This window comes from Triturus cristatus, chromosome 9 (genome assembly GCF_964204655.1).
Source record: "Triturus cristatus chromosome 9, aTriCri1.1, whole genome shotgun sequence".
Taxonomy (NCBI): domain Eukaryota; kingdom Metazoa; phylum Chordata; class Amphibia; order Caudata; family Salamandridae; genus Triturus; species Triturus cristatus.
In genome coordinates, this window is record NC_140592.1 from 1,242,541,671 (window position 1) to 1,242,685,849 (window position 144,179).

At 45.6% G+C, this 144,179-nt stretch overlaps 1 protein-coding gene across 1 annotated transcript; it reads right to left on the reverse strand.

Annotated features, from left to right (window-relative positions):
- Positions 1–5,670: 5,670 nt before the first annotated feature.
- LOC146799701 (keratin, type I cytoskeletal 12-like) lies at positions 5,671–92,832 on the reverse strand. The gene is made up of 8 exons (XM_085627349.1): positions 92,282–92,832; positions 60,041–60,123; positions 31,086–31,242; positions 29,165–29,326; positions 28,914–29,039; positions 28,055–28,272; positions 17,224–17,339; positions 5,671–6,738 (listed from the first exon to the last, which is right to left on the reverse strand). Exons 1-8 carry the CDS (start codon positions 92,786–92,788, stop codon positions 6,629–6,631), a joined length of 1,479 nt encoding a protein of 492 aa, XP_085483475.1. The 5' UTR covers positions 92,789–92,832; the 3' UTR covers positions 5,671–6,628.
- Positions 92,833–144,179: the final 51,347 nt, after the last annotated feature.

A 144,179-nucleotide genomic window follows, 5' to 3' on the forward strand; every position in this document is an offset into this window, starting at 1 on the left:
GCACCAACTGGTAATGAATACGACCAATTGCTGGGTGTGTGGGTTAATGCCCCATACCATTAACAAGGGTATTCCCTACCTGGTGCTGCCGTATAGTTACAATGGATCGTCATGGGCATTCCAGACCATGTTTCTCTATGCTCTAGATACATACTCCCCTCGCCAACCGCGTTCCATCAGACCTATCACCAATAATAAGGCTTTGATAAAAGGAGTTGCCGATATGAGTAGGGATATCGATGCATACTCATCCATTCCCAAAGAAGAGTTGAGACCTTATGTAGGATGGAACGCGACGGGGTATAGTATTAGTCTGGGTGAAAGGCAGCGAAAAATCTCATCTCCAATCTGGGTTGTACCCCACATGGGTCGGTTCTGCTTACAGGGTAATGGTCAGAATCCTAGAGCTCAACTGGGAAGGAGCGACTGTACTGAAACGTACACCTTCCCGTCGCAGTTTTCCCCTGCGTTTTTGGCTGCCAAGGGCACATATTTCATCTGTAATGACCGAGCATATACATGGCTGCCCCCTGATTTCTCGGGCACATGTTATATTGCGAACTTGTTACCGCCGACATTTACTGCTGCCTCTGACTATCACAAGACCAGAGTTGTGAGAGGTGTGATTAGTAAGGAGGATACTGCCGGTCAGGAAGCAGGAGACTTCTTCTTGGGTTTCCTGCCGTTTTGGGGACCTATGGTCAATAGTAGGAACCTGAGACAGCTGACTCGTGTGGTTGAATCCACTGTCAATGTAACGGCTGGTGCCCTTAGTAATCTGACAGCTGAGCTCCAAGCGGATCGCCTTATGACTTTGCAGAACTGCATGGTTCTAGACGTTATTCTTGCAGACCGCGGTGGGGTATGCAAGGTCATCCAATCCAGTTGCTGCATTTTCATACCAGATAATGCTCCAACAGTGTATCAAGCCATCTCCAAACTCCATAAAATATCTGAATCCATACACGTGGATAAGGGAGATTGGTCACTGGTGGGGTGGTTCTGGGAATTGATATCTGCCTGGGGTTGGAAAGTTCTAATGGTCATTGGAATGATCTTAGCCATTCTTTTCCTGTTCTGACTGTGCATACAGTGTGCTCCTGCGATATGTGGCCTCTGTGCTACCTTATGTGTAAGGAAACCTGTATCGAGGGACGAGCTAAGTAATAGGATGATGCTACAGCAACATCTCCATGACTTTGTGAACATTGACCTAGACTCGGATTAAGATGAGTATAGTGATTGCCTATGTAAGGGCAAAAGGAGGGTCTGTCGTACTTTAATATTCGGGACCGCGTAGGGGACAGGGCCCTACCCCTGCCTATCTTGGTATTAGCGAACCGCAAATGGTAAATGCGGCATGTACGAGTGCTTTATATACCGTTCTAGCTATGAATGCACTGTGTACACGTTATTCTGCTTCAACTACGCGGGTTCCATTTTGGAAGCAGTGGCCATCACACGGAACCAAGCCTATGATTAAGATATTATTTCGAAACGCATCAGGCTGCATCCCGTGTTTGGCAGAGTCTATTGGGTATTTGCTGCTGCCAGAGTGCATCTTCGCCAGTGGGCAACTTTGGAGCTTTAATTTACATGCGGCAGGCCCTGCCATAGAAGATGCACCACCGCGAAGATTGAAAGCGGGTCGGAGAGCTGGAAATCATGTCCGGTTCCTAACGAGGAGAGCAGCGCTGTGATTAAAGACTGTGCTCTTCACGGGGCCCATTGGAGGGTTATGAATCAGGGACCCAAGGTGACACAGCACCCATTTGGGTGAAATCCGCCACACTACGAATCCCACAATCCTGTGGGGGACTGCTACAAAAGTGCTCATTAGAGTAAGCCTATCAGGAGGCAGCATATTTAAATAAAAGTTGTGGTGGAAAACGCTGTGCATCACACGGAACCAAGCCTATGATTAAGATATTATTTCGAAACGCTTCAGGCTGCATCCCGTGTTTGGCAGAGTCTATTGGGATTTGCTGCTGCCAGAGTGCATCTTCGCCAGTGGGCAACTTTGGAGCTTTAATTTAAATGCGGCAGGCCCTGCCGTAGAAGATGCACCACCGCGAAGATTGAAAGCGGGTCGGAGAGCTGGAAATCATGTCCGGTTCCTAACGAGGGGAGCAGCGCTGTGATTAAAGACTGTGCTCTTCACGGGGCCCATTGGAGGGTTATGAATCAGGGACCCAAGGTGACACAGCACCCATTTGGGTGAAATCCGCCACACTACAAATCCCACAATCCTGTGGGGGACTGCTACAAAAGTGCTCATTAGAGTAAGCCTATCAGGAGGCAGCATATTTAAATAAAAGCTGTGGTGTAAAACGCTGTGCATCACACGGAACCAAGCCTATGATTAAGATATTATTTCGAAACGCGTCAGGCTGCATCCCGTGTTTGGCAGAGTCTATTGGGGATTTGCTGCTGCCAGAGTGCATCTTCGCCAGTGGGCAACTTTGGAGCTTTAATTTACATGCGGCAGGCCCTGCCGTAGAAGATGCACCACTGCGAAGATTGAAAGCGGGTCGGAGAGCTAGAAATCGTGTCCGGTTCCTAACGAGGGGAGCAGCGCTGTGATTAAAGACTGTGCTCTTCACGGGGCCCATTGGAGGGTTATGAATCAGGGACCCAAGGTGACACAGCACCCATTTGGGTGAAATCTGCCACACTACGAATCCCACAATCCTGTGGGGGACTGCTACAAAAGTGCTCATTAGAGTAAGCCTATCAGGAGGCAGCATATTTAAATAAAAGCTGTGGTGTAAAACGCTGTGCATCACACGGAACCAAGCCTATGATTAAGATAATATTTCGAAACGCGTCAGGCTGCATCCCGTGTTTGGCAGAGTCTATTGGGGATTTGCTGCTGCCAGAGTGCATCTTCGCCAGTGGGCAACTTTGGAGCTTTAATTTACATGCGGCAGGCCCTGCCGTAGAAGATGCACCACCGCGAAGATTGAAAGCGGGTCGGAGAGCTGGAAATCATGTCCGGTTCCTAACGAGGGGAGCAGCGCTGTGATTAAAGACTGTGCTCTTCACGGGGCCCATTGGAGGGTTATGAATCAGGGACCCAAGGTGACACAGCACCCATTTGGGTGAAATCCGCCACACTACGAATCCCACAATCCCGTGGGGGACTGCTACAAAAGTGCTCATTAGAGTAAGCCTATCAGGAGGCAGCATATTTAAATAAAAGCTGTGGTGTAAAACGCTGTGCATCACACGGAACCAAGCCTATAATTAAGAAATTATTTCGAAACACGTCAGGCTGCATCCCGTGTTTGGCAGAGTCTATTGGGGATTTGCTGCTGCCAGAGTGCATCTTTGCCAGTGGGCAACTTTGGAGCCCACTGGCTTATCTAAAGGTAAAAATATTTCTGTTTCCGATATTTTTTTTGTTTTTGATGTTTGAAAAAAATCAATATTTATAACAATGATATTTGTCATCTTGATATTTGTGGTTTTTATAGTTAAGTATACCGAGTCAACATTTTTATTATCGATAATTAATTTCAGATATTTTTGTGTTTCAATATTAGCTGGATCTATATTATGTCAGTGATCCAATATCTGCATGTAATTCCTGTATAAGAGAGATATAGCATCGATGGACACACTGTGATACCTGTGTGTCGTCCGTCTGTAAAAGAGGGAAAGTAGCAGAGGACAGGCTGAGATATCCAGATGTTGTCCCTCTGTAAAACAGGGATAGCAGCAGAGCACACATGATATCTGGAGGCCTTCCATATATGTGAGAAATATAGCAGCAGATGACACACTGTGATAACTTAATGTCATTTCTTTTGACAGAGGTGTTTCCTCAATGAGAGACGTAAAGCAGCAGAGGACACATCAGGATTTATGTGTGAGAGAAGTATACCTGTAAAGAACCCACTCTGAAACTAGGTGTGAATCCTGTGCATGAGAGGTACAGCTGCAGAGATGTGATCATTGTATAAGACTGGAGTCACAGCAGAGACCACTCTGAAATACTTGAAATACTTGTATGGGAGAGGTATAGCAGCAGAGAACATTCTGTGATGGATGTCTAACAGCTGAGGACACACTATAATTCTGCTATGAGAAAGGTATAGAAGCAGAGGTGATCCCTGTATGGGAGATATAGCAACAGACGTTTTTCCTGTATGGGAGAGATTTAGCAGCACAGAACACACTGGAATCTGTGTGTGATAGAGGTATAGCCGCACAGAACACACCAGAACTTTTGTATGATGGAGGTATAGCAGCAGAAGGCAACCTATGATAACTGTATGAGAGATGTATAGTAGCAGAGGTGATTCCTATAGGAGAAAGGTATAGCAGTACAAGTGAAATCCTGTATGAGAGAGGCATAGCAGCAGAAGTTATCCCTGTATAAAAGAGGCATAGAAGCAGAAATGATTCTTGTATGAGGGAGGTATCGCATAAGAGGTGACTCCTGTGTTAGAGACGTATAGCAGCACAAATGATTCCTGTATGACATAGGTATAGCAGCAGTGGGTATTCGTGTATGCGGTAAGCATAGCAGCAGACGTGATTCCTGTAGGAGAGAGGCATAGCAGCAGAAGTTATTCTTGTATAAGAAAGGTATAGCATAAGAGATAAATCCAGCGTAAGAGATGTGTAGCAGCAGAAGTGCATCCTGTATGAGATATGCCACCATAAGTGATTCCTATACGACAGAGGTATAACATTAGAGGTGAATCCTGTATGAGAGATGTACAGCAGCAGAAATTATTCCTCTATGAGAGGTATAGCAGAAGAGGTGGTTCCTGTATGTGAGAGGGATGGCATAAACGGTGATTCCTGTATGACAAATGTATAGCAGCAGGAGGAATCCTTTCTGAGAGGTACAGCAGCAGAAGTGATTCCTGTACAAGAGATGCATAACAGCAGAGGGGATTCCCTTATGACAGAGGTATAGCATACAAATGTATTCCTTTATGACAGAGGTATAACAGCAGAGGGGATTCCTTAATGAAAGGGGTATAGCAGTAGAGGGGATTCCTATATGAGAGAGGTATAGCATCACAAGGGATTCCTGTAGGAGAGGGGAATTCCTGTACTGTATGACCGGTATAGCAGCAGAATTGATTCCTTTTTGACAGAGGCTTAGCAGCAGAGGGGATTCCCATATGAGAGATGTACAGCAGCAGAAGTGATTTCTGTATATGAGATGTATAGCAGCATAGGTGATTCATATATGACAGAGGTATAGCATCAGAGGGGATCCCTGTATGAGAAAGGTTTAGCAGCATAAGTGATTCCCGGATGACAGAGGTATGGCATCAGAGGAGGTTCCTGTATGAGAGGGGTATAGCATCAGACGTGATTCCTGTATGATGGAGGTATAGCATCAGAGGGGATCCCTGTATGAGAAAGGTTTAGCAGCATAAGTGATTCCCGGATGACAGAGGTATGGCATCAGAGGAGGTTCCTGTATGAGAGGGGTATAGCATCAGACGTGATTCCTGTATGATGGAGGTTTAGCAGAAGAGGGAATTCGTGTACGAGAAAGGTTTAGCAGCATAAGTGATTCCCGTATGACTGAGGTAACAGAGCAGGGGACACTCTGTGACAACTGGATGTCATTCCTAATAAGAGTGCAGGCAGATGGTTGTGCTAACTCCCAGACACACAAAAGAGGCACAAGGACTGCATGTGTTACTTGAAAGAGAGCATTTATTCCTCACAAAGAGAAACAGGGATTTTACATTGAACCAGAAGGGCTCTGAGGGCCCCTTCTATGCCGAAATGTTAAAACACATTACATATTTTGGTATTTAAAGGTGGGATTTACTTCTGAGACATGGGATCTTGATCAGTTTAGACACAATGCACTCTGTCTTAAGGGGGAAAGAAATTCCGGGCACAATATTACACAGAGATAAGAACAGATGTGTAGTTCCTGTAGCTGATAATATATCTATCTAAGAGCTCTTAAAAATTGGACAAAGTAAGGACTTCAAAGTAGAACTTTTTTCATCTAATAAAATGTCCAAAGTTCACATTTTCTCTTATTTCTTTTTTCTTTTTCTTTTATTTGCATTTGAGTCGCTTATTTAAAGAAAGACGTTTGTCAGTGGAATTGGTTTCATAAAAACAAAAAAGAATTTCAACAAAAAAAAGAAAGAAGTTTATTCGTGTATCAAGGGACTCAAATCATTCCAATCCTCTGTTTCCCTGCCATGTGACTCCACATACAGGTATAACTCCTTTTCCGCGTTGTAATAAATGCATTCAAGTAGAGTGCTTTCCCTTGGCTTCACTGTCACTTCAACTATTTACAACAAGTATTAAATCTACAACTACAAAACTATTCAGTGTTACCTTGCTTCCCATTGGTTTTATTCAAGGGAAAGTGGAATTGCTCCTAGAGTTTGACCCTTTCTCCATATTTTCAACATATTCTTGTAAAACCTGTGGTACAAGCATTACTGCTGTGGACATGTTATTAACCTGTGCAGGGAGACAACGGATGTGTGCACATTGCTACTCCTTTAGTCTGCTGCTTGTCCAATATCTTTCATAGCGACACGTCAAGCAAAATCTCCATTGGTTCTTTTCTCTCTGCAATCCTGTTCGGTTTCCTTTGGAAAGGCTGCTCTTCTGTACTTTGTGCTTATTTTTTATTTGTCGCGTCCTCCTCGATTTCCTCAGTGCCGGAAGACGAACCTACGCCATTGGCAAATTGCTCAACGATGGTCTTCACAATCCTGGTTTTGTTGGGGTCTGAAGTATTGGCAAGAAACAATACATTCACATTAGAACTGCACTGTACAATGTAGGAATGTGACAAACTGTACTGATAACTAACATTTTTGAGGCAACCAAAAGCACATTACAGGTATCCCCTTGACAGGCTGTGGACCAACAGTGCCATGTGGGTCTCTTCTCAAGCCATCTCTGCTTCTCTGGCGTTAGATATGTGTATTTCAAATACCAGAGGATTAAAGAGGGCTGAACCTTTACTCACTTTTCCCATATATATACATATATGTCTGGGATACATCTATCCCAGACCTAAATCCCTCTCCATCAGACATTTTGACTTTCTTCAAATTATTGATTCTCCACAAGCATCTCACATTGATTTCTAATCTTTAGAGAAGGATATCACTTTAACTGACATCATTAATGCAGTAACTCTCATAAAAAAGTAAAGCCCCAGGCCCAGGTGGTTTCACTATTGAATTCTATGCCCATTTTGCAAAGACTCTTCTCACTTATCTTCTCCTTTTATTTAACTTTCTCATCACACAAAATTCATCTCAAGGTAGCTTTCACAAAGCAATGATTTGTTTAATTCTCAAAGAAAACAGAGATCACAAATATTACTAAAACTAGCGACCCATTTCCTCAATTAACATGGATTATAAGATTCTTGTGAAAATATTAACCGTGCATATCGACCCCATTCTCCCAGAGCTTATTGGCCCGGAACAATCTGGCTTTATCAAAGACAGAGTACTTTCTGGTAATGCCTGTGTCTTCTTTAATGTCCTTGGTCATGCATCTACATTAGATTTTCCTTTGGCTGCTATAACCTTGGACGCTGAGAAAGTGTACGACAGGATTGGATGGGACTTCATGTTTGCAGCATTAAAATGAATCGGTTAACCACCAAAATTATGTCGCTTTATTTCCTTACTCTACACCAGTCCTAAAGCTGCCATTTGTGCTACTGGTATCATCTCTTATTATTGCCCCTTATTTAGAGGAGTACTTCAAGGTTGCCTCTTATCCCCTGCTTTATTCATCATAGCACACAAACTATTTCTCACCAAAATTTGACTGCACCCCAACTTTTCAGCTCGGTAAACACAACATTAAATTATCCGTTTATACGGACAACATTCTTTTGCATTGCTCCAACCCATCTTCCTCTATTCCCTCCTTCATGGAACAGGTTTCAGCTTTCTCTTATGTGTCAGGTGACAAGTTAAATACTGACAAATCGGAAATACTTCCTTTAAATATCCATTCTACCAAACAACAATTTGATTCTGTTACTTTCACATGGAGGTATATAAAAATAAAGTATTTGGGATTGTGGTTCACAAGTAGCATAGAAGACACTATTAAATTACATTTTGAACGCATACTAAAACTTTAAACAATCCCATTACCAGATGGAATCCTGTGGCTGGGATTCTGCTCAGGAATAGAACTATGCTTGGGACCATACAACATCGGCATGTAGAGACTGAGTCAACATCCTACTTCAGTATCTATGACCCAGAGTCTTACTAGCTATAGGGCCTCACTTGCCCTCCTAACCTCTCCAGAGAAACAGATGAATTGGCACCCCAGAACACAACATTCGATCGCGGTAACAGGACACACCCTTTCGCACTCTCAATCGTACTTGTCCACAATAAGATAAACAAGAGACACAAGGGAAGTTTAGAATATTTATTTAAACTATCGTGCTCTAAGATGCAGTATTTGCGCCTAATTAGAAAACTAATGCATACCAAAAATAACATTAGCATGGTTATCAAACCGTGTACCATAAAAAGCCCTGTCATGTTATATGACAGAATAGCCTAAATCCCCCATCACCCTTCCTACTGAAGCTAAATGATTATGTATTGAAGATTTCTGGGATGAGTGGCAGACCCTGTGCCTTAGCATACTTAGGGCTTGATTTGAATGCCGGTGGACTGCCACCGACAGGTCATCGGTGGTGGCCTGCCCGACAGCCAGGAGAGCAGTCCAACTGATGCATTATGAGGCGGTCGGTCAGAGCGCAGCGGTCAGAGGGACTGGCCAATATGTCCGACAGGCTAAAGGAGCCTGCGGGGCGTCGGTCGGACCATAATATTCTACAATAGGGGTGCAGAGGCACCACAGTAGGGATTATGATGTCCCTTTTCCTCTTCCGTTACTTGGTGGTCCGGCTGCCATGTAAAGACAAACAGAGGGACTATGGGGGCCCCCCTAACTGGGTAACTGGGCCCCCATCCCTCGTAGTCTTCCGCTATGGGGCACATGTGGAGTCCCCTCAAACATTCATGCACTGTGTGCTAGGCTTCACATGGTGCCGGGCACACAGTGCATGGATGGTTGCAAAATGACTTCTTCCATTGCAGCTTGTGCTGTTGTCCTTTTCCAGGCCGCAGCACATGCTGCATTGGAAAAACCTTATTTTCCGACTACCTGCTTGGTGGTTTCATAGTAATTTGACAGGTGGAACTTTTGACTTCATGTAGGGCAATTCCATTCTTGTGGTAATGTCAGTCGGACGCTCGTCAAACCGCCATCGTAATCAGACCCATAGATGGACGTTCTACATCTCGGCTGATGCAGTAATCTTGCCTCAGGACCTTCACTCCGTGTGTGTTTTTAGAATCCTTTCCTCAGTTATATGACAAGACATGTTTATTCACAAACAGCAGCTGCATTCTCTTGTTGTGTCTAGGTGCTAGTGCCTGACTAGAGAAAATAACAAGGGGCCTTGTTTGACCTCATCTACGGTGTTCAGACTATATCCCAGGAAAAGAGCAGAACACGAAAACATATGCAGGTTCTGTGTGAAAATACAATGTGGCACACAAGCGAGCGTGTTTATACAGTAACATGTGCAAAAAGAAATGCAGCCTACAACATGCACACTTAGGCTAACATGGGGAAAACGACAATTGGCCATGCTGGAAACACACGACAATCCCTTATTTCTCTCTTGGTGAGGTAGATTTGATTCTGTTTAGCTTATGTTATCTCCTATTATTTTATATACCATCTCAATGATTCCAACTCAAATCATAATTTCATGTTTTAAAAAAATAGATTCTATACTCTGATAGCTTTATCAACTTTAAAGTTAATCAAATGTGAAGGAGACCTGAATTCTCCTAATTTCAAACACTATCATTATGCCTTCTCCTTAAAATAATCTGCTCATTGGCTTAATCCTTCTCACTCCTCCTATACTTCATTATGGCTTCTGTTGGAAAAATCTCTTAGAGAACCTTTTAATTTTTCCAAGAAATATTGTTGTTTACAACTCACAATTCTCAATTGCTCACACCTGTTATCACTCACTCACATTGTATTTTGTCATCCTCACATTCTGTTTCTCTTCCCCATCTTCTTCAGCAATCTATCTGGCACAATCATGACTAGGCCTGGGCGGTAAATTCCGTTCCGCTCGCGGAATTTGCGGAATTTGGGTAATTTCGCGTTCCGCGGAGAACGCGAAATTGCCCAAAATTCTGCTTTCCGCAACTTCGCGAAATTTTTTGCTTGTTCGCGTTCTCAAAATGCGTGTTCGCGAGATATTTCTCCCCGAGCACGCAAACAGCGATTGTGAACAGGAAAAAAGCATCGCGAACAAGCAATTCCGCGCGTTCGCGGAATTTCTGCGTGTTCGCGGAGATTTTTTACCGTTTCGCGGAGATTTGCGTAACGCGATTACGCAAATTCCGCCCACCCCTAATCATGACATCCAAATTAATAATCGTTCCGTCTATTGGAAATCTTGCAGAAACAAGGGCTGGGTGAATCAACTTTTTTGCTAATATTAAAACTTTATCCTTCTCAGACCTTAGAAATATTTTCTCCCTACCTTCCTTGTTTAAGAAACACTATGAGCTCCTTCACAAATCCTTAATACATCTCATCTCTAATGTCTCAACAACCTTCTCCCCTCACAGAATCAGGTTCACTACTTACCTTACTAATTAGTAACCCCAAAACCTCAACAATCTACAAAGCACTTATCTCGTCTACTGACAGATTTGAGTTAAAAGTTGAACACACATGGGAAGCCGATTTAATGGAATGTAGGCCCATTGGTTTATGGTACAAAATTTGACCTAAGTTTAATCAATCTACCAGAGCGGCCAATACTTTAAAATTACTTTTTTCCATTTATCATTGTTTAACTCCTTCCCAGATTCAGGTCTATCTTGTTGGTCTTGCAATTCCTCGTATGCTGATTTCAAACCCATGCTCTTTGACTGTCCTAATAATAATTTGTTTTGGAAGAGGGTTTGGAATCAAATTAATAAGATTTTTAAAATCAACATACCATTTTTGTTTTCAAATATCTTTCTAGTCAGCGTTGCTCCAGATTGTTCTTGTGCTCAAGGTCATAAACTGATAGACTTACTACAAGCTGTTGCCTTCCATTTGATTTCCTCTAACTGTAAAAAAGCACAAGCTGTCACTTTTCAATCTTGGTGGTGGCCTTTATGTTTCAACCATTGACTTGATACTAAGGGCCCTATTACGATGTGATCCGGAACGCCTCCGACTTCAGGTCGGAGGCTCTCCGAATCACATCTCGGTTTCACTTCTGACTGCCAAATTACAATCTATGCGGTCAAAAGTGAAACCAGCCGGTCATTCCGGCTGGATTCCGATGGGCTCCAGGAGCCTGTACAGCAGTCGGAGACAGAAACGTAATCCCATACAACGGCGTTTCCGCCGTCGGGGTTACGATGCTGGTTTCCGACAGGTTTTCCATGCCTCGGCTTTCCGACATGGAAAACCAGTCAGTAAGCAACTTTGGGGGCCCCTGGCAGGGCCCCCTTCTTCCTGTGGCCTCCGGTTGGGGTCAAGGGGACACCTATTGTGCCCCTCTGAAAATTCCTGCCATTTATAAATGGGAGCTTGTGCTACGGTAGATTTACGGCTGCAGCACAAGCCCCAATTGAGAAATGGGGGTATGCACCCGCACCATGTGCAGTTGCATTGTAATTGCGGTGTTGGCACCACCCACCCGAGGTTGGTCGGTCCCACGACCGCGAAGGTGTCGGTCGGAGCCATGGACAGGCCAGCACCGCACCGCCATGCATCATAATATGGATGGCGGTGCCTTCCAGGCACTGCCACCATATTATGCCCGAGTTCCGCCCGGTCAGCAATCGTGATGATTGCCCTCCGGTGGAAGAGCGGCGGATGGACTTTCCGTCCGCCGTGGTACCCCCCACCATGGTAATGTGGCGGGGGTAAATGATGTTGTGATGGCGGGCAGATTGCCACTGCCGGCTGGGCCGTGGCGATCCACCCTCCATCATAATGGCCCCCTATGTTTTTATCTAAATCTAGTTTACTTGTCAGAAGGACTATCTCAACTCCTGATGAGATCCAGAAACCTGCTTAGACTAATTACCTATTATCTTTTTGTTTTTAGTTACACATACCTTTTTGTTTTTAGTTACACATGTATTATTCTAAAGTTATAACTATGATATGTCTCCAAGTTTTTTATAATGAATCATTATATGAATGTCCAGTTTACTATGCATGCATTACTTTTTCCTTCCTTCTCTTCTCTCACTTATATTTCATATAACAAAACTGCAATACTTAATATACCTTCATATTATCATATATGTAAACAGTGTCCACATTATATTATTTCTCAATCATTGTTTTGCTGTTTAACAATGTTAAATGTATTCAAACTTTAAAAGACTCAGTGGGATCACTCTGAGGGATGCTGGCCTTGCCCTTCTAGAGGGGCTCACCTCCGTTGCCTTGGATGGGATGACTTTACCGAATATCTGGCTTCATCCTATTTGGAAAGACACCTGGTGTAGAGGTTCATTATTCTTCTACTCATACAAAGGAAAGTGCAAAAATGCATGTGAGGACTTAAAGTGTGCCTAATTCTACCTATAGATGTGCTTGAGTCTATCATTAGAGGGAGATTATACCCTTTGAGACTCCTCTTCCCATCATGACCTTACTTACCAGTTCTAAACATTGTGTTAATAACAGATGCCGGGGATTCTTCCTGGTACCTGAGGAAGGCCCATGGAATTTGGACCAAAGTGACACTACCTGCTATGAACAAGATAGCACTGCATTAATTGCTTTCAGGTATGAAGTACAAGACAGTCTGGGGAGCCCTTGTCTGAATTGATATTTTTAAAGTCAGCACTGTGGAAGAACAATCTGCCTGTGAAATGGCTCTGCTTACACTAAAGCATATCCTAAAATATTACTGGATAGAGGAGCAGTCTACATTGACTTTGACCACGTAGATGACGCAGATAATTAATCTCCCCTAGGGTGATCATGCAAAGCTGAAAAGGGCCACATTGAGCGGCAGAGGAGAGACCAGAAGGAGCTGCCTGAAGATCAGTGAAATGTCAAATGGCGATGACGCTAACGTTTGGCATCTCTTTTTCACTCATAGGTAGTGCAGGCTCAAGTTCTGTGTCATCTTGAGTAATAACACACTTGAAGATGCCTGTTCTGATGAACCTCTTTCCGGGAACCATTCTCCACAAAAAGGAATTGCATTCATTGAGTTGATGAATTCAAGCTTGCTAAATGGCTTTTTAAAATATGAGTGAATGAATGAATGAATGAATGAATGAGTGAATGAATAATGAAACATCACTTCTATAGCGCATGGCTACCCGGAGGCATCCCAGCGCTGAAGCGGGTAACTGGGGCAGAACAAACACCTAGGGGAAGAGCCACGTCTTTAACTGTTTCCGGAAGGCCAGATGATTAGGTTCCTTTCGTAAGTACAGTGGAAGGGAGTTCCAAAGTCTGGCGGCATTATACGAGAAAAGCCGGCCGCCACTTCTGGCCTTCTTATTCCTGGGTACAACTGCCAGGTGGAGCTCATCTGAGCGCAGCTGCCCAGTCGCCCAGTAGGGCTGAATCATAGCATTGTTGATAGTTGGGCCATTCCCTTCCAGCGACTTATGGGTGATACACAGAGACTTGAAATACTCTCTCCTGAATAGGGAGCCAGTGGAGGGAATGCAAAGCGGTACTTGCACAGTGTCGATTCGGGATCCCCACAAGCATCCTTGCAGCGCAATTTTGCACAATCTGAAGTTTCGCAGATGCCAAGGTCGGCGCACCTAGGTATAAGGCATTGCCATAATCTATTAGATAGGATAAGTGCCTAGATCATCAGCTTTTTGGCCTAGAAGGGAATAAGGGGAAGCACTTTGCGAAGCATCCTAAGGATGCCATAACAAGAGGCAACAACCTTCCTGGCTTGAACTTTAAAGCTGAGGTCCTAATCCAGCCAAATACCCAGGCTTTTTAACTCAGTCTTAGGGGCGGGGGCATGGCCCATGCAAGCTGGCCACATTGAATCTGCTTTAAAACAAAGAGGATTGCCAAGAACTATAAGTGCAGTCTTGTCGCCATTCAATTTTAAATGCAACCTATTCATCCACTTGGCGACTTCCTCAAGACAGGGACGAAGACCGCTGTACGCCTGGTCAGAGTGATTCAATGCTACGACCAATTGAGTATCATCCGCGTAAGTCACTATGTGAACCCCAAAGGGAGACACAATATCTGCCAGCGGAGCCATATAAACATTAAAAAGAGTGGGGCTCAAGGACGGATTGCAGCCATGATAAGGCTGTACCAGTCACCCCCAAACCTCTAAGACGGTGGACCAGAATTCGGTGGTTGCCCGTATCAAAGGCCGCGCTAAGGTCCAAGAGGAGTATAGCTTACGACCCTCCTGCATCAAGAATCTTTCTAGATTCTTCGACAACCGCTAACAAAGCAGTTTCAGTACCTTGACGCGGGCGAAAACCAGTTTGAGAGGGGTGGAGAAGATCATGAGATTCCAGGAACGTAGAGAGTGTAAAATTAACATGTTTCTCCGCGATCTTACTGATCCCGGAGAGGAGCGAGATAGGGCGGTAATTGCCAGGATGGCCGGGTCGAGGTTAGAGTTTTTCAGCAGGGATTTCAACATTGCTCTTTTCCACATGGGAGGAACCATACCCATGGAAAGTGAGGCATTGATCAAGTCAATGATGGTAGGGGCAACTATCTCCGCTGCCAGCTTCAGAATATTGGGTGGGGCTGGGTCTTTTGACGATCCACTTCTAACAAGTGTCAAGATGGCTTGAAACGATTCCTGGGTCATCGAGGGAGAAGGCCTCCAGGGAATAATCTCTTTTTAACGGGCCAATATCCTCAGGAAGGAATTGATTATCGCTGTCATCTGGGGGGGAGGGAAAAAATGAATAAATGTTTTGTATTTTATTGAAGAAATAATCAACATGTTCATTGCAGCGTCGGCCTAATACATCAGGTACATCTGGGGGGAGGGGGGCTTTGAGTAAGATTTTCGTGATGCGAAAAGTTTCTCTTGGGGAGTTGGCAGCTAGGGAGATCCTTTCCTCATATTAGGAGGCCTGTGCCCTTTTGATTTCTGCCTTATATGTTCTAGTGGCCTCCCTATAGTCCAGTTTCTTGCTGGGGGAGAAATCTTTCCTCCAGGCCCTTTCCATTTTTTTGCACATCTGTTTTAATTCCCGGAGTTTAGGGGAAAACCAGGCATTCTTATTGGGCCCTCCTTTCTTCTGGATCAATTTTTCGGAAGGAACTGGTGAAGTGAACCCTATATCCAGTTGTTAAATCTTTCATTAGCGGCAACTGGATTGGTGTCAAGGGTTGGCTTGGTCTTTTCAAGTTCCAAGACCCACTTATCTAAGGGGATTGGACCAGAGACGAGATAAAACTCGTGTCGGCCGAGTTTGTGGAGAAACATTTAAAGGGGTCCAAAAAAAGGGGATCAGAAAATGATCCGTCCAGGGGGGAGGAGTAGATTCTTTCCCCGTTAGTTCCTCCAAATTAGTAAAATATGGGGTCGAGGAGGTGGCCTTTAACATGGGTCGCAAGCATGACCTTCAGTGACAACTGATAGGCCGCGAAGTCACGAGACAATTCTGTTGTGGTCAAGGCAGAAGGATCATCGATATGCAAATTAAAATCTCCTAAAAGAGTAAGATTAGCGGCAGTACTAGCAAAATTAACAGCTGTTCCTAATAAAGATCTGCAAAACTGGCCAATAGGCCCAGGCGGACAATAAATAAGGGTACCTGACAGCGAGAGAGTGGGGGAGAATCCTATTGAGAGTTCTCACAGTTTGCTAGCGGGCTACCGAGCAAGCGGCAGTTCAGGTGGTCTTTATAAATAATAGCGATGCCACCACCTTTACCTGTCATTCTATCCAACCTCTGAATTAAAGAATGCAAGGGGAGCGTTTGGACAATATCAGGCTCTGAGCAAGAATTGAGCCAAGTTTTTGTAAGAAGCAGAACTTCTGGATCTAGGTCTTTTTTAAAAATGGAGACCTCTGCTGTATGTTTAGGCAGCGATCTGCAGTTTAGCAGGAACAATTTATATAATTTCCGAGAAGGCGGAGGAGTGGGAGGGGATGGAAGAAGTTTGAACGAACAATGTGAACAGCCAGCGGTAGACTCGCTGAGCAAAATGGAGTGGGCACATTTTGGTCCTGGGATTCTATTTAGCTGTTTAAGGTGCGTACCGGTATAACAATAGTGATCTGGGGAGAAGGGGCAGGGTTTCTGGCCCCTGGCCCCGGTGGGCACAGATGGGCGCAGACAGGCTTGCCTTTAGCACACCTGCGGTGCGGTCAAGTCATCTGGCGCATGTTTAGCCGTGAGCAGAGCAGGGGTCCAGCCACTAGAGCGCTGATCCGGTAATGGCTGCTCAGAAAGTGCGCGTGCAGAAGAAAATAACACCACTTCCCCCCTGAGCTTTGAGCACAGCTCCCCCCAGTAGCAGCAATTCAACAGATATAAAAAACTGTAAAACTTCAATTAAAGTAAGATTAGGCTCCTAGCGAGTGTTAGAATGCTTTCAGTTACTGCAATATATTTCCACAAGTTGTTTTTATTTTATGGAGCACCTGGAGTAATTTCTTGTTTGTGGTTTTCTTTCTGATTTGCTTGCTGGGATGTTCGAACCCTGTACTCTGCACCCTTATTTGTATCATACCGACACCTCTGTTTCCCCTCATCCTTTTATTTAGGAAGGGGTACACTTTCCTTTGACATCAGATCTTCTGTAATGCTTCTGTACTCTGTCCTCCCCAACCTGTCCTGTTTCTTCTTACCATCTGTTTCCCCCTTTCGTAGATGTACGCTACATGTTTGTTGTGTGTATTAAAATAGAAAACATACTACTTCAAAGCTGTTCTTATATATTTTCAGGTTTACTCTGTATTGGTCCCCATTTGATAGGGAGGCACACTTTCTTTAAACACATGCCTGCACCCGAGCATCAAATAGGATTTACAATCAACACTTTAGATTGAAGAAAGTGCTTGTTATGACATTCCCATAGTTCTGCCTTCATATGAAGGCATGAAGTGCCTTCCACAGCTCGTGTCAACTAAGCTATGACTACTTTCAAAGCGGAAATGGAGACACAAAGCAGCCTAGTGATGTGGAAATGCTTGCATACCTTTCTTGGAATCCACCGACGATGTCTGTGATTTCACTTCTGCGGTGGAGCTTTGGGACGAGGACACTGAAGAACTTTTACTAGACGCCCCCTGAAAAGATGATTGGCTGGCGCTTCTGTCGAAAAACATAGATTTTGTTTTAGTAACTTCGGACCTTCTCTACAAATTGGCAAGTTAGAAGATATCATGGTTTCCTGCTGCTAGCATGCTGTGCATTACCATTTCAAGACATAATCAGAGTTGGTGAACCAATTTTAGGGAAAACATTATTTCCCCCAAATGGCTGAATGACTCGTGAGATGACAGAAATCATGAAAGAGCTCATGCAAAGAGCACAGTCCTCCTATTTTCTAAAACATCCCTCTGTAAGAGCTAGGCTACTGCTGAGACTTCAGTATAAGTATGGGATACACGAGCACGAGTAAGACCCTATAGCATCACTGGCTGAGACTTCAGTATAAGTATGGGATACACAACCATGAGTAAGACTCCATTGCATCACTGGCTGAGACTTCAGTATAAGTGTGGGATACACGAGCACGAGTAAGACTCCATTGCATCACTGGCTGAGACTTCGGTATAAGTATGGGATACACGAGCACGAGTAAGACTCCATTGCATCATGCTCCCATTCAGGAACATGATTTTGCTGAGGGAAGTTTCCTTCATGCTGAGTATGAGCAGAATGAATGAAGCGTACTTATGGACAAGACTTCACTAAAAGCTAAGAGACATTGGAGCTGCTATGTCAGGGGTTTTCTGCTGCTATGTTTAATCCATCACACGAGGTATGGGATATTGATGCTGAGCGTACATTCCACTTCAGTAAAGTCTATGGGCCTTTGATGGTACTTTTGATAAATACTCAAATTAAAGAACATTCCCTATGGATACATATCTATCAAAATATAGCGGTCCATAGGTGCTGGCTAAGAGGAAGACTCAAGTAACATCTATGGAGTTACTAAGAATGTGTCTGGGGTGCATTCCTTCAAAGTCTAGAGGTACATTTGAATTAGGTATGTGTTTCATTAGAGATGATGGAATCATTGGAAGTCAGCATGAGAGGCACTCAAAGGGTTTACCTACAGAATTGTCAGGTTTAAAATAACGACTACCAGAATGTTGTGAAGGTATGTGTATATAGGTTTAATATTTTTAAACCTATATTTTTATTCCTCCCAGGGGACCCACACAATACAACTGGCGACGAGGGTCTGGATTAAAAAAAAAAAAAAAAGAAAGAAATTACAGCCGGGAGCAACACGTGGTCCAAGGGAACCAGGGACAGTTCACCAGCAGCCAAGGGGGCAGCAGCCGACCCCACACAAGTACGGAACTAAAGGGAGAGCACGGCAGAGGGGACGTCCGATATCATAAGCAGCCACCCACGCACACAACCGATCCCGAACACAGCAGCTGCGACCTAGCTGACTGTAGCCAGGTGATCTGACCACGAGCCAAGGAAGGGAAGGCAACAGAGACCACAAGCCACCCCAAGGCGCACGCTCGGACGCAAAAAAGGGGGTAAACACGGCAGGAAAGATACTGCCCACAGGGCAGAATAGAAGCAGAACAGGAAAACGGTCGTCGAAGCACAAAGTTGGCTGCTCCACATTCAAAGAAGATAGAAGAAAAGCATGGGGCCCTGGCGGAGCAAGCAGAGCACAGCAAAGGGGGTGGATCTGTATTGCAACAGACCCCCCACGCCGGCACAGACAAAGCGCGCCAGGCAGTCCGAGGGGAGAGGAAAAGCCACCGGGAAGAAGAGCGGAAATGTGTGCTCAAACGTCCATGCTCACATTACCGATTCCCTTTTTACCCAAGTCGGGGGATCCCTCGATGAAGTGGGAAGATTGGAGGGAATACTTTTATGAACTATCTGGAGGCCATAGAAGACGAGAATGGAGAAGCATTTCCCAGCAAAAGAAGGAAGAGGATATTGCTTCACAACCTAGGTCCTGAAGGCATCAGAGTGTTCCAGAATATAGTTCCGACCCCACGGCAAGCTGCGGATGACGACGTGTTCCAGCATGCTATTGATGATTTGAATAAACATTATAGGCCAGTGGTGTGCACGTCCATAGACAGAAACAACTTCCAACAAAGGAAACAAGCAGTGGGGGAGTCCATAGACGAACACGTAGCAGCATTGAAGAAATTGGCAGTCACGTGTAAATTCGGTACATTACACAATGAATTCATTAAAGATCAAATAGTCATGCACATCACGAACTCGACGATCCAGGACAAGCTGTGGGTAAATGGAGAAGCGACCCTGAAAGAAGTCATAGCCATGGTGAAGAAAGCGGAGCTATCGAAAAGATGTGCGGAAGCAGCGAAAAAAGAGACAGCTGCCAGGCCCATGGTGAACAAAGTCACGGAGGCAGAACCACCAGAAAGAGGCAAGGGAGCAACAGGGGACACGAGGGCGCAGGCCAAATGGACGTCCAGACCAGCGCCGGCAAAGAAACCTGGTAATGAAGGCAAGAACACGTGCTACAGGTGCGGTAGTCTGTCTCATCCAGCCTACGATAAGCGGTGTCCAGCCTTTAGGGCCAAATGCATGTTTTGTGGGATCGTAGGGCACTATGAGAAAGTATGTCGCCGAAAGCAAAAAAGAGCGGCAGTCAAGTACGTCGCACAAGAGTCAGATGTGAAAGGAGAAGGCGAAGAAAAAGACAGCGTGCTGTGCATAGAAGAACACATACTGGGAATCAACTGCAATCGCTCTAAAAAAAACAATGCGACCTAGTGATAGGAGGGATACCAATAAAGATGGTAGCATATTCTGGATCCCCGTACACCATAATACAATGGACGGTGTGGGACGAACACTTCAAAGACTACCTGGGGCACCACCTGGAATCCCCGGACATTCGTCCAGTCATATTCACAGGAGTCCCCATTCCCATGGTAGGATACCGAAGTCTGAAGTTCGAATTCAAGGAACGGAGTGCAAGTTGCAAACTATACGTGGCAGAGAAAGGCCCTTCAGTCCTAGGGTGGATTGACCAAGGAGATTTGGGAATACAGTTGAACCTCTACCGGACGTTGGAACACTGAAGGAAGAGTTTCCCACCATGTTCGGAGGCAAGGTTGGCAAATTGACTATATTCACGCACAAGATCGATCTCAAGGCAGATGCGAAACCAGTGTGCCACAAAGTGAGAAATGTCCCACTGGCGATCAGAGAAAAAGTACAGCAGGAATTACGCAGACTAGAAGATAACGGCATCATAGAACCGATAAATAGTGCAGAGTGGTTGGCACCATTGGTGGTAGCAATGAAACCAAACGGCAAGGTGCGTCTGTGTGTGGACCTGAGGGAATTGAACAAAAACATAATTGTGGAAAATATCCCACTACCGAGGATAGACGAGATGCTGGCAAAAACCAAAGGTGTGAAATGGTTCTCAACCATCGATCTCACCTCAGCCTACCATCAAATAGCCCTACACCACACATGCCGGATATTGACATCGTTCATAACCCCCTTCGGGTGCTATCAGTTTCGCAGGATGCCATTTGGACTGGCCTCGGCAGCAGCCGTATTTCAGAAACTTATGCACAAGCTGTTCAAGGAAGTGGAAGGAGTTCAGTACTTCTAAGACGACATCTTGGTAATGGGCATGAACAAAGCAGATCATGATGCCAAATTGTCCAAAGTCCTACATGTCTTGGAATGCAATGGACTCACTGCGGAGTGGCACAAGTGTCGGTTTGGAATGACTTCGGTCACATACTTAGGTCATGAGATCAGCGACCAAGGCATCACACCTAAACAATCCAATGTCCAAGCAATATGTGATGCACCACCCCCGAGAACCAAGGAAGAAGTCAGGTCATTCCTTGGCATGGCCGAGTTTTACAGCAAATTCATACAGCATTTCGCCACCAAGACACACCACTTGCGACAACTCCTCCGGGATAAGACAACCTTCGAGTGGACGAAGGAGACACAAGAAGAATTCCAAAAGATCAAAGCGGACATCAGCACAGCAGTTCCTCTGTGTGGATATGATCATCAAGCTAGATCAGTATTAACGACGGATGCGAGTGAAAAGGGCCTAGGAGCGGTCCTAAAGCAAGAGACAAAAGGTGGAGAACTGGCCACCCTCAGCTTTGCATCCAGATCGTTGTCGCCTACAGAACAGAAGTACAGTGTAATAGAAAAAGAGATGTTGGCGGCAGTCTGGGCCATGGAAAAGTTCCACCAGTTCTTATGGGGCACGAGATTCTGGCTAAGAACAGACCATAAGCCTCTGGTCAAAGTCCTCACGTCATTTGGACATGCAAATGCGACCCCCGCATCGCGAAGATGACCTTGAAATTATTGGGCTACAGGTATGATGTAGAACACATCCCGGGAACCAAAAATAAAGAAGCAGACTACCTCAGTCGAGCCTCAGCCATGGAGGAAGCTCCACGCGGTTCAGAGGAGGAAGATGCCAGAGTGGCATTCACGGAGGATCACGAATGAGTGATAAGCAAACAGGAGTGGAAGGAAGCATACGAGACTGACTCAGACATCGAGGCGGTCAAGCAGTTCGTACTAAGAGGATGGCCAGAGAAGAGGCAGGTGGAGGCAGTGCTCAGGAAATTCTTTGAAGTGAGAGAGGAATTATCAGTTTGTGACCGAGGGATCTTCCTGAGGAGAGGAGAAAAGGTAGTTCCTCCCAACACGTTGGTGCCACATTTACTTGCTCTCATACATGAAGGACACCTAGGCATAGTGAAGACAAAGCTCAGGGGGAAACAGATGTACTGGTGGACGGCTATGGATAGCCAGATAGAAAGGCACATTCTGGAGTGCGAACAATGCCAAAGAGCAGACAAGTCCCAAAGCCTGATGCGACCACCCTTAGGCAAATTTGACAACCCCGCTAACCCGTGGGAGGATCTGGCGATAGACATCTTGGGTCCAATATTGGATGCTAAGGGAGTCCAGAAATATGTGCTGGTACTCGTAGACCGATACTCCAAGTGGCCAGAGGTGGACATACAGGAAGACATGGACACTGACAAAATATTGAAGTTTCTAACAACCATTTTCCTTAGAGAAGGTATTCCACGCTCCCTCCTAAGTGACATTGGGCCTCAGTTCACATCGGACAAATGGAACGCGTACATGGGAAGGAATGGTATAAAGGTCAAACACACATCCATATATCATCCAGCGGGAAACGGCCTAGCAGAGAGTTTCAATAGAGTCATCATGGGCTCGGTACAGTCAGCGATCGGAGCCGGGAAGGACTGGGAAAAGGAATTAAAGTGCATTTTGTGGGCATACAGGATCACCCCGACCAGCACAGGATACAGACCCTTTCAGATCCTAAGAGGTCGAGATCCATTCACGAAGGACAATGTTGCATGGAAGGGGCGCACTATCACGAGCAAGTGGTCTCCAGCAGTAGTGCACCACAATCTGGAAAGGGCGCAAAGAATATACACAGAACACTTCAATAGAAGACAAACTGGCACATGCATCAACAAAGACTTTTGCGATTCCTTAATTGCGATTTTTAAGGAATCGCAATTAAGGAATTGCAAAAGCCTATGCATGTAGGAATCGCTATAAAAATAGCGATTCCTACAAATTTCTTAATTGCGACTTGCAAATTGCGAGTCGCAATTAAGGAATGCCGTCCCATTCATTCCTATGGGCCTCCAGGCCCATAGGAATGAATTGGAGATTGCATGAGCAAATTGCGAGTACCAGTAGGTACTCACAAATTGCTCATGCAATTTCAAGGGTGCAAGGGTGTCAAAATGACACCCTATTGCACCCCTGAAATTAATCTGTGCACATATGTTGCACACACACATGCTCTAAGGGCATGTGTGTGCGCAACATGAAACTTTGAAAAATGCACAAAAGTGCATTTTTCAAAGTTTTTGCAGATTACCATGAAGTTTAACTTCATGGTAATTTGCTCCCCCTATTAGCGAAATCGCAAATTTTTTAACTTTAATGCATTGCATTTAAGCAATCTCAATTTGGGATTCCTTAAATGCAAGCGCAATTTAAGGAATCGCTATTTAGAGATTCCTTAAATTGCGATTTTTGCATTTGGGATGATGCATCCCAAATTCAAAAATACCGGTCGCAAAGGGGCAGATTCTGCTAATCTGCCCATTTGCGACCAGTTTTCTCGTTGATGCATGTGGCCCCATCTGTCAAGGAGACAGAGTTAGAGAGAGGAGAGTGGGTTCGAGTCAAACTAGCCCAGTTAAAAAGGAAAGGTGACAGCAAGTTCAGTGCACCAATGCAAGTGGAAGAAGTTTACAACCGAGCAGCCCTGCTGAGCGATGGGAGAGTTTGGTCTCAGGACAGGATGTCAAAATGCAACAAGATATTGCGATGGAATGGAAGAGAAAGTGGACAGACAGTAACTCCCCGGACGCGAGACACTGAAGCCAATCCGGTGGGAGAAGGAACAGGAAATACTAGTGAAAGAGAGAGAGAGGAGGAAGTAGAGATGGGGAGTGATCCTGGTGCCTTGGAACTCTTGGAAAGAACTAGTGTATCGCCTTGTAGAGGAGCTCCCCTGAGTGTAGAAAGAAGTGGAGCAAGAAATTCCCAAGAAGCTGCCGTGTACTCTTCCAGTACCCCTGTGAGGCGTACCCGCACCGGCAGAGCTGTGGTAAGACCGTTGAAGTACAGAGACTTTGAGATGGGAGACGGTAACGAGCCCACCAGCAGGTAGACTGTGAGACAATATTTTATGTGTTAAATGTATATCCATAAAGAAGGGAGATATGTAGCGTCGTGCTCTAGTCTTCACAGCCCGACGTGATGATGTGGAGCGCGGCGGCCATTTTAGGTGCGCGAGACACAGAGCGCGGAGCCCGCGAGTAAAGCGGAGGTCTCCCGGCGCTCTCCCGATGGTGTATCACCTATGCATAAAAGCATACTTACCTGCAACCTAAAGTGTGACAGCGTTATTCCTCCCAGTTGACCCACACACTACAATATGTTCTAATCATAAACAGATTTCAGAGTACTGAAAACGTGCCCTGATCTCCTCACTTGCGAGCATCGATAACGCATCTTGATTACATAGAGTAGTATAATACATAAATTCATCTGTATGTTCTAACCATGAACAGATGTCACCGTCCCGGACAAGTGCCCCATCTCCTCACTTACAAGCAGCATTGATGCATCTGTATATCATGATTAAAATATGATTGCATGCAATAGTGAGGAAGGCACACTCAAACATTGTTTCCCTTTCAAATACATCATATAGTTCTTATTCCATTTATTGGTGCCAACGGTTGGCATTATCAGCAGATCTTCATTAAAAACAGGTAAATTAACCCATAATATCATAACCAGCAGCAAATGTAAATGCAGAATTAGAGGACAATTCCATTTTTCGGCAATGTCAAAGGAATATAGATAAGAAAAGAAGCAGAGAACATCAGAGGCAAATAATGGATATAGGATAGAGTAAACAAGGACATAAAAGGAGATGACAAAATCAAGATACATATTAATTACCCCACATGCACTTCCAATTCCTCATCCTTGTTTACCCCATACAAGATTTTTTTAGTGTACGTCCAATATATACCTCGACTCAAGCTGTCTCAATCGTTTCACTCTATGTCCTTCTCCATGCGATGAATGGCAAAGAACCCCAATTTGGAATCGTCACTGTTATGTGACTGCAAGAAATCCCTCTCCACTGGATGCGCAAAATCCAAATTCCTGATTGTACTTTGGTGTTCTAGTATACGTTTCCGTAGGGGAAAGATAGTACTACCCACATACATGCGTAAACATGGACACTGGAGAATGTAAATACAAAAGTCCGATGCACACTTTAAGCATTACCTGATTTCCCCTTTGTGCACCCCAGATTTTAAGAATCCTTTAGTATGTGACAGGTATCTGCAGGCTTTACAATGGCCACGCCTGTAAAATCTATTACGTTTGGTCAGCCAGGTTGTGACAGTATGAGTCCCTGTATGATATCTGTGTGTAAGGCAATCCTAGAGGGTTTTACCTCTTCTGTATGTGATGGAAGGCTTGAGTGGTAGTTCTGGTCCTATCACTGTATCTTTTTTCAAAATGTTCCAATGTTTTCTCATTAAATGTCTGATCCTAGGAATTGTATGTAGTAATAAAACGTATATTTTCATCTTTGGGGTTTCTGTCCTCATTGGTATATAATAGTTGGTTCCTCGTAGGAGGAGCTGCCTTCTTTTCAGCCAAACATAGTACTTTGATCGTATATCCCTGACCTGAAATCTTTGTTTCATGTGTAACGATTGTTTGCTCCGTGTCACTGCTACATACCCTTTTGAGTCGGAACATTGCCCCATAGGAGATACTGTTGATTAAATTCTGCAGATGATGAGTGTTATAGTGTGACACGCTGTTGCCAGCAGTTGCTTTAGGATGTATGGTGGTGTGTACTCTCCCATTTTCCTCCCACAGTCTGATATCTAAAAAAATATATTTCCTTTGTGCTTAGAGTGGTGGTAAATCTCAAATTATAAGGATTCTCATTCAGTTTGTTCAGAAACATGCACGCTTTCTCTGGGGGTCATTCCAAAGAAGAAAGAAATCATCAGCATAGCGAGTCCATATGAACACATGCTGCATATACTCATGATCATCCTCCACCCGGACCGCCTGCTCCTCCCACCAGCCCATCACCAGATTCGCGAAACCGGGGGCGAAGCAGGTGCTCATTGCGGTCACCATCTTCTGATGATAAAAGACCCGATCATGCAGGAAAATGTTTTCTCTCAAACACTATTGAATGATACTGAGCTGATTTGTAGTGTTCAATAAAACATAAAGATCTGGTGTTGAGATAGAGCTTGCACCCCAAATGAAGGATCAATACAAGTGCACAAAGACGTAATGTCCATTGTGATCATAAGGAAGGATTCATCCCACTCCATATTATGTACTTTAAGCCCTTATTAATATTCTGGCGGTGTGAGAACGTGACCGCACTGCTCCCGCACTGCCAAACCCATGTAGGAAGTGCCCGCCAGAAGAGGGGTTTTCTCATGCCTGGCAGGCGGTTCTTTGGCATTCCCAGGGCAGTGCCTATGAAATAGGCACCACAGTGGGCACGTCAGAGGCGTAAGTACCTGCACAGCATGAACTGCTGCAGTCCATGCTGTGCAGGTACTGGTGTGCATGCACACATGGGGGCACATGTTGTGCCCCCCCTGTGTGCATCCACATGGCATAAGGCACAAGGGGGCCCTGTAGGGCTCTCTTTGTTTCCTCACTGCCACACTTTTCTTCGCAGTCGCCAAAACTCTTAATAATGCCCTTAGTCAGGAAATCCTCACTATCCCTACAATATGCTGGTAAAGCCATGTCAAAGGGGCAAAGGAAGAAGTCTATATGGATTTCTGTATTACCAAGAAAACCATAATCCCACGAGACTATTGGTCCTCCTGGGGCATTGGTAACACTTTTGTGCACTTTGGCTAACACATAGAATGTAGGTACCCTCTGATGATCTTTTCTTACAAAACTATAACTCTTGCCCTAAGGTTACTATAACTTGCGCCCTCGCCATGCACAGTTTTCTCATCAATAATTTTACAGAAAACGTTGCACTGATATTATCAATGATGTCAGGACTGATGTAATTTGTGGAGTAATTAGCAATGCATGGCAAGGGCGCAAGTTATAGTTACCTTAGGGTACGAGTTATCGTTTCTTCAAATAAATATAACTATAACTGCTGAATTTCTGTGCTTGTAAAATCTGAACTGAACTACAGTGTCCTTGTAATCTATGGTTTTTGTGTGAATTTCTAGGGTTTTTTAATATTCCATTTTCTAACTACAACGTCCCAGTAACCTTTGGTTTTTTCATTGAATTTCTTGGGCTTTTTTAATGTTAAGTAATATTTAATTACCTTATGTTAATCCAACCCATGCCACATACGGCTGGGGGTTGTCTGCAAGGCCTGCCTGTGACCAGGCCTGCGGCCACCCTTCCACAATCAGGCAACCTGGGAGAGGGGCACACAGCTCCCCTCCCTGGGCCAATTAAGGCCCTGGGGCCCTTCCCCCGGGTCCCATCCATATGGTAAATGGGGAGGGGACACTCTGCCCCTCTCCCTGAGCCGGTAACGGCCCCAGGACCCCATCTCCCTTGATTGATTGATTGATTGACTGATTGATTGATTGATTGATTGATTGATCTCCCTGGGCCCGGCTATCAAAAAGCAGGGGAAGGGGAACATGTGGCCATCTCCCCAGGCCAATTTGACAGCGGGCGGGGAAACAGATGAAAAATCTGCTCCTTTCATTTAAAATGCTCTAGCCAAGTGAGAACAAACATGCTATGTCCCAAGGGTGGGCACCCCAGGACAGAGCAGGAGCTGGGTCCAGGGGATGGGGTCCTCGGGCTGATCACGGCCTGGGCAAGAGGGGGGCTGCGTGACCCACTTCCCCATTTTTTTAATGGCCTGGCCCTGGGAATGGGATCCCTGGGGACAGAATCGGCCCCGGAGGGGGGCTGTGGAGCCTCCCTCCCCCATATTGTATTTGTGCTAGGCCTCAAAACATTCTGTTATTCTATATTTCGGCCACAGTATTTTGACAGGTCTATATTTTTATCCGCGCTAGTCTGACATACAGCTCATTAAAGTCTGTGGAGTCGTTGGAAAGGATTATGAGCAGCACTCTGTTAATGTCTGTGGGGTCCCCACAAGAATGTGTATCAGCGTCGCTCTGTTAAGGTCTAAGGGGATGTTGTTATCTATGAATGATATCCTTTCAGTAGACATCTCTTGCCCCTTATAAGAGAGTTGAGATATCGATGAAAGCTTTCCTTACCCGAACCCTCCCTCCAGCAGGTGCCGGAACGTCTCGATCTCCATCTCCAGCTGCGTCTTGATGTCCAGGAGCTGCTGGTACTCAAAGCTCTGCCGTTCCGTGTCGCCGCGGAGCTGCATGAGCTGCGCCTCCATGCCGCTGATCCTCTGCTGCATCTGCGAGAGCTGTGCCACATACCTTGCTTCTGTCTTTGATAAGGTTGCTTCCAGGGAGCTTTTCTGTCAAGAGATGAACCGGCATGTTACAGAACCACCAGGGCACTACCAGCATTTCAAGTAGGCTGGCAGAGAGCCACGTTTGTGAGCACCTCCATTTGAGAGCATCCTTTTTGGTTTGGTTTATATGCAGCGTACTGCACACCCTGCACCTCTCACTGTGAAGCACTATGCCCACAAAGCTGTGAGGCACTATGCCCACAAAGCTGTGAGGCACTATGCCCACAAAGCTGTGAGGCACTATGCCCACAAAGCTGTGAGGCACTATGCCCACAAAGCTGTGAGGCACTATGCCCACAAAGCTGCCCCATTTCCTGTGCCACTTAGTGGGGTAGGCTGTAATGTCAGTAAATAAACGAAAACTCAAGATGTTGCAATTCTTGAAGGTGTACGTCCATATGCTGTCTATTAACATATCACTATATCATGTATTGTCTATTTTAAGAATTTGAAATATGCAGATTTACATTTTGGGGGGGCTGCCATGAGGTGTCTTCGTTGTAGGTAATTATTGCAAATATATCCAGATTACTTAAAAAGCCTAAATCTAGGTGTAAACAGAGAATTTTAAAAGTATCCACTCATGTGAGCACAAGTGTATTCCTCCACCTCTGAGAGTCACACGGTCTCTGAGACATCCTTACCATGGCCACCTGGGACTGCTGCTCGATCTCCAAGCTCTGGAGAGTGCGGCGAGCGTCTGTCGCCTCGCTCTGCGATGACTGCACCGCCTGCACCTTCTCAGTGAGCTTCATCTTCAATTCTTCAGACTGAGACAACAGATGGAAAGAGAGAGGAGAGCATTGTTAGGATGCAACAAGTGTGAAACACGTCTGCATAGCAAGCTTCTCACCATATTACACTGCACAATGTGCCTTGATCACAAGCTTCTCACCGCCTTCAAGAACTGGGCCTGGGCTTCCCTGCGGTTCTTCTCCGCCAGCGCCTCATAGTCGCCTCTCATGCCATTCAGGGCTTCGGTGAGGTCTTGTCCAGGAGCAGCGTCCATCTTAACACTCACTTCCCCATAAGCATTGCCACTCTCTGCCATCATTTCCTGTGCACAGCAAGAAGACAATTGGCTTGCAGAGCATAGGAACTAAATACACATGTAAAAGATTTGGGGGACACTAGATAGTAAAATCGATGCCGTGGGAATTGACTAGAGGGAATTGGGATCATAAATCTATAGAAAACCTAAATCCCCCCTAAAGAAATTGATAATTAAACCCCTGGAAAAACTGTGCCAGATCTTTGAAGACACTGCATTTCGTTAGGGCATGTCCACTCTCACAAGTCGACATCCATAACGTGACATCACAGCTCGTCCTAATAATGAAATAATAATTCCACATTTGTAAAGCGCAAGCTTACCACACCTAAGGGCATTCAGGCACTGGGGGTCGCCGGGGAGATTAAATGAGCTATTGCCCAGCGTCACATGATGATGAGCTGAGCTGCCGCAGGCTCTTGGTATTGAACCGTGAGCCCCGCGCGCCAGAGAAAGTTGTGCTGGCCGCTGCACCACACCCCTCCTATTAGACAACACCATCGTCCACAAGTGTGCACCCCTGCGAAAAGACTACATCCTGTCGCAGTACAACATGCCCTTCATTGGCTCACACCTTCTCTCACTATAACACTGCATCCTATATATGACCCCCTTTATTGAGACTCACCTCCACCTAGATCCAACCCACATTATAACCCCTTACACTTCACTTTACTATTTAACAAAGACCGCTCCCCTCAAATAAAACCACATACTTTATCTCTATAACAAGCCTCTTCCCACCACACCACCCACCTCCTGCGGAATCTAGATCCTGCTACTAAAGGAAACTCTGCAGCTTAGCAGACCATACAGGTTCACCTATGCAACGCTCACGCCATCCCAGCAGCCTCCTGTTTAGTCCACATCCTTGTATTCATCCTTACTTCTCAAGTTAAAACACCAAAGACCACAAATGTGCCCTGTTGATCATAATGGAGTCTGACAGAGCATATTATAAACTTATGGGCTAGACACTATTCCAGTGTAATTCAATACCCGGAACTTGTTTCTGGTCCAACTAGTTACCAAGACTCCATGCTCTTAGCTGATGTTGTACAACACCCAAAAGATCACATCATTTGCCAGTAGAACCCATAAATGTATAGATCACACCCTCAGGCAGGAGAATACAGACCTCAATATGCAATTCACTAGGGAAGTGTAACTCACAACTTAAGTAGACACATGGTTGCCTGTGAGATCCCACAGCAGATTGGATCAAGCTTTTGGAACCTCAACATATTACACATTAAAATCACACTGTAATACTATTAGAACACACTATCATATAGACAACTACTGCGACCCAGCCGTGACAAGAGGCAACTACATAGACAGCGCCTTTGCTTCTAGGAGCCATGTTCCAATAGAGAACATCTTCATATCTGATCACATTCTCACCCACTGAAGAGCACTTCCCAAAACACGGTGCCCCAGCCAGGAGAGCATACCGCTCAAGAGACAACATATTATCTCTTAAACCACACACACGGGACACTTCTCCTCCCTGTAGAACCTAGTGCCGGACAGACCCCACACCCTCTAACAACCAGATCAGTCTTCTCTCAGTACTCACTCCCTGCTAAAAGGTCATCTACTTCCCCAGTAAATCACCCCTGCGCACACACTCTACCTTCATTACTAGTCTTTTGGAGAAAAGTTGCAAGTGTAAAACAGATTCAGGAATCCTAAAAACAGAAATGAGAAGCCGGCCCAATCCAGGTGAGAGGTATTATTAATGGGTCATGCTCAAGCCCGCTACCTCGCGGTGGTTCTTCTTGAGGTAGGCCAGCTCCCCGGTCAGACTCTCGAACTGCATCTCCAGTTCAGATCTGGACATGGTCAGGGCGTCCAGGAATCTGCGCTGCCCATTGATGTCAGCCTCCACAGTCTGGCGCATAGCCAGCTCATTCTCGTACCTGAAGAAGGACAGATAAGGGAGGAGGTGGTTTTAGGTCACAAGAGCATGCATGCTTCAGGCATCACCCCAAAACACTACTGTGCCTTGTCTGTGGAGCACCTGACAAACTCCCAGTCACACAAGCCAACTTTCTTGTGTTCAAACATTTTATTATCAAGGTATATATAGGAGAGGAGCAGATAAGCAATGGGCAGATACATAGTGAGATATGCTAGCACACTACAAGGTAATATATATAGCAGTATACAATTTCATTGTAGGACGACAATACATTACAGTTCCTTACATTAATTAGTTACACTGTACGCTGCATTAGTTCACTGTAGAATCACATTACATAAGATGTAGATTTACAGGTCGTTTATAATAATATCGGTGGTGGCTGTAGGCCTACTACAGGTAGAACTTGGAGTAGCAACAAGAATAAGTGGCCTGAATGCAAGGGCTGAGTGGAAACTGGCATACACTAATGAGGTGTAGGATGAATTGTCAAAGTGTGCAAGAGAAGAAGAGTTGGAGCAGAGAGGGAGAAGAAAGCGGGGCGAGAGTGGGGGAAGGAAGGGGGAGGCGGGCTTTTGTCACCTGAATTGTAGTCAGAACTATAGGGGTTTTGGTGGCCGCAGGTCTGCAAGGCCTAGGATGCGTGTTTGTGGGATTTTGGGATATGTGAACACTATGGCGGGTCCACTCTTTGGAGGTAAAGGTCAAGTCAGTCCCATAAGCCCCGTGGGCCAAAGGTGTTGTGTGCTTTTTTGTACATGATATTGTTTGCACATCTAGAAGCACATAAAATGTTCCACCACCTCTTGTAGGGAGTTTCTGTGGTTGATTTCCAATCCAGTAGGATTGTTTTAGTGCCAAGGGCTAGCATTTATTTATTTACCATTTGTAAAGCGCCTGGTTATACCCAACGGTGTGTCCCCGTGCTAGGATTCTAATCTCCTATGAAGTAGGAAAGAAGAACTGTGCCTAAGCTAGGAGGAGCAGGAGCACTAAAGGAAGACAACTAGATATTCCCTATTTTAAGGGCGAAACAGCCACATTTTTAGTCCCTTGCAGAAGGTCCTTTCCGTAGGTTCAGAGGAACAAACTCTTTCAGGGATTTAATCATCTGGGAACACTTCCCAACCACTGATGGTGCTTGTGGACGGAAAGGTAGAGTTGAGTCGAATTTTACCCCAAGATTGTTTACTACCTCCACAGTGTTGGGTGGAGGAGGGTATTAGACGGCCACCAGTGACTGGGGTTGAAGGATTGGCTTAGAAGCATGATGTCTGTCTTTTCTGAATTACACTTCAAATGGTTCTGCTTCATCCAGTTTATGACCTCTGTGAGACAATGTTAGAGGTTTTCTTCAACATCAACAGAGTGTTTGGCTAATGCTAGAATCAGCTGAGTATCATCAGCATATGACGTAGTTTCAATATTAAATGATGATATCAGTTCTATGAGGGGAGCCATGTAGATGTTAAACAGCACTAGGCTTTATATAGAGCCCTGCGGGACACCTATACGTAGCGGTTTCATGGCTGACTGGTAGTGACCAAGCGTGGTTACTTGATGACGGCCTGTCAGGAATGATTTGAACCAGGCCAGAGCCAAATGGGAAATACAGCACGCATTGAGGCAATGTAACAAGATCGCACGAGAGAAGGTATCAAACGCAGCTGATAAATCTAACAAAATCAGTACTGCATTTTTTCATTCATCCAGGGCAAATTTAAGGCTCCCCGAGGTATGTAAAAGTGCTGATTCTGTGGAGTGTAATGACCTAAAACCTGATTGAGTCAAAAATAGCGCGTAAGTGGTTTCCAAGAAAGTCATAAGTTGACTGTTGACTATTTTTTCAGTGATTTTACTGAGACAGGGTAGTAGTGAGATAGGCCGGAGGTTAGATAGAGTGGTGGGGTCCAATAGTTGCTTTTTATGGAGGGGCTTAACTGCTGTGATTTTCCAGTCAGGGGCTACTTCTGCTAGTGAAAGTGATAAATTAATTATACTGTTGATGAATGGGTTCAGAGTGTCAATGATGGCGTGGAGCAACTTTGGGGGCAGGGATCCAATGGGGATCCTGATTTGCCGGAGAGGATAGCTTGGCGTGATTGTTCCATGTCAATCATTTGAAATGAGTGTAAATAGTGCGCCTTATTCTGGAAATCAGGTGCTAAATTTGTTTTAGGGGAAGGTATCCCCTTAAGATCAGTGTGAATGGTTTGAATTTTCTGTTTTAAAACATCAGCTATTTGATTGCCGAGTGTCTGTGAGAGAGGAATATCTTGTTCGAGTGATATAGGATGCGTGGAAGATTTCATCAGACTCAGCTGAGGCGAGTACTTTGGAGTGATATGTTTTCTTTTCTAGTCTGTTTTGACGATGATAGGCTTTAAAGCTAGTTTGAACTGGGAGAGATCTTCTGATTTAAAGTTTCCTCGCCATCGGCGCTCAAGCTGCCTACATTAAAGATGTAGGTCTATCAATTTTTGAGTGAACCATGAAGATGAGGTTTTAGTGATGGGATTTTTCCTTTTTTAAATTGACTGGGGGAGCCAGAGCATTGGAAAGAAGGGACATCCAGAAAGTAAAATGTTGAGAATCCCTTTTTGGATCTCCTGTTAAACTGGGTCTAAGGTCTAGAGCTTTATTATTAAGGTCAGGGTTGGCTAACATTTTACTCCATTTCCGTCCCGTTTTAGGACTGCCACCGGTACATCTCAGTATAATGTTGGTAGACTTGTGTTTTATTTCAAATGGGATAAACCAGTTATCCGTCCAAACATAGGTAGTGGGGCATTGATTTTTAGGGAGCAGTAATTAGAGCATATTCCATTCAGGGTGTGTCTGGCATTTTTTAGTGGGAGAGAATACCTGCTGTTCTACACCTAGGGTGTCAAAGGGTGTCTAAAAAATGTGTAACTCCTGATTCGTTCTTGCATTCTAGGTGTATGTTAAGGACCCCAAGAAGGGTAAACTTGGAGTACCTGAAGATTAGTGGGCCAAGGACATCAACCAGAGTGTCCAGGAATTGGGTATTAGGGCCTGGTGGACAATAGACCTGGGCTCCAGGAAAAGAAGTGGACCCATCGATATGAAGACAAAGATTTCTGCCCCTTTTTATCCGTGATCTCGAAAGGTAGAGCATTGAAGCGTATTGTGGTAGAGAATTCCAAGCCCACTTCCTTGTGAATCAGACCTATCTTGTCTGTGTATGGACTGGAGTACCCCTGAGCAAGAGCCTGCGCAATATCTGGGCCCCACCACTCCCGGCCATGTTTCTTTAACAAACAGAATATCAAGGTTCCAATCTAGGATTAGATCATGAGTGTTCTGAGAGTGCTGGGGTAGAGATCGAGCATTTATTAGTCCTCCCAAGAGCGTAAAGCTGTACCCCTAACCCTGCATCGACTTAACCTATGAAGAAGTAGGTTATAGGTTATACGATACGGTGTCAAAAGCTGCGCTTAGTTCAAGTAACACCAAAGCGGCTGTTTGTCCTTCATTAGCACACCTTCTCAAGGTTTCAGTTGCAAGAAGTAGGGCTGACTCCATAGAGTAAGAGGCTCTAAATCCCAAATGCGTGGGATGGAATAGATTATTCGAGTTGATATAAATGATAAGTTGGTTCTCCAGTATTGTATCTTTTATAGATTCACATTCTTGAATCTTCCCTGTCGCCATGGTGGGAGTCCCACGGTAACAGGAGAAATAGCAGTAATAAAACATCACTATAGACCTCCAGAGAACAGAAAACTCACTTAAGTATCCTTTTAGCCTAATTTTATAACATCCATATTTCAGCCAATCACAGTAGAAACATCAGAGTTCCCTTCCCCTACCGAGCCACCATAACTCAGATTTCTTACCGCACGTTGTGTGATAGGGAGTTTCCCTGAGCTCTACTCAATTACAGTGTTTCATCTTCAACTTTTCACTACCAGTCTCAGCTTCTGTTATTCTCCAGGTATTTTGGATTATATACTTTTGCCCTTCCTTATTGTTGAGATGACAGAGCCTAAAAAAGGGCTGTTTGGGCCCTGTAAGACCTGTGGGAAGTGTAGACTATTCTCTGAAGACCCCAACAAACAGTGCCTGACCAGAAACCTAGGGAATGCAAATATTGCCGCATTGTTTCAGCTAAAACCCTAAAAGACAGGGAGGGTATGCTGCTATTCTGGCTTCAGAACAGGAAGGCTGCTTCAGTCTAAAACTCGGAACCTGAGGAAAAGGCCCATTCTTACTCAAGGAAGAGAAAGGAGGGCAGTCCATCCTCCCACCATGGGGACTCAAAGAGATCCAAGTCCTAGAAACAATCTGTAGCCACAAGAAACCTCAGACAGAGGTTTCAAAGCCTTCCTCAGCTCCAGCTTCTGCTTTTCTGACTCCTCTCAAAGACAAGTCTTCTTTACCGTCGACTGCCTCTTTGTCGAAGATTCCACTCTCCTCAAGAAATTCTGAGGTTCCGTCAACAACTTTGTCGGCGACGACTATGAGGACGATGGTCAAGACATCGACGGCAGCAACGTAACCAGGAGCATTGACAACCTTAATGATGTCGTCGTAGACAAGGCCTTCACCATCGACGAGAATTTCACAGTTGAACACCGGTCTGTCGACGACTCCAACGATGACCATGCAGATGAAAGCCATCCACGTACCGTCAGCTGTGTCGCAGATGATCGCATTGGCTGTTGCACCATCATCACGATGGAAGGAAAAAACTATCTTCTTCAACCCAGACAGATTCAGGATTTCTCCAAGATATCCCCTTTCCTTCCTGCTCGCCTTTTGGACTTCCAAGAGTCAGCGGATGAAAGTATGTTTGGCCCCGCATCCAGTCCATCACATTTAAGGGTAAAGTGCCAAGATTCTGATGATGAGGACATTAAGGACAATGATTCACCCTCTTACCTGACATTGGAATTTTATTTTGCGGAGGGAGACACGTCTGCTATGCAGTGGCCGGATAACTTCCAGGAACGTCACCCGTATGAGTGTTAACATTTTAGGGAACCGTCAATGAACGTTCCAGTGTCTCTGGTATCTGATCTCCGTCATATGATTGACCACTATTACAGGCATTTTCTGGACGCAAATGCTCCTCAGAGGCCTTTACCTCCTCAAGATATTCCCACTATTCTTCTGGGGCAAAGAACTCCCAACTCCACCTTAGAAAAGACCATCCCTCCTTCTATAGTCATTACAGAGGATAATCATGATGCTCAGACAGAGGAAGGAGAGATACAAATGAACATAGACACCCATGATGAATGGGACGACTACTTAGCCCCTATGCCACCATCTCCCATCCCTCCTGCTGCGGATACCCCTCCTGCAGATATTGGGGGGGGGTTTCATGATCTCCAGGAGCGTGCTTCCAAGCATTTTGACTTGCCAATGCTATCTAAACAGACTGAATGTTTTCTATATGATTTTAAAACAGGCACTCAACGTGCAGTAAGGTCAAGCCCTATAGTTGACTTTCAATGTCAAGAAGGACTGAAGCGAATGAAAACACCTGTCTTTATTCCAGCTGTCATTCCAAAGTTGGATAAAAAATACAAGTCCCAGACGACTCGTCTGCATGCCTCATTGGTCACCCGAGGCCGGACTCCATCCTCATGCAAGCATCGCAGAGGAGAGTAAATGATCCAGCATCTGCCTGTACAGTCCTACTGGGCAAGGAAGGGCGCCGTATAGACAATATTTGAAAGAGGTTCTCGGCATTGGCAGCCATCTCCATTCGACGTTCCTTTGCAATGGCCATTCTTTTTTTTTTTTTTTTCTTTTTTTAAAACCTTTATTTACACATCAAATATTCACAGTCATGGGCCTACAACCGCCTGGGCCGGCCGCTAACGTAGAAAACAATAATACAGCAATCATGAGAGCAGGAGCGAACCGCACGCGTAACGGCTGCAGCCGCCCACAACTGAACCCAGCACTACAGAAAGGTTTCTTATTAACTGTTTTATAAATAAAAACAACAAAAGGAAACTTAGACCAGGCAGAAGAACTCCATTAGCAGGGACTTGCTCTCTCATGAGCGGGGGACAACAGTGACAATGCAGCCCAATACACAGTTACTCGCGTTAAGAAGGGCAGGGGGGGGGGGGGGGGCAGGGAAAAGATCGGTCATCAATCCTACAAAGCGAAAGGAGAAAAAGACCAGGAACATCAAAGTCAAGGGGATATCGTTACGTCTGGTGTGACCACCAAGGGGGGGGTGCATATATCCCCACGGTAGGAATTCCAGGGACCCCACATCTTACTCCATTTCTTAGGTTTGCCTCTGGCCAAGTAAACCGTCTTCTCTCGGAACATGCACCAATCCATATTCTCTTTCCACTTCGTAACTGTGGGGGGCCTACCGGAACCCCAGAGCTGTGCAATGTCTCTTTTAGCGATCATGTTGCCCAAAGTCACCCAGCGTTCTTGCGCCACATCGCAGTCAGTCGGTTCCCACACATTCAACACACATCGCCGAGCCTCAGGGAGCAGAGCCACACCCGTAACCTCCTCCATCACTGCATGCACACCAGTCCAGAAGCGTAGCACCTTCGGACACTCCCACAGAATATGAAGAAAAGTACCAAGCAGGCCACAACCACGCCGACATAAACCATCACTTATGTAATCCATGTGAAGCAAGCGGGGACCGGTGACATAGACCCTATGCAATATCTTTAACTGCACAAATCGAAGGCGAGCCGGTATGGCAACCTCCCTCGGTGAGGCCATGGCCGCGACCCAGTCCTCATCATCCAATTCTAGGCCGTCGGCGACCCAGACCTCTGGCAAGTGTGTGAGGAGGTCCGCTCGAGTATTGATCAGTTTTTTGTAGATCAGGGAAATAGTACTATCTGGCAGGTAGCCATCAAGTAAACGATCTTCCAACGGGGAGGCTTCAGGGATATCTGCAGGATTCGGGAAAGCGGAAAGTAGCGCATGGCGCATCTGCGCATGGCGAAAGAACTCCCTATCGCTCAGCTTAAATTCTGTCTGAAGAGCTTCCAACGTTTTAAAAGCGCCCTTCGTCCAGAGATCCCCCACACGACTAATTCCAATCAAATCCCACTTCTCAAATCCCTTAGTACGCCATAAACCACCCAACGCATCAGACGCATACAGTGGAGTCGCACGAGACAGACGGCCCGTCCATCCCATAGCCGCGGTGGCGCAGTGTCAGGCACGCACTGCATTTTTCGTAGGACCTGTCAATTTAGCGCCTCCCTTCGTAGAATAAAGCGCCCTATTGAAATCCCTGCCCGGCAACAGTAGCTTATCCATCTCGTACGCTGGGTTCACCGCCGGGCCATATGTCCCATGGTTCACCGCCACCAACTGGGATGCCCAATAATACCTTTTAATATCAGGGAGAGCTATGCCACCGTCATACCATGGAAGGGTCAGTTTAGCGAGAGCAATTCGCTGTCTTCCATCCCAAACTAGTCGCCTCTGTAGGCTCTCTACCTCACTAAAATATCGGGCGGGCACCACGTCCAGCGTATTCTGCAATGCATACAAAAAGCGTGGAAGAGACATCATTTTGTATAAGGCTGCCCGGCCAAGCGGCGATAGCGGGAGCTTCCGCCAACGAGCAACATCGGCCCACAGCCGCTGGAGCGGGGGCAGCAGATTCAGAGCATAACGGACCGCCGGATCCAGGGACACGTGGATACCTAGGTATTTAAATCCAGAATGTGAAATCTGAATCGGACAGCCACGAGGGAGAAGAGGGGGGTCGCCAACCAGCACATAAACACAGGATTTCACCCAATTAATGACAAGCCCTGAATTGCGACCGAAGGAGTTTAATACATCAAATAACACTATCAACGATTTCCGCGGGGAGGTGAGATAGAGCAAAATATCATCTGCGTAGAGTGACACGGGATCCTCAAACGTCGGTGTCCACCGAATACCCATCATGGAGGGTTCCCACCAGAGCCACGCCGCCAGGGGCTCCAACGCGAGAGCAAAAAGAAGCGGGGACAGGGGGCAACCCTGCCGCGTGCCCCTCCCAAGCAAAAAGGGGGTAGAGACTCTACCATTCACCACCACCTGCGCCAGCGGTTCCACGTATAACAACTTCACCCATCCAATGAATCCAGGTCCAAAACCAAACTTAGCCAGCGCCGCCCAGAGATACGACCACTCCAACGTGTCGAACGCCATCGTGGCGTCTAAGGACGCCAAAATGGCGGGCTCCTGAATAGAATCAACTCTCGCGAGGACTCCGTGGAGGCGCCGCAGGTTCAGCGCGGTGTTGCGGTGCGGAATAAAACCAGACTGGTCCGGATGTACCAGGTCACCAATGACTTTAATCAAACGATTAGCGAGCACTTTAGCGAGAATCTTAGGTTCAGCGTTTAGGAGTGAGATAGGCCTATAAGACGCACAGCAGTCACGCGGCTTGCCCTCTTTATGGATAACCACAATAGTCGCTAGACGTTGATCACGCGGAAGGGAGCCGGCCTCTCGGGATGCAATAAACATCTCGCGGAGATAAGGTGCCAGCCTATCTGGACGAAGCTTGTAAAGCTCGATCGGAAGGCCGTTAGGGCCGAGAGCCTTTCCTGAACGGACCGAGCGAATCGCCGATGCTATCTCATCGTTCGTCAACGCCGCATCCAGCAATTCTTTATCATCGACAGAGAGGCACGGCAATGCAATATCTCGTAGCAGTTGACGAGAGCCGTCTTCTGGCCTCTCCGAGACCGGAGAGTAGACGTCACACAAATGGTCCGCAAAACAGCTCACAATCTCCCCCGGATCCGTAACACTCACGCCATCAGCACGCACAATCACCGGGACCACACGACTCGCTCGCTCTCTCCTCTCCAGCCATGCAATCAACTTTCCAGCCTTGTCACCAACATCATACAAGCGCCCCTGTTGTACCCGATTAGCGAGCTTGGCCGCATCCGTAACCAACGCCCTATAATCCGATTGTTTAAGGCAAAGGGCATGGAGTTTATCCCGTGTGACCCCCCGCCCGAGATCCTCTTCCATGTCAGTTATTTCAGACTCCAGGCATACCACTTCCTCAGTCTTACGTCTCTTAGCAAGGGAGATCAAGGATAGGGCCTGCCCACGGATGACCACCTTGAAAGCCTCCCACAATGTTACGGCCGATGAGACTGAACCCTGATTTTCTACAAAATAACGGTCAAGAGACTTAACCAAAAGGGCACGAGTTGTGGGGTCATGCAAATACCAGGGATTAATCGGTGCCACCCACCCCCCCGCCCCCAAGACTACATCTAAATGTAGCAGGACCGGGGAATGATCAGAGATGCCACGAGCCAGATGTCTGACCTCCCCGATCATTTGAGCTTGGGCGGCCGGCATCAGCACATAGTCCAATCTAGATAAGGAGCCGTGGGCGCCAGAGTGAAATGTAAATTGGGCGAGCCCCGGATGCATCGATCTCCAACAGTCCACAAGCCCCATAGTATCGATAAAGCCACCCAGCCAAGAGTGCACCCCGAGGAGGTCTCTGGGAGGGTGCCGATCCTCTCTACTCGATACCACAGAATTGAAGTCGCCACCTACCAGCAGGAGGCCCTCCGGGAGCCCAAGCAGCAACCCTCCCAAGTCCGCAAAGGTGGTGGTTTGCAACCCAGGGGGGACATAAACTGAAACCAAACACAAAGTCTGTCCTTCCCACCGGCCAACCAACACCACGTAACGCCCCCGGTCATCGTGCATCACCTCATCAATTTCCAGCGGGAGAGAGGATCGAACCAAAATGCCCACCCCTCTGGAGCCTGTAGTAAAACCAGAGTGGGCCACCAAACGGTAGCCCCTTCTATTCATAGCATGGCATGAGTGTCCCACCAAATGCGTCTCCTGCAACAGAACTACATCAGGAGAGAGACGTTTCAGATATTGTAGCACCACCCCTCGCTTCAATTGGTCCCCCAAACCATTGACATTCCATGTTAAAATGCGCAATCCCCTACCCCCCATTTCCACCACTACGGTCACCCCACCCACGTTGAGAGCAAAAAACAGCACACTGGTTGCCTGGTACAAAACAAACGCCACACAAAAACAACTCCCCTACCGCCACCCCCCCAACTCCCGTTACACACCCCCCCACCCTGCACCCCTGCACAAGACTATTAAGCCACCCCAACTCGCAGTGTGCCTGTCGCCCCAACATGAACCTACTCTACGGAAAGAAAGAAAACCCCCCGAGGAGGAAGAATCTCACCAGATACCCCGCAACCTCCCAATGATGAAGGAAGGGTGATACAATCCTAAAGAAGAAAAAACAATACATCAAACCCAAGTCGGAGGTGAACACAAAATTGTCTAGGAACCACCAGTCATTCATTCACACTTGATCCGCTGATCCACCACCCTCATCCTCGGCTCGTTCCTCCCCGCCACGCCGACTGTGCAAGGTGTCAAGCCAGTCCTCAACCGCCTCGGGCCGGTCGAAAAAATAAGTCCGTTCCTCCAGTTCAATACGTAGCTTGGCCGGGAAAAGCATAGAGTACTTCAAGCCCATGTCCCTCAGCCGCCGCTTGACAGCCATAAATCCCATTTGCTGTTTTTGCACCGATTGTGTAAAATCAGGATAGAAACTGATGTCCACACTTTCATACTTCGTCGGGCCATTCACACGGGAGGCCTGCAGGATTGCGTCACGGTCCCTGAAGTTGAAGATCCTGGCAATGATGGGTCGCGGTGGGGCCCCAGGCCTCGGCCGGCCCCCCGGAACTCTGTGTGCCCACTCCACCGTAAAGAATTTGCTGAGGACTTTCGGCGCTAGTTTGTTCAGGATCAGATCTTCCACAAAGAGATCGACCGGCCCATCCTCCGACTTCTCCGGCACACCGATGATGCGCACGTTATTCCGCTGGGCCCTGCTTTCAAAATCCTCCAGTCTCTTAACAGAGAGGTCGCTGAGGGCCCGCAAACTGCGGATCTCCGTCTGCAGTTCAGAGACATCCGTCTTGAGGCCCGATGTCGTGAGATCGAGTGATTTGACCTTTTCACTGGTTTTCGACAGGTCTGCCCTAAGTAAGTTGACATCGATCAACACGGTGTCCAGCTTGTGGGCCAGCGAGTCGAATTGCTGGCCGACCGAAGCCTTCATGGCGTCGATGGCACCCATGACATCCTGCAGTGTCAATTCCGTCGAGAGTGACGGGCCCTCCTTGGCCGCATCCGAAAGCCTACTCGAACCGGGAGATCCCTTCTGCTGGGCATAGCGGTCCATGTTGTTCGTTTGCACGTAGCCCCCCCTCCAGGTAGCTCTAGACTTTTGCTTGTCACCGTCCAGCCGGGCCGCCATTACACAGCAGGGAGAGCAGATCCAGTATACCTGTTAGGCGTAGCGATCACCCTGGGGAGTCCACCTGAGTGATGGACAGCCCCCTTTGTCAATGCCACTCGACAGCCACAGAGCGGTCCAAACGTGGTGCGTCCGCGAGCGCCCGCCACCAGACTCGTAGAGGAAAGTCAAAAACGAAAGTGGGGAGGAGCCTAGCGCTTGACCAAGATGGCCGCGTGAGCTTTGAGCTCCCGAGACCCTCGTGCCCTCCGTCGTCTATCCTGTATATAATCCTGTTCGTATGCATGGCATCGTGTAGATGACTTGTCAGGGAGGCGATCGATGCCACCCGAGGTCGAATCGCCCACCGGGAACCGGAGTTATGCATGGCGGAAGATTGAGGCCCATCTCCGAGGGATGCCAGGGGCTCGAGTTGGCAGGATGCCCGACCTCTAATTGAACAACAGCGGCCAGGCGAGGTGTGAACTGCCGGACGGAGGTCCCTATCCTTTCACTTTCACTTTCTCGCCCTTTGTCTGCTCAGCCCAGGGAGTGCTCGCGTCTGCTTTATTATCATTTGGACGCTCTGCATGCCACATTGGCGACCCATCGTAAGACGGAGCACTCCTGCTCTCTCTCGCTGAGAGAGGGCAGTCCTGTTTGACCCGACCTGCTCGAGCCCACCATGTCGGGCAAAGCAGAGGTATTCGGCCGAAGCCCAAGGCCACCAGGCGGGGAGCCTACACTCAAGCCAATAACATGGACCGCTATGCCCAGCAGAAGGGGTCACCGGGTGCACCGAGCCAGTCCCCGGATACACAGAAGACTGCTTCACCCTTGGCCCCGGAGCTCTCACTGCAGGATGTCATGGGTGCACTTGACGGGCTGCAGACTTCGATTGGGAGACAGTTTGATGCCCTGGCGCACAAAGTGGATACCATCTTGGTGGATGTTAATCTGATCCGCGCGGATTTGGGCAAAACAAATGAACGGGTCAAATCCCTGGACATCAAGACCACGGGCCTCGCCGATGATGTCTCGGACCTGCAGACCGAGGTCCGTAAGTTGCGGACCGAGCATGATCTCGCAGCCCGTCGGCTCGAGGACTTCGAAAGCCGGGCCAGGCGCAACAACGTGCGCATTATCGGGGTCCCGGAGTCCTCGGACGAGATTTCAGTGGACCTGCTCGTGGAGGACTTGGTGCTCAATCATCTGCAGCCTAAGGGTCTAGGGAAGTTCTTCGCATTTGAGCGGGCCCATAGAGTGCCTGGTGGGCGGCCCAAGGTGGGAGCCACACCGAGGCCGATCGTCGCCCGGCTCTTTCATTTTCGAGACCGGGACGCTATCCTGCAGGCCTCGAGGGTAACGGGCCCGGTCCCCTTCCAGAACGCGTCGGTGAATTTCTATCCTGACTTCACCCAGCAGGTACAGAGGCAGCGGCAGGGCTTCCTGGGGGTGAAGAGGAGGCTTCGGGAGAGGGATCTGAAATACGCCATGCTCTTCCCTGCCAGACTACGTGTGGTGTTTGAAGACCGAACATTCTTCTTTGAGTCACCTGCCATGGCGGATGAATGGCTGGACGCTCTGCCTCGACGACGCACGGAAGAGGACACTGCCGTAGACGGGGACAGTGGCCGGGACGAACAAGGTTGATGTATTCGGAACCGGACTGACTCGGACTGACTTTAGATAATGACTTGCAGTAAACACGGAGGTTGTGGGAGGACGAGGGGAGCTCTTTCCTCCCTTAGGGTACTTTTTGTAGATTTTGGGTTTGGTAGGGCGACAGGCACACTGCAAGTTGGGGGGGCTTTGTAAGCTGCAGCAGGGGTGCAGGGTGGGGGGGGTTTCTGGGATTTTGGGGTTGTTGTTGGGGGGTTTGTTCCAGCAAGGCATAGTGATTATTTCCAGGACTGTTCCATGGGGGCTCTTCGGGTGTGGGGTGGGCCTCTTTACGTTTGGGGATGGGGGGTAGGGGTTTAAGTGTTATAAGCTGGAATGTGAATGGTTTGGGGGATCGCATTAAGCGTGGGATTGTTTTGCAATTCTTGAAACGGTCATTGCCGGATGTCGCCCTGCTGCAGGAGACTCATCTTATAGGTAATAGGTGCTATGCCCTGAATAGGAAGGGTTATAAATTCATAGCTCATTCGGGATTCTCCTCTGGGTCCAGGGGTGTGGGCATCCTAGTCAGAGCCTCGCTACCATTTGAGGTGGACTCCACCATTGTTGATGATAGGGGGAGGTTTGTGGCGGTGGCGGGGCGGTGGGAAGGAAGAACTTTGGTTTTAGTTTCGGTTTATGTCCCGCCGGCCCTGCAGGCCTCCACTTTCACAGATCTGGGTAGGGCCCTGCTGGATCTCCCGGGGGGTATGCTTGTAGTGGGAGGTGATTTCAACGCTGTCGGCTCCGGCCTGCTGGATAGATACCCGCCCAGAGACACGGGGGGGGGCTCAGAAGTGGCTTCCAGACTTTCTAGATACGCTTGGCCTGATAGACTGCTGGAGGCTCCGGCACCCCACACAGAGCCAATACACTTTCCACTCCGGGGCGCATGGTAGCCTTTCTAGGATTGACTACCTACTCACTCTGGCTGCGCATGCCTCATTGGTGTCTGAGGCCAGGCACATGGCGCGTGGTATATCTGACCATTCGCCGGTGTGGGTCAGGCTGGATCTGGGTCGAGAGGGAGGGGGAAGGGTGGCCCCTATCAACCCTTGGTATTTCCGAGACCCCAAGATGCGCAGCGCGCTGGTAAAGACAGTAGATAATTTTTTCAAGGACAATCAGGGATCCGTGGACTCGGCAGTGTCGCTGTGGGAAGCATTTAAGACCGTGTTGCGAGGGGAAGCCCTCTCCCTTGTAGTGGCTGCCAAGCGGCGGAGAGATGGCGAGGTTTTGCAGGTTGAGGAGGAGATCGCGGCTTTGGAGGGAGCGCTGGAGGAGGAGGTTACAGAGGCCTCACTGCATGAGCTGTGCTTGAAGCAATCCGAGTATAAGGACCTGGTGACGAATGCCGCTAAGACCCTCGGTAGGGAACAGCAGGGCCGTCTGTATGATGTTGGTGACAAGGCCGGGAAACTCCTGGCTTGGCTGGACAAAAAAGAACGGGTCAATAGAGTAGTGCCGGAGTTGACGGGAGAGGGGGGAGAGGTGATTGTGGAACCTGAGAGGATTGTGCAGTGTTTCTCGGACTATTTCCGTATGGTTTATGCCTCAGTGTCGGACAGGCCGCCCGAGGACTCGCATGACCTCCTGCGTGATATTGCATTGCCCTGTCTCTCTGATATAGATAGGGACGATCTAGATGGTGACATAACGGTCGATGAGGTGGCGGGGGCTATCCGCGCGTTGAACTCGGGCAAGGCCTCGGGTCCGAACGGCTTGCCGGTCGACCTGTACAAGCTATTTCCGGATAGGGTTGCCCCTCACCTGCGCGCCATGTTCGTGGAGGCGCGGGGGAGTGGGGCCCTCCCGTTGGATCAGCGACTGGCGACGATTGTGGTTATACACAAAGAGGGCAAACCCCGAGATAAGTGCGCCTCATATAGGCCTATCTCACTCCTTAACGCAGAGCCGAAAATTCTGGCTAAAATCCTGGCGGCCCGTTTGATCAGGGTACTCGGTGACTTGGTCCATCCGGATCAATCCGGATTCATCCCGCACCGTAACACAGCGTTAAATCTTCGGCGCCTACATGGTGTAATCGCCAGGGCGGGCACGCTGCGTGAACCAGCTATTGTGGCGTCTCTCGATGCCACGATGGCCTTTGACACGGTGGAATGGGCATATTTGTGGGCCGTGTTGACCAAGTTCGGCTTTAGCCACGGTTTTGTGAGCTGGGTGAAGTTGCTGTATGAGGGCCCACTTACGAGTGTGGTGGTAAATGGCCGGGCGTCGACTCCGTTTCAGCTTGGGAGGGGTACTCGGCAAGGTTGTCCCCTGTCGCCATTGCTGTTCGCCCTCGCCCTTGAGCCGCTGGCTGCGTGGATACGCTGGCACCCGGATATACGGGGACTTAGATGGTCGCCGGAGCACGAGGACCGTATATCGCTCTATGCTGATGACATCCTGTTGTATCTTGCCTCACCCAAAAAATCACTTATAGTGGTCTGTGACGTACTCACATCTTTCGGTAGGAACTCGGGTCTTGTTATCAACTGGAGTAAATCGTATTTATATGTTCTTAGTGGCGAGGTTCCACCGATCCCTCGAACTTGTTCGATCCAGGTTGCTCAGCAGGGCTTCGTGTATTTGGGGATCTTTATCTCCATGGATTCTGCCGTGCGATATGAGAGGAACCTGCTCCCCCCCCTAGCGCGCTTGAGGCTGGATGTGGAGGGTTGGTGGAGGCTGCCGCTCTCCCTCGTTGGGCGTGCGGCCCTGTTCAAAATGATGTCTCTTCCCCGGTTCCTCTACGCGCTGCAGAATACTTTGGATTCGGTACCGGCCAACTACTTTCGGGAGGTCGAAGGCCTCCAACGAGCTTTGCTGTGGGACGGGCGGCCGCAAATAGCTATTGCAAAGTTGACGCTCCCATGGTACGACGGGGGTATTGCGCTTCCAGACATCCGACGGTACTATTGGGCCACCCAGCTGAGTGCGATTAATCATGGGTTTTATGGCCCGGCCCTCAGCCCTGGGTATGCCATGGACAGGTGGTTGCTGCGTGGTGGTAACTATTACAGGGCGTTGTATTCGCGGTCCCTGGACTCGTCCCTCATGGGGCCCACTGGTGTGGCGGTGCGTGTGTGGAAGATGGCAACTGACTCGCTGGGCTGGAAGGATAGGCTCACCCTCGCTACCCCGCTGTTTGAATCTGAGAGATTGGGTAGGCTTTGGCACACAAAAGGCTTTGACAAATGGGACTTGATCGGCATCTCCAGGGTCGGAGATGTCCTGATTAAGGGGAGGGTGAAGTCCTTTGAAGAGTTGCAGAAGGAGTATGAACTGGGGCCATCTGAGTTTTTCCGCTATATTCAGGTGCGTCACGCCCTCCGATCAGTCCTCATAGAGGGTGAGAAGGTGCCTGAGTCCTCTCCTTTGGAGGACCGGGTCCTTGATGGTCATATGCCCGAGAGAGCACGATCTCGCTCATCTATAAGAAACTGATAAACGTCCGGGCGGATTTGCTTCTGGGGTTGAGGGACCAGTGGTCTAGGGATGGCCTCGAGTTGGATGACGAGGATTGGCAGTCTGCTGTTTCCTCTCCTAAGGAGGTTGCGATCCCGTCGCGTCTGAGGCTGGTGCAGCTTAAAATACTGCATCGAGTGTACGTGACGGGGCCAAGGTTGGTTCACATGGGATTCTCGGAGGACGGCCTATGCAGGAGGGGATGTGGTATGGTGGGTACTTTCCTGCATATCATTTGGGAATGTGGTGTCATCACGGAATTCTGGCGGAGAGTCCATGCAGTGATGGGGGAGGTGACGGGCATTGCTATGCAGCCGGAAGCGCGGTGTTGTCTCCTGAATGTCTGGGGGCCCACTGATCACAATGCGGCGCAGACCCAATGGGTGACTCTGGGCAACATGGTCGCTAAGAGAGATATAGCGCGATTGTGGGGATCCGTGGGCCCCCCCACATTGACCGCGTGGAAAGAAAATATGGACTGGAGTATGCTAAGGGAGAAGACGGTATATTGCGCTAGAGGCCGCCCTCGGAAGTGGCACGCCATCTGGGGGCGGGGGAACCAATACAGGGGGGGAATTTGTCTTGCCCCTGATCTGGATCCCCCCGAGGAACAGCTTTCCTCCTAACCTTCTTTCCAGCTCAGTATGGTTAATGGACTTCTTTGGCCCCTGCTGTCCCCCTTCTTCCTCTTTTCACGATACTGTAAATGGTAGATGATTGGGGTCCTGCCTCCCCTGGGGGGCTATCACCATGGGCATTCAGTGTTCTTGCCTTGCTGGGGGTTGTTGTGTGTTTTGTGTTTATTTAAAAAATGGAATCTTTGTACTCCTCCTTCACTGTACTGTGGACGCGTCTCTGTTCCTCTTTACCGAAGCTGCCGAACCTCCGGGTTGTCGGCTGAATAGCTGTGTCCAGACTTTTGAAAATAAAGGTTTTTAAAAAAAAATAAAAAAAAAAAAAAAAAACGAAAGTGAAACCAGGGGGGGACGGGCCCGCCCAAGACTCTGGAACCGTTGTTGTTCGATTGGAGCTCGGGGACAGTGCCAACCCGAGTCCGGGGTGGCGCCGCGGGGCAGGCCTCTTTCTGGAGTACAGAATAAGTCGCGTTCCCAAAGTCCGATTTAAGTTCCGAAAACGGGAATCACCTCAGCTTCGGTTCAATCGTAATATTCCTTCAAAATAGCAGGATTATAGCCAGGATAGACGTGGGAGGCTGCGAGGGTCTCGGGAGCCCTGTGCCTACGCGTCCATCTTGGTTGCGCGCTAGGCTCCTCCTCTCGCAATGGCCATTCTTGGGAGATATCACCAGCAGATGTGGTCAGACATATCTGCTCCGTTGGAGTATATCCCGGAAGATAAAAGAAAGAGGCTAAGGACATTCTAGTGGAGGGAGAAAGAGTGTCTTCAGAGCTCAATGAATTAGCCATGGACGTTTAATCCACAGCGTTTAGCCAGATGGCAGGAGCAGCTAAAGGCAACCATCTTTCATCCAGAGTTCCAAGCCAAAGTATGGCCTTTCGATGGAGAGTGCTTGTATGACAAGCACATAGACGAGACGCTTTAATCCATAAAGACAGATACGGACACAGCCAAAGTCTTAGGCAGTCTCCAGTAGCACCGCTTTCAGTCCTTTCAGGGTAGAGTGCAGGGGCAATTGTTATCCCATCCACAATTTCAATGGCAGTACCAGCCATATCTGCTGAGTACCTAGCAGCCATACGAACCGTCTTTTCAATCTAGCACTGCTCAGTCTTACTCGAGACCGGCAGGACGCAAGAGGCAACAATCTACTGGAAAGTCCCAAAACTCCAATAGGAGGCAATGAAGTTCATCAGGCCCCTTCAACCATAGTCCCACACCATGATACCGTCTTCTCCACATCCTTTCTGAAATGGAACTAAATTTCTTCACGCAAATGGGTTCTAGACATCTTCCAGCATGGCCACACTCTGGAATTCATTCAGCATCCTCCAAATGTTCCACTGTGGAAAGTTCTGCTTCAATACCTTCCAGATTTCAAAAACGTGATACAGTTGCTTCTTCTCAAGTAGGTAATAGAGGAAGTACCCCTAAGACAACAAAATCGGGGGTTTTATTCTCAATTCTTTCTAATGAAACAGAAAAATGGAAACTGAAGGTAGGTCATGGACCTCAGAATGCTGAACAAATTCATCAAACAACAATGATTCAGGGTGCTCTCTCTTCAGGAGATTCTTCTTCTCATGGAAAAAGGAGATTATCTGGCTTCTCTCAATCTCCTCAACGCCTGTTTTCATATTCCCATTCACCCTCAGCATAGAAAATTTCTAAGGATCTGAAAGAAACACGTTAGCTATAGATTCATTACCTTAGAATTGCCACCAGGCATCAGACCGGATCCGGAAAGTTTTTTCGTCAGCAGTACCTCTGCGTGTCGGAAGGTGGCGTCGGTTGGCTCCGCATCCGGCGTTGGCGTCGTGGTCGCCGGAATGACGTTGGGGCACCTACTTAGACGCCGCCCTCATGCACTGACGTCAGTTCTTTCTTTTTCCACACCAGCCAGTGCAGATCCGGGAAGAGCGGTACATCAGTAAATATTTGACTAACTTTTTCTCGACTTTTGTTGACTTTTTGTTTTGAGTCTCCGACTCCGAACAGGTGCACAAGGAATGCCCGGTTTCAAGGCCTGCGGTTCCTGTTACTGACTGATGTCGGTGACGGAACCGCACCGTGTGTGCCTCTTTTGCCTGGAGCGCGACCACAACCTCAAGTCGCGCTCCGACTGTCGGTCGATGGCGCTGAAGGCTTTGCGGGAGCGGTCCCGAAAGCTGCTTGAATGCTGGTAGTCGGCTCCGAGCCGTTTGAGGTCCCGGTAGAGAGAGAGGTCGAGGGACTGGTCGCGGAGCCACCACCATTCCGGTTTGAAATCATCGGGGTCGGGTAAGTCGAAGCATAAGAAGGAGTCGAAGAAGCATCGACGCTCATTGACGTCTCCTCGTCAGTTGGCCGATCCGACGAGGCACGTGGGTGGTGCCTTCCTGCGGCTCCGCGGAGCCCAAAGGGTCAACTCCGAATTTCCCTCCCATTCCAGGACCCCCGCCCAGCTTCGTACATTTTAAGAGGCAATGCATGCCATCTTTGGGCGGGCCGACCCCGCCGGTGCACCTTTGGGCCCCGCGGACTCAGTAGGTCTTCACTGCCGGCAGGCTCCAGCCCCGGTGCTGCAGGCCCCCCTTGGATCTAGGCCTGGATCCGGATCGGCGCCGGTTGACCTCGTTACGCCTCCACCGGCGCCACCCCTCATGGCACCATTACCACATTCGGCGCTGCTCGGCTTCCCAGCCGGCGACAACCCCGGCCTCTATCCTGACGTGGACACAGAGCCGGACCGGCATCGTCCGATGCCGGATCCGGCGCCGGGTGGGGTTTTTATACCCCTGTTCACTCCTGGGGTCCCTTTTCAACAACAATGGCACCCAGAGGATGAAGAGGAGGACTGGGAGGACCCTTTAACTGACCAGTTAGACACTGAGCAGGACTGGAGAGAGGAACTGGGGGATGCCAGTGGTCTTGACACCTCTCCTGACCTTGCAAAATCAACAGTTGGTGGACAGAATGCAGAACAATGTCATACATTCACCACAGTACAGAGATCTGGGCCTAAATCCATTATTTTTTTGCTCACCATGCCATTCCAGTTTGAACCCAGCCATATGCAAATCAGTCTTAACCCTGTGCCTCATGGGAATAGTCCAGCCCGAACTGCCAAGCCAGGTCCTCCCTGGACTGGAAACAAGCATCCTAGGACTGGTTTCGAGGTTTCACCCCTCTTCAGCCAGGATAGCTTTATTCCAGTGGCATGGAGAGCACGAGACCCACGTCTGGGCATACCTGTTCCACTCGGGGTGACAAATGCAAAAACAACAGTTGATGGACAGAATGCAGAACAATGTCTTACATTCACCCCAGTACAGAGATCAGGGCCTAAATCCATTGTTTTTTTGCTGACCATGCCATTCCAGTTTGAACCCAGCCATATGCAAATCAGTCTTGACCCTGTGCCTCATGAGAACAGTCCAGCCCGAACTGCCAAGCCAGGTCCTCCCTGGACTGTAAAAAAGCATCCTAGGACCGGTTTCGGGGTTTCACCCCTCTTCAGCCAGTATAGCTTTATTCCAGTGGCATGGAGAGCACAGGACCCACGTCTGGGCATACCCGTCCCACTCGGGGTGACAAATGTAAAAACAACAGTTGATGGACAGAATGCAGAACAATGTCATACATTCACCCCAGTACAGAGATCTGGGCCTAATTCCATCGTTTTTTTTGCTCACCATGCCATTCCAGTTTGAACTCAGCCATATGCAAATAAGTCTTGACCCTGTGCCTCATGGGAACAGTCCCGCCCGAACTGCAAAGCCAGGTCCTCCCTGGACTGAAAAAAAGCATCCTAGGACCGGTTTCTGGCTAATCAGCCATCATCAACCAGGCTAGCTTTAGTTCAGTGGCAAAGTGAGCAAGGGACCCACGTCTGGGCATGTCTGAACTGGGGTGGCAGAATGAGCTAAAGAATGATGATGGATTAAATCCAGATCAGTTGAACGCGGTGAGTGCTTCCAATGTTCAACACTCCGTCCATCATCCCCTTTGGTTTTGCTTTGTTTGACCTCTCCTGACCATGGCATGTTGTCTCCTCCTACCGTGACTACGGAGGAGGGAGCGTCATATGCAGTGGTGTTGCGTAGGGCGGTGGAGGTTCTCAACCTCGATCTTCCTACGGTGATGGTCAGGACTAACCTCCTGACAAAGGTGCTTCAACCGACTGCGAGCTCTTCGGAGCCCTTGATGCCGTTTAATGAGGCCCTCACAGACATCCTTTTGGGCACGTGGTCCAGGCCCAACACGGGGGCTCCCGTGGACAGGATGATTGCTGGACGCCACCACCCAGCTCCCAACATCCCACCCTGGAAAGCTTGGTAGTTCAAGCTTCTACCTCCAAGAGCACCTTCCCTACCGCTCCACCGCAAAGGGAATCCAAGAAGCTGGACCACCTTGGCAAGAACATTTTCCCTTCCGCCAGCTTAGGACTGCGGTCCGTAAACACCGCATGACTCTTGGGCCATTATTCGCTCTCAGTGTGGGATATGGTGGCACAACTGCTGCTTCAGTGTCTGGAGGAGGCTCGGGCAGTGCTCTCCCAGGCTGTTGCTGCCAGAGGGATGCAGCAAAGTTTTCAATCCCTTGTGGGCTGGACACCGCTTACTCTCTGGGCAGGACCATTTCAACGTCGGTAGCGCTTCGTCACTACGCCTGGATGAGGTCCACTGGCTATTTAGGGGATGTCCAGAACACCTTGATGGACATGCTCTTTGATGGCCGTTGCCTTTTTGGCGACAAAGCAGACAATGCCCTGGAGCGCTTCAAGGACTCACGGGCTATGGCCAAGTCCTTCGGCCTCTCCACCCATCCAGCGCAGTCTGCTTTTCGCCCCTTTTGTGGCTACGGAAGGGGTGTCCTGCTACGTCCCACCCAGAGCCACAGGATGCAGCAAGTTACCCAACGTTCGCGCAGCCGGGGACGTGGAAACAACTGACGTGGTTCCGGGGGCCAGCGGACGGACCAGTCCACCAACCCTCCCTCTGCAGCAGCCTCCAAACCCTCCCAGTCTGACCTTTCAGGCCCATCAAACTCTAGTGGGGGCAGGATTCGTCATCACCTCCCTCAATAGCACACCATCACATCGGACAGGTGGGTTTTGCAAATAGTCCGAATGGGCTACTCCCTTCCCTTTGAGACTACCCCTCCAGCCATGCCACCGTGATACCACCGCATGTCGGAGGATCATCTGGCCCTTCTCCAGCAGAAAGTTACAGCTCTCTTGGCCAAGGGAGCCATCAAGCGCATTCCTGTCCCAGAAGGAGGTTGTGGTTGTTACTCCCACTACTTTCTGATTCCCAAGAAGGACAAGAGCCTGCGTTCTATCTTGGACTTCAAGGACATCAATCGCTTCCTCCAGAGGGAGAAGTTCATGATGTTCATGCTCGCTCAGGTTTTGTCTGCCCTCGACCCGCAAGACTGGATGGTAGCGTTGGACTTGCAGGACACTTATTTTCACATTCCCATCCTGCCGGCCCACCGGCGTTACCTACAGTTCACGATAGGCCAGGAGCACTTTCAGTTTACCGTGATCCCCTTTGGCCTTACCAGCTCCCCTTCGGTGTTCATGAAAGTGATGGCGGTGGTCACAGCTCATCTGCTCCTGTCAGGGGTTTCAGTCTTCCCCTATCGCGACGACTGGCTGTTGAAGGCGGGTTCGCCCCAGGCAGTCGTACCCACCTCCAGACTATGGCCGACCTCCTGCATTTGCTGGGGTTCTCCACAAATGTGCTGAAGTCGCACCGGATTCCGTCTCAGAAGCTCCTCTTCATCGGAGCGGTTCTGGACACGACGCGGTTTCGGGTCTATCCTCCCGAACAGCGAATCCGGGATATTTGGGCTATGATTCCGATCTTTCAGCCTCTATCCCGGGTTTCGGTCAGAATGACCCCGAGGCTGCTGGGCCTCATGGCCTCCTGCATCCTGCTGGTTGATCATGCCAGGTGGCATATGCGGGCTCTGCAGTGGGACCTGAAGTTCCAGGAGGCGCAGCAGCAGGGGAATCTATCCGATTGCGTCCAGATCTCGGAGGGCACTGCTCATCAACTGCAGTGGTGGCTCACAAACCAGTAATGGGTCAATGGCAGATCCCTCTCCCTTCCCTAGCCAGACCACACTGTGGTGACGGATGCATCCCTTCTGGGATGGGGCGGCCACATGGGAGAGGCGGAGATCAGAGGCCTCTGGTCTCCGGTGGAGTCCCGGCCTCACATCAACCTTCTGGATCTCCGGGCGATTCGTCTTGCACTGCAGGCACTCCTTCCCTTTGTCCGGGGAAGAGTAGTGCAGGTGTTCACGGACAACACCACTGCCATGTGGTACTGCAACAAACAGTGCGGAGTGGTGTCGTGGACCCTATGTCAGGAGACCCTCCAACCACATGCCTAAGTATTTGAGTGCCTCAGACTGCCATTTCAGACCCAAATCGGCCAAAACTGTAGTGGTGCGGTTGGTTTTAGAGCAGTTGAAGGTGTAGGGAGATACTTTTCAGTAGTTAATTTCGGTCATGGTGTGTGGTATGGCTTTCTCTGCATCTTCAGTGAAGATCAGAATGTAGACAGCGTAGGCTGCAACTAATTGTCTGCCCGATTGAAATTGAATGCCTCTAATGTTGTTATTCGCTTTTAGGCAGCATAAGATTGTTTCAATAGCTAATAAGAATAGGAGGGGGGAGAGAGGATAGCCCTGCCTTGTCCCTTGTGCCTTGGGCTAGGGGGAATGAGTTTTATAATCTGCTGTTTATCTTGACTTTCGCCATTGGGGCTGCTTAGATGGCCATCTCCAACATGACGAAGTACTCGCCTAGTTGGAATTTACGTAGTGTCTCATATAAGACGATCCAAGAGACTATAGCAAAGGCTTTTTCTGCGTCGACTGCCATCACCATGGTGGGTGAGGATGATGATCGTGCTTTTTCAAGGGCGTGGCAGAAGACGTGAATGTTGCTGGCAGCTAGCCTGCCTTTCAAAAATCCCATTTGAGCTGGGGCAATGAGTTTTTGTATTACTTTCTCCAATCTTTGTGCCTGAGTTTTGGCATATATTTTACAGTAGGTGTTAATTAGTGATATTGGTCTGTAGTTTTTTACCTCTAGTGTATCTTTCCCTTCTTTTGGGATGACCTCTATTGTGGCCTCAGAAGTGGAGACAGAGACACGGCCAGTAGAGGCAAACAATTGGAACAAGGCAAGAAGGGGTTCAGTAAGGATGGCGGGGAATGTTTTGTAGAAGGACACTGTGTACCTGTCAGGGTCAGGGGCCTTGCTTGGGTTAAAGGATATGATCGCTGATTGGATTTCATAAGTGGTGTTCGTGGCATTGATTAGGGATCTGTCTACTGCTGAGGCTGAAGGGAGAGAGCATGAGTTCAAATACGATATGCAGTTATGTGGGTTACTTTTGTTGTTTGGGGTGTAATGTGTGGAGTAAAAGTTGTGGAAGACGTTGAGGATCTCATTAGGGTAGGCTGCTGTGTGACCCGAGTTATTTCTAATGGCAGAGGTGATAGTTTTGTTGTTAGAGTTTTTAAATAACTTGGGAGTGCTTTCCCAGCCTTGTTTCTGGAGATTGATTTTTTCGCATTGGCCTTTTCCGCCCATTTCTGCGCATTGACGCTTAGTATTTGTTTGAATTCATACTGTAGTTTGCACAGTTTGGGAATGTCTTGTGACCCAGTGGAATTTTGAATGACTTCGCTTAGGGATCTGATCTCAGATTCGATGGATTCAAAACGTTTTTTTTAAGGAATTGTTTCTCTTACCGGCTATTGACAATAAAGTACCCCTGAGAGTAGTCTTTAGAGCATCCCATCGAACTGAGTCTGAGGTGTCCTCTACTCTGTTCTCTACTATGAATTGCTGGATTGTTTCCTTGATTTTAAGTTTTGAGAGGTTGTCTTCTAAGAGTGCATTGTAGAGGTGCTAGACTTTAGGAGGTGGGGATTTGTATGTGATCGAGAGATCAAGTGAAATACAGGCGTGGTCGCTAACTAGTATGGGCCCAATTTTAGGGTTTTGTGTGCCCGTGATTAAGGATTTATCTATAAGGATGTAATCAATTCTTGTGAAGGTTTGATGTGTTGGGGAATAAAATGTGTAGTCACTACCATTCAGGTTGAATAATCTCCATGGGCCCGATTCACAGAACTAATTTAAGACAAAATCCTAAACTTACTACCATTTTGGTATTCACAGAAGGCACTTACTCATTTTGGTATTCACAGAAGGCACTTACTCATTTCGGTATTCACAGAAGTTAGGAGTCCTAACTTTAGGACTCCTAAATGCCTTCTGTGAATACCGAAAGTCTTAAAATTAGGATTTTTCTCAGTTTAGTAGTAGTATAGTTAGGACTCCTAACTTTAGGACTCCTAAATGCCTTCTGTGAATACCGAAAGTCTTAAAATTAGGATTTTTCTCAATTTAGTAGTCCTAAGTTTAGGACTCCTAACTTTAGGACTCCTAAATGCCTTCTGTGAATACCGAAAGTCTTAAAATTAGGATTTTTCTCAATTTAGTAGTCCTAAATTTAGACTTAGGACTACTAAATTGAGAAAAATCCAAATTTTAAGACTTTTGTTATTCACAGAAGGCATTTAGGAGTCCTAAAGTTAGGAGTCCTAACTATACTACTACTAAACTGAGAAAAATCCTAATTTTAAGACTTTCGGTATTCACAGAAGGCATTTAGGAGTCCTAAAGTTAGGACTCCTAACTTCTGTGAATACCGAAATGAGTAAGTGCCTTCTGTGAATACCAAAATGAGTAAGTGCCTTCTGTGAATACCAAAATGGTAGTAAGTTTAGGATTTTGTCTTAAGTTAGTTCTGTGAATCGGGCCCTACGTGTCTATTGGAATATTGTTCTTACAGCAGAATCTCATCTGTTTGTGGGACCTACTGCCAAGAAATTTATGTATGGCCAAACCTCCCTGAATGCGCACGATCTCGTCCAATCTCGGAAGCTAAGCAAGGTTGGGCCTGGTTAGTACTTAGATTGGTCCCACAAGTCAACTGAAGGCTTCTAAGAGCATTGCAAGTCTATCCAATGAAGCAGAACAAGAGCCTAGACCTTAGTTTCAGCTGTCACGTTGAAACACCTCAATAGTGATTCAGCCCTTGATTATTACCAGCCTCGACTATGGCAATATTCATTACTGAGGCCTCCCTAAGGTCTTGCTCAAGTAGCTTCAGATAGTGAAAAATGCAGCCACGAGGCTTTTTCACTGCATGCCCCTAAATCTACAGCTAGACTTCTTCACTGGCTATCAATTGAGTGGAGAGTTCAAATTAAAAACACTGTGGTACTTGCATAAATGTATGTCAGACACTGGTCCCCACTATCTCGAATCTTTGGTATCGCCCTACAAGCCAAATCGATCACTTTGTTCCAGCAACTTTGTTCTTGCTGCAGTTCCCTGAGAGAGGAGACCCAGCAAGGGGTCGGGGTTTCTCGTACCTAGGCCGTAAGCTGTGGAAATCCTTATCTTCAATGAGATGTTGGTCCTTATTATGAGTCTGACGGTCCATGGACCTCCAGATTCACGGTGCGGTCTCCCGACTGCCCTATTACGACTAGGCGGCCGAGCTGCCCTGGGACCACTGCAACAGCGGCAACCGCCAGGGAATCACCGTTCCTTGCGGTTGAGCAGCGGTCCTGAGGCCGCAAAATGCTTGGCGGGACTGCTGCTCTCCCGCCAAGCAAATTCCAAGATTCTTTACCTCCACACTTTTCATAGCGGTGTGACCACCTTGAAAAATGTGGCGGTGAGGAAACAAAGGGGGCCCTACAGGGCCCCCTAGTGCCTCACGCCATGTGGATACACACGGGGGCACAACATATGTCCCCCATGTGCATGCACAACCGTATCTGCACGGCATCGACTGCAGCAGTCCATGCCGTGCAGGTACCTCCGCCTTTGAGGTTCCCCATTGCAGTGCCTATTTCATAGCCACCGACCTGGAAATGCCAAAGAACTGCCCTCCAGACCAGGAGAGATCTCCTGATCTGGCGGGTGTTTCCTACACTGGTTTGGCAGTGTGGGAACGGAGCAGTTCCACACCGCCACACTCATAATAAGGCCCCGTGTTGCGATCTCTCGGTCTTTCGCAAACTGTTTAAAACGTGGTTCTTCTGATTCCATGTGTAGCGCTAGCATGACTTTTATTACCTTGAGGAGCATAGCGCTGCAAAACCCTTTATGGATAGCCATCTGCTTTATATCTGTAATAATAATAATAGTAATCAATGCTTAATTTGTGTCTGTACTCATTTTTTAAGCTTTGGGCTTAATTTCTATCATCAGAATTTGATCCAGAGCAAGAGAAAGAAGGCAGAAAAGTGAAATCGAGGGAAGAGAAAAATAGGGGAAAAGTGACCAACAGAGAGAGTAGGGATGAAAAAAATCTGAAAAAGTGAGATAAAAAGTAAAGGCTGATACAATCAAGACTAGGCAGCCTTGGTGTTTGGTGACTATGGCATTCAACAACACCATTTGTGGGCTTCTAAGAAACTCTTTGGGTTCCTGCTAATATATTTTTACAATGTGAGATACGAATAATTGGTTAATCTGAATTATGTATGATGCTAATGACTCGGGTGCCCTGTAGCCTCTTAGATGAGAGCGAAACAAGGAAAAGAAATATATAGACAAAAACTAGCAATGTTCTACTTTTTTTTATAGATCGCTTTTTAGGAAGATTTTTTCCACAGATTTACATCTACCACCTCTGTAATAGCTTTAAGTTGCACTAGTAGTTCGTAGATGTTATGTAAGCAGTGGCGGCTTCTCCGCTAAGGCAGAGGAGCGTCACCCCACTGCTGTTCGCAGTGTAAATAAAGGAAAAATAAAGTCACAATAACTCAATGTTGTCATTGTATTTGTTCCTGCTGCGCAGCTTTGCAGGTGGGGCGGGGCTGCTCTGCTCTCAGAGCAGGGGGAGGAGTGGTAGGCACTCTGTTAGTGCGCATGAATGTTTTGCCGACCGTCTCGGGCCGCCCAAACAGTCTTGCACACTTTTCATGTTCTCCACCCAGGCTGCATTACTGCCTGGGTGGAGAACATGCCAAGGCCCATAGTCACTGTCTGAACACTGAAACACAGCGCTCAGACCAAGGGGAGCCTGGGGGCTTCCTGCTTCTGGCCGGAGCGGAGGGATGATGAGGAGGGACGACGTGGTGAGGAGGTGAGTTTAATTGTCTTTTTTTTTGCTGCATCCCTGCCCTCCCACCCCCCTTTCGTGCCAGCCGCCACTGTATGTAAGGAAGATGGAAACAGGTGCTAAGGATGGAGCAAATCTTGATGTTAAAACTATGACCCCTTGCTGAATCTCTAGAGTGTCCAAATAAAATAAATACTATCCGTCCCATGGACTCAACAGGAGTATGTAAGGACTGTCTGTGCTGTGAGGTGCCAGTTGTGTGTAGCGTGACAACCTCACTCAAGTCAGTACACAAACTGTCTCCACTTACCAAAAAGTCAGTGATCTCAGGGCTTCTCGTCTCATTAGTTCAATGAGAACAAACAAAGACTAAAGCACCTAGATTGCATGAGGCCTTGACATAAAAGCCCCGGGCAGGAAACAGTGCCCATAATCCATAATGAGCAGGTTTGGGCAGCGAGTGGGGAATTGTCACCCTAGCTGTGTGAAACTCTTGTGCGAGCTGTTTTGGAGGTGGTGCTCTCAGCAGGAGTAGTAAGTTCAGTGATGGTAGAAAGTTCCAGACCTCCCACAGAGCTCAGACTCACTTCAGCTTGAAGTCATCGGCTGCCAGCTTGGAGTTTTCGATGTCTAGGAAATAGTGGCCATTTTTATTGGTGGCGGTGCTGATCTGGAAGGGAAGAAAGGTTTCGATTATTAATTGATATGTATACACTAAAGCCTTTTGAACTAGCGACAAATGGCAGTACAGAGGATGCAGGAAGTGCCTGGTGACGTCATGCACTTACAAGTGCAACGTTTAACAAAACACATCGTGTGCACATCCAATTTGTTTTATTGAAGCAAAAATCAGGTTCCAATAAAGCCTTCATATTGTTTATACTCCAATATCAAATAGGCCACAAGACTGATACAGGCAATTGCAATAAAGCTGTCTTTTCCAACAGCATAGTGGACATGAACATTCCAAACCTATAGCATTTAATGTTCTATTAGTTCTGTACTATTATGTTCTATTACTTTGCCAATACTTTAATTACCAATGCAACACCTCCTTTTCTTGTGAGCAAGGTCATTGGAAGTACAACCTTGGAGTGCGACTCATTATGTACTGAGAGAAACCGTACATGTGAAGGGGGGGAAAAAAAAATATATATAAATATATATATATATATTCACTTAAAAAACCATAGGTTTCACACATGTTATAGTTAGGTGCATATTTCACTCGTAAAAAACCAATGAAATTTCCCCGTTATAGTTAGTTCAGATAACTATAACTCGCGCGCCCGCAATCCACTGCTCATGACCTCACATATTACATCACTCATGACATGGTCAGTGGCATCACTCATGACATCACTGATGACATCATCCTTGTGATAGAGTGGCGGTCGCGCGAGTTATAGTTATCTGAACTAACTATAACGGGGGAATTTCATTGGTTTTTTACGAGTGAAATGTCCACCTAACTATAACATGTGTGAAACCTATGGTTTTTTCAGTGAATTTGCAAGGTTTTTTAAATGCTAATTCCTAACTATAACGTGTGTGAAACCTATGGTTTTTTCAGTGAATTTGTACGGTTTTTTAAATGCTAATTTATATATGTATTATTCTTTTTTTTATATATTTATTTTACAATAAACTACGTATAAACATTTTATTTTTATTTTTTGGGTTTTTCACCGTGCGCGCACGGTGCGCGCACCCCCACGATTTAAAAAAAATATATATATATATTTTGGGGGGGGGGGGTTTGGTTTTTCACCGTGCCCGCGATTTAAAAAAAAAAAAAAAAAGATTCTGCCTTCGGGGTCCTTCAGGGACCCCCTGACAAAGGCTAGGGGGTCAGGAACTCTCTACCCTGCCCCCTTTTCACGTTCGCCACCTTCCTTTTTCACTCTTGCACTGAAAACAAACAAAATGGCGGCCGACACTTTTTGTTTAGCCGTTCGGGCTGTACCTTCGACTAAAGGTCCTATGGAAAAATGCATGGGGAAAACGAATTTTGGGACCCCCCTTTTTTTTCGGCCCCCCCTTGACGAATCACCCCGAGACTTTCAGGGTAGGAGCTGAGCGGAGTGCCCCATTAGTTTTGAAAATTTCGCGAGGATTCGTCAACTGGCGCCAAAGTTATTCAAAATAGAATTTTGAGATTTCCTATGGAAACACGGTCCTAACTATAACTATCTACTGGCGACCGCCAGTAGATAATATATATATATATATATATATATATATATATATATATATATATATATATATATATCGAAAGAACTCCTGCGCCTGTATCCTGGAAAGCGCCTGTAGATCCACAGAGAAGGAGCACGGACCACCACTGGATGCAAAAGTTTGTTTATTTAAACTCGAGGTAAGTCAGCCATGACGCGTTTCGGCTCCGTGGAGCCTTGATCACATGACACGCCATGAAGTCACCTGTTGGTTTATATACATTTTTTTCTTTTTTTGCTCACATTTGATTGGTTACCATTTTGCTTTACATTTAAAGTGACAGTGCTAAATAGTGCTCAGTTACAATGATTTTTATACGGGGTAGATTTCAAAGCATCTCGGTAAAATACCGCGGTCTCTAGTGGCAGATGTGGTTACATAACCGTGTGTGTCTGCCAATTGCCACTGACAACATCTGATAGTATGCTTTTGATTATTAAAAACATTATTTACATCAATAAATAAATAAATAGATAAATAAATATGCATAAATAAGTTTAAATAACACGTTACACACTGATAATAATTCTAAAACCATATGTATGGATTAAAATCATAGAAATATTTAGACACAAATGTTATTGGTTAAAACTTTAGACATAATGATCATAAGTTTGCGTTTACCACTGTCTAACATGAGTGAATCATTATGGTTTGAATACCATGTCACTGTCTTCTTGTATCAGTGTGTAGCTAATGCCAATCATGATTGATGTTGTGTGTAATTATGGTTGCGAGACCTGTCGATTAGCCCCTGATATATTTTGATGTTTGGTGTCAGAAAAAGTGTAAAGAATATGTGTAAAAAATATGTGTAAAAATCAGTGTACCCTATCAAAACTATTTTAGAAAAGCCTTTCTAAAATAATTGTTGATATAAAATACCTCTAAAAGTAACCAACTAAGTATGTGTATTAAAAACATGGATAGAAAATATTAGATATCCTGTGGGGAAGGGGACTTCTGGGGTAAAAGAGGCCGCTGTGTGTTACCTTATCAACAATGCAGTGCGTCGTGAAGTTAATTTGTGACGATGCTAAGGTAAGCTATACTACTATGCAACAGGAAGTGTCTGTTGTCAGCCCATGGTGTATTATTTTATAGAGATACATGAAAGGTTGGTAAAGTCAAGAGGTTGTGGGGTATTGATATGAAGTCGTGAATCAACAGATAATCTGTTTCAGAGATAGGTGTACATATCTTCTGTTGCGTTCAGGCCATTAGGGCTCTTGGAGTCTAGTTCTAAAATGAAACGAGTCTCCATTTGTCTAAGAATCTTCTCCCTGTTGCCCCCACGTTTGTTAAGGGGCACACAGTCGATTATAAAGTATTTGAGCAGTTTGGGGTCTGAGTGGTGATGTTCTGCAAAGTGGCGGGCCACTGGGTAGGTAGGGTCTTTGTTGGTTATCGCTCGAATGTGTTGTAGTATCCTTTTGTGTCCCTGCAGTTTGGTACTTCCCACGTATTTCAGCTTACAGGGGCACTCAAGGATATAAACAGCGTATTCTGTTTTGCAGGAAAGGGCTTTATTGATGGTTATTTCTTGATCACTGAATGCAGTTTTATATGTGAGTGTGTTAACCCCGCATTGGCAGGCTTTACAGCTGCTGCATTTGAAGAAGCCCTTTCGCTGACTGAGCCAATTTCCCTTAGGTTTCATGGTTGGATTGTTTTGTACTAATTTGTCTCGCATGTTAGGTGCCCTTCTGTTTGTCACAGACAATTTAGCAGGAACAGTAGGTCCTAAAATGGGGTCATTTTTGATTAAGGGCCAACTTTTCTGTACAATTTTGTTGATTTCATGCTGTTGTTTACTGAAGCCCAGTATCATTCGGAATTCATCGTTTTTGGGGCACAGTATGGTGTTAGGTAGAGATGTTGATAATTCATTGGGATGTACTTGCAGTAGAGTAGTTCTGTCTACTGTTGTGCATTTGGTGATGGCGGCTTCTATACATTTTTTAGAGTAGCCACGTTGAAGGAACCTAATGCGGCTATCATGTTGGGCTTTTAGTAGTTCTTCTTCCGTGCTACAGATTCACTTTAACCGAATCATTTCGCCATATGGAATGCTCTGAACCAAATGTTTAGGGTGTAGGCTAGTTGCGTGGAGGACTGAATTGACCGCTGTAGGTTTCCGATGGATTTTTGTTTCGATGTTATAATTATGTATATAAATTTCTACATCTAGAAAAGTAACCTTAACAGCACTGATATCATATGTAAACTTTAAATTGATGTTGTTTATGTTAAGTTTGTCAATAAAAACTTGTGCCTCCAGTTCAGTTCCATCCCATATTAAAAATAAATCATCAATATAACGCCACCAGCATTTGACATTATTATTCAAAGTTTCTGAAAAGTTTCTGTGTAGGACCATTTCTTCCCACCACCCCATGTGGATGCAGGCGTAGCTTGGTGAAAAACTTGCGCCCATTGCTACGCCCCGTAACTGCTGGTAGACACAATTCTGGAATAGAAATAAGTTATTGTGCAGGCAAAAGTCTATCATGTCCATGAGCATTTTGCTGTGAGCTTGATAGATGGGCGCTCTCTTGTCCAGATAGTATTGAACTGCTTTGAGACCATCCAAGTGATTAATGCTCGTGTATAAAGCTGTAATATCCATTGTTATCAGTAAATATCCTTGTTTCCATTTGAAGTTGTGGATTTTAGTTAGAAAGTCCCCAGTGTCTCTAAGGTACGATGGAAGTGCCTGGACAAAGTCTTGGAGGAAATAGTCAATATATTGGGATGTGTTTTCTGTTAAGCTGTTCTTTGCCGAAATGATGGGGCGCCCTGGTGGTTTGTTTGGGTTTTTATGTAACTTTGGAATGAAGTAAATTTCTGGAGTTGTAGGTGAATTGTTTCGTAGGAAGCCATATTCATCTTTATTGATCAGCCCCATGCTCCTCCATGCCATAAGCTTGCTGTAATAGCATTGATAGGTAGATTTGAGTTTGAAAGAGTCGCTTCTCTGATAGCATTGTATATCTGAGAGTTGGCTGAGGGCTTCTGTGTTGTAGTCTTCCCTAGACCAGATCACTAAGTTACCGCCCTTATCGGCATTTCTGATAACAATGTCTTGGTTATTGGATAGCTTTTTCATGAGTAGATTGTACTTGATATTTTGTTTTCGAATCTTGGGTTTACTGTTCTTATGATTTAATCTGTTTATTTTTAGATTTAAATTTTTCAGACCCAAGATTATTTGTTCATGATATACGTCTATTGCATCTCTGGGCATGATAGGTACAAAGACCGAACGTGGTTTGAACTTGGTTGTTGGTCTTGCTTTTTCTGTGTCTGGAGTCATGATGGTTGCTGCTGCGTCTTGAGAATCTGTTGATGAGGCCAAAGATTGCAAGTCTCTGAGTAATGGCATGTCTTCATTAGATAAGCCAAAGACTTGAGGCTCATTTAAAAGAGGTGATGTTGAGATTGCATTACTGTGATTCCCTTGTTTCATCAGGTGATATTTTCTTAATTTTAATTTGCGAATGGTTTTGTAGACATCAATTCTGGTTGCCGCATAGTTAAATGAGCTTTCTGGGCAGAACGATAGTCCAAGGGAAAGTAGCTGTAGTTCGGCATTATTAAGGGTCAAGGATGTTAGATTGGTCACAGTAATATTCTTTGAGTGTGTTGGATCAACGTCTATTTTCGATTCCATCTGCGGGTTTGGTATCGTCTTGACGAGTCTCCTTTGGTGTGCCCTTCTCCTTTCTCTTCGTTTAATTGTTTCTTTGTTGATGTTTGTTGCGGTGGTCTTTTTGGTCGAAGTGTTTGTTTTCTCTCTTCGACTAAAAAATAAAGTTCTTCCGCGAGAGATATAGCCACTGGGATTCTTTTATCTCTGATGTCTGCTTCTGTTTCGCTTTCTATTGCGGAACTCAAGTCTGATGTTGATGAGTTGGCTTGCTGTGTTCCCTTGTAGTTTGTGGGTCTTGTCTGTGCCATATTGCTGAATTTTGATATCTTCATATTTTCATATTTTTTCGCAAAAGTAAAGATGCGACCACATTCGTAATCGGCTTTATCGTGATGATATTTATATGTTTTGCGTTCTCGGATCTTGTCTTCCTCTTTTTTAAGACGTAGCAGCATATCTACTTTTAATTTTTCAGACTCCACTTTTTGATCCATTTCTGCTATTTCCACATTCAGAGTGTCTATTTGTGTTTGCAGTTTGAGACGGTCTGATTCAGCATATTTCACTAGCAATATCACTAATTTTCTGGAAGATTCTAGATTGGTTTCTGCCCACTCTTTGAGCATTTGGGGATCAGGTGTTTCGTAACTTGGGGCGATCAATATGCGGAGCCCCCGGGGAATTCTCCCGACATCCAAATAGCGTTGTAAGGAGCGGCCCTCCCACCACTTGCTTTGTTCTCCTTTCATGAGTTTCTCTAAGCTCCGGTATTTATCACGGAGACTGGTGTTTCTGGTTGGTGCTGGTGCATTCTGGGCTGTGTAGTTTGTATCCGGCGTGTTTGAGTCGTCAAACATCGCTGAAGCGGCAGCCTCGCGATCTCTTAGCGTGTCGGCTGACATTGCCTCGAGTTTTGAAGTATATAATCAAATATTAGACTTGCGGATGTGTGGAACTGTAGAACAATTCTAGCTCGTCTCACTGTTCCCGTCTGTAGCACACCCCTCTGCCCAGCGTTATTGCGTATGTGGGACGCCACTCCTACCTCACGGCTGCTGTCGGCACTCCCCGGGTCCTCCGACTCGAGTTAGCGCTGTCCTGCTTCGCCTGGTTGTGTAGGTCCGTGTAGTCCACTGTACGTTGCTGGGGGGCTGAACCGCCGATAATCCTCCCGGATTGTTGCTTGGAGTCCGTTGCCGGACGGCGTCTTCTTTGCGTGCTGTCAGCCCTGATGCGAGGGGGGGTCCGTGTGAAACCGGAGAAGGCAAAACCGGTTTGGAATATCGAAAGAACTCCTGCGCCTGTATCCTGGAAAGCGCCTGTAGATCCACAGAGAAGGAGCACGGACCACCACTGGATGCAAAAGTTTGTTTATTTAAACTCGAGGTAAGTCAGCCATGACGCGTTTCGGCTCCGTGGAGCCTTGATCACATGACACGCCATGAAGTCACCTGTTGGTTTATATACATTTTTTTCTTTTTTTGCTCACATTTGATTGGTTACCATTTTGCTTTACATTTAAAGTGACAGTGCTAAATAGTGCTCAGTTACAATGATTTTTATACAGGGTAGATTTCAAAGCATCTCGGTAAAATACCGCGGTCTCTAGTGGCAGATGTGGTTACATAACCGTGTGTGTCTGCCAATTGCCACTGACAACATCTGATAGTATGCTTTTGATTATTAAAAACATTATTTACATCAATAAATAAATAAATAGATAAATAAATATGCATAAATAAGTTTAAATAACACGTTACACACTGATAATAATTCTAAAACCATATGTATGGATTAAAATCATAGAAATATTTAGACACAAATGTTATTGGTTAAAACTTTAGACATAATGATCATAAGTTTGCGTTTACCACTGTCTAACATGAGTGAATCATTATGGTTTGAATACCATGTCACTGTCTTCTTGTATCAGTGTGTAGCTAATGCCAATCATGATTGATGTTGTGTGTAATTATGGTTGCGAGACCTGTCGATTAGCCCCTGATATATTTTGATGTTTGGTGTCAGAAAAAGTGTAAAGAATATGTGTAAAAAATATGTGTAAATATATATATATATAATTCAATTCAAAATGCTTTATTCGGTATGTACAAGTACAACCATATAGCAACATACATCAAAACAGTAAAGAATCAAATTTATGCAAATTAAATACAAGAACATTTAAAATGACATCACTATCCATGCCAATATTGTTAAATCAATAAAGTATATCACTTTGTGTGCAGAGTTAAATTTAATCATTAAATACATTGTAATAATAGTTGTTAAGGGGGGAGTTAATTCAGTTTAGACATTTTAGCAGCAATTTGTTTGTAATGAAAGTTTGTGCAAATGCCAGTACAGAAATAAATATACAACAAACAATGTAACTTAACAGTAAATCACCAATAGTCATAGCCAACGGGTGAGCGGGGATAACGGAACGAGGGGATCATATAATAATTGATTTCCTGTGCCAGGTGCACTTTAAAATGTAGATGGCCACGCGATAGCACACATTCGGGGAAGCCAAATCAAACAACAATTGTATTGCGGCTCTTGTATTGTATATCTTATATTCTAAAAATAGTTGCTTCAAATAAAACTTCCTAAAACCAGTATAAAAATTACAAAAAAGTAAAAAGTGGCAGATGCTCTGTTTTGATTTCCCGTTGCATGGGCACAAACATGACCCGGGTTTTTTTACGGTTGGGAAAGCCACCAGATGGTGGACTATTCCCAACCTCCGGCGTGCTAGAACGAAGCGATGAGAATTAATACTAACAAATGTAAGATAAGGTGGGAATCTTGTACTAAGATTGTACTCCAAATATAATTTGAACGTACTTTGCATTGCATACCCCTTCGTTCTGGTCCCTTTTGCATGGTCCAAGTAAATGGTTTTAAGGTTACGCTTTGTTAAAACCGATGTTGTTAAAATATCTTTAAAAATATCCTGGCCAAAGAGAATCTTATACCAGGAGTGAATATGTTCTAACCAGGGAATTTTCGAATGATGATCTAGTTGGATACAGTCCAAAATTACTTCCTGGGTAAACCTAGTTTCTTCTTTGGCCCATATGGACCGCCATAGGGACTGGGGACGCAATGCAATCAGATCTGCGGCATGATTTATGCCTAGCTCTCTGTGGGTAATCTCATTTGAGGCAGAAGCGGGGAGGCATAATAGTCGTTTCAGGTACTTGTTTTCCTCTTGCTGGATGGACAGAGCAATCTGACGATTATATCCCCATATCCCTGCTCCATACAAAGCAGAGGACATGCACCTTGAATTATAGATAGAAATCATCTCACGAATTCTACGACCCCCCAATTTCGAGGCAAATCTGAAGATGCAATTTGTATTTCTGGTCATCTTCATACCAACACAGGATTGCTCGTTTACCCATCTCCCATCACCTGAAAAGGTGATACCTAAATAGCAAAAATGTCGGACTGACTCAAGTTTATCCCCATCTAAAAAGAATGACTTGTTTTTCTTTATTCTCTTACCACAAGTCATAGTCATAGTCTTACCCTTGTTAATTTTAAGCTTTCTGCCCTGAATAAAAATATGAAATTTCTCAATTAACTTTTGCAACCCATTCGCGGTCCTGGAGATCAGGACCGCGTCGTCCGCATATAGTAGGACGGGTATTTGCTTTCCGTTGATGATGGGAGCATCAGCATAAGATTCTTGTAAAAATTGATCAACCTGATTTATAAAAAGGGAGAATAAAAGGGGAGCAAGCACACACCCTTGTCGGATCCCTCTACCAATTTTAAAAAGGGGGGTGCATTCACCATTTGTTCCGAATCTAACCTTACTTGAAAGATTACCATACATTCTAGCCAAGAGGTGGATGATTTCAGGTGGTGCGCCCATGTCAAGTAGTACTGGCCAGAGCAGTGCGTGTTCCACTAAATCAAAAGCAGAACTTAAATCGGCAAAGCACATAAACAAATTCCCCTCCTTGGCTTTAGTGTACTTGCCGATGATAAGTTCAAGGTTCACGCACTGCTCCATAGTTCCTAAACCCCTTCGGAACCCAAACTGAATAGGCGAAAGAACATTATTGTCCTCAGCCCAGGTCTCTAGTCTCACCAGAAGTATACGACTCAAAATCTTTAACGACGAGTCTAAAAGTGAAATTGGGCGATAATTTCGTGCTTCAGCCCTTGAACCCTTTTTAAAAAGTGGTACTAAGATGGATTGACCCCATGAGGTTGGTAACTCGTCCTCGATTGCAGCATTAAAATAACGAGTTAAAATGGGGGCCCATAGAACAATCTCAGATTTAAAAAAGTCCACGGGGACCCCATCTGGGCCCGGGGCTTTCCCCCCCTTACTCTTTTCAATTGCCACAATCACCTCGCTTAGTGTCACCGAGAACAATAGTTTCTCCCATTTAAAACAGGTTGGAGTATCAGTTAAAACATTAGAATTAAAAACGGTAGTAAAATCAGAATTAAAAATCCCAGTAAAGTGAGCTATCCAGGCCTGACAACTGACATGCGAGGTTAGTTCAGGGACATTGTCATTCTTCAAGAATGGGCTATTTATAGTGTCCCAAAAAAGTTTATGATCTTTAGTATCTGCAGCCTGGTCTAATTTTTCCCATGCCGCATCCTGCAATTCCTTCTTCCTAATGGAAAGTGCAGTTTTATAATTATGACGCTCTTCCCTGATCTTACAAACGTCTCTTGGTATTGCATCAAGTGAAGTTTTTAACCTTTTTAAAGACTGCGCACAATGGTCATCAAACCACACCGCCTTAACTTTCCTTGATTTCCGAGGTTTGTGTGTCAGGGATTTCTCAATGGTTTTGGTAATAGTTAGGAATTTGGATAACAGAATTCGTGGGCATGGGTCCAGCAATAAGCAATATTCGACCTCCCCACAACAGTTTGTGATCACATTGGCAACAAGTTTAATGGGGTCAACTTTATATATATATATATATATATATATATATATATATATATATATATATATATATATATATATATATATTCACTGAAAAAACCATAGGTTTCACACATGTTATAGTTAGCTGGACATTTTACTGATAAAAAACCAATGAAATTCCCCCGTTATAGTTACTGTAGGCAACTATAACTCACGCGACCGCAATCCTCTGCTGATGCTAATACTGTATTTAGACACTTATTTGCCCATGTCTTCTTCCATTAAATTTTAGCTATACATATATTACAAATATTTTTTTTTCATAAAGACACATATGTCATCAGCAGAGGATTACGGTCGCGTGAGTTATAGTTGCCTACAGTAACTATAACGGGGGAATTTCATTGGTTTTTTATCAGTAAAATGTCCAGCTAACTATAACATGTGTGAAACCTATGGTTTTTTCAGTGAATTAGCAAGGTTTTTTAAATGCTAATTCCTAACTATAACGTGTGTGAAACCTATGGTTTTTTCAGTGAATTTGTACGGTTTTTTAAATGCTAATTTATTTATGTTTTATTTTTTATATATTTATTTTACAATAAACTACGTATTAAAAATTATTATTTTTTTTTTTGGTTTTCACCCTGCGAATTATTTTTTTTTTTTTGCAAAAAAAAAATTTTTTTTTTGTGTTTTTCAGGGTGCGCGCACTGTGCGCGCACCCCCGCGATTTTTAAAAAAAAAAAATTTTTTTTTTTGCCTTCGGGGTCCTTCAGGGACCCCCTGACAAAGGCTAGGGGGTCAGGAACTTTCTACCCTGCCCCCTTTTCACGTTCGCCACCTTCCTTTTTCACTCTCGCACTGAAAACAAACAAAATGGCGGCCGACACTTCCTGATTTCGACCGATTCGAACGTTGACTAACATGTAACCACCAATCAGAATTACGCTCGCGCACGTTAGGGTGCTCGCACGGTGCTCGCACGGTGCGCGCACCCTGCGCGCATATATATATATGCTTTTAAATGCTATTTTCTCCGGAAATACTGAACAGATTTACACCAGACCTACAAAAGGCACTTCCTTGACCTAGGGACTACCTCTCTGCCAAATTTTGAGTAATTCTGTTCAGCCGTTCGGGCTGTAGCTCGTTCTAAAGGTCCTATGGAAAAATGCATGGGAAAAACGCGTTTTGGGACCCCCCTTTTATCTCAGCCCCCGCTTGACGGATCCCCCCGAGACTTTCAGGGTAGGAGCGGAGCGTAGCGCCCCACCTATTTTGAGAAATTCGCGAGGATTCGTCGACCGGCGCCAAAGTTATTCAAAATAGAATGTTGAGGTTTTCCTATGGAAACGTGGTCCTAACTATAACTACCTACTGGCGACCGCCAGTAGGTAATATATATATATATATATATATATATATATATATATATATATATATATATATATATATATATATATATATCCAACCAAATTGCCCTCAAGCTTAAGGAATGTACTCCACGAGAGACAAGTTCTCCGAACCATTTATTTCCAAAACCGGCTTCAGCTTTTCACTTAATTTAACATCCCTGACGCGTTTCGAAGCTCCTGCTTCTTCTTCATAGGGAAAACACCAGCTGTCAGTCCCGGATCTACACAGAGCAATGTTCATCCTTCCCACATTCATTTATAAACCCCTCCATGGGCCTCGCACTCACAGGTGAGTAATTAACAGTGCATGCTGGGAATGGAAGTCTTTGCTCTGCGTCAATTCTTCCCCATCAGTGGGGTCCGTTTCCCTGGCAGTTATAAGTTTGTTGACAGTGTTATTAATCATTTTTACCTTAATCCCTCCAATGGGCTTTGAAAAAACCGGGCCGGTTCCCACTGTGAAAGTTTCTCGTGCTGCAGACAGGTTTGGCAAAGTTCCAACCTTACAGTCCATATTTGTTTAATGGCGGTGTACTCCTTCACGGCGAGGCTGCCGTGTATAAACATATATATATGTATCAAGACCATACTTCTCCTCCCTCCTCAAGACTGAAATCAAGAATCTGGGTGCCCCATTGGTATACCTAATACATTAAGACCAAACTTTGAATCATAACAAACAATAATTGTTAGGTTATCTAGTTGCCCTTGTCGGGCTCAAAACCTGTAGGGAACTCCTTAATTGCACATAATACCCCAGTGGGTTACGACAAACTACAAATTCATGAACAGATCATATGATAAACTAAGAACAAGGTAAGTATTCACTTAACTCTACTTAACCCTTGACTGCCACAGCTGCTCTGCTGTTCGCATCTTTAGTTTGAAACCAACTGGACCCCCCACCCTGCCTCACATGAGTGCACTATTACTGAATACCCGAATGCATCAGGGGCTCGGTGCCAACCGGGCACACGTATGTACACCATGAGACAACATGCTCATGGAATTGTGAAAATGAGCCATTTCAGACCTGTGACGCTATGATGCACTGTGCAATCCGGCATTACTAAATAAAGAAAAGATACAAGAAAATGGAACAGCTGTGCGCAGCTTGCGAATGCCAAAGCATGTATTTACTTTAAAATGTGTTTTAGCAGTTGATGATTGCGCATGTATAAGGTAGGCGCTTTATCACCGAAGCCCGTTGCAATGCAAGACATGCATGCTTTTCTCCGGTAAGAGCCCCTTTCCTGCCAAATACAACGGGTTACGTCTGTGCACATCTGGGGCGCCAGGCTCTAGCTGCTGTACAATCAGTGCAGACCTCTGAGATACAAATGCACCCTGCACTCCGAAGCTGTGCGTGTGGCCGCACATTGCACTTCCACACGAGAGAAAGGTGAACTTTAAAAGGGAAATGTGTGTGAAATGAACCGCAGAAAGCTCTGCGCACCAAAGAACTCAACTGCGAGACACGCTTGGATGGAGACGCGTGACGTGCTGCAAGGAGAAATCTATGCATTCTACAAAAAAACACTGGATTCAAAGCAAGCGAATCAAGTGCAAAACTGCAATAAAGCAGACTAAACATTCAGTTAGTGTTTAACAGCGTGTACGTGCACCGTGCACAGATGCATTGGTGTGCACACACAACACCTGCACAAACACACATATAAAACACCTGCTCCGACCCCTGGATCTATTACACAGCGCATATGCAACTAATTACATTTGAGAAAAGTAAAACGTGCAGTAAGATACACCTGTGGACGCGTGCTCTCCACCTGCAAAGGCATAGTACAGAACGCAAGACACCTGTGCAGGTGCGCATTTGCAAAAAGGGCGCAAAAAAATAACAGCTACACACATAATTGCATACAAAAGTTTCTCGTAGCTCAGCAACAGCAGATCATGCGTGTCCTCACTAATTGCGCCAGAGCATACATTGCAGTAAGGATGGATGAAAGAATGAAATAAACCCATAATATCTGTGTTTCAGATGCTGTGCACAAGTGCATCGCGTGTGCATCGCTATGCAGGCGCGCACACTAAAGTGCACACAGCTGTCAGCTTGTCGAAATCACAGGCGCAAAACACAATGCAGTCAGCTCATACCAGGGCTAAACGTTGACTTGCAGCTGCATGAGATCTAATCTCTACATTTGTAAAAAAAAAAAAAACATTTGCCATGCAATAGGTCTCGCATTTGCGAGAGTTTGAGCTATTGGCATTATAAATGACAATACTCTTTATTTATGCGTTTGAAAACCTGCAAGCTGTGCGTAAACAAGCACTTTGTACTTATAGTCCTTGCTTACGAGAAGCAAGGCTGGCAGTCTCTTTTACTGCCAGCCTTGCTTCTCATAAGCAATGACTATATGTACAGAGTGCGTGTTTATGCACCGCTTGCAGGTTTTCAAAACAAATGAATAAAAGGCATTTTCATTTACAATGCCAATAGCACAAACTGAAATGCGAGACCTATTGCATTGCAAATGCTTGTTCTTTGTAGGTTGCAGGGATCTGTCTTCTTGTTTCAGGGGTGTCGAGATCAGTAGCCAAAGTGCTACTGAACTTTGGGTGACTACACCCTTGGTGTGCTCACCCCACGTGGGGGAGTGGGCACAATCCCTAATCCTGATTGGAGAGTGCCTGCACTCTGCAAGGTGGTGGGTACTGAAGAGTGGGATTCACCTCGCCTCCCCCACCTGAGGGGTGGGGTTGGCAGAGGTGGGCATACCTTCTGGGCTGCTCTAGTTTTTCCTGCCTGTCTTCCCACCAAAAAGGACAGGAGACAGGAAGGGGGCCTGCTCCTGATGGCAGGAGAGGCTGGGGGTCGCATTACAAAGGCGGCAAGGCCTTTGAAGCTCCCCTGCCATAGACTGCACTTCTTGACCTGGGGGAGGTATGGCTACCTCTGCCCAGGTAAAGCTTTGTTTCTGGGCTCAGGGAGCAAAGACTCCCACTCCAGGGGTCCAGAAACACGTCTCATGGTAGCAGGTTGGTGTGTACCAGTCTGGGAACTGACCAGAGACTTATCATTTTTCAGGGGGCATCTCTAAGATGCCCTCTGAGCACATTTTTCATTAAATACCACCCTGGCATTGGTGTGGGTTTAATGTGCTTAGAAGTTTTATACCAAACTTCCCAGTTTTCAGTAAAGCCATTATGATGCTGTGGAGTTCGTAATGACAAACTCCCAGCACCAAATACTCTTAATGGCATTACTGCACTTACAATGTCTAAATATGAGTCTTGACACTGTATGGGCACATTGCTCATGCACCTGTACCCTCACCACTGGTACAGTGCACCCAGCTAGAGGGGTGGCTGGACTATGCCAGGGCAGTTGTTGTAGACATGGCACACAGGGATGTATGCCATGTCGACTCTTCACTTTGTTCTGCACCACAACTCGCAGCCTGCAATGGTAGTGTGTGTGTGTGTGTGTGTGCGTGTGTGTGTGTGTGTGTAAAGGTACAGGTCCTTTAAGGGTGGCACAATCAGTGCTGCAGCCCTTAGAGGCTTTCCTTGGCCATAGTGTCCTTGGTACCCATGGTACCATTTACAAGAAACTGACATGTGGCCAGAGAGTTACCAATTGGGGGTACAAGGTACAGTTTTGGAAAAGAACACAGGCCCTGCAAACCTGATTGGCAGGGACCCAGGGCACATCAAGTCATAGTGCATCAGTAGTCTGGCAAAAAATGGGGTGGTTACTGCAAAAGAAACCAAGCTTCCTACAGTCAGAACTAGCAAATAATGCATAGGGTCCATTGGGAATACCAACCCAATGCATCTCCTTCTTTGAGGTCTTCCAATGTTTGTCTGACCTTACACAGTATTCATTTGTCAATACTCGTTTCAACCTCTGAATCCATCCCTGCCCACCAGCAATCATTCCCTATTGGCAGTTGCTCCTGGATGTCCTCCATGAGCTGGTTTCACTAATTTTCCCCTCAGGACAAAAGGTGGTATAAATACATAATGCCTCATAAGCATTTCTCCTTCAGTAGTTAATTAATGTGCTATTTGTAGATAACTTCTTAATGTCTTGTCCAAATTTTTAATCGGTGACCATTCATTCACAACATATGTTTAAATTTGGTTCAACACAGAATCCTTTCTTATTGATTCTACCCACTCAGCTTCAGATATACATCCCTCACAGCAATCACTAGTATCTACCACTGAAACTACACATTCTTATTCAGAAACACTTATATTTTCTTTTGAATCCTCAATTAGCGATCATGATAACCAATCTGCTCTTACGTTCAATACTCCAGAAGTGTGTTGAACCACAAAATTGTACTCTTGTAACTTTGACATTAACCGGATCAACCTTGCTGATGCAGCTGCGGTACCTCTAGCACATCCATCCAACATAAACAGCAACAGTTTGTGATCAGTCACAATTTCAAAGCTTTTCCCCTACAAATAACTTTTCAACTTTTCCAACGCCCAAATTCTGGCCAAATTTTCCCTTTCAATAGAACTGTATTGCTTTCACGAGTCCCTTAATCCACTTGATATGAAAGCTATGGTGTATTCCCTACTCTCCACCACTTGCCTGAAAACTGCTCCTAATCCTATGCTGCTGCATCTACAGTGATGATATGGTTGCATGACGATATCCCGCATGTGTTTAGCATGCATGACTTTACAACGCCGGCATTAGAATTTGGGGAGAGGAGTTGGCCTAACGGCTAGGGCGCTCGACCTCGGACCTGGGGAACTGGGTTCGAGTCTGGGTAATGATACTGGACTTGCTGTGATTCTGGGCAAATCACTTAATCCCCCGTGCCTAACAAAAAAATTAATGTGTGTCCTCATGTAACATAACTGGTTCTATGTAGAGCGCTCTGATTGGATTCGGGTCAAGTTTGCGCTATAGAATACTCTGCAAAAATAAATAAATAAATAACCCATCGTTATGATGCTTTCCTTTAGCACGCAAGTCATTACAACGACTTGCCTTAGGTGGGTCCTGAACTTTGGAATAGTATCATTTACTATTCCAACTCCAGTCTGCGCAACAGTAGGGAAGGTGTTGGATTTAAAATCCAACACCACTCCACCTATGCACCCCTTTAAAGAAAGTCATTGTAGCCACTTGCACGCTAAATGAATGCATGCTAACAATGCATTTGTTCTATTGCCAGCATTGTGAAGGCACAACGTGATCCCAGCTGTGTTCTAAAGGATGTTTCCCGACGATATTCCTACCTTTGAGATCATATGGCCTAAGTGCTGGTGCTTTCAGAATGGGTTGCTTCATTTCTTGAAAAACCTTCTCTTGGTCTTTACTCCAAATTTTGTTTTCTTTTTCAACAATCTCCTTAATGGCTCCACCAACAGAGCAAAAAAGCACATCAATGGATGAAACAGGCATAGTACCAACTCATGCATAGGAATGATTTCAAAGAATCTTTGTTAATAGGTATGGGTCATCTTTTGGTGTGATACCTGCAGCAGACACCGTATGCTCTTAGTATTCTACCTTAATTTGGGAAAAAATGCATTTGGATTACTAACTCATACCTCTGTTCAAGAATTTGCAGACCCATATCCCATATTTCATTATGTTCTCTCATAGTTTTAGCATAAATCATTATGTCATCTTAAAAGGTCTGGACACCTTGCATGTAATGAAAAAGGTGATCCATTATGTTTTTTAATACACTGGCAGTGGATGCCAGACAGAAAGATAATTGTAAATATCGGAAGCCTCCAAAAGGCTTAATAAAAATAGTACTCAAATCTCTTAAACCTTCAGATAGTCTTACTTGGTGATACTCAGACCTTAAATTGATTATTGAAAAATATGAGGATCCAGTGACAGAATTAAGCATTTCCTGTATTTTAGAGCATGGGTGACAATCTATTATGATGTTTTTGTTCCTTAAGTTTTGGACTCTAAGGGGCATATTATCAAGACGTGGCGCTAAAATTATCGCCGCTTTAGCGTCAGAAAACTGCTGCTAAAGCGGCGATAATGGGCTTGATAATATGCCCTTGAGAATTCTAATTGAAGCCCATGTTCTGGTGTCAACATGGGCTTCTATTGGAATTCTCCAGAGCATATTATCAAGCCCATTATCGCCGCTTTAGCGGCAGTTTTCTGCCGCTAAAGCGGCGATAATTTTAACGCCATCCTTGATAATATGCCCCTAAGTCTGCACAAAGCCAAATATCTCCAGTTTTTTTAGTGATCACCACTGCTGCTACTCATTCAGAAGAATCATTAGGTTCAATAACGCCATTTCTTTACATAGCGCAGTCAATACATCTCTTAATTATTTTCTGACAGATAATGGTACATGTCAAACATTATGGGACACTGGTATGTCATTTTCCTTTAGCTTGATATGGTGCTTAAATCCTTTTATACAACCAATATGTGGTAAAACACTTTACTATGTGATCTAATACTTTTGTTCCTGCAGCCATACATTTTTGTTCCACACTGAGAAGAAGCATATCACCTAACACTATAGGTTCTGCAGGCCCTGGTTTGAGCAAAATACAGCTTACCGAGATTTTGTCATCTCAAAATATCTCTTCCTCTAATGGCCACATATATTTTCGTTTTTATGGACCATCCTTTAAATTCCAGGATGTCATTAAAATATCCAAACATTTCAATGTCAAACTCACCAAATGATCTGCTTGCTAACCTGTGTAGCGACAATAAAATTAGCGCTAACCGTGCTTATCGCAGGTTTCTTTACGCCTGCTCTGAATCTTATTAAGCCATTATAGCCTATGGGTGGTGGATTATAAGGATGAGACCACCCTGTTCTATCAACAAGGATTTGCCTATCGCTGTGCAATTATCGCTGGATTTCCAGAGATAATCGCGCATTTTGCCTCTATCGCTGGATTTTATATCGCATTGAAGATAAGCGTTGATGATAATCCGCTATCTCTGTGATATAATCCAGCGATAGTCGGCGATAATTATGCGCGCGCTAAGTGCGCTTTGCGATAATTATTGTGGGCCTTGATGATATGCCCCATAGTCTCGCTCTCCTTTTAATGTGCATCCACAATAACAGCACGCCTATCGAGTCAGCAACAGTGCGCGCCCTCCTTCGTCACGAGCTCAACAGCTCGATGCCTTCGCAATCACAGCACGGCTCTCGAGCCAGAAACAGTGCACGCTCTCCTCCCTCCTGAGCCCAAAAGCTCGGTTAAAAAGGCTAATATTCAATTTGACAGATTAGCCGTGGTCCACCTCTGTTGCTAAGATGAAGATTTTTTGCATACATTTGTCGCAGTGCGAGGTGCCCACTATTTAAAATCCAGAATAGCAGCAATTTCCGAGCTTGTACAATAGCACTTCTTGGTGGGCCTGTTATCCAGTCCTTGCGCCTCAGCACTGCGCCAAACGTGTTGTATTGAAGCAACAATCAGGGTCCAATAAAGGCTTCAATAACATTTATTCTCCAATTTCAAATAGGCCCACAAGACAGACGATTAGAGTAAAGTTGCCTTTTCCAACATCATAGTCATAATGACAAGAACATTCCAAACCCTTATAGCATTATATGTTCTGTTAGTTCTGTCCCACAATGTTCTATTGCTTTGCTATCACTTTACTTATCAACGCAACACAGGTATTGAATTATTTATATTTTGGGGTAAAAGACGGAGGTTCAGTGCCCAAAGGGGATGTTGTAATCAATAAAAAGGTTGTAGATAAACCAATACTATCATGGGTTAACATTACTGGGACCCAGTTAGACGAGTCGAGGAGGTGAGGCAGTGTAAGTAGAAGAGGGGAGTTTTGCATAAGGCGGTAGCCACATTTTGTTGAGTTGTGTGTCCCAGCAGTGAGAGCCTAGAAGATGCAGTGGGAGCAACCAGGAACATCGGGGACGATAAGGCAGTGCCACCTATCGGCTCCCCAGTGCACCTTACGCAAAACAGGTTTTGTGCATATAGTGCCACCTGGAACCGTCTTGTAGTTTCATAGCACTATGCAAAGATGGCGCACTGGCTGATCAGTGTTTTGGCATATGATCACAGTGCCATGCTAGTTTGACGCCTAACTTGGCGGGTAGGGATCTGAATTGAGTGGCATTTGGTGATGTGCTCGGTGGCACGTCAATGGCCTCAGGTCACTTGCCAGCCCTCTTTACAAAAAAAGGCAGAGATTGTTAGGGAGTGCTTAGTGCTTTCAATCAAGTGCTTTCATGAGCACCAAATATAAGGCCCAAACTCATGCAGGTGCTAAGAGGCGAAGAGCTTTGCAACGTGAGCTACACAAAAACCCCCCTCTATATTTTCGACTTTGCCTCTGGTTCCTTATGAGGAGGAAATTCTCTTCTGCCATCCTATGGAATTAAGCATGCAACACATTAGCTTACTATTTGGGAATGCTGGACTACATCACCCAGAATGCATTGTATTTGCTTTGAAAAACAAGAAGTGGGTCATAAGCTCTTGCTTGTGATTGGCCTACTTGTAAAAGATGGATTCTTAATGAGCGCTAGATTCGCCTGCTTCAACCAATCATGGTTGTATTCACGTTGCACAAGAAAGGAAGTCCTTCCTTTTTCTGCTGGAGTCTCCACCGAGGAGCGCACCAGGAGCTGTACTCGAATTGAACTGTGTGTCCGCCTTACAGTGGAAGAAACTGTTTTTTTGCCACAAGAAAGTCACCACAATCCAGAGTGAATCCCTGGGCTGCTGTCTGCCTCCTCCACTCGGAATGTGGAAACTCAACAGGAGACGGCTGTTAGATACACCGAACGAAGTGAGACCGCAACCAGAGCCTGCGTGCCAACAATGGTCCGTTTTTTGGCCATCGCACCCACCATATTTTACTGTTGCTGGCCGGCACTGTGATCTTGCTTTCTGCAGTCATGAGGTGGAGGGCAAGGGAACCAAGCTTTTCTTTAGAGGACGTGGAACTTTGTTACATAGAGTACCTTTTCACTTCAGGTTAATGCTAATTTAACTGCAAACCATCACCATTAATTCCAGTCGCTTGTAGGGTTTTTTTTGGTGCACAGTGTACAACATGGGTTTTATGCAGGGCCACTGGGAATATGTGGCATGGGAGAACTAATTTATGTGGCGGGGAATACTGAATTATGCAGCAGGAAAAGCCAATTTATGTGACGTAATGCGGCGCATCTGTGATAGTATTACTTCATTATTTTTTTCATGTTTACCAATGGCAAGACTGTCTGGGAAAATATTTCACCTCATTAGTGCCAGTTTAACAAATACAGCAATAAGCAACAGAAAAGTTACCTGTCAACTTTTGTGACAAGCCTTCTACTGCGCATAAACACATTTCACAACGTTTTTTGTAACTTTTGCAACACATATTTTTGTTAAAACCTGCATATTACCCAACAGATGATAGATTATATGGCAAATGAGGCAAATTCATAATTATGGGGAAAACACAGTAGACGCAGAATCACTTAATTCCAGTGGTGCTGGTTTTGGGTAGAGAGGTTGAAGCAAACATGTGGAGTAAGAGAGAGAGAGAGAGAAAAGGGAGAGTTTCCTATCTGGAGGTAATAAAGCAAGGGAGGCAAAGGGGGATATGAAGGGGCATGAGAAATAATAAAGAATGTATGGAGAGTTATCTGCACCACCTAGGGCCAGGTGGCAGAGGAAGAAGGGGAGAGTAGGGGAGGGGAAAGAACAGATGTGGTCGAGCCACTGAGGGCTCGAGCCAGATGCCTGGCTCAGCTCTCGGTCCTATTGGTACCTTGAGCCCAGAACAAACTGAACTTTCATGGGGCTTCTGGCTGCCACCCTCCTTCTACCCAGGATATGGCATTATGGCCAGAGCTGCCGACTCTGGACTGGAGAATCAGGTCTGAGTCTGTGCATCGGCTCAACAGCATCCTGAGATTTCTGTGCAAATCAATAAATCTTCTGGTTACTATAAATATTGAATGTGACGGTGTGTAATGTAACTGTCTGCCGCTTATGTAAAGCCTCTGATGTGAAAACTGCAGAAAATGGACAAAGAAGTAAAAACAAAGTCTTAACATAAGGAATGGCAGATACCCATTTACTGGCTGATCTGGACGAAACGAAATCAGAAAACCTACATAAATCGTGGATTCCCTGCTTAAATTGTGTGATCTTCGATAAACGTTTTTATTTTTACCAAAACTTTTTACTTAATTATCACATATGAAAACACTTTCAAATATGTGAGTCCTGAATAAGCCTGGGCAAAGCACTACGCTACGCTCGCGTAGTTTGCGAAGTTCGCACTACTTCGCACTATGCGAATTGCACGTAGCACAGTGCGAACACGCGTAGCGTAGTGTTGCGGTCATTTTTTTTGCTTGCTCGCGGTCCTCAACGTCAAGTTGGCGACCGTGAGCAAGCAAAATGACATCCCGGCGAGACTTTTTCCTTGTTCGCGATCAGCAACATCAAGTTGGCGATCGCGAGCATGGAAAATAAACCTCCCGGCGAGATTCCCAACGCGAGGAGGTCAGGTTTCTCATTGCGAGTGGTCGCGTATGCTCGCGACCGCTCGTGATGAGAAACTACCAGTTCGCGTTGAGAAAGCTGCCGCTCGAGTAAAAATCTACTCAAGCAGCAGAAAACTACAGCTCGCACTGTGCAAGATGCCATTTTCAATGATTGCACAGTGCCGGTTGCTTGTCCGCACTGTGCAATCATTAAAAACGACATCTGGGGGAGGAGCCTAGCGCTTGACCAAGATGGCCGCGTGAGCTTTGAGCTCCCGAGACCCTCGTGCCCTCCGTCGTCTATCCTGTATATAATCCTGTTTGTATGCATGGCATCGTGTAGATGATTTGTCAGGGAGGCGATCGATGCCACCCGAGGTCGAATCGCCCACCGGGAACCGGAGTTATGCATGGCGGAAGATTGAGGCCCATCTCCGAGGGATGCCAGGGGCTCGAGTTGGCAGGATGCCCGACCTCTAATTGAACAACAGCGGCCAGGCGAGGTGTGAACTGCCGGACGGAGGTCCCTATCCTTTCACTTTCACTTTCTCGCCCTTTGTCTGCCCAGCCCAGGGAGTGCTCGCGTCTGCTTTATTATCATTTGGACGCTCTGCATGCCACACTGGCGACCCATCGTAAGACGGAGCACTCCTGCTCTCTCTCGCTGAGAGAGGGCAGTCCTGTTTGACCCGACCTACTCGAGCCCACCATGTCGGGCAAAGCAGAGGTGGATCGGCCGAAGCCCAAGGCCACCAGGCGGGGAGCCTACACTCAAGCCAATAACATGGACCGCTATGCCCAGCAGAAGGGGTCACCGGGTGCACCGAGCCAGTCCCAGGATACACAGAAGACTGCTTCACCCTTGGCCCCGGAGCTCTCACTGCAGGATGTCATGGGTGCACTTGACGGGCTGCAGACTTCGATTGGGAGACAGTTTGATGCCCTGGCGCACAAAGTGGATACCATCTTGGTGGATGTTAATCTGATCCGCGCGGATTTGGGCAAAACAAATGAACGGGTCAAATCCCTGGACATCAAGACCACGGGCCTCGCCGATGATGTCTCGGACCTGCAGACCGAGGTCCGTAAGTTGCGGACCGAGCATGATCTCGCAGCCCGTCGGCTGGAGGACTCCGAGAGCCGGGCCAGGCGCAACAACGTGCGCATTATCGGGGTCCCGGAGTCCTCGGACGAGATTTCAGTGGACCTGCTCGTGGTGGACTTGGTGCTCAATCATCTGCAGCCTAAGGGTCTAGGGAAGTTCTTCGCAGTAGAGCGGGCCCATAGAGTGCCTGGTGGGCGGCCCAAGGTGGGAGCCACACCGAGGCCGATCGTCGCCCGGCTCTTTCATTTTCGAGACCGGGACGCTATCCTGCAGGCCTCGAGGGTAACGGGCCCGGTCCCCTTCCAGAACGCGTCGGTGAATTTCTATCCTGACTTCACCCAGCAGGTACAGAGGCAGCGGCAAAGCTTCCTGGGGGTGAAGAGGAGGCTTCGGGAGAGGGATCTGAAATACGCCATGCTCTTCCCTGCCAGACTACGTGTGGTGTTTGAAGACCGAACATTCTTCTTTGAGTCACCTGCCATGGCGGATGAATGGCTGGACGCTCTGCCTCAACGACGCACGGAAGAGGACACTGCCGTAGACGGGGACAGTGGCTGGGATGAACAAGGTTGATGTATTCGGAACCGGACTGACTCGGACTGACTTTAGATAATGACTTGCAGTAAACACGGAGGTTGTGGGAGGACGAGGGGAGCTCTTTCCTCCCTTAGGGTACTTTTTGTAGATTTTGGGTTTGGTAGGGCGACAGGCACACTGCAAGTTGGGGGGGCTTTGTAAGCTGCAGCAGGGGTGCAGGGTGGGGGGGGTTTCCGGTATTTTGGGGTTGTTGTTGGGGGGTTTGTTTCAGCAAGGCATAGTGATTATTTCCAGGACTGTTCCATGGGGGCTCTTCGGGTTTGGGGATGGGGGGTAGGGGTTTAAGTGTTATAAGCTGGAATGTGAATGGTTTGGGGGATCGCATTAAGCGTGGGATTGTTTTGCAATTCTTGAAACGGTCATTGCCGGATGTCGCCCTGCTGCAGGAGACGCATCTTATAGGTAATACGTGCTATGCCCTGAATAGGAAGGGTTATAAATTCATAGCTCATTCGGGATTCTCCTCTGGGTCCAGGGGTGTGGGCATCCTAGTCAGAGCCTCGCTACCATTTGAGGTGGACTCCACCATTGTTGATGATAGGGGGAGGTTTGTGGCGGTGGCGGGGCGGTGGGAAGGAAGAACTTTGGTTTTAGTTTCGGTTTATGTCCCGCCGGCCCTGCAGGCCTCCACTTTCACAGATCTGGGTAGGGCCCTGCTGGATCTCCCGGGGGGTATGCTTGTAGTGGGAGGTGATTTCAACGCTGTTGGCTCCGGCCTGCTGGATAGATACCCGCCCAGAGACACGGGGGGGCTCAGAAGTGGCTTCCAGACTTTCTAGATACGCTTGGCCTGATAGACTGCTGGAGGCTCCGGCACCCCACACAGAGCCAATACACTTTCCACTCCGGGGCGCATGGTAGCTTTTCTAGGATTGACTACTTACTCACTCTGGCTGCGCATGCCTCATTGGTGTCTGAGGCCAGGCACATGGCGCGTGGCATATCTGACCATTCGCCGGTGTGGGTCAGGCTGGATCTGGGTCGAGAGGGAGGGGGAAGGGTGGCCCCTATCAACCCTTGGTATTTCCGAGACCCCAAGATGCGCAGCGCGCTGGTAAAGACAGTAGATAATTTTTTCAAGGACAATCAGGGATCCGTGGACTCGGCAGTGTCGCTGTGGGAAGCATTTAAGACCGTGCTGCGAGGGGAAGCCTTCTCCCTTGTAGTGGCTGCCAAGCGGCGGAGAGATGGCGAGGTTTTGCAGGTTGAGGAGGAGATCGCGGCTTTGGAGGGAGCGCTGGAGGAGGAGGTTACAGAGGCCTCACTGCATGAGCTGTGCTTGAAGCAATCCGAGTATAAGGACCTGGTGACGAATGCCGCTAAGACCCTCGGTAGGGAACAGCAGGGCCGTCTGTATGATGTTGGTGACAAGGCCAGGAAACTCCTGGCTTGGCTGGACAAAAAAGAACGGGTCAATAGAGTAGTGCCGGAGTTGACGGGAGAGGGGGGAGAGGTGATTGTGGAACCTGAGAGGATTGTGCAGTGTTTCTCGGACTATTTCCGTATGGTTTATGCCTCAGTGTCGGACAGGCCGCCCGAGGACTCGCATGACCTCCTGCATGATATTGCATTGCCCTGTCTCTCTGATATAGATAGGGACGATCTAGATGGTGACATAACGGTCGATGAGGTGGCGGGGGCTATCCGCGCGTTGAACTCGGGCAAGGCCTCGGGTCCGAACGGCTTGCTGGTCGACCTGTACAAGCTATTTCCGGATAGGGTTGCCCCTCACCTGTGCGCCATGTTCGTGGAGGCGCGGGGGAGTGGGGCCCTCCCGTTGGATCAGCGACTGGCGACGATTGTGGTTATACACAAAGAGGGCAAACCCCGAGATAAGTGCGCCTCATATAGGCCTATCTCACTCCTTAACGCAGAGCCGAAAATTCTGGCTAAAATCCTGGCGGCCCGGTTGATCAGGGTACTCGGTGACTTGGTCCATCCGGATCAATCCGGATTCATCCCGCACCGTAACACAGCGTTAAATCTTCGGCGCCTTCATGGTGTAATCGCCAGGGCGGGCACGCTGCGTGAACCAGCTATTGTGGCGTCTCTCGATGCCACGATGGCCTTTGACACGGTGGAATGGGCATATTTGTGGGCCGTGTTGACCAAGTTCGGCTTTGGCCACGGTTTTGTGAGCTAGGTGAGGTTGCTGTATGAGGGCCCTCTTGCGAGTGTGGTGGTAAATGGCCGGGCGTCGACTCCGTTTCAGCTTGGGAGGGGTACTCGGCAAGGTTGTCCCCTGTCGCCATTGCTGTTCGCCCTCGCCCTTGAGCCGCTGGCTGCGTGGATACGCTGGCACCCGGATATACGGGGACTTAGATGGTCGCCTGAGCACGAGGACCGTATATCGCTCTATGCTGATGACATCCTGTTGTATCTTGCCTCACCCAAGAAATCACTTATAGTGGTCTGTGACGTACTCACATCTTTCGGTAGGAACTCGGGTCTCGTTATCAACTGGAGTAAATCGTATTTATATGTTCTTAGTGGCGAGGTTCCACCGATCCCTCGCACTTGTTCGATCCAGGTTGCTCAGCAGGGCTTCGTGTATCTGGGGATCTTTATCTCCATGGATTCTGCCGTGCGATATTAGAGGAACCTGCTCCCCCCCCTAGCGCGCCTGAGGCGGGATGTGGAGGGCTGGCGGAGGCTGCCGCTCTCTCTCGTTGGGCGTGCGGCCCTGTTCAAAATGATGTCTCTTCTCCGGTTCCTCTACGCGCTGCAGAATACTTTGGATTGGGTACCGGCCAACTACTTTCGGGAGGTCGAAGGCCTCCAACGAGCGTTGCTGTGGGACGGGCGGCCGCGAATAGCTATTGCAAAGTTGACGCTCCCATGGTACGACGGGGGTATTGCGCTTCCAGACATCCGACGGTACTATTGGGCCACCCAGCTGAGTGCGATTAATCATGGGTTTTATGGCCCGGCCCTCAGCCCTGGGTATGCCATGGACAGGTGGTTGCTGCGTGGTGGTAACTATTACAGGGCGTTGTATTCGCGGTCCCTTGACTCGTCCCTCACGGGGCCCACTGGTGTGGCGGTGCGTGTGTGGAAGATGGCAACTGACTCGCTGGGCTGGAAGGATAGGCTCACCCTCGCTACCCCGCTGTTTGAATCTGAGAGATTGGGTAGGCTTTGGCACACAAAAGGCTTTGACAAATGGGACTTGATCGGCATCTCCAGGGTCGGAGATGTCCTGATTAAGGGGAGGGTGAAGTCCTTTGAAGAGTTGCAGAAGGAGTATGAGCTGGGGCCATCTGAGTTTTTCCGCTATATTCAGGTGCGTCACGCCCTCCGATCAGTCCTCATAGAGGGTGAGAAGGTGCCTGAGTCCTCTCCTTTGGAGGACCGGGTCCTTGATGGTCATATGCCCGAGAGCACGATCTCGCTCATCTATAAGAAACTGATAAACGTCCGGGCGGATATGCTTCTGGGGTTGAGGGACCAGTGGTCTAGGGATGGCCTCGAGTTGGATGACGAGGATTGGCAGTCTGCTGTTTCCTCTCCTAAGGAGGTTGCGATCCCGTCGCGTCTGAGGCTGGTGCAGCTTAAAGTACTGCATCGAGTGTACGTGACGGGGCCAAGGCTGGTTCACATGGGATTCTCGGAGGACGGCCTATGCAGGAGGGGATGTGGTATGGTGGGTACTTTCCTGCATATCATTTGGGAATGTGGTGTCATCACGGAATTCTGGCGGAGAGTCCATGCAGTGATGGGGGAGGTAACGGGCATTGCTATGCAGCCGGAAGCGCGGTGTTGTCTCCTGAATGTCTGGGGGCCCACTGATCACAATGCGGCGCAGACCCAATGGGTGACTCTGGGCAACATGGTCGCAAAGAGAGATATAGCGAGATTGTGGGGATCCGTGGGCCCCCCCACATTGACCGCGTGGAAAGAAAATATGGACTGGAGTATGCTAAGGGAGAAGACGGTATATTGCGCTAGAGGCCGCCCTCGGAAGTGGCACGCCATCTGGGGGCGGTGGAACCAATACAGGGGGGGAATTTGTCTTGCCCCTGATCTGGATCCCCCCGAGGAACAGCTTTCCTCCTAACCTTCTTTCCAGCTCAGTATGGTTAATGGACTTCTTTGGCCTCTGCTGTCCCCCTTCTTCCTCTTTTCACGGTACTGTAAATGGTAGATGATTGGGGTCCTGCCTCCCCTGGGGGGCTATCACCATGGGCATTCAGTGTTCTTGCCTTGCTGGGGGTTGTTGTGTGTTTTGTGTTTATTTAAAAAATGGAATCTTTGCACTCCTCCTTCACTGTACTGTGGACGCGTCTCTGTTCCTCTTTACCGAAGCTGCCGAAACTCCGGGTTGTCGGCTGAATAGCTGTGTCCAGACTTTTGAAAATAAAGGTTTTTAAAAAAAAAAAACGACATCTGGCACAGTGCGAACAAGGTACTACGCAGTTCGCGAAGTGCTACGCGTAGCTTGCGTAGTGCGAAGTGCACTTTGCGTAGCTTCGCGAAGTGCTACTTCGCGAACTACGCCCAGGGTTAGTCCTGAATACCATTTGTACACAAACCTATTGTGTTTGATTTAGCAGACTATAGTGTTGCTTATTATAATCTGGGCCATGCAGTACTGTCGTACTTCTTAGTTCACTTATAGCTCATGTTTAAAAACTATCACTTTTAATAAGTACTTATCAGTGTCAGTGCTATAATGTGGTGTATTAATATTAAGGCTTCCACAAGTTAAAGAAACATACTTTTATGAATTCTAAAGAGACTTTCCGTATTTTTCACAGGGTATGTGGCATGACTTACATAGCAGTCATTTTCAGGACTCAGCTCGTTCACGGGCTGTAAGAGCTGAACCAGTCCCTTGGCTTAGCTCTGGCTCGGCTCTCCCTGTTCATTTGTTGGCTCGCCCACCTCTAGAGGAGGAGTTGGAACAGGCAACAGTCACTCTCTTCTCAGGCAGGTGAAATCTCCCACATCTTTCTATTAGCTAGAGGGGTGTGCCAAGGCTGTATCCTGGCTCTGTTGCTGTTTATCATTTATATTATAACCTGTGCCCTTTTTCGATCAATGCTACTAGGGATACTCCAAGGATAGCAAACTGTCTGTACCAGTGTTGTTATATGCGGACAATGGTGTACTTATGGGGTGGACCCAAAAGGCTCTTCGAATGTTAGTCGAGTGTTTTGTACATTTTATGAGTAATCTGGATTTGCTTACTAACTTTGGGCAGTCACACGTCATGGCATGTGGCCCTGGAAGGAAAAATATTTCCAAACTATCAGTGGTCGCTCTCTTGGCAGTGTGGCCAATTTTCGTTACTCCAGGGCTGTTTTTGACTCCATGGATTAATGGCAGCCTCAGATGTGCAGTTCTCACTTGAAGCTCAGTAGAGTGGCAGGAGTACTATCCCATTTACTTCAGACTGTATGGTGCTGGAGAATGGGGCTATCATAACGTTACCATATGACAGATAGAGGAAAACCGTGTATGCAGGTGGCTCCTTCATCTCCCCCTACAAGTACTCATTTCATTCATCATTCAGAGCTAAGCTTCGAATATATATCAGACAAAACTAGACTCTGGTCAACATCTGGGCAAACTTGGAGGCTTAAACAAAGACATAATGTCAGATAGTGTCAAATTAGGTATGGGCTGATTATTCCCCTGGTTGGGCTATGTTTTAAAAACTCTAAATGAATTGAGTTTGCTAGACATGTTGAATGCACCTGCCAGTCTAATTAAGAATGACAAGCCGGAAGTCCATTCAAGTTTCCTCGAGCTTTGTCAATCCCAAAGGCTGCGCATTGAACTTACAAAAAGCTCTGTTAGAACACTGGAATGTTGAGAGCTGCAATGAAGACAATTGAGTAGCTCCGGGTTTATAATGGCTGGTGGAAAATGGCCTTGAGCACTAAAAAAAGAAACCAATCTGGACCCACTTACTTGGTCTAAATATAGATCTACAACTCTGCTATCAGTTTTTGCTAAAGTGTTGGAGAAACATGTGAACCAACAACTCACTGTCTACATGGAACTGAATGGCCTGCTTCATTCTTTGCAATCTGTGTTTCGAGCAGGCCATAGCACTGAATCGGCTCTTCTCGGTGTTAATGAGTTCATGAGGCCTCAACTGGATAATGTTGGAGCCGCTGTATTGATTTGATTAGATCTCAAAGCAGCATTTGACACTGTAAATCACACCACGCTCCTTCAAAGATTAGAGGGCCTGGGAATAAAAGATTTTGCCCTGTCCTGGTTAAAATCTTTTTGCGCATGGCCGCACCTTCCAGGTGCACACTAAAGAACACAGGTCAAAAACCCACCCCTTCATGCCAGGAGTGCCTCAAGGATCGAGTCCTTTGCTCTTCAACCTATATGTATGACCACTAGCTGAGATAGTGGAACATTGTGGCCTCACTCGTCTTCTGTTTGCAAATGATACGCAAATTGTGGTATTTCTCTCAACTAAGAACAAGCAGAATGTAAAAGCCCTTAACTCCTGTCTTCCTCAAGTCTCAATATGGATGTGTGCTCACTCCTTGAAACTGAACGGATCCAAGATGAAAGTCTTGTTGGTGGATAACCTTCCGAATAATACCTGGGGACCTCACATGTAGCCTACAATTATTTCCCCCCACTCCTCCAGCTCTGTACCAGTCGTCAAAAACTTAGGAGTATAGTTGGATGACAAACTTACCATGAGTCAACAGATTAATAGGGTTGCAGCTACATGTTTTGGGATTTTGAAATGGCTCAGGAAGATCCTTTACTACCTCCCCACTTCCGCCCAGTTAACTGAAGTCCAAGCTCTGGTTATCTCTATGCTAGGCTATTGAATTATTCTTTATCCGGGGGTGTCAAAAAAGTGCTTAAACGCCTTCAGACTGTACAAAATGCTGCTGTGCGCCTCTTGCTCCACCCTCCTAAATTTACCTCTACTGGCAATATGCTAAGGAACTAACACTGGCTGTCCATTGAACGGCGGGTGGAATTTAAGGTGTTGAGCTACGTGCAAAAATGCCTGGAAGACACCTGACATGGTTACCTTAGATTTTTGGTGTCTTGGTATAAACTTGGCTGTTCGTTGCGTTCCAGTCACCTCAGTATGGCCGTAATTCCTTAAAATAGGAAATCCCAACAAGGACACGGAGCTTTCTCCTTTCTGGGACTGAAACTTTGGAATGATCTACCTCTGAGACTGAGAGAATGCAGTTCACTCTCTCTGTTTAGCAAACTGCTAAAAACTTGGTTGTTCTCATCTTCTGATCCTTCCCAAATGCTATAATGTTTTTGAGATTGTTCTTTGGCTCAACCCACTTTCAGTATCGAGCTCAGTGGTGGGAAACCTTCCTATGGTAGCCATGCGCTTTACAAAATACGCATAATAATAAAGCCCTGAACTCCATCATTCTAATGTTTGTCTGCATGGTTGTTCCTTTATAATTTAGAACTTTCTACCCTTAGTGGGTGGAATGTTCTAATAGCCTTATAGCAGTTCTGCCTTGGGCTATACCGGTTGTTAAAGGCTCTCTTCCTCGTTATCGGCCCTGGTCAACTCGGGTTCAGGGCCTTTAACAACCACCCTTGGCAGCAGACTTTATGACTATATTAGAGACTACTTTACGTACCGGGCTGCCGTGTACTTAACTTTAGAACTTACATGCTGGGAGAGATTTCTTCTCTTTCTTTTCACGGCTGGTACAGTGTGGCATCTCTTGTCTTTTTCAAAGCCTTGTATTTCCCTGTGAGGCGTCTGTAGTGGTCTGTCATTCTTAGGGCTGTCAGAGAAAACCCTGATCTCTTTATGTATTTTTGTACTTTTTTAGACTTTTTTTCTGGTCTTTTTTGAAACCCTATAGTAAAGTGTTTACAGTTTCATAAGGGCAGGGTTCCACTACTTTCTCTCCTGCTATTAGGTAGTCCTGTTATCTGTCATAACGTCTGCTCCTTTCTTAAAGCAGCAGGAAGGTGCAGATCATTGATGGAAGGCTAAGCCTTTGGTGAAAGCTATGTTCTAGCTCCTAGTATATGTTGTTCTAGCACAATGAAGCTTGAGTTGGCAAGTCCGATCGGCCTTGTAGGTATTCAACCCATGAGTAATATATTTAGAACATAGGATTATGGAGTACTTGAGCATGGCTTGGCAAACATCTTTGTAAGTAGCCACAACATGTCTAACGGTCCGGGACGCACAAGGTACCTAAGTGAATGTAGCGATGACTGGATTGCGATAGGTTTGCCCCATCTCTATGCTGCTTTACTGTATGCACTTTACGGTTTATTGCACTTGTTAGACTGCTTTTCACCATGGTGCTATGTTGGATGCACTTTAGTCCTCTGGTATGTTTCTTTTATGGCCATTGTTGTGTCCATTAAAGTATACGGAATACTCATGAAAACTCATTTTATAAAATCAATAATATACTATACTACCTTCAGTGCTGCTGATGTTGGTACCCACTCACCCTCTTACCTTGCTCTGTAGGTCATCTATGGTGACGTAGTACTTGCTGTAGTCCTTCATTCTGCTGGTGCTCTGGTGCTTTTCGCACCAGCCACGGATCTTTGTCTCCAGATCGCTGTTGGCGGCCTCCAGGGCCCTCACCTTGTCCAGGTAGGCAGCCAGGCGGTCATTGAGGTTCTGCATGACCTGCTTCTCCCCCCTGCTGCTAAAGAGCCTGCCATCGCCACCCCCTGCGCTGAAACTAGAGCTACCACCACCAGCACCACTGCCAAAGCCACCACCGAAGGAGGCCCCTCCAAAGCCAGAGCCAGCACCACTACCAAAGGAGCCCCCCCCAAAGCCAGCCCCAGCACCACTACCGAAGGAGCCCCCCACAAAACCAGCCCCAGCACCACTACCGAAGGAGCCCCCTCCAAAGCCAGCCCCAGCAGAGCTATACCTGCCTCTGGAGATTCTGAAGGACTCGTCCTTGCCTGGCAAACTATACAGGGATTGGATGCCGAAGCTCTTCGACATAATGGTGGTTGGTGAGATAGCCCTGAGCTTTAGATGTACCTGCTTTGGCGAGAGCTCAGGAGTACACCACAGCCATCCCGGACTGTCCCTTTTATAGCCAAAAAAGGGAGCTGTATTGAAATCTATCCTTCCACCCTCCCTGCTCTCCAGGGTCACATTCCTGTCCATCTAGATAGGCATCTGCCACTTACCACAATCTGTGCTGATCTGACCATTTGTCTTGGAAACTCTAGGGTAGGGCTAGAAGCATCACACTTTGCAAGAAAATGTTTTTTATCTTTGAAAAAAGACAAGAGCTGTTAACAGCCCCCTATCAACACTGCTGAAGTCCCACTCTCTGTAAGATGCAGGTAAGTTTGTGGGAGCCGGGAAACAAGCAGAACAAGCCAGACCGCCACAGCAGATCGCCCACCTGATACTGATAGGAGGTAGGGCTGCATTCCATCACAGCCACCCACGTGAAACTCCTTCCTTTGCTTTTGCAGCACACTTTTTTAACATATAGTTTAAAGTTATACATTAGTGAAATGTGACACTTGTAGCTCAGGTGGAAACTCTGAGATGGGTCTCGTTGGTTAAATGCTTCTCCAGCGTGGTGACAGTGATGGCGCAACAATTCGTAAAAGAAACTTGCTTGGATTCAATCCTCTCAAATAGCATATAATAATGTAACAAATTTGTTTCGTGAATACTAAAACCGCAATACACCACAAACACTTTTATCTAGGGGAAGCTTTTCTATGTGCATTACTAACTCGTAACATGAATGTCCTAAAATGGCCGACAAAACGAGGGATTTCTATTGCGCATGCATCTACTGCATCTATGTAGTATGACTCTGTCGCTTTTGGTGGGAAACTTTTGCAGCTGCGCAATGGCACTAAAAATGTGCGCTTCGAACTCACATGCTAATGCACCTGCTACTGCTAAACTAAAACTCGTAATTTTATTAAACACTAACACAAAAGATTTAAATAAGTAAATGGGGATAGAGTAGAGATAAGTGGTATACAGTGAAATCATTTGTTTCTGTGTTCTAACGTGTCTTTTCTGACTTTATTATTAGTTTTTATTTGGGCCTCAGAGGGTGGCTGGAATCCCTACTACGCGCATGCGTATAAAGAATGGCCCTAAACAATGATGGCACCCGTGTCACTCAGCAAAGGACACTATGAATGAAGAAGCATGGGAAATTCAACTGATGACCCCAGCGAAAGCAACAATGTTGAATAAAATGTTTAATTTACCGAGTAATGTGAAATGCGTGTGGGAATAAAGCTATGGTAAAGAAAATTAAGGGGCTGGCACATAAACAATGGCTCATAGAGAAAAACTTAGGGGCATATTATCAACGGCCAGAGGTAATTATCGTTGGCCGTACATAGCGAATGAAATATTATCGCCGGCTATTGCTGAATATTCTAGCCATGATAACGTTATATTTACAACGCATAGCGCTATGGCGATAATATTTCAGCGATAGCGGTGTTTTCAATGGAACATCGCTGGTTTTCCAGCGATGTTCCATTGAAAACAGCGATAACATTGCTGATAGGACCCTGTGGTCCTATCAGCATAATCCATCTCCCATTAAAAGTATGCCTTAGTCAGGAATTTAGCAGGCATTAAATTCCTGAGTTAAGGCTGAGGTAGCGTTATTTTTTTAATCGCTGCACCTCCTTGTTAATATCGCGAAGCTGCCTTCACGATATTAACATGTGTTGTTTTCACAGCCATGCCTTCTTTGCATCTCATTAGCGATGCGAGGCTGTGAAAAAACGAGCTATACATCAAGGAAACATGCGCTAGCGTGTCCTTGATTATATTGCAATATAATTATCGTCGCTTTTTGCCCAAAAACGGAAGCTTAAGCGGCGATAATTATATCGCCAGACCTTGCTAATATGCCCCCCAGATTTTAAGTGGTGTGATGAACTCACCTCCTCATCCTGACCAATCAGAATAGGGGAAACATAAGAATTGATACATGGGGTGGTGGTACACAAATCAAGAATAGTATAATTGAGGTAAAATTGCTAGAGACCTCATCTGACTTGTCAGATCTGTCATTCCGACTCGTCACTAGCCCAACGCATATGATGCTCCAGTTCTTGTCCGAGACGCTGTCTCAGACCCTGCTGCTGCCAGAAACTCTGTCCGAGAGTTCGAGATGCTGATCGATAATCTATTCATCTAGAGGGATTGCGGAAAAGGGACACCCGAGGAGAGTAGTGCCAGAGAGGGGTGCAATGCTGGCGTTGTTCTTTAGAAGAAGTTATCGTTCCAGATCTGAATCTGCCTGATCTTCTACCTGTAACCTGTTTTGGAGAGTCTATCTGGCCCCATTTACGGAGTTGGATTCATCTTAGACCATAGGTAAATATAATCAGCAAATCGGTCCCTTGTGCCTATTTCTCTCTTTTTCCCTCTTCCCTTTTCAGGTATCGTCATTATTGATCATTTCGTTTTGCTATAAAAGTTTTAGAGTATTTTTGCCTCTTGAAATGAAGGTGGTTACTGTAATTGAATTTTGACTCACAAATTAATTTAGATAAAGGTTTTCAAAACTTCCTGAGTCTGTGGTTATTCAGAGTAAAGAGGTAAATGTCATTCTACCTTAAACTAACTCAGCAACCTGATTCATTGAGGAAGGAAACTATATTTGGTAAGACTTGGTAAGGTAACAAAGTTACAGGGAAATTTACACGAAACTGACGCCAGCGGGGTTTTACTAGCTCACTTTATGAATATGGTTTGGGCCCAGGTGAGTATTAGGTGTATGTGTGACCAGAGCTGGTGACCCATGCTCCATAAGTTTTGCTTGGTAGCAGAGGCATGGTTAGGTTCTAGTTAGTTAGGTAAGGGAATATTGTAATTGAAAATATTGTAATTGAAATTATTGATATATATATTAACACTTGTTGTTGTTGTCATCGTTATTCATGTTATCTGAAGTTCCCGGGAATATTGAATAGCAGATGGTGAATGGAAGCCATACTGCAGTGAGGTTACTTGTCAGGATTCAAGAAAAGTGTGGAAAGTTTGTTAAAACTAGAAGCACTGTGTTAGGGATTATTTTCTGTATGTAAGTGAGAGTAATTGGTAGCTGAAGATTTCATTGGTGAAACTTTGGTCTTATATCACCTAGAAAGGGTAATACTGAAGGAGTAGCAGGATCTCTGATGCTTGAGTGAAGAGTAAGCGGAAAGGTTTTTACTTGTAGTGTGTGAAGGGTAAGCGGAAAGGTTTTACTCACAGTAAAAAAAACTGACTATTCTTTGGAATTTAGAGAATCTGACACAGTAGCAAATGTTTTATGTTGTTGATTTATGCAAAATACGTATAAAATGTTGAGAGATTTAAGTTACGCATTACCTTATAAAGGAGGAGTCAGTTGCGGGTGCTGCACTGACGTCACAAAGAGCCACGCTCGGATTAGTAGAACAGCGGGTGTGTGATTTACACAAGTCTTTGTAAAGGAGGGGTCAGTAGAAAGGAGTGATATTGACGTCACTTAAAGCCGCGCTAGCATTGGCTAAACACACAAAGAACGTTGAATTCTATTTGGATACGAAAATAAGAAACGTACTAGTATTGGAGAAACGGATTTGAGTAAATTATAAACATAGAAGTCCCAAGAATAATAATAGACAACAGATTGTGTATGTACGATGCCACATTAATTGGAAGTCGCCCAGATGGAAATTATTTAGGATTTGCTTATCAGCAATACTTGAGAGGAAGGTCGCGAAAAATGTACGGTGAGAAAAGGAAAATGTCATTTATGCAGAAAATAAAGAATTATTTCAAGAAAGATAAGCCCATTAAAACTAGAGAAGGAATTCTCATTCCCCCTTCTAAAACTCCCGCATCATACATGATGGTAGAGAGAGGTTATCATACCTGTGTATGGTTAGAGAATTGGATCGAATACATGAAAGATGATGGAATTTTGGATTTCCCAGAATACAGAACATTTAATGGGAGAATTTTACATAATTTACGCACAAGAATGAATGAGTTAGAACCCAGACCTAGGTTGACTCAGTATGAGGCATTAGAAGAATGGGAAACTGAGGCATTTCAACGAGATAGACCAAGGTGTAACAGGAATTTGAGTAATTTTTACCCACAATTTCCACGTGAAACCCGAGACAAACAAATGAAACAATGGAGACAAGCCATGTTTTCATGTCTTTCCTTATCTGGTATTCCAGTATGGGGTCTTTATTGTTTGATTATTTAAAATCTTACAAAAAAACAAATTCATACAATAATCCATTATATATACTTTAAATAGTATCAAATCCTTAAAATTCAATACATTTTGTTTAGTGTTTACAATAAAATTCATACATTTAAGACCTTAAAAAGAAAATATAGTCTATCTTAGTGTCCTGTTTCTTCTTTTTTTCTTCCATACTTTAAGTAAAAATTTTACCAAAGCGGAGTTCATGACTATATCATCTGAGGAAAGACATCGGATCAATGCCTGTCTACATGTCCTTATCCCTCTTTCATTAAATATTCTCTTTAAAATAATAACTCTTTCATTTTTTAATTCAGGACAGAGACATAATAGATTAATAATGTTTTCCTCCCCAGATTTACACAGCCTGCATAAAGTGTCAGATCCAAGTTTTTTCCAAGTTGGTACATGGGATAATCCCGGGAGTACACCAAATCTTTCATTGATAAAAATGTGTTTGTTTTTCTGCGACCATGCCGTATCGAGGTATTGCTGTACCATCTTTTTTGAGAAACCATTTATGATAGGCCAATCATGTTTTCTTTTAGTAAAGGCGGCTTTGTCACTTATTATCGATAAGTGATCTGTAGTTTTGTTAATAACTTTCTTGTTAACCGAGGAATTATATCCTGTATTAATGGCTGATGAACAGGTAGAAAGTAAATGCACGGAAAAGAAAAAAACACTTAATGACGACAAGTGAAGGGAACTCTGAAGATGATTATTTAGAAGAAATATTAATGAAAAGTCCTCCACCATATCAGGAAGGGCCAAGCAGAATTACCCTGACCGCTCCACTATTAGAGACACCTTTGGTGCCACAAATAGTACATGAAAAAACAATGGAAAGGGTACTCTAAGAAAAGGAAAGAGGCAATAAATAAAAATAGAGACAAATTAATACAGAAGATAACACAGTTAATCACCCATCCTGAAGCTCTAACTATACCTGTAACTATAGGTCCTGTTGTCCAGTTGTACGGAGATAAATCAAACTGTCCTAAAACTCCTGTCATGACCACACGAATCATGGAACCCAGAAAAGGAAAAATAATAGTCGACGACCAAGCTAGTGATTGCGAGTCAGTAATTTCATTAATGGACTTGCCGATAAGAGGGCAAATAAATGACACACCCAGAAGAGTCACACCAGGTTGTTCAAAATAAGTGAGACTTGAGACATCCACGGGAACAAAGAGTGCCACACTAATAACACCAGAAGAGTTAGACAGATGGACAAAAGACACAGAAAAACCCGATCCACCACCAAAGTACTAGAGGTTTTTAAGCTAAGTGTAGAATTGGAAGAGATGATAGCAGGAAATGTAGAGTTGGAAAGGTTGAATGCCTTCAAAGAGGAAGAATTACTGTTCATCTGCCGAAGTATAACTCGAAATACAAAAATATTTCATGAGAAATTAATGAATTTGGCTTTAGAAATGGGAATCGATGTAGGAATATCTAATGTTCTGCAAAACCCTTAGAGAGCAGAACTTTCTGATAAAGACTCAGAAAATATGAACGTGTCTGGGAGAAAGTTGCAAGTTAAGGAATTAATGATGATATTGCAAAAATGGGGAGCCCTAGACAGGTGGAAATCAAGGTGGACAAAGTCAAAAGAAGAAGCACAGACTACTCGAGTAACATCAGAACATTTAATGAAAGAAACAGAAAAAGCAGAAGGGTTGTACCCAATGCGAGAAGTTCCAGGGGAAGGTTATGTACATGTCCCGTGGACTAGACAGGATATTTTGTCATTTACAAATGATTTCCCAAAACTGAGGGAGGAGCCTGTGGAATGGTATAGACAAGTCAAAAGGTTTGTGAAGGTTTCGAAAGTTCTGTTGAAAGATTTGGATGGTTTGTTTGACATAGTGGTACCGGCTAATTTGTGGGCGGAGTGTAAAATTACGGTTGATTGGCCAAATGATAAGTATCCAAGAGATAAGAAAACTGGAGCCCCGTCTGAAGAAGTAATGAGAAAATATAACCAGGTCATAACTTTCCTGAAAGAGAAAATTCCCCCTAAGGAGACAGATTGGGTAAAGATAGATAGAACAACGCAGGAAAAGGATGAATCAGTTCATGTGTACTATGAGCGCCTTCTACAGGTGTTCAAACAGTGTAGTGGAGTGAAAAGCATTGGGAATAAGGATATGACTTATTTTGGGTATCGATTTATCAATGTATTAAAGAAGGAAATTTCTGAAATGATTAAGCAACATAATTTGTGTTGGCTAACAAAGCACATAGATGAGATTTTTTAAATATGCAAAGTACTGTGGAGATGAAATTGACAATAGACGGAAAATTTTGAGGAGAAAGTGATGTAGGCTCAAGTTAGATTAGCAGAACAACAAGAACTCCTGTTAACTAACATGGCAGGGAAATCAGGAAAAGGACAAGGAAATGGCGAGAATAATGGGGGAAAACCAAAAGGGCTATTAAGCAGAGAAGAGGCAAATAAGAAATTCCCTTGTCACAGTGCAGAAAATTGGGGCATTGGAAAAACGAGTGTAGGAATATACAAAATAATAATAGCCCAAATCAAATTTTAAATCGACAGATGCAGAATGAGGTGATAATGAGTCAACCACAACAGGTTGTAAACCTGCAGAATCAATTGCCACCTGCCCCTATGCCAAAATGTGTGAGTCAAGCCAAGTACAGTACGGACGCCGGATTTTAAGAATGAAGTGGTGATAAAAATTACCTAACATCACAGTTTCTTTTGCAGGATCCCTATTTCAAGGACCAAGATCAATGATGGTGCCTGAGAGGGGGGAATGAGGATTGCGTACTTGGCGCATCCTTACCGGCAGATCAGTCAGGTCCGTATATCGTCGGGAACGTAGAGGGAAATGACATTATCTTTTTGTTGGACACTGGCTCTACCGGTTCTACTCTGAGAACAGCAGACATTCCAAACCTACCCCTCTCGGAAGAAGCGATCCAAGTAGTGGGCGTTTCTAATAAGCAAATTAGGACCACTATTACAAAACCAATGGAAGTATGCATTGGAAATTTCAAAGAGATGCACAAATTTGTTGTGTGTGACTCCAGGCCCGTAAATTTATTGGGAAGGGATCTGTTGTGCAAAATGAATTGCACCATATTCTGCACACCGGACGGTGTTGCCATTCAAACCTCAGATGAACACTGAATATACAAAATCATGTTAGATAACCAAGGAGCAGAAGTAAATGAATTGTATTCAATCATAACCCAGGATGACTTGCCAGAAGAGGTAAAACTGCCAGTAAATCCAGATGTGTGGGATTTTACTGGAAAGGAAGTAGGATTAATGACAGATGTAGACCCTGTAAATGTGACCGTAAAGGAAGGAGCGGTTTTTCCAAACACCCGGCAATACAAAATGAGTCCTGAAGTCAAAGCCGGTTTTGCAGCAGAAATTAACAGAATGGTCGAACAAGGCATATTAAAAGAGATATTGCGCAGTCCCTGTAACTCACCTATAATTGACATTAAGAAACCAAATGGCAAATATAGGATAAACAATATTTATGAAAGATTAATAAAATTGTTGTGCTCTGTTGTCCAGTGGTGCCCAACCCTGCCGTGATCCTGTACCAAATACCGGGGAATGCGAGGTGGTTCACCGTGATTGATTTATGCCCTGCTTTTTTCTCCATCCCATTGCATCCAGATAGCCAGTTTATGTTTTCTTTCAAATTTGAGGATCGTGTTTATGTTTGAAATCGTGTTCCTCAAGGGTACACAGAGAGTCCATCGATTTTTAACCAGATTTTGAAGAGATACCTTGAGACTTTGGTAATGCCTAAAGAATCTGTCCTCGTACAATATATTGATGGTCTGTTGGTCCCTTCAAAAACAAAAAGTGACTGCATGACAGATTCCATAGCTTTGCTGAACCATTTAGCCAAAGGTGGACATAAAGTGTCCCTTGAGAAGCTACAGTTTTGCAGAAAAGAAGTGAAATATCTGGGACACCAGATAGAACGAGGAGAAATAATAAAAATTATAAAACAAATGAAGTTGCCGCAAACCCAGAAGGAAATAAGAATGTTCCTAGGGGTAGTTGGGTATTGGAGGCAGTGGATTATGGGGTTCTCCTTGTTAACAAAGCCTTTGATACAAATGACAAAGAAACGAGCAAAGGAACAGATAGAAGGGGATGATGAGAGCATGAAATCTTTTCTGAAATTACGAGATTGTTCATGTGAAGCCCCTGCTTTAGGTATGCCCGACTATTCAAAAGATTTCACTTTATTTTGTTGTGAGAGAGATAATTGTGCCCTCTCAGTTCTAACTCAGATTCATGGCCTGATGCGACGCCCATTGGCATATTTTTCTGCTACCTTAGATCCTGTAGCATCCGCTTTGCCAGGATGCCCAACAGCTGTGGCAGCGACATGTGTAAGTCTGGAGCAAAGTGAGACAATTGTAGTGGGACACCCTGTAAAGGTATATGTCCCCCATACAGTTGTTATTCTTTTAACACAAACTCGAACCCAGTACCTTACTCCAAGCCGGACAACAAAATATGAAAGGATCATTTTAGGTGCACAAAATGTGACCATTGTTCGATGTACTGTACTTAACCCAGCTACTCTGTTACCAGATCCATACAATGAAGAAGTAAACGATGACCCCGAACGCGACTGTCTTGATGTAACAGAACTTAGTACAAAACCACGTCCAGACATACAAGATGGTTGAGCCATTAAAAGATGCTGAGCATGAATTCTTTGTAGATGGTTCATGCATGCACCATGAAGAGGGAGGATTAAGTGCTGCTTATGCTGTGTGTACATTGGCTGAAATAGTCGAAGCATCCTATTTACCAGGAGTCAGGTCTGCACAAATTGATTGCTTTAATTAAAGCCTGCAAAAAGGGAAGAAATTGGAGAGGAACCATTTACACTGACAGTCAGTATGGTTATGGGGTTGTGCATGACTTTGGCCAGCTCTGGATGCAGCGAGACGTTCTGACTTCTTCAGGGTCTCCCATTAAAAATGGACAATTTGTCAAAGAATTGCTTGAAGCAATACAATTACCAAAAGAAGTGGCAGTGGTCAAATGTGCTGCACACCAGTCAGGAAATGACCGTGTGACTGCAGGCAATCGGTACGCTGACCAGGTCGCCCAACATTGTGCCAGATACAAAATGGCAGTAAACAGAAAAAATGAAAATTGTCAAAACAGCTGCCAACTTATGCTATTGTCAGGGTTAGAAACATGGAAAGAAGTGAAAGATCTACAAATGAAGCAGAAACTAAAGAGAAAGAGGAGTGGGTGAAAATTGGTTGTACACAAAGGACTGAAGATGGTGTGTGGGTCTACTTAGATGACAGACCTGTGTTGCCAGACAGCATGCTTGCACCTATGGCTAGAATCTATCATGGAGACACTCACATAGGCAGAGATGCAATGATTAGACTTTTCAGGCAGGATTGGTTGAACCCAAGGTTTAGGAATGTTGCTGAAAGACTTTGCCAAAGATGTTTGACATGTCAGCAAATGAATCCAGGCAAGAGAACAGTAGTCTATATGGGGAAAATTGGAAAAGGCTGAAGGACCATTCATAAGACTTCAAATCGACTTTATTCAGTTACCTGCCTGTCGAGGATTAAAATATGTGCTTGTCATCGTTTGTTTATTTTCAAAGTGGGTGGAGGCATACCCCACCAAAAGAAATGACAGTTTAACAGTAGCCAGACTCCTATTGAGAGAGCCCATTCCTGGGTTCAATTTTCCAGTAACTATTGAATCAGACAGAGGGTCTCATTTTAATAATGAAATAATTTGATTATTTGTGTAGCATTTAAGCATTTAAAATTGAACAGAAGTTGCACTGCGCATACCGCCCAGAGGCATCTGGAGTGGTAGAACAATTGAATGGCACAATTAATTCAAGGTTGGGGAAGGTGTGTGCATCAACTCCACTGTACTGATGCCCTACCTCTTGTTCTGATGGGACTCAGAAGTATTTCAGACAAAAATACTGGATTGAGTCCCCATGAAAGAGCAATGAGGCAGGCATGCATACAAGGACACAAGTTGTTGAATATAACTGATGATTTGGTACTGGAGTATTGCAAAGAATTGGCTGACCAAGTGCGTTCTATCTCTCACCAGGTTGGAGAGGACGCAGACGTCAGGCAGCCAATTCAACAATTCAAGCGCACAATCTGAATTCTGGTGACTGGGTTGTAGTGAAGAATCACACACGAGAAACTTGCCTAGCACCAAGGTGGGAGAAACCACATCAGGTTATATTAGTCACAACAACAGCTGTAAAATGTGCAGGCTTGCCAAATTGGATTCATGCAAGCCACACTAAAAGAGTACCAGCACCTGACGAGGAGGAACCTCAACTGACTCAGGCAGTTGAGGGGGCTGAAGGCTGCACAGCTGAAGGATCTCATGTAATAGATCCTGAAGTAGCTGACGAAGAACAACCGAGCACCAGTCAGGATGATTGGATACCTGTAGTAGACATACCAGAGATAATTGTAAGAACCAGAAGCCAAACTAGACAAAATAGTCAAGAAAAGAGTGAGGACCAGATAGGCAGAGAAGAAAGTGCTAAAGAAACAGAAAATAATTTAGATTATACACCTGAGCAGGACCAGGTAAGGAAGGTACCAATTACCCAAACAAAAGAAGTTAAACTTAAAGAACCAGAGACTGGGGAAGAACAGAAATAATCTGAAAGAGAGTGAACTGATAAAAGACAACAAAGATTTAAAGGAAATTGAGCAAGATCCAATCAGGGAAGTTACAGAAATTCAGGCAGATACATAAAAAGCGACATTAAAAATTGAGCCTGAACCAGGTCAGACTAGTGAAGGAGAAAACATTCAGGAAGGAAGTAGTGAAATAGTAAGCCCTGCACAATATCAGACAAGAAAGAATATGAGGACAGAAATAATCACATTGTGCCACAAATCAACTAAAACAAAAGAACATCTGAAGAAGGTACAAGTGCAGTGCAAGCTAAACGAATCAGAAAAGGTGATAATCGGCCAGGTGTTATCAAAAGATTGAAATATCCCCTCAAAACCATACCCGAAAGCCCAGAGCAGGTAGATGAAGTATCCAGTTGGTCTGAGCAAGCAGCTGTAGGTTCAAAACAAAGAAGCCCCAGAGCGAAATTTGTAAATAACGAATTCAAAGGCCCTGAATGGACCTATGTAATTCTCAAAGATTTCGAAAATTTAGAGATAATTAAAGAGGAAACTGAAAATTTTGATGCAGAGCAAATTGACGAAGAAGTAAGACCACTTTGAAATGAATTCCCCTCTTTTAACCCTGTTCCGAAAATTGAATCACTCGAATAAAGAAGAGAAATTTTCTTTCCCGCCTTAGAGAATGGCTGACAATAGAGTTGCTGGAAAACCGAATTGTTTTAAGAAATGTTGCAGAGTGTGCATATGTAGTATATTTCTAATACTCATAAATATGGTTAATATTAGCAGTGGCCATACCTTATTTAATGGTCAAAAGTGTACAGAATAACACTAACGAACATGAAAAGGTAGCTACTAGCAAAGGAGATAGAGTAGAATTAGAAGCACCAGATGAGTCAGACTTACATCACGCTGTGAATAAAAATGGCACTGATTTAAATGTTTTCACAAACTTATTAGTACAATATGTAGAAACTATGGAAGTTAGTGATTGCTATGTCTGCATGAAATTACCTGCATCTGTAGCAGAGGGAGTGACCTATCATCATATACCATTGACCTATGGTATATCCTGTAGTGTTTTAGCTAGTTTATTTTATAAAACTGGAAAATTGCAATATTATTATTCTAACATAGATGTGATTTTTTTCTGAGGTTCCCATGCGAAAAATCATGAACCCTGTTCTTAGTACAAGAGATTCAGAATTTAAGGGTGAATATTTCTTAACCATGAAAGCAATAGAAATAGCTGAAGCACATAATAACAATTTAACCTGTAAATTGCAAGAAGAAGAGAAAATATTTTTGAATGTAGTGGAACAAAGAAGACAGGATTTCCAACGAAGAGCTTTTGAACCTAAACCTCAGATACCGAAATGGGCTGAGGAAAAAGAGCATTTTGCAAGTAACAAAACTCATGCTGCCATGTCTTTAAATTTTAAAAAGAATGGGAAAATCTGTCACAATAGGTTAAAAACTGAATATAACAATGTGTTTATTGGTTCTGGTGAATGTGAGCACAATTTCTTAATAATTGGGGGATGGGGACTAAAAGGAGGAACTGATCCAGTATTTCCTGGAGTTTATTATGTGTGTGGCAATAAAGCCTACTTTAGGCTGCCAGACCATTGGCACGGGAGTCGCTATTTTGGAATAGTATTCACTAAAGTTTATCATGTAAAAAGGCTCACTGGAAACAATGAAGATGCAAATGGACTAATGCGTGTTAAAAGAGCTAGTTTTTCAGAGATTGTAGGTGACATTTTTGGTGCATTGATACCTTCAGTGGGAGTTCTTCTGAATTCACGGAAAATTTGTCAGTTGTCTACAGTAGTTGATCGGTTATCTACTGACACTGCTGCAGGATTTCTGCTCATCAACACTGAATTAGTTGCGGTCAGATGTATGGTTATGCAAAATCGACTTGGCCGTGACATATTATTGGCAAAGGAGGATGGAGTCTGTAAATTATTGAAAACGCAATATTGTTGCACGTATATTCCAGATAAAAGTGTTGAAATTGTAAAATATATTAAAAATATTACTAAATTGGAAGAAGAGTTGAAACCATTGGAAGTTGAAGGTGTATGGAATAAAATTGAAAATAGTTTTTCCAACATAGGTAGTTGGTTTACTAATTTAGGAATAGGTATTCTAGGTCACATAATACTACCCTATTAGTCTTATCAATAATGTGTTGACATAAGTGTTGTCAAGGAAGAAAGAAATATGAAGTGAATGAAAGGGGTAAGAAAAGAAAACTTGAATAAATACATCTACAAGAATTAAAAGGAGACTTTTATAAAAGAATTAGAGGTTTTCAATGCAAGGAGGAAAAAAAAAAATGATAGGGTTGAGGAAGAAATTGACATGTGCTAAAGTTGGCATCTGTTTAATAGAAAAAATTTATGATTGCAATAAATGCCATGAGAGAGGGGATTGATGGAGCAAGGATTCGTAATGGAAACTTGCTTGGATTCAATCCTCTCAAATAACGTATAATAATGTAACAAATTTGTTTTGTGAATACTAAAACCACAATACACCACAAACACTTTTATCTAGGGGAAGCTTTTCTATGTGCATTACTAACCCGTAACATGAATGTCCTAAAATAGCCGGCAAAACGCAGGATTTCTATTGCGCATGCGTCTACTGCATCTACATAGTATGACTCTGTCGCTTTTGGTGGGAAACTTTTGCAGCTGCGCAATGGCACCAAAAATGGCCGCTTCGAACTCACATGCTAATGCACCTGCTACAGCTAAACTAAAACTTATAAGTTTTATTAAACACTAACTCAGAAGATTTAAATAAGTAAATGGGGATAGAGTAGAGATAAGTGGTATACAGTGAAATCATTTGTTTCTGTGCTCTAACGTGTCTTTTCTGACTTTATTATTAGTTCTTATTTGGGCCTCAAAGGATGACTGGAATCCCTACTACACCCATGCGTATAAAGATTGGCCGGAAACAATGATGGCACCCGTGTCACTCAGCCAAGGACACCTTGAATGAAGAAGCATTGGAAATTCAACTGATGACGCCAGCGAAAGCAACAATGTTGAATAAAATGTTTAATTTACTGAGTAATGTGAAATGCGTGTGGGAATAAAGCTATGGTAAAGAAAATTAAGGGGCGGGCAGATAAACAATGTCTCATAGAGAAAAACTTAAATTTTAAGTGATGTGATGAACTCACCTCCTCATCCTGACCAATCAGAATAGGGGAAAACATAAGAATTGATACATGGGGGGGGTACACAAATCAAGAATAGTATAATTCAGGTAAGATAGCTAGAGACCTCGTCCGACTTGTCAGATCTGTCATTCCGACTCGTCACTGACCCAACGCGTATGCTGCTCCAGTTCTTGTCCGAGATGCTGTCTCAGACCCTGCTGCTGCCAGAAACTCTGTCCGAGAGTTCGAGATACTGATCGATAATCTATTCATCTAGAGGGATTGCGGAAAAGGATCAACCGAGGAAAGTAGTGCCAGAGAAGGGTGCAACGCTGGCATTGTACTTTGGAAGAAGTTATCCTTAAGATGGCGATTGTCGGCTCAGACGCTTGAGCCGGCTGCTCCGGACCTCCCGCACTCGGAGCCCATGTTAATATATCTGTGCGCATTTAGAGCAAAAGGCTAACTGAAGAAATGCTTACTTTCATGCTCTGAGCAAGAGAGACTGAAAACTGATCCGTAAACTCGGCGTGACAGCGGGATAGCGGGAAGCGGCATGTCACATCTCCTCACGGCAGCTTTGCATCTTTGCAGGAAGATACGTACTAGATACATTGTTACTGGTTTAGGAGTTGCCGCGAGAGGACGCGCCTGGACTCCGAATCAAGCAGGAATAAGCAGGAATACGCTCGGAGACCTCTGCTGGCAGCTGGGATATCGGAGCCTTGGATGGTTGGAACTCTATGCCCCTCGGCAGCTCACGAAAAATGCCTCCCAAAGGTGGTAGAGGGAAAACCAGGGCTCCATTCGATCTGGGTGTTGCTGGGGCTCCCGCCTCCTCTGCTGCCTCTGTTACCGTTACTGTTGCAGACACTTGCACAGGGATTAATGGCGGTCTAGAGAAAGTGATGGAACTATCGAGTCGTAAAAAACCGGCCAAAAGCAGCGGTAAAGGCAGTAAGGATGAAAGTGGAGGCATTTTCAATACTGCGGAAGCGGGGAGCCGAGTTAAAGGTACAATTCCACAACTATTTGCAACAGGGAAGAGAGTGAAGAGAGGGGTATCTATAGACACTAGACAAAAGGCACCGTGCGAAGAGGGGGCTATGCAACCTGTGGGTCTTAAAGAACTGAGGGGGATAATCGGGATTCAGCAAATTGACAACGCAGCAGTGGGTCTCAAGGTTCACGGAGGCAACGCTTGTGGGCTAGGTAAAGGAGACTGGGACCCCTAGATGCTAATGACGCAATTGAAAGCTCTGAGGCTCACATGGAGGATAACTGTTTGGCTGATAGTATGGCTAAAGGTACTAATGCAAGTGGGGCCCTTACAGGTACAGACTCTGTCCTTATAGAACCAGCAGAGAAGGAGGCCGAATTGGTCGATCTTGTAGAAAAGTTCTTTTCACCATCAGACTATTCGGGCCAGTCAGATTTACCTGGAAGGGATGGATGCAGGCAAAAGATCTTAGGTATGGAGCAAAAGGATGATGAAATGACTGACTACAGTTCATTACATTCAGATTAGTACCCCAGTTACTAAACCAATTGAGGTGCACATTTGTCCATTTAAAGATATGCATTGGTTTGTAGTGTGTGACTCGAGTCCAGTAAACTTGTTAGGGAGAGATTTGCTGTGTAGGATGAACTGCACTATTTACTGCACACCGGATGGTATTGCATTTCAGACACCCGATGAGGATTTCGCCTTTATAATGGTGCCAGCGAAGCAAGGGACAGAAGTGAATGAGTTATTTTCGCTTCTTACAGATAAAAGTAAGCCTGAAGAATTGATAAAGGTAGTGAATTCAAATGTATGGGATTTCACAGGACAAGAGATTGGGTTAATGAGGAAAGTAGACCCGATAAAAATTACAGTGAAGGATGGTGCTAAATATCCGAATACACCACAATATAAAATGAAGCTAGAAGTAATAGCGGGAATAGCTCCTGTAATTGATCAAATGATTGAGCAAGAAATTTTGAGATAAATAATGAGCAGTCCTTGTAAATCGCCTATTATGGGACTGAAAAAGCCAAATGGGACATATAGAATAGTGCAAGATTTAAGAAAAGTAAACAAAATTGTTGTGCCTTGTTGCCCAGTTGTGCCAAATCCAGCAGTGATTCTCTATCAAATCCCACATGATGTGGAATGGTATACAATAATTGATCTGTGTCATGCATTCTTTCTGATTCCCTTGCATCCGGATAGCCGGTATTTATTTGCTCTCCGGTTCGGAGACCGTGTTTTGGCATGGTGCCGAGTTCCTCAAGGGTACACTGAAAGTCCCTCAATCTTTAACCAGATCTTGAAAAATTGTCCGGAAGATTTGAGAATGTCTGAAGAGTCGGTTCTGGTTCAGTATATGGATGACCTACTGGTGGCATCAAAGACTATTGCCTTACTGAACCATTTAGCAGAAGGTAGACATAAAGTGTCCCCTGCAAAATTACAATTTTGGCAACAAGAAGTCCAATACTTAGGTCATAAGATTGAAAAGGGAGACAGAAAGGTAACATCGGAACCGATTTGTGTGATCAGAGACATGAAACCCCCCACAACTCATAGATAGGTGATTTCAATTTACATCATTGTGATTTGTCAGTTCTGAGTGTTGATGATGTTGTCAGACACAGATGGGACACAGTGAGGGTTCCTCAAGGCCCTTGTTTGTTCGCAATATCATGTAGTTGTCCCTAGGTGGTAGTTTTCAGTGATTGAGACATTTGTATGTGTGTGTGACTGCTCCCACTTGTTGGGGTCACGGCAGCGATGCTGGCAGGTGTCAGCATGGGTGCCTTGTGTTCCTCCTTGGCATCTGCATAGTCCTGGGACAGTGGCAGGGATTGTGAAGGTCACATGAGCTTTGAGGTCATGGCCATGTACCACATACTGTGCAGTGTGTCTGTCATTCCCCAGGGTTGTAAACAGTCCTTGTGTGATGTGTGTGCGCACCTTAGTTCCTGCCAACATTCCTGTGTTTGTCATGTGGGCATGTGCAATGTCACCTGTCCATGTGGGCTTCACAGGTACACATTGTTGAGGTTCAGGTGTGTGGTGTAGATGGTGGACTGATGTGAATGTTTGCATGGATGGTCCCTTAGCTCCCGTTTGTCCATGGATGAGGGGCCATGCTGAGTGATTTGTGTTTGGGTATGTGTGATGTACGTTTGTGGCACAGGACACATGTCTGGGTTTCCCAGTTTGTACGACATCTGCCTTTGTAATCACAGTGGAGGTGTCATTCATGCTTGTGTCACAACAATTTCTTGTCCCTGGGGATTGTGCTGTTGTGTGTCAGTCTCTTGCTGTGTTAGTTGGTGTTCATTCCAGCTAGTGTCACATGTGTCTGTTGTGCTCCCTCTCATCTCCCAATGCCTGATTGCCCACTGAGGGTGTCCCAATGATGGTTTACTTTTGTATGGCACTGAGTCCACATCTGTGTGACTGTGGTTCAGCCCCTCTCATGTGTTGTGTAGTTGCCTGGGGATACTGTGAAACACACACACATGCTGTGTCAGGTGTGCAGTGTGAGTTTGCCTGTTTGTGTTTGTGCATCTGCACCAGTGCAGTGGTGTTGCTGTTGTGGGCCTTTGTCTGGATGCTGTTTCTGTGATTTTGCCTGCTGTCCCTGTGAGTCATTTCACATCATTGTGCACATTCATCCTGGTTGTTGGGTGCCATTGCTGGCATGGAATGTGAGTTAGTGAGCTGACACCTACAGTCTACACATGTTGTTTTGGTTGGTGTGTCTATTTTCGAGATGTGTGCATGCTTGGTGATGGTCACTTCTGCTGTTGTGTCATTGTACGCTGTGTGCATTGTCAGCCCCCATGTGTGGTGCTTGTCTTCACATGGCTGAGAGTGTTATGTTTTCACAGCACTGTTTGCCTCAACACATCTCTGTGTGTATGGGACACAACCACTATTTTCCCCCAGAAGTGTTTGATGTGTTGGGAGCAGGGATCATACATGCTGTTTGTTATTTGCAGCTTTGACCATGATGACACTTACCTTTTGGTCACTATGTTGAGGGGGGTTTGTTACCCATCACCACAATGCTCCACATCTGCTGCATTTTGTGAGCCCCCACTTGACTTCTGTTCTACACAGTGAGGGGGTGTTCTTTTTACATTGCCACAGTGCTATGGTGATGCTTGCCTTGTGTATGTCACACTCATGTGTTGGTCACACATGTGCTGTTACTTACATTGTATGCTCGTAGCCATTTTCACTGTTGTGGGCAGTTGTCATGATGTTATGGGGGATGTATTTTGCGGACATACCTGATGTTTGAGTATGCTGGATGTGTTACGCATCACCCATCCTATGGCTGGGGGTGGCAGGAGTAATGGCCAACAGGTCCCCTGTGAGTCGGGGTGGCAGGGGTGATGGGAAACATAAACCCTGTGAGTGGGGTGGCAGGGGTGATGGGAAACATAAGCCCTGTGAGTGGGGGTGGCAGGGGTGATGGGCAACAGGTCCCCTGTGAGTGGGGTTGGCAGGGGTGATGGGCAACAGGTCCCCTGTGAGTGGGGGTCGCAGGTGTGATGGGGCAACAGGTCCCCTGTGAGTGGGGGTGGCAGGGGTGATGGGCAACAGGCCCCCTATGGGTGTGGGTGGCAGGGGTGATGGGCAACATAAGCCCTGTGAGTGGGGGTGGCAGGGGTGATGGGCAACATAAGCCCTGTGAGTGGGGGTGGCAGGGGTGATGGGAAACATAAGCCCTGTGAGTGGGGGTGGATGGGGTGATGGGCAACATGTCCCCTGTGAGTGGGGGTGGCAGGGGTGATGGGCAACATAAGCCCTGTGAGTGGGGGTGGCAGGGGTGATGGGAAACATAAGCCCTGTGAGTGGGGGTGGCAGGGGTGATGGGCAACAGGTCCCCTGTGAGTGGGGGTGGCAGGGGTGATGGGCAACAGGTCCCCTGTGAGTGGGGGTGCAGGGGTGATGGGCAACAGGCCCTCTATGGGTGTGGGTGGCAGGGGTGATGGGCAACATAAGCCCTGTGAGTGGGGGTGGCAGGGATGATGGGCAACATAAGCCCTGTGAGTGGGGCGGCAGGGGTGATGGGCAACATAAGCCCTGTGAGTGGGGTGGCAGAGGTGATGGGAAACATAAGCCCTGTGAGTGGGGGTGGTAGGGGTGATTGGCAACAGGTCCCCTGTGAGTGGGGGTGGCAGGGGTGATGGGTAACAGGTCCCCTGTGAGTGGGGGTGACAGGGGTGTTGGGCAACATAAGTCCTGTGAGTGGGGGTGGCAGGGGTGATGGGCAACAGGTTCCCTGTGAGTGGGGGTGGCAGGGGTGATGGGCAACAGGCCCCCTATGGGTGTGGGTGGCAGGGGTGATGGGCAACATAAGCCCTGTGAGTGGGGGTGGCAGGGGTGATGGGCAACATAAGCCCTGTGAGTGGGGGTGGCAGGGGTGATGGGCAACATAAGCCCAGTGAGTGGGGGTGGCAGGGGTGATGGGAAACATAAGCCCTGTGAGTGGAGGTGGCAGTTGTGATGGGCAATAGGTCCCCTGTGAGTGGGGGAGGCAGGGGTGATGGGCAATAGGTCCCCTGTGAGTGGGGGTGGCAGGGGTGATGGGCAACAGGTCCCCTGTGAGTGGGGGTGGCAGGGTTGATGGGCAGCAAGTCCCCTGTGAGTGGGGGTGGCAGGGGTGATGGGCAACAGGCCCCCTATGGGTGGGGGTGTTAGTGGTGCTGGCCATGCAACCCCTATGGTCGGCTGTTGTTAGTGGCCAGGATATGTATCCACTGTGTTTGTGTGCCATTTTGCGGGTACGTGTCGTTTGTGTATGTGGTAGGTGTCTGACTTACCATCCGCGCCGTCGGCGTCGGTCCCTGATCCGGTTATAGATGTAGAGTACTAGTATGACCTGCGCAATGGGATTCATGATGTGTTCGTGTCGTACTCGCTGCTTATTGCTCCGTCTCGTACCCGCTGCAAGCTGTTCCGTCTCGTAGCCGTGTATTGATTTGTGGCAGGAATCGTAGCTGATGTGCTTGTTTTCCGGATGCTGTGACGTACCGTACGTGACGACCCGTCCGGCGCGTAGAAAGTACGCATCGTACTTATCATGCCGGAATCTGCTATGGATACTGCTTCCGGGCGACAAGGTTCCTCTTTGGGAGTTACGGCTTGGACGGAGAATGGGTCTTGATTCACAGCCTACGTTTCGGTCGTGTTTTTGGCAGTTATGCGCACCGTACTTCCTATACAGGACGGACCGGCTCCGGGTACGTGTCGGTCGCAGGGTAAGGCTACGGACAGCTGTCCGACTGGCCATCGGCATCGGCCCCTATATAGGTAGTGCCCGGTTTTTCAAAAGACCCTACTTCCGGTTGAGGATTCCCACAATATCTTTAGCATTGCAGTTGGGTATGGCATATTCATGGCTGAGCTGAGCACCTGCTGGAAAATGTGTAAAACCTAGACAAATTAGTCACTGCTTAAATTAAGAAAACGCCTGAAATATTTTTTTTTAAAACATAAATTGACCGAGAGGAAAATTGCTCCGGAAGACGTGACGTGCCGCTTGGAATTTCCGCCCCGAGCACTGCCTGCTGGAGCTTGGGGTTGATTCCGTTCAAGAGATAACACAGTAATTGCAGCTCGGCCCCATTCCTGAAAACCAGTTTCTTAGTGACTTGCGCTTTGACCCTTGAACAAGAAGAAGGATGTCAAGAGTCACGGGGAGGGCGAGTGTCACGCTGCTAAGTGAGAGGCTGAAGTCCAACGATTGAACCTTTGGAGCACATGCACTAGAGATCAATCAGAGATCTAACAGGTAATCACCTCTTACCCTCTGCGTGGTTGGCTGTGAGGAGGGTTGGGGACATCTCTCAATACTCATCAGCCTTTTGTAGATATATCAAATGCACCCAAGTGGACAACTGCACCCAAGGACGTGCAGCACAGCAATGAACATTGTGGGGGTGCCAATGAAAGGGTAGAGGCTTCATTTCAGGGCTAATCCTATTTCCTTTTTAATTCAAACAAGGGGATCATTAGTCTAAGGAAGTCATGGTTCACCTCTTCCACAGTGAGCTTATTAGTTTGGAACCTAAGTGACCAGCGGGTTATAACACCAACAAAGAGCTGATCTAGCCGATGAAGCCAGGAAGTCATTTTAATGACGGTCAACTAACGAGTGTTATAAATGCACTGCATCAGCAGGATTCTCACTGCTTCAATCCCTCTTTGGAGACATGGCAGCAAATATTGGACAATCCCAATTACCAGTACGAATGATGCACACTTATACTACTTTATTACGACCGTATCCTTATCGAAGGTTACGTAACTGGCATTAGGGACATAGAGAATCAATAGGGGAGTGGTGATTAAGGAGCGCTGGTGGGGCAGAACCCCTCAATTACTCACAGACATAGGGGAAGGCATGTGCCATTCCTCGTTTCAACATAAAACCAGCATGGCCGCTGGCACCGCCTCTTCATTTCCAGTGGCTGTGCGCCCGATTCCATTGAACTTCATATAGACTGTGGCTGGCCATACCTAGAAGTTTAAATATCGGTGAGAGAGGAGCCACCATCAGGATTACAAACCTCCACGTGGTCTCACCACTGTACAGCAGACACCCAGATCCTCTTCTTCATCTACCAAGCACACCCTCAAAGATCAACCCTTTCCTTCACTGCTATGAGAGCTCTTCTTCATGCAGCTGTCCATCAAGGTTACAGCTGAAGTGTGGCCGACCATCCTCCACCAATAGCCATAAAAAAGGAATGTGTCAACGACTCCTAACTTTACGTCCGCACTCGGGCCGGAAGTTCACAGAATGAACTTACTATTTTTGCGATTCACAGAATAAACTTACTACTTTTGCTATTCACAGAATGGATTTACGACTCCTAACTTTACGTCCGCACTCGGGCCGGAAATTCTGGCCCGGAGGCGGAGCTTCCGGGCCGGAGGTGGGGCTTCCGGGCCGGAGGCGGAGCTTCCAGGCCGGAGGTGGGGATTCCGGCCAGTGGTGGAGATCCGCCACTGGCCGGAATCCCCACCTCCGGGCCGGAAGCTCCGCCTCCGGCCCAGAAGCCCCGCCTCCGGGCCGGAAGCTCCGCCTCCGGGCCGGAATTTCCGGCCCGAGTGCGGACGTAAAGTTAGGAGTCGTAAATCCATTCTGTGAATAGCAAAAGTAGTAAGTTTATTCTGTGAATCGCAAAAATAGTAAGTTCATTCTGTGAATACCAGAAGTAGTAAGTGCATTCTGTGAATACCAAAATGGTACTAAGTTTAGGATTTTGTCTTAAGTTTGTTCTGTGAATCGGGCCCTATGTGTTTCCCTACTGATCCCTTGCTAGGAGTTATAGTCAGGGTGTGCTGGTCCCTGTTTCACTATAACAGCTGGTTCAGTAGAACTCCGAGTATTCTAAGTTAAGTTATATGTACCTGGGTACTTATGTGATCTTTCAGCTTGATATTCTTAGGATACGTGTGTGGTAAAACAACAGCAAGCTCAAATCCCAACCGCTGCCACCAATGTGAGAAGTTGGCCTGATATGTAGTGCTCACTATTCTAGTGATCACTGTGTATCATTCCAAACGACCTTTATTGATGATTGGTTGTAAGTCAACCTTGTAGACCAGCTATCCTAGTAGCGTGGACTAGAGCAGTCTTCAGGCTAAACTCTAGAGGGCGTGTTAAGCCAGCTGTTTACCATCACATATACCCCTTGAACACCAAGTGAAAGGGCACCACACAAGTTGTTACGAAAATAAAGGATATTTATTTATAACAAGACTACCCTGGCTCTTTATGAGTCAGGGAGCTAAGCACAATACAAAACTCTTGAGAGAATACTTCTAGTTGCACAATTTACCCAAATGCCCGAAGGGCACGAAACCATTTACACTGCAAGTGGAATGGGAGGTGTTAGAGAGTCTAAAGTTACTGATGCCTATGGGTGGGACCAGGAGGGGGGTGGTTACACCCCTATCCTTTGTCCGGCTTCGCCCCAGCTCAGGGGCTGGGGTGCCCCCGAAACTGGTTTGAGCCGGGCTATGCACAGTGAGCACCGGGGTGCCACTTGCAATCACCTTCCTTTCAGCCCTGCCTACCTGGGATACACAAACCCTGTCTGGGATGGTGCTAACACCGCCCTCGACAGGAAACCCTTTGTCCAAGCTCCCCTTGCTGGAAGGTCTCCCAGCAGCAGGAGGTCAGACTTGTGTCTGGTGGCAGCATCCATTTTGTGATGCTGAGGCTTGAGTCAACTTTAACCGGGGTTCAAGGTTACTTCCATGTCGTGTCCCTCTAGAAGGGTGGAATGCTAACCCCGTCGCCAGAATTGGCGAGGGGTTCGTATTCCAATTCGTATGACACCTTACTCGACATGTTTGGGTGATGCGATGCCAAAGTTAGCAAATAACCGCGAGGATTATAATGCATTTTAAGGTAGATGGCACGCGTCACCATAGAACAGCTATTAGGACTTGGTTCCGCAAGCCGTCGACGGGCTCAGCTCGCGCCAGAGCACCATCTCACATGATTCCCAGCACTCTGCCTTCAGGATTGATAAGGCCTGCCATAGGAGTGACTGATAGGAATCCATGTGTCCATTTTAGGGTTAGGTATAGGAATACTACACCTACAGCAACGGGTGATTACACCACCTTGCCCCAGCTGTCGTGCAGCCAGTTGTGTCAGATTTGGGTGGCCATCCAGGGGTGGCATAATACATGCTGCAGCCCCTGGTAGGCCCTGGGTACACCGATGCCCTGGATACCTGTGGTATGCTGATACAGGGACTGATAAGGCGGCCCAGTTCCAATTAGTGGATGCACCTAATATACATGTGTGTTAATCTCGAGAGAGAACAGCAAGGCTGTGGGTCTGATTGGCAGGCCCACAGCCAGGGAAAGTCGTAAACCAATGAAGCAAAAGCAAAAAATCTGGGTGATCATAGGATTGCAGACCCTACTCTCCTACAGCAGCAACACGTGTTTTTCCCCTGCTTTCTTTGTACTCTCTGTGATGGACTTACACCTGCCTGCAGCCCTTTCCTCCTGGTACCTCTTAGCCATTGCATTGTACCTCTTAGCCACACGCCTGATGTGCTGGTAACGTCCCTTCCACTGGTGGAACTGACGCTGCTCCTCTGGGGACATGTTATCTGAAAAAATAAATGTATACATGTCATGTTTTCTGAGTACAAGAACAGGATGGCATAATGCAAATTTGCCGCACCTATAAATAATGAGCCATAGGTTATGTGAACATCATCAAAAACAACATGCAACTAGACACATAGCCTGAGAAATCATGAACTCATCATAGCCGGAATCAGAAGAAGATGTTCATGACAACATGGTTATTCCTGTGCATGGTCAAGGCAGGCACAGAGTGCAGTGACAACAGTTGTCTGATTTCTGTTTGCAATTTGGCCGTGCAAAAGAAAAACAATAGAGGCCAACAGGGAGAGTACAGTAAGTATGAAGTATACCAGGCCCATAGCAGACCCTGCCATTCTAACAACACAAAGACAGTAGGCTGCACAGTCTACATTCAAGTCAGATGACTAATCAGAACAATGTTTGTCATGTAGTATATTTGAGGAAATGGAAAATAATCGTTTTAGTGAGCCCTTGGAGGTGTCACCACAGCCACGCAACCAGATTAGATCGTGTACCCATGTACTTGACAATTTGTGTTTTTAAAACAGTGGCAGTGTCAACACATTTATGGTAGTGCAAAGGAAAGCCCCCTCGCCCAAAAGTGCTATGTTGTCTGATTTGAGCACATGTTAGTCAATGTCACACAAGGATCACCATCATGCACCTGATCCATCAGAGAACAATTGTATATTTCATGTGTGACACATTCAGATGACCAACTAGTATCATGTGAATTGGCAGAACTGTTGAGCATGTCACCATTATGAGCATATTATAGACATAATTTACACAAGAGTCTGAAAATCAAATTTGAAGGTGGGTGAATGGTTCTGTATGATGATGAGTGCACTTAGCAGGATAACAGTGTCAAACACTCATCAACTAAATGCAGTGTGAAAGGATGTCTGACGCATGATTTGAGATTGGCCTACGCTGATTTTCTCATGCATGCTTCGGCACTGAGTCTACAATAGTCTGTTCAAGACTAAGTTGTGACTACAAAATGTTCTAGGACTACAGAAGCTTGCTTATTTGCATCAGCATGGAAATGATTCACAGGATTCCTACACAAATACACAAGTATTTGACGTGACAGATTTATGTACCAACAATATATGTCACATTGTAAGAGTGTTCCTGAAAAACGTGATGATGTTAGATCATCTCATTCAGCCCTCTGTAACACGTAATCATGGTGCACATGCTCTCTGAACAACTAACTGTCAATGTCAACTGGAACTGCTATTAGATAGGACAAGTACCAACATGCACATCAGTGCTGTGTGTCAACTTGTACCACGTCTGTTCATACACATCTACATCATTACTAAAATGTATCTTCTCAAGTGTGTACACTCTGGGATGTACCTACAATGCCTGGAGTTATGTACAAAGTTTGTATTGTTTGGCTCTTAATTCAGTTGCTCGCTATCTACTATATTCATCAGTAAAAAATTCCATGCAAAGGGAAATTATTAACATGTTGCAGCAGTGGACATGCAACATGTCCACAAGCTGACCTGTACACACAACACCATGTGAAGGAGCCAGGATCATAGTAAGTTTGTGATCAGATCATGCCCAATACATCACATCTGTGTCTGACAATTGTAACTAAATTATATATTAATTTGAATGTGTCGTGAGTACACACAGACACAGCTTATATAAAAACACTGGGGGATATGTACAAGGAAGTGGCGGAGAGAGGTATTAGCCGTCATGGCTTAACACCTCTCTCTGCCACTTCTGAAATGCAAGGCTGCACCATATTGCAAGGGTGTCTGCATGCAGGGGAGGATTGTTCATGTACAGGGAGGGCGACCTTCCTGTACATGAACAATCCATGGCATTTTGCTTTTCCCATGTGTGCTACATAAAGCAGCACACATGGAAAAAGCAAAAACTAGGAGAAATAATGCATTTCTCCTCATTTAGCTAACTTAAGACCAGGTTTTACCAGGTCTTAATTTTGGCCCTGCCTCCTATGTACACCGCCCTTGTACATAGGGAGCAGCGTCAAATACCATGGGTGATGTAAATGTAAATGTAAATGTAAATGCCAAGGTACTTATAGAGCGCACTGTCACCAGACAGCCACCTTGCGGTGTCGCCTTTTGCGGTTTCCTGGCGCTGATACTCATACCGCTGTGGAACCCCTCCTGGCTTTCCCTGTGAAGTGTCCACTCCTGGGCACCCCCAGGGTGAAGCCAGGCATCCTTAGCGCTGTTGGGGCCGGTGTGGAGGCTAAGCAAGCTATTGCCCAGAGTTGCAGCGTGGGGCCCGTGATTAGAATAGGCACCGAGGCGAGAATAGACAGGTCCGAGGAAATTGAGCCCGAGCCCCGCCGAGGCAGGAATCGAACCCTGGTCCCGGGCCAGAACTCTGCTTCAGGGTCTGCCGCTCTAACCATTGAGCCACACTCCTCCACCTCCTGGAACGCCCACCGCAACACCCACTGCCCACCCCTTTCACGCTAACCACAGCGTGAAAGTGGCCCTTATTTACAAGGCAGCATTAATCCATGTTATGTGGCCTAATGCTGCCTTGTATGAAAGGCGTAGCTTTCATTGCCACTACAAAGCCAATAAAAGTGATGTTGTGATGGCCATAGGGGCTTGTACATATGCCCCACGGTTTTGTGGTGACACAGTTTCTGCCATGGGGTCAAATATCATATGGTGATGGTAGTACATTCTAGTAAGTTTACAATAAGATTGTGTGTAGCTTTTTGTCAATAGTTCATGTCTGTATGCCACATCAGTTTGCATAATGATAATCGACAACAGATGTGACATGTTCAGTGGAACAAATTTATCATATACAACAGTCTCCAATTGAAATTGGCTGCTGCAGATCTAGAACACTTGCACAATCATGTCAGGGCACATAGATGTTTGTGATGCTGTGTGAATCGATCTATATAATATATAAAAATAGAGAGAGACCCCTTCAACGCAAACATAGGGACGGAGTACTATTCAGTAGTTTAAAGCAAGTTATCCCTTGTCTACTAAATAAAAAAACTGTATTTAAATCAATCTTGTCAACACATAATATATTGTATACACACCCTATTTGGTTATTGGAAGTAGATCTTTCTTTCACAGCCAACAATTAAATCATATCCATTTTATTACACTTTCTCATATATAAAAAGTCACATCCAATATGTGACACAATCTTTTATAAAATGTTTTACATAAAAACATTATACAAAACAAAATTATTGTACAACACAATATTAACAAAGAGAGAAAAATATATATAATAAGACACTACAGTTTGTCATTGATTCAGCAGATCGCAAGGAACAATTTCTTCACTAGGCCTGGATGTACTCTATTTTGCCATATACAGGACAAAGTGTTTCCATAGATTCTGCCACAAAAAAAGGCGTTGATGCATTTCGATGGTTATTTCTTATTGTTCCATCTTTTTCAAGACTAGCATTTCAAGTCTCTCTGTTGTTCACCCTTGATTGACGACTACAGTTATCCTGCGTTTTATTTATTATTTTTGGCTTTAAATTCTTATTGGTATTGGCATTACTATCTGCGTTATTTCTGCTTGGAGCAGCCTCTTGAGACAATCCAGAATGTAGACTGGTTTATACGGTAATCCTTGATTTAAAATATATTCAGAAGTCCTCTCAATTTTGTGCTTATTGACTCTGGTATGCCTTAATGATTTGGCCGTGGTAGTAGTTTATTCACTCTCCCCGGAGAACTGTCCCACTGAATAACAAGGGGCCGGGCAGTGCTTGCCTCCTTGTTCTCTTGCCTCAGACGACTTAAAACTTGCTGCAGAGTAACGGAATCCCACGCACGTTCTCTTGTGTCTGTGGGACCTAGTGAAGAAATTGTTCCTTGTGATCTGCTGAATCAATGACAAACTGCGGTGTCTTATTATATATATTTTTCTCTCTTTGTTAATATTGTGTGGTACAATAATTTTGTTTTGTATAATGTTTTTATGTATTGTTTTTATGGAAAACTTTTTATAAAAGATTCTGTCACATATTGGATGTGACTTTTTATATATGAGAAAGTGTAATAAAATGATTGGATCTATGACATGGCTATCACATCACCCACATTATGGACTTTATGCTTGCACATAGATAGGGTGTTGTGAATCATATGAGGCAGTGCAACATCAAGTCACAAATGGCAGTTGTGTCCTCCAGCATCACATGATGCTGATGTGCATTACCTTTGACTTCATGCAGCATCATCACACCAGAGGGAGTTTCATGTGATGCACATCCACACTGTGTACTACAACATACAGGGCCTGTGGCATTGCTTGGATATTTCAACACATATAATCCAAAGTTCGGGGGACACACTCACCCATGACGTGTGGGTCCATGAATGCATCCACATCTTCTTGTGTGATCAAGGGTCTTCCTACTGTTGAAAAATTGTGAAAAGTACAATTATGTCATTGACATCTCATTTTGCAACAATCACATACATCATTGTTTTCATGATACAATTTCAGTCATCGGAATAGTCAGGTGTGTTGCCATGTTACATACATTTTGCAATCTGCTGAGCCTGTCTTACCCACAACACAAGTCAATTTAACACTGGTGGCCTAACGGACATCCATGCCACGGTCTGAGTGACAGAACATACTGCATCCTGTCCCACTGCTTCATGGATGTAAAATCTGCTATCACACCTCAATAGACGTGACGTTTGAGGGTCAAATCAGTTTTTCGACTACGCACAGGTATGTCACGAGCTTTGACATGTTGGTGACCCACATTGTGTATTTCACAGAGATTACCAGCCAGTTGATCATGTGAAGTGTACCAAACAAAAACCTTGTAGGGGTGGCACAGTTTGTCATGACAGGCAAGCTATTTTGCCAAATGGCAATTGCAATGATTTGTGCGTATATCTTAATCTCAACATTATTGGTGTCCTCTGCTGTGATACGATGTTTGTCATGTACGTACCACCTTGCATCCTGATGATTCTAAGGTGATCAATTAGGTACCCCTCAAGGCCAACACAGTCCTGCAACCAGTGCTTCCACTGCTGGACAGTCCTGTCCACACCAAACATGTTGAGCATCGTCTCTGGCATGTGCTCCCATCTCAATTTCCAGACTTTTACATTGTACCCCTGTAGGATGCGTCCCCCAGCCTTTACCATCCTGGGCAGGTAAAATTTAACGAACGAGAGGAAGATCCCCAAGGACCCCTCCGACATCCTGGCCTCCCTACCCTGACCCAACATCCCCAAATACTATCTTTCCCCCAGGCAAACCCAAAAAAACCACAGTCAACCCCTATTAACTATTTAACTATACAAAGATACCCCAGAGACGTAAACCCGACAAAACTCCACAACTCACAAAAGAAAGTAACGTGTAGCTGAAAGAGAAAGTGAAAGTGAACTGCACGCCTCCACGAGCCAGGATGCAGACTGACATTATTTACTGTCAGTTTGCGGCCCGTTTTCTTGCTTTGCGACAAAATTTCCCATGTCTAGGAATGAGCGGGATGATTTCATGTGTATATATGTATTTTGAGAGAATTTTTCGTGCCAGATATGGAAAATATTAGTGCAAACGTGGATTTACGTAATTTTTTCATCGCTTATTAATACATAATCAATATATGCACCATTTCATGAGATGTATTTGGACTAACAACACAATATGTATTTGTGATGTGATTTGTGTGTTGTATCTGTAATGTACATGTATGAGTGGTCCTGAGCCGTTAGGAGGCACTATTTACTCACATTGGTGTCTGTTCATGACTGTACATGTGTGAACGTCGACCCATTCCAGAGTGCCACACATTAGGGTTGGCATTGGTGGTATGTGTCACTACATGTGAGCCTCTAACATCACACATTGCTGTGATGTTTGTGCCAGTACGATGGTCTTGCTACACAAATGTACCTGACCAACAGGCAGTCACTCCTTGTCTATGATACCTGCAAAGCACAGCTGTGGCTGCACATTCACATTTGGGTGTATGAATAGCTGGAGACAGAAAGGGTAACATTGATGACAGTCTGTGCTACGGCACTCATGGCTTCATTTTCACAAGATATGTCTATGCATTTCATGCAGTGGTTTGCATTACATGGTCTCTGGTCAGTGTGCAATGACCATCTCCATTGTCAAGATTACCTAAAATGCTAGGCAAGATGTTACATGGTGTGAGTATGTTTATGTGCACGCAACATCACGAGTAAAGTCCTGCATGTCAGCAATGAGCTTAAATTATGTTTTGAATGGACAGATACCAGTGTAAGTTAGTCTTGGTGTTGTGTCTACGCATATTATTAGTACCCTATGGACTACAATATCCTACAGACACAGCTCAGATAATGCACACTTAAATGTGTGTAAGAGATAGCATAATGGAACTGAAACCTCAGATTTATGCATAGCTCTACATGACACACTGAGCCATGTACTTGCATGTTGAAGACCAATCTTCACATGGGAACATGTTATTGTTACTTTGGAATGGCAAGGCTGCACTTTGCATGTCACCGTCCGTGCAAAAGCAAAAGAACAATGCCTGATAGCACAAGCAGTCCACATGGCCTGAGGATCATGCTGTGCCTTTGTATGAGACCCTGGTCTCTACACACAGATACCGCTGAGTGACAGCAGAGTGGCAGGGATGATAATGCCCGCATTGTGCGTGATATGGTGGTCCCATTTTCTTGAACTTCTTGCATGAACAATTAACATTACCTGATGGCAAGTCTTGTCACGTTATTGTTTTAACATCAGTGACCTGCGAACTATGCATGTTGCAACTTGTGCTCATAATTGAAGGCTGCTACTGGTAATGTACAAATGTTAGTGTGCATTGCAGGACACACACCATGAGTACAGTGATGTTACAGGGTAGACATCCTATCTCTTTGAATGTCCTCTCAACGTATATAAACAAGAGTACGTGCGCAGCCCGTCGCTGTCGAGGATGAGACCCATCCGCTCTACAAGACTTGTGATGCATGGGCCATGTGATGAGGCTAATTAAATGGTCCACTTGTGTCCCCTGCATCAGTATTTTGAATTGCAAAGTTTGTATTCTAAGCTATATGTATTTTATTAGCTCTGCTCAGCAAGGATTATGCTTGCTGAGTCAATGAGTCAGAGAGAGTGTTGTATATTGATGCCTGCTATGATAATGAGTTGTTAGTAATGGTTGTAAGTGAAAGAGAGGAGGACCAGAGGTTGTATTTGCAGAATATCCTGGAAAAAAACTGCTTTTACCTCACAGTTTTACATAGACAATATGGGACATGTGATCTGCTTGCAAATCTTGCCATTCAAGAGGCAAACGTCTTGTATCCTATCATCAACGCATGTTAGTGAGCACTTTATTGTATGTTGTATTTACATGGATGACTAGCTCAGTGTTCACTGCTGGAGTGGAGTGGAGTTCAATAGGTTGGCAGACGTGGTCACATGAGAAGCCTGTGAGTAGCCGCGAGAGAGCGAGGAGCGGCGGCACGGAGGTACGAAGGTTAAGTCGAAGGTTCGCGGGAGCTTGGCAGGAGCGCTGGGACTCGTCGGGGCTCGGCGAGCGGATTCCCTTTATCGGAGGTGGTCCGGACACTGCTAGAGCAGGAAGCAAGCTGAGGGTAGGTGCAGAGAGAGTGACAGCGTGGCCGACTATAGCGGTGGCCGCATTGTGAAGTGCTCAGGTGAGCCCGCGGAAGCTGCCCAACCAGGGGGCATATTAACAAGCCAGGCGATAAAATTATCGCCGCTTTAGCGGCAGAAAACTGCCGCTAAAACGGCGAAATTGGCTTGATAATATGCTCTATGGAATTCCAATTGAAGCCCATGTTTGACGTCCTTCACATTTAACATGGGCTTCAATTGGAATTCCATAGAGCATATTATCGAGCCTATTATCGCCGTTTTAGCGGCAGTTTTCTGCCGCTAAAGCGGCGATATTTTTATCGCCTGGCTTGTTAATATGCCCCCAGGTTGGGTGCGGCTTGCAGTGCCCCAGCGTGCCCTGCTCTCAGGTCTCTCTTTCCCCTGCCCTCGCTCCAGGCACTTCACCCAGGGCCTTTAATTGCATCCACACTGTGGCCACACTAACCACTTCAGTCACCACTGGAGCCTCCACAAACTCGCCACTCGCTAACCTGCCACTCGCCTCCCGTCATTTGTCTTCTGCCATCCTGCCTGGTGTGAGCCTGCTTTCGCCCACCTCCTGCGAGAATTGGGCTCAGACCCTAGATCTGGACTTACTAGTTTCTATCACCCACCACCAGCCTTCTGACATCGACACTCGGATCGGGCTGCAGGCTTTACTCAGCCTTACAGCCTCACACCCTCACAGCTGCCTCACACCGCCAGACGCAACCTGAGGTAAGCTGATTCACGCAGCCTGTTTCAGCGCACTAACGCTTCAACCCACCGCCACTCCAGTGCACCGTGACACCATTTCCCTCATCTTTGGAATGTAGCCGGTGCGCTACAGTCAGCTGCTTACTTTGGGTGCAGCTCGGCTCACAGGGGCGCGCCAGGGCACTACCAACTTGCTGAGGCCGGCCTATGGTCGAGAGGCACAGAGAGTGAGGGGTAGGTGAGGGGCGTCTGCCACTCTCGTTCCTTCCTCACAGAGAGGTTTCCCCTGAGCCAGCTGCCCGCCCTGTCCATCAATCTCCTCCCCTCTCTCGCCCCCAGCCAAACATCAACAGGTTACAGTCAATAGGTAACAGGTAACAGGTTACCAGGACAGCCCCAAAGAGGCCAAAAGGAAGGGGTTAAAAAAAGGACAAAGTATAAGATAGAAAAGCTCAAAAAGGCTCAAAGAGGCAATATGCAAGGGTAAAGGACAAGAGTCAAGACAAGGACAAGAGACAAGAGAAGACGGAGGGGACCAAAAGAATAAAGAAATATATAAAGAAATAAAGAAAAAGAATAAAGAAAAAAGGATAAGGATAAAAGGGTAGAACCCTTTCCTGGCTCAGGACGAGGGTGACCAGGTGTGTGGGGGACAGGGGACGGAGTTCCGGAGGAAAAGCTGGGAAGGGCCCCTACCAAGCTCTGTTAAGCTCTGCCAAGATCTGCGATCAACACAACACTGCCCGCACATAGGAAAAGCAAAGCAACGGCAACGGTACATACCGCAATGAGGTCGGGGAAGTCAAGGGATCAGCAGGCACATGTCAACCCCAACAAAAGAACGAGGAGGGCAATTAAAAGTTTCTCATCAAGGACCGTGAAGATGACCAGAGGAAGAAGAAGGGAACAGAGGAGGAGGAGGAAATCCTCCTGATCTCTCCTCTTCACACCAGCCCACAATTCCCACCAAACATCAAGGCGAAAGGGGCAGCAAGCGTGTCTACTCCGAACAAGCCTGGCCACTAACCCAAAATCCAGGTCCAGTCTTGTGTCTGAATAGTAACAATGTAAGCAACCTACAAACCCCGCTGCAACAAAGCAAGTTATATCAGACGAGCCAACAGCTGTTGAAAGCGACTAATGGAGAGTCAGCCGGAGCTGGAGAAAACCGTTTAGCTGGAACAGTCCACACAAGTAAAGAAGAACCAATCAGGGGCACCGAAGAAACCGTCCCAACGAGCTCAAAGACACAGGAGCAGGCAGAGTCTAATCAGAACGATAGCCGGAATGGGAGCAAGAATGAGGGCCAAGGACAGGCCACATGCCTTTTAACAGCAACAAAAAAAGAAGGGAAGGAAAGCCCTCCAAGGGACTTAAAGGAAGAGTCCTCAGATGAAGGACTCCTAACCCGTATGAATGAAGTGGGACTGGAGACACAAGCACCCAACAAGACTTGAAACTTTAACATCTCGAAAAGGGGAGACACAATACCCATAGGACTCCCACACAATGGTAATCCACCGTCAGAGGTAGAACCTGTGGAAGGAAAGCATATCTCCCCCACGATCAGAAGCATGTCTGTGCCACAAGAGAGCAATATGGGGAATAGAGATCTCAATGACCAAGCAGTCAATACGACAGCTGGAAAGGTATTAATTACACTTCAATCTATAACGCAAGAACGGCACGCACTGCAAGACTATGAACAAGAGTACGAACAGTTTGCACCAAGCCACGCACATGTCCGACCACACACGCTGGGGCTAGCTACATCATCATCTCAGGCCGTGGAACCAGAATGTTCCTATCTTACACCAGAGGAATGGGAAGAATTGGTAGCTTCCTACTCTATAGCCCCTCTTGATGAACCAACAGGATCAAACATCAGTGCCCCCAAACCCAACTTTGGCGAGGAAAAACCACAAGCGAAGGAAGATCTCTGGACCTCATTGCTGCACTCAATGTAAATGTCCGCAAGTTCCATCCAATACCAATCGAAAACGATGGATCTCCAACTGTCAGTCCTTAATCCACTATCAATTTTCGACGCTAACATCGACGACAAACTTGCAGAGCTTAATAACCTGGTCAAAAGGGTGCAAGCGGAGACCCAACTCACACAGACCGACTGTACCTGTATAAGATTTGGAGATAAGCTGGCAACACTTCCAACACCAATGGACAACCTTCTCTCTGACATAAAAGAGACTGTAAAAAACAAACCAACAAACGGATCTACCCAGACGAGAACTGAAGATCGGCTGACACCGAAAGTAATAATTCAGGCACCAACTCAGGTGACTCCAAAGCCAACTCGAAGTAAAGCAGCACGGGGAGGCCACCCATACAACAAAGCCAGGACCAATCAACACCTTAATGAGCCCAGGAACCCAACTGCCATCAATAAGCAACATAACACCACTCAGAAAATCTCCGCAAAAACTCCGCAAAAAACTGACTCGGCAGAAAGCATCCGACCTGCCAAACAGTGGAGAAAGCAGAGGAGGAAAGGTCACAACCAACTCACCCCGCGCTATTCAGTAGGGGTACGAACAACAGCTCTGGGAACGAGACAAGGGAAATTCCACAAGATATGCCAGCCCAGATGAGCAAAGCGATAGACTCGGATCATGACTCAAGAAAAACACCGACCCAGAAAAAGAGGCCAAAAACCGAAAGATGCACCCTTTTAACAAAAAACACATCAATAGCGCTGCGCCTAAAAACGAATCTGGAGGATATTGTGAGGACCTATACAGGGTTACAACCGCAGCAAATCCTACTGGCCCAAAGATGGCCCGGGCAAAGGAAAGGAGTACCCAGGGACAGTGAGCATCGACAGAAGAATTCTTCAGGTCAGGGGACGAACCAATTACTATGCAGAGCAGCCCAGTTGAAGAGAACAGGCCTGCAGGTAGCACCATAATCGTGTTTCACCCGGAGTACAAATCAAAGGGAATGGTTGACACATTAAACAGGGTAAACATCTTACTCTTGCTAATCTCCATCAAAAGTCTAAAAAATCTTAAATCCAACGATCTGGAGTCAGTTGAATTTATTGAATCAATCGAGCAACCAGGAGTGGAAGCAACAAAAACAGTATGGGCCACAGTAGAATTAGCCGAGAAGGTGCTAAAAGAACAAGCTAAGTTTAATACCTGGGGCATAAAGCTTTGACCATTCACCAAACCTAGATACCCGGACCACCTTATAACTGACAGAGAACATCGAAAAGAGCCCGGACAGGCCCATCTGAACTCGCAATCATTCTCTGTGCTACGAGGGGCCCGTAGTAAAACCCTTGAGAACTCGGAACCCAGAGCGCCCCACAACCGCAGACCAATTACAATGAAAAGTTCAACTTCGCAAGAATCGAGCTGGCTTTCTAGGACCATAAGCATCAAAACATATAACCTGTGACAAAGTAAGCCCCGCGCCTTGAACAACACAAATACCCTTAATCTCTGCTCTTGGAACATCAACGGTTTAGGAGACAAGCTCACAAACCCGGAAATGCAAATATATTTGCAAAAATTTGACATTATCGCACTCCAACAAACGTGGTCTGACTCTCCGACAGTACTCCAGGGATACAACTTGCACTACCTTCCTGCTATAAAGAGCGCAAACTTCGGCCACAGCAAGGGTGGCCTCGCTACATATAGCTCCATACAGAGCATTTCTGCAGCAGAGCCTCTGGCATATAAGCTAGCCCCTCCAAATGTAATGCAAGCTTTACGAATCACCACCCAGGAGCTGGTTATAAAGGAGGACACAATTCTGATAAATCTCTACTTACACCCGCAAGACAAAACCAGAGGAAGCCAACAGCTGAAAGAAGAGCTTGTAAAAATACTAAGGGCTGAGAAAACAAATAGCCTGATCATTAGCGGGGACTTCAATTTAAGCATGCTTGGTAATTCAACCATAGACACCAATCACGAGGAGGACCCTTTTGCATGGGAAACAAGCTCTCAAGACAACTCCTCTGGTGGCAGACACACGAAAACAGTGCAGAGGCTCCTAGCAACATTGGAAGAGCTGGGCTTTTCCGACGACTTCCTCACAACGCATGCGCATTTGTGAGGAAGTCGTCGGCGAGAGAAGGAAGAGGGAGCCCCGGGACGCCGCAACTCAGGTAAGTTATTTAATTTACTTAAACCTTGTTTTTTAAAAGTTTAACATTATTCTTAATGTATTTTAAAAGTGGGCGGCAGGGAGGCGGGTGGCAGGCAACTCGCTCTGCCGTGGGTGTGCGTAGCTTGCATGACCTATGCCTACTTCGTGGATCGCGAAGTAGGCAAAGCTACACACACTCCGCGGCCGGAGCGTAGCACTGCGCCCAGGGTTAACAAAAACACTACGAAATAGCACCGGAACAAAAAAAGGAATCCTGCAATAAAAAGGATCGGCTCAAGCTCAGAAGCAAAGCAAATATCTAAACTTCAGAAACAATGCTCAACTAAAAAAGGTTAAAAGTCTCAATAAAACTAGCCCTCCGGAGAGTAAGGAAAGACCCCGCCGCACAACAGGAGCTGAGACAGCTAAAAGACACTTGCAGAAAGCTGATATGGCGTCTCAAAAAAGAAGCGGACAAGACTTTATGGGCTAAACACCTTTATGATGCCAAAAATAACAACAGCTCACAGTTCTGGCAAAAGATCAACACTCTGACCAACTAACAGAGTCAGGGCATCGAATTCCATGTCATAGAACAGGCTTGGATAACCTTCCTTTATTTACACTTCAACAAAGTTCAAGAATTCTGACCTAGGACAAATTATCTCTTGCACGACCCTAAAGCTCGACTATTTCAAATAGACGATAAGCAAGTAACAGAACAGGAAATTTCAATCACGAATGCACAAATCTGTAGAAGAATTGCAAAGGGCAGACGTGAGGGCGCTCCAGGCCCTAACGGGATACCCCCCATATTGTTTAAACAAGAGCAGGAATTCTGGGACTCTGTATTCAAACCAATGTTTGAAAAAATCTTGCAAACATCAACATCATCATCATCTTGGAGGGGTGCAATCATTTCCAATTTACAGAGAAGGAAACAGGAATGATCCAAAAAGCTTCTGTTTGGTAGCCTTACTCGATAAAGAGTCCAAATATTTTGTGGGCCTGATACTTCAGGAACTAACATTCTGGGCCGCAGAAGTTACAGCAATTCCACTCAACCAAAAAGGCTTTTGCAAAAATATGGGGACCACAACCAACATTCTAGCCCTTTCCCTAATGATAGATGCCGCACTTGTAACAAAACAACCACTATACTTGTGTTTTATTGACTACAGCTCCACATTCAATCACGTTAATAGAAACCTTCTATGGCAAAAGCTAAAAACGCTGAACATTCCACAGCGGCTTTTAAATCAACTAATCCTCTTGCACAGTGATACCTGGGTGCAAGTAAAATTAGGCACAGGAGAATAGTTAACAAGGAAGATCCCAACAAGCACAGGGGTAAAACAAGGCTGTGTGTTTGCACCAACACGTTTTAACCTCTTTATGGCAGAGTTATCAGTTTTCTTGAATGAATCCAACTCGCATGCTCCCAAGTTAGGGGATTTCCAGCTATCCAATCTATTTTATGTGGACGACTTGGTGCTTATCAGCCAGACCCCGTAGGCCTACAGCGTCTGCTGGACATCATGTCGCGATATTCGAAAACCAACAAACTTAGTATAGATCAAGAAAAAAACAAAGTTATGTGTGTCAACACCCATAAAACAAAAACAACAAACAACTGGTACTTGCATCGCGCAAGCTGGAGACCGTACTAGAAAACAAATATTTGGGGGTTATCCTTGATATCAAACGCAACTACACACCCCAACGCGAGGCCTTTAAAAAAAAGAGGTATAATGACAGCAGTGGCATTAAGGAACCTAAAAAACAAGATCTCTGGCCCGAGCTTCCTCCCTCTGATAAGGGTGATCCGGGCAAAATTAATACCATCTATCACCTACGGCCGTGAAGTTATGAGAGGGAGGGACGCTGACACATTAGACAGTACTATAGCGAGAGCACTGCGAATGATCTTTGGCCTGCTGGGATATACATCCCCTGCACAAATGAGGCTGGAATTTGGGCTACAAAGAGAGGAGCTGGCACGCAATGGCACATTCATCAAAAGTTGGCACAAAACGCCCTTCTGTGGGAAGAACTACAAGCCAAAGCGGCCTGCCCTGCCAGACTCTACCTGGAGGCCGCTCTTAACCAGCTGGGGCTACAGCAACTTTGGGAACAACCAGGGACTCACGCACGTTTTAAGAAAGTAGTAAATGACATAGTCAAGAAAGAATCCTTCTTGCAAGACAAAGCCTCCCTGGCAGAGCGCACACAGTCCTACACCAAACCCTCACCCCAAGCATATCTCCACACCAGCTTCTCCAAAAACATGAAAGAGAAGTTCTTGAGATTCCGTCTAGGACTGTTGCCCTCCACATATCACTTGCCGCCGTGGCTACGCCCTCCAAAGCCAGCAATTTGCCGACTCTGTGGGGATGGCGAAGAGAACATAGTGCACCTCATCGCCATATGCTGGGAGCTAATACAGGAGTGCCGGACCCTCTTGAGACCGCTTTTCCATAAGAAACATATACGGTCCTTCAGGCAAGCGGTGCTGGCAAGCTTCCTCGGCTACGACATCCAACTGAGCTGCCGTCTGGTAAATTTTTTAGCAGCCACGGAAACCTACATCAACAAACGGGAAAAAGGTTGAGTAGATAACATCACCCCAGATGCAGTGCGGAACCTACAACTGTGACCCTCACTAAGAAGGACTATGCCTGCTCTTCCACCTTACCAAGAACTCCAGCGCCGGCAATCTGCACACATCGCGCACCTCGAAAGGTCCAAATAACCAGGAGTGGCTGAGGGTCTTGCTTGCAAGTCTGCCCCTACTGCGGAACTCGGTCCAGGGATGCAAAGCCGCGGAGGCAGCGGCAATGAACCTGCAAACCAGCTGGTAGGCTCAGCTGCCTCCTTGATACCTCCACCTTTTGTACAATTAGTCTTTGGTATCCTTTTATGGTCTCTAAGGAATGCATTTGTTTTACTACTTTATTGTCTTATAGGTTTTAAACTATTTGCTGTATCGAAATGATCAAGACAGGTCCCATGGCGGGCCCTGCACTCACTCATTGTCACACTTGCACTAAGCACTTTTCCCGGTACACCCGCACATCGTAGCCGGCTGTCCGAACCAGATTGCTGCTTAGCACTCGACTAAGAGGCTGAATGGCCAGGCCATGCTGCTGCTCACAGGCCAGAAATAGCTCCCTGCCACTACCTTTAATTTTTATCTTAATTTAGTCTAATTTACCGTGAACCTTAGTACTGTCAAATATTTCCATGCTAAGCACATCATGCACTTTACTGTACTGGCTAAGTACGAATTAACCAGCGCCTGGTCTCTAGTGATTATAGATCTTGATGCAATTCTGCACACACAGACCCCACTTCATCCGAGAACACAGGCTCTGATTAACAAAACAGTCTGCCTAATGTTTCCCAGGCTGCTCCGCTGTCGGTCTCAAGTCACACGTGCACATGGCACTTTTCTCGGCACACTCCTGTATCTGCTTTTGGCAGGTTAAAGACCACGCACTGCGAATGTTGGACTTTAAGAAGTGAACGCCTACAGCGCTCAGGCTAATTTTACGCCCATAAAAAATTTGCCGCATTTTAAAAGTTTTCACCTTTCTTATTTAATAGTGTTTTTTTACTCTTGAACCCCCCACAATGGCAACGAGTCACGATATGTTCTTTTAGTATGAAAATGTGTAATTAGATGGATGTTTGTAATGGTTTTAATTAACCGTACAATATCATTTACTTACTTACATGGTTGATTGATGTTCAGTCCACTGCTATATGTGATAGCTGAGTGGCACATTTTTTTATTACCGTTCACTTGACAGATATATGAACTTTTGACGTAATAAAACAAGCATACAGAACTTTTGTGTATTTAACAAAATAAACTTTTTTAATTGTTTCCTGTGATCATGTAAAAAAACACAGACTTTCTGATTTCTTCTTGCAGCAGCAGAAGGTGTGGTGTGTCTAGCATCTGCCTCTTCGTCCTGGCCATCATATGGGTTGTCCTGCTCCTCCTGGTCTTCATCCAATGGCGTGTTTGTGCTTACACAAATATAGTGGAGAATGCAACAGGCCATTCTGATTTTGCAAACAAGTTCAGGACTGTACAGGAGTCTGCCCTCCGATACATGTAGGCACCAGAACCTGGATTTGAGGACTCCAAATGTCCCTTCAACTATGGCCCTTATACGTCCCAGTGCAACGTTGTAGTCTCTCTGGGCCTGTGTGTGTGTGACTCTGAGGAATGTCCTTAGCCATGGCGTGAGTGCATAGCCTTGATAAACTGAAACAGATAAAAGAGATACATGTCCATTACTATATGTGCCTGCTGTGTTTGCAGTGTGCCTTTTTAGGGGTGTGTGCATTGTACAACTTTGTACTTTCTGGTTTGTCATGTTGAGATTCCAACAATTTACCAGCATCTGTAAAATTAAGTTGCCTATACTTGGCAGACTACACATCACCATGTTGTCATTTTCCAGGTCCTGTGTATTGCCTCCATGTTGTGACTGTCAGGATGTATGGGTCAATGAAAGAAAACATGATAGTTTCTTTACAGGCACGTTGCACAAACAGAACATCTCCTGTGCACATATTGTGGAGGGTGCCCCATTGGCACATGTGCCTGATTAGGCATACACCCTGACTTTTGGAGGAATACTTATCGGTAGTCATTGTGCTGAGGGTAACTGAGAGTGCAAATCCTTGTTTGCTGCACATTGAACTCATTGTGTGCTCTTTACATCCACCTTGCCACAAAGGTGGGTCAGTGTCTAGGTGACAGTGGCACTGCTACCTGGTGCACTTGACTTACTAGGACATTTGAAGACAACAAACATATGCGTTGATGTTCTTGTGCATGAGTTGACTTAGACTCTGCATGTTGTGGAATGACACATCAATTTACCCTTGTGTGTCTGTTCCCAATCAACACACATTATGAGTTCCTATTTTGTGCATCAGATCGCTACACCTCAAAAGGTGAGATGTGGATGCACGACGTGTTGAGAATGTGATTTGGATGGTTTGTATGCTCTTCCTATGCATGCTCGATTCTGTAACAATGCAGACGGATGTTCCAAGCAACGTTGGATTTTATTTGTGGGCAGTTAGTGCTCCCTTCATTCAGAAATACTTGCAGAGCCATGACGCAGGTACACCTACTGCATTGTGCATGGCTGACTGTGATTGTGCATGTCAGCTAATTGTGCACTTTCACAAGTGAGAGCAGGGTGATCTGTCATCTTGTTGTACATATAGTACATGTGTTGATTTCAGTATGTATGCGGCTCAGCTGAAGCATTTGTTCAGTGTCATGTACTGCATTTATTAATTAAAAACTGTTGTCTGATGAGTTCTGCTAAATCTTTGTTACAAGAATGCCATAGTGGTTTGTGTGAGAGTTTCATGGCTCTTCCCTTGTTGGGCTGTGTTATGGACTATACAAAGAGACTTAAACTCGATTCTCATCCATACAGGCAGCCAATGGAGGATTCTGAGCTCCCGTCGTGCAGAATGAGATTTAGGTATATTCAGCAGGACTCTAGCTGCGGCATTTTGTATCACCTGTAATTTTCTTGTGACAAACATATGGCTCCCAAGATAAAGAGAGTTACCATAATGCAGACAAGACATGATTGGATGACAGTTCTGCAGGTATCAATGGCTAGCCATTTAATAATCTTCCTAAGGGCTCTTCAAAGACCAAAGCATGATCCAGTCAATTTCTTGGCTTGTGCTGCCATGGTAAGTTTCTTATCAAGTACTTTTCACTGGCTTTTGATCTCGTCTTTTGGGGTGGATCGTCCACCCAAACCTAGAGGCCTTGAGATATTACTCCAAAGGGCGGCATTATTTCCTACCAGGATAATCTCTGTTTTGTCGCCATTTAGTTTAAGGTGGCTGCTGTTCGTCAACTTTTGTACCTGCACAATGCAGTCCATCAATTTGGCCTTGGTTTGTTTAATATTGGAATAGAGAGAGAGAGGACGATCTATGTGTCGTCTGCATACGAGACCACCACAAAGCCTGCTAGACAGATGATATCAGCTAAAGGACGTATATATACATTTAAAAAAGTAGGGCTCAAGGACGAGCCTTGAGGACCTCCACATTTAAGCTGATGTACTTCTGACAGACACTGACCCTCCAGGACTTGAGAGCTTCTGTTTTCCCGTAATGAGACCAGCCATCTCAATGCTTTTTCCTTGATTCTTACCACTCAAGGCTGCTTTGCAGGTGGGAGACAGTGTCAAAGGCTGCGCTCAGATCTAAAAGAATGATAGCAGCTGAGCCCCCTTGGTCCAAATTCTACTAACATCTTCAGTGGCTGCTAGAAGAGCTGTTTTTGTCCTGTATCCTAATCCTGTTTGAGTTGGATGTAGCAAATGTTAATGTTAATGTTACTGGGTATTTATAGAGCGCGCGGCACTCCCAGGAGTGTTCTGGCACTAAAATCATGAGATTCCCGGAAGTTGGCCAGTAGGTTATTGACAGACTTCTCTAGAATTTTGTTTACACCAGGAAGCAGAGAGATAGGTTTGTAATTCGCTATCTTAATAGGATCTAAGGAGAGTTTCTTCAGCAGTGGATTGACGATCGCGTGTTTCAACCGATTGGGAACCTGACCTTTTTCCTAGGAGAGGTTAAAAAATTGGTGAGAGCTGATAAAATTATATCACCTCCTTTCAGTAAGATGTTGAAAGGGGCGGGATCTAGAGGAGAAACTGACTTGACTGTCTTTACTATATATCTTCATTTTGGTTATTTTTTAGTTGAGAGAACATAGTCAAGATTTGAGGGTCTGGGCTAGCTGGATTATGGTGATTGAGTCATCTTCTGCAATGTGTTGTTCCCTAAAGAGTCATAAATGAGGCTGACCTTACTCTTCACGGTGCTCGTTAGAGGGGGAGGGACCTGACCCTGTGACTTTAGATTTCAAGGAGTTCACTTTGTTGTAGATTTCCCTGGAGGCCTGGAAGACCATGTAATAATCTCTGCAATATCTGTTAGTCTGGCTTTCCGTTAGTAGCCTGTTGATAACTTTGCACCATTTTTTAAATACATTTTGGGGCATTTTATCAAGAAACGGCGTTAAAATTATCGCCGCTTTAGCAGCAGAAAACTGCCGCTAAAGCGGCGATAATGAGCTTGATAAGATGCCCTGGAGAATTCCAATAGAAGCCCATGTTCACACCAGAACATGGGCTTCTATTGGAATTCTCTGCGGCATATTATCAAGCCCATTATCACCACTTTAGCGGCAGTTTTCTGCCGCTAAAGCGGCGATAATTTTAACGCCGTGCTTGATAATATGCCCCCACTTTTTTGTCAGGCTCATAGTTTTGTCTCCAATTCCTTTCCTCCCTTTTGCATAGTTTCTATAGGTCTCTGAATTCTGGTGTAAACCAGATGATATTTCGCCTGATATTATGATATTTCAACATATTTTTTGGAGCATGAGTCTCTAAGGATTATTCTACCCAGTCCTCAAATGCCTTGTAGACAGCATTGAAGACTCCATCTTGTGAGCACCCTAGGTCCTGGAGGGATTTTATGCATTGAGGTATGTTAATTTTTGACCATTGCCTAGTTACTTTATGGCAGGGTATGTATGGGCTGACCCTATCCATCTTATTAATCCTGAATTCAATCAGAAAATGGTCTGCCCAAAGTATAGGTTGTGGGTTACCTACTATTATATTAGGTATGTTTGAAAAGATAAGATCTAGTATGCGCCCCTTATTGTGGGTTGGGGATTTTACTGGCTGTTCAAGCTGAATATCAGCCAGGTCGTGAAGTAGATTTTTTGACTGTCTACAGGTAATGCCATCTAAGTGGATATTTAGATCTCCCAGAAGCGTGAAGTTGGCCGATTGAAGACAATAATATCTGGGATATGCTGCAGAAAGTCTGAAGTAGGCCTTGGGGGGCTGTAAAGCAGCAGACCTGAAAAAGTGAAGGAATGCAAAAGCTTAATAGAAAAATGCAAGCCCTCACATCCTGTTACTGGTATTGGGTCTGATTTGCACTCCAGGTTTCTCTAAAAATAATGGCGTCACCACCTCTGTTTTTTAACTGCCAGATCGTTTCTTGTGATTGCGCAACCTGGAGGGAGGGCGATTGCGATTTCTGGCCCACTATTAGCGTGAAGCCACGTCTCTGTTAAAAAGATAGCAGCTGGTTGCTGATCCTCAAGTAGGGTAAACAGCTGCTCTCTGTGTTTAGGCAAAGACCTACAATTGATAACGAACATAGTTTTTACACCATTATTCTGGCATAGCATATCTTTTCCAATTTGCTGACTCTTTCCTAGCAAATTCTCAACGCCACCTAAGTCTGCTTTAAAGAGCTCAAACCGCTATCCGCACCCAGGAACTCACGGGGCCAGATATCTGGCTCCATTCTGTGTTGACAGGATTTCTTGGTTGAGCAGTTGAAGCTTTTCGTGAATCAGCCCAGAAATGCCGCCTCCGAGCTAAGTGACAAGGGGCAGGGGTCCTGGCCCCTAGCCCTGGTTGACCCCAGACGGGCGCAGACGAGATTGCCTTTGGTGCACCTGCGCCTCATCCACGCACCTGGCCATATTAAATAGTGCGCCGTCACGACACTGGAAGCTAGAGCGCCAACCAAAAAATGGCGTCAACTTCCGTGCTGGGGGTTGGCTCTATCACAGCCTGAAAACCCTCAGAGAATAATCTAAAGTGCTGCTCGTGCGTGAAGTTAAAAAAACTTTGAGGCAAATTTACAAGCCTCTTGCGCCACTTTTGCGTCACTTTTCCCATGTTAAAAGTGACGCAAAAGTGGCGCAAGTGGCTTGTAAATCTGCCCCTTTCTTTCTTAAAAAGACAAATTCATGAACTATGGCATTAAATGAATAAAACACTTACACGTTCTCCTGAATAAAAGCACTTGTGAAATGTTATCACACATGATCCTGCGAAGTCCGCGTCCGTGCACCTGGCCGCATTAAATAGTATGCCAGTTGCGACGCTGACATTTTATCACTCACGATCCTTAAACTAACGCAACCCATCAAATCGGTCCTTTAATGACGTGCCTCCTGAGGATACATTTGTGTGATAGAGTCCATTGTACCAAATGTTACTTTCGGGCTATCTTGAAAGAATATTGTACTGTAACATTCCTATAGCACTTACTCCCTCTATGTAGAGGACTGAATCCCTTGCTTACATGGGTAGCAAAGGGGAAACAGCACTTACAATGCGGCTCGAACCATGAAGTGCCTAAACAATGCAGTCCGAACCACGAACGCATCCTTACAACGCATTCCTTTACCATGCAAGGCATTGCACCGACTTGCCTTAAGGAAAGCGTTGTTGGACTGATGTTGGACTTTAATTGCAACACTTTCCCTACTGTTGCGCACACTGAAATTGGAATAGTAAATGATACTGTTCTAACTCCAGGGCTTTCCCTAGGGCAAGTTGTAATGGCTTGCGTGGTAAAGAATGCGTTATAAAGATGTTTTTGTGGTTCAGACTGCGATATACATACAGGCGTGAAAAATGCCTGTGTAGTTCCGCCATACAATTGTAGCAAAGTATTCTGCGTATGGTGTGTGTTTAGGAGTGTGTTGTATTGGTTTAATCTTATGTGAGATGTGTTTCCATGCCGCATGTGAAGACCACTGTGGTGCAGTTATCGCTCAGCAGTGTGCTGGATGATGACGTGTGAGAGATAGACGCGCAGTTTATGGTTTTCAGTAAGCTGGCAGATTTGGTCAGCTCTGCAGGCCCCATTAGAGTACCCAGGCGTACATGGGCATAGGGGAAGCGCCACTAGTAATGCACAAATGATCTTTGGCACAGTGGAGGTCACATCCCCGCTGCTTCTAATGTTCATTCTCTTCTTATGCTTCATTCTAAAACTGTACAGAGTAATATTATTTCAGGAAATGTCTTGTGAATGCAAAAGATCTTGCAGAAACTTCTTTTTATCTGAACCCTCACACAGGTCCCCAAAGCTCAAGCTACCTCTCACCCTTCAGCCACTGCACCATCCCTAGTGCCGGGCAGGCCCTCCCTGGCATTGTCCTGTTAGGCTGGCAGGTCGTGGCTGCTTCCAAAGCAGGATAGACTTCCATGACACAGTCTAGCCCGTCTTTCTATTCTAGTCCCAGTTTCTGGCAGCCAGTGGCTGGTTTGATCATTTTTAACTCGGCTGATTTTCGTTTCCAGTGCACTCAGTCACCGCCCCGGTGCCCAGCTGTAGCTTTCATGGTGATTCCAGCTTCAAGATGGCTGCCAGTCAGTGTAGTGTAGGGGACCGGGCAAGTTAAACTTCACCTTGGATAAGTCAGGTGAAGTGGGGGGTCTAGAGGGGTTTCATGCCGTCATTGGCAAAAGATTCTCATTTTTTAGGTGCAGCCTATCACTATTGAACCTTGAGAATCCTTTTAATGTGCCTATTTCACATTTTATTTCAATCACTTGTTGGACACTTTCAAAAGCACACATCTTAGGTTGGCTGAGCCTCTAATTTACAAACATGGAGGAAGGTTTATAGGTATGGCAACCCTGGCGACGACGTGAGAATTCCTGTTCTTTGTTTCCGTTCAAATCTAACATCCGGTGTTTCACTATGTATTGACGTAATCAGCTCCTATCCACACATGAAGCTGAGGGTTCCAACCCTCTTCTTCCAGCCAACCCCCTCCTCACCAGAGCCCACATGGGTTCTAGAACTTGGACCTTCTGCAGACATGGGGTGGGGGGAAGAAATTGAGGGCTCGATTCACAGAACTAACTTAAGACAAAATCCTAAACTTACTACCATTTTGGTATTCACAGAAGGCACTTACCCATTTTGGTATTCACAGAAGGCACTTACTCATTTCGGTATTCACAGAAGTTAGGAGTCCTAACTTTAGGACTCCGAAATGCCTTCTGTGAATACCGAAAGTCTTAAAGTTAGGATTTTTCTTAGTTTAGGAGTAGTAAAGTTAGGACTCCTAACTTTAGGACTCCTAAATGCCTTTTGTGAATACTGAAAGTCTTAAATTTGGGATTTTTCTCAGTTTAGGAGTAGTAAAGTTAGGACACCTAACTTAAGGACTCCTAAACTGAGAAAAATATTAACTTTAAGACTTTCGGTATTCACAGAAGGCATTTAGGAGTCCTAAAGTTAGGAGTCCTAACTTCTGTGAATACCGAAATGGAAGTAAGTTTAGGATTTTGTCTTAAGTTAGTTCTGTGATTCGGGTCCTGAGTTGTTTCTGCCCTGTGTTCTCATACATGGCGCCTTTGTTCCCACATAGCTTCTACAACACAGGTAAGGCTTTGACAAAGCATCGCAGCTCACTTGTCACACAAACACGTGCCAGGTTTACATTCCTTCTTCTTTAATTCACTCTATCGTGACAGTTTCACCCAATGCTCGCGTGCTCTCTATGCGGGAGACGGTGACGTGAAGCGCCCCGGGGGGACTGCGCACTCATACCTTTCTCTTTCAGGTAATGTGAGCCCTTCCAAGAAGTGGAACATAAGTAACACCTCCACTTACCTCAGGGGTGACCTGTAGAAGCTGCTGTGTGATAATTACAGCCCTGGCTCTCAAATGAGCTTTGATTCATAGATAGATGTATGTTTGAGCACTTTATATTGTTTCAAAAACTAGGATCTCACGATCAACACTGGAGTTTCCTATCCAAACATCAAGAGTGCATATTGAGTTCACTGGTAATATTTAATACGGCGCCTCGTTTTTTTGGTCAGAACATCCTTTTGTTATTTGATCAATTTCTTGGTGGAAAAAAAAAACAGATTGAGTGCCCCAGAAGGACGGGTCTCAGACTGACACTGACTTGCACACTGTGATACATAATACCTATTCTGTTAAGTGGGTGTGAAGTTGGGAAGGTGTAGAAAGAAATGGATAACATTACCCAGGTTGATAATGTATTTCCTTTGTTACATTTGAGGAAACATGGCAACGTTTACCATAATTTGTTGGCATATATCTTTTACTTTAACAAAATAGGTCAGCATAACATTTGCTCCTCGGGTAGGGCACGATTCTCAAAAACTTTTGCAAGATAGCCTTCTCTAAAAGGTGTAAATATGCATTTTTTTGTTTGTAGGTGCAAATTACTTTTCTGTCCTCAAAAGTCATTTTTGCACTCTCATAAAAAGAATAATTCAGAAAACGTTTGAGTATATCTACGAGCACAGGAGGGGGCGGGCCTGGGGTGGTGGAAGGTGTGGGCATTATATGGTGTGAATGCCAAGTGAATTTATGAACACCCAAAAATGTGCAGATATGGCATTCAGCCACTTCGGACCCTCCAATAGGTTAGAGATTTACTCCTGTCAAGAGTATTTGTAAAACTATTTAAATGGTGAGAAAGGTAAAAGAAAGACCCCTAAAATATGTGGAGGCGAAGGAGTTGTTCTATAGCTAAAAAAAAAAAATCCCAGTAGAGAAAATTGTTAGGAAGTGCATTTACAGTTTCACGCCCTATTTTCTCATGCAAAGAGATAACTGTCTATGTTTGTATGTAAAAATGGATTTCTGTACAACTTGAAAACTTTTGTGAATTGTACAACGTTGGAAATCTGCATCCAAGCAATGTGAGAAACCGGTGGGTGCAGATAGCCACTATCTTGGCAAGCAGTTGCTTACTGTTTGTGTAACATCATGAAAGTTGTTTTTTGTCAAGTTTTCAAAAGATGGCAAACTTGATACTTTTCTGAATTTTATATAGTTTGCCCCAAATGTAAGTAGCGATGGTAAACGTTCAATTTCATCTGCTGAACTGACAAAGTACATAACATTTCAAATTCCCGAGTTTACAAACTGTGCACAAACAAAATTGGCCCAAACTATGTTAACCTGGCTTTCCCGCCCACTAAAACTTACCCTTTGCCACTTTTTTTCATCCACTTCAGTTTTAACTTCACAAATTGGGCTAGTTTGCTCACTTTGCAAAATTTTGGAGAAACTCCGTGAAGTTGAATATTGGTGACCTATACAACTTTGGCCAGACCTAGTAGTCACCGGCGCTCCTCGAAACACGCGAAGTTAAAAACAGAAAGCAGTCATTGTTAGCTATCTGCTCTCAAAGACCGGCTTTATTGTGACTGAGAAACGGATTGTAAGGGAAACGCCTTAGGACCCTTTTGTGATTAGGATTAGGGGCATTCAGGTAGGATGGTCCTAAACTCTTTCTTTTGAACCTGTCCCTGTGATAACCCGACTTGAGCAATTCGTTTTTTTGTGCATCGATTTTATTTTGCTGATGGAAGTACACATATGTGTTGTTTGTGTTTCTTTGTACTCAAAGGATTGTTTTTTTTTTAACCAATTTAAGGGGCATATTATCAAGAAACGGTGTTAAAATTATCGCCGCGTTAGCGGCAGAAATTTGCCGCTAAAGCAGCGATAATGGGCTTGAATAATATGCCCTTGAGAATTCCCATAGAAGCTCGTGTTCTGGTGTCAACATGGGCTTCTATGGGAATTCTCTGCGGCATATTATCAAGCCCATTATCGCCGTTTTAGCAGCAGTTTTCTGCCGCTAAAGCGGCGATAATTTTAACTCCATGCTTGATAATATGCCCCTAAGTTCCTCCTGTGCATTCATTTCAACACCTCCAAGGCTCTTCCTTGATGCCTGTCGGCTCCAGGAAGCAGCGAGCGCCTGGAGAATTGAGAGTGTGTGTGTGTTTGTGTATGTGTGTGTGCAAAGGTGCACCTGGCGCCCATCCCCTACCAGCTTTCCATCTGTCCTCTCTCTTTAGCTGTGGGCTGTGCACTGACTTGGACAGAAGACATTTTCTGCTCAAGTCAGTTTCCTCCACACTCACTCAAAGTCATACGAGATTCTGGCAAACCACATTTTCTTCTGAAATCATAATTTGCTAAATTTACAAAGAATTTACCAAAATTCTATTTGTAAACGTAAACGTATTCGCACACTCCAACTTAGTCCCCAGAGCGTTGTTATGTTATCGTGTCTTAATAAAGCGCAACGGCTGCCCCGGTGAAGGGGCGTCCCGGCGCTATTACAGGAAGACTGAGAGAGCAAAGGAAGCCGGCAAGGACTAAGATGCATGGCTCTGAAGTTGTAGTGGGCATCCTCTATTAAGAGTGACTATTGTCCTTTCATTGGAGCGACTCGGAGCTGGCATGTGCTGTGTTAACATTTTCATGTTGAGTAATGCTGAGTAAATTGTTGCTCTGTATTTCATGGACTGCCATTAGTTAGGACACACCGGGGGAAGCGGGTGGGCAAGGAGGGAGGTGGGGAACAGGTTGCCTTATTTTCTGTTCTATTTCTTGATTTAAGTGTCACAATCACACCTTGATGACCCTTTATTGGACTGTAAGTCGCTATAATCGTATATGGCTAGCGGGAGCTAACCTGGAGAATGTATCCATTAGCTTCACTTGATTAAGATGACAATGTACAGTGGGACCACTGCCTAACGAGGGTTGTTGATTTGATGACTACTGAGTACCTTTAATTCTGTATTAACTGCTGGATGTTGTGGTGAAAAACCAAATAAAAACAATAAAATATATATTTTTTTTAAATTGGACTGTAAGTGACTAGCGGTGGTGATTGTAGCAAGAGAGGTCGGCTCTTCTGCCTGTCACCTTCAGAGGACTGATGCCTACTGGTCTCTCCTAAGTAAGTAGATCCTCT

Excerpts from the sequence above, each read along its gene's own strand:
- LOC146799701 (XM_085627349.1), bottom strand. The coding sequence starts at position 92,788 with ATGTCGAAGAGCTTCGGCATCCAATCCCTGTATAGTTTGCCAGGCAAG. Across the intron at positions 31,243-60,040 it reads GCCGATGACTTCAAGCTGAA|GTACGAGAATGAGCTGGCTA; the intron begins GTGAGTCTGAGC and ends GTCCTTCTTCAG. Across the intron at positions 29,040-29,164 it reads AGGCCCAGTTCTTGAAGGCG|TCTGAAGAATTGAAGATGAA; the intron begins GTGAGAAGCTTG and ends CTGTTGTCTCAG.